The sequence below is a fragment of the Dermacentor silvarum genome, chromosome 1 (assembly GCF_013339745.2).
Source record: "Dermacentor silvarum isolate Dsil-2018 chromosome 1, BIME_Dsil_1.4, whole genome shotgun sequence".
NCBI lineage: Eukaryota > Metazoa > Arthropoda > Arachnida > Ixodida > Ixodidae > Dermacentor > Dermacentor silvarum.
In genome coordinates this window covers 224,635,646-224,779,824 of record NC_051154.1, presented here as the reverse complement: position 1 = coordinate 224,779,824, position 144,179 = coordinate 224,635,646, and the positions used below count along the sequence as shown (strand labels likewise).

Below are 144,179 nucleotides of genomic sequence, written 5' to 3'. Positions count from 1 at the left end.
CACAGCACACGTTTTCCCTCTTAATCTCCACATGGAGCAGAATATTGTTCGACGTTTGACAAACTGCGCTTGTTAAACGCCGCTGGCTACGCTTTCGCGACTGAGCAATGGTAGTTTCGTTTGCGCGCCCAAGGCCAGAGATGTCCAACACGCGCGGCGCTCCGGTGGCGCCATCTGATTTCAGTTGCACAAACCGGCTGCTGCAAATCGTCTATACAGTCTAAGGGCGTTAACACCGTCAGCGCGCGCCGTATGCTGTATGTGCGGGTGAAAGCGTGCGAGGGGAGCCGACGATCGCGGCTCAATCGCGCGCGAGGGAAGAAAGCGGGAAGGAAGCGCGCCGTCTTCCGTCGCGCGCTAGGTTTTGGGGAGAGGGGAGGGAGGGGGCACCGTTGTACTCCCGCAGCAACTGCGCATGCCGCGGCCGCGCGCGCCATATCTTGAAAGCGATCTGCGTTGAGGGCAGAGTCTAGGCGCTTCGACGGCTCATACCTTTGTGCATGCTGCGTTCTCGCCGCTCATTTTCCGTTGAAGCGATAGACAGCACGGTCACTTCGCCCGCTGCTGCCGCCGCGCTTCCTCTCGCCAGCGTTTTGACCGCGAGCGTCCGCGCTCATCGAGTGTGATGTGTTCATGCAGTGGCGTACCAACTACTTCTCAAGTGCGGGGGCAAACCGCAAACGATCCGACTCTCTCTCTCTCTCTCTTTATATATATATATATATATATATATATATATATATATAATGGAGCCGGCTGAATTCGAGTACCCCCGGCTTGCATCCAAGGAAGAGTACCATCTTTGCTCAAGTGGCATGTAGCCACTTGCAGAAACCATACTGACTTGGCTGGGGGCATTGGTACGCCTCTGTAATCCAACTTCTTGGAGGCCTTGGTATGGAATTGCGTTCCTTGGGAGAGTCAATTACTGTGCTGTTAGGGCTGGGGGTTGGTTGCGCACTCCTGTAATCCAGCTCACTGGAGGCCACAGCTCAGATGTCGGATCTCAGAAGTCGGGTCCCCGGTTGAGTCTGGTATTCATTCATGATCCAGAGGTGCCGGAACGATGCGGATGGTGGCGCGTCCGTGTAATCTAGCCTGAGTGGAGTCGCGGCCTCTGGACAAGGGCTCTCCCCACCTCCACGGGGTGCGTGCGGGTGCATGTCCCTGCACGGCTAAGAGGGGGAGCTCACGCTGCGTGTCTGGACTCGGAGGACCGTGGCGGCAGTGAGGGGGAAAACGTTTGTACCCAAAAACTAATAGGCACCCGGCAAAACCAGCGCGGGCTGTCCACCCCCTCCTGCAATTCCGGTGCAGTGGGATGTGCCATAGGTAAGCAGAACTGGGCCTGGTCTGCCGAGAGCGGTGGAGGGTGGTCTGTCTTCGGCTGGGCTGCCCGAAAATGCAAGTGGCCGCACTGTTGGTGCTGCTGCGTCAGGAGATCGGGAAGGTTGCATGGTGTCGTGGCTGCGCCCGAACAATTGGGTCAGCTTCACCCATGGGGAATCGGCGTCGTAATCGGGAGCGTCCGACCCATGTCTGACCCGGGGGGCGTCCCTGCGGTCTATGCGGCCAACCCATCACCTGGAAGCAGACTCTGAAATGGTGAACCCTGCACCGGTGATGACGTTGGCTTACTGGAACACGATCAGTGACCATTTCTGCCCACCTGAGGTGTTGCATAACTCAGGTGGGTTTTTCTGTTGCTGCCGGGACATCGTCCGGCACAACTATCATGTATATATATATATATATATATATGCGTCGATCATCGGCGTAATGCACTGGTCGCTCTTGCGGAAGCACAACCGGAGAAGCGGCATGGGGAAACGGTGGAGGCGTGCGTCGTTCCTCGATGTATGGCACCGGTTGGGCTGGTGGGAGTGCAACCGGATGAGCGGGTTGAACAAACAGCGGCGGGGACGAAGCAGGCTGTCGCAAGACTTCTGCGTAGGTCGCACGGTGGTGTACAGAAGGTGCAGGCGCGGTGTTAGAAAAAGGAACGGTGGACCGGAGCGCTTGGTGCACTTCATCTCTTATTACACTCGCAATGGAGCTCACCGTGGCTTGTGGGGTGCCGTAAACCTTCAGTATCTCTTCGCGCACAACGGTGCGGATGAGGTCTCGAAGGTTGTCATTGCGGATTCCGATGGCCGTGGACATGTCCGTAGTCGCGTTCACTTGCCGCTCGTAAAAGTTAGAGCGCTGCTGAAGCGTCTTCTCCATACTGACCGCCTCGGATAGAAATTCGGCGACAGTCTGCGGAGGATTGCGCACCAGACCAGCGAAGAGCTGCTCCTTCACCCCTCGCATCAGGTGACGCAACTTCTTGTCCTCGGTCATTCCAGGGTCTGCTCGTCTAAAGAGGCGCGTCATATCTTCAACGAACGCGGTAACGCTTTCGTTGGGAAGCTGGACGCGGACCTGAATTGCTCGTTCGGCTCGTTCGCGGCGATCAGGACTGGCGTAAGTGTCCAGTAGATGACGGCGGAACTCGCGCCACGACGTCAGTTGCTCCTCACGGTTTTGAAGCCATGTACGCGCGCCGTCCTCGAGGCAAAAGTAGACATTCCTACGTTTAGTCGCGTCGTCCCATTCGTTGTATTCGGCGACGCGCTCGAAGTCGGTCATCCAGTCTTCGACGTCTTCGAAGATGTCGCCATGGAACGACTTCGGCGCCAGCGGGTTCTGAAGTGTATACCGGTTCGTCATTGCACGTTCCATACCGGTTGAGGTAGTCTGAAGCACTACGGTGTCTTCAGGGGGCAGTCCCCGGATCCTGCGGCTGGTCCGATGGACGGGAGTATCGACTAACACAGGGCTGGTGCTTCTGCTCCCAGGAGGAGTCTGTGGCATGAGTGATAAATACCCAGCACCTCCACCACTTTGCCACGGGTCTTCAAAAGGGGCTGACGACGTTTATTGGGAGCGGCTGGGGCTCTGGCGAAAACGGCAGCGAGAGGCAGCTAAATGTCACCTGTAGTAGTGGGCATAGGGCAGCGAGAGGCAGCTATCGAGCGGGGCGGTTAGCACGCGCACTTCTTTCTTCTTGCGCCTCTGCGCTTGCCCTATGCCCACTACTACAGGTGACAATATATATATATATATATATATATATATACACATGACTATCATGGCACAACTATCATGTATATATATATATATATATATATATATATATATATATACAGGGTGTTTCAGCGAACACTTTCAAAATTTATTTAAGGTTCCTTGTGGCAGATAGCCCAATTCTATTTCATGAACTGGTCTACTCGAAGAGGCGGACATGCACAAAAAAATTGCAATGCATAATCGACTAATTAACAAAAAATCACAAATTAAGTTTTTAACTAATTACCTAATGGCCCATATTGCATATTACAATATGTAGCCGTGGAGTTCGCAAGGCGGATCCACTTGGAATTAATTCTCGGGATGACACCAGTCTCGAGATATTAATTCCAGAACTTTGCGGAGAAATGCATTGGTGTTCCAGTTAATTTTGTGCGTCAGTGCATAAAGCGACGCTTTGTTAAGAAACTAACTCGAACGCCAATGCATTTCTCCGCAAAGTTCGGGAATTAATATCTCGAAGCTGGTGTCATCCCGAGAATTCGTTCCAAGTGGATCCGCCTTGCGAACGCCACGGCTACAACTTGTAAATTGCAATATTGGCCATCATGTAATTTTTTGTTAATTATTCGATTATGCATTTCAATTTTTTGTGCATGTAATGTCCGCCTCTGCTAGTAGACCAGCTCATGTACTTGAATTGTGCTATCTGCCACAGGCAACTTTTAAGAATTTTTGAAAGCGTTCGCTGAAACACCCTGTATATATATATATATATATATATATATATATATATATATATATATATATATATATTACTTTTACAATAAGTCAAAAAGCCGGAAAATGCATCTGACAGTAATTTTTACATTTAAACGCCATAAACCCACTTATCAATCACACATGGTGAACCATGGTTATTTGAATTTGCATTTATTTCTTGACACTATATCAAAGCTAGATATGATACAGGGACAAAAGTCAGTGAGTGCCCAGAGGTCCCTGATCCCGCCCAGTAGCAGCAGCGCAGCGCCCGTCAGAAAATGCACATTTGTTACAGACGACGTTGCTAATTAAACAAAAATTGTACTTTGCGTCTATATACAGCACACATGTATCGCTAGTTAAGGTAATAGTTTGTCGAAGTTATACACAACGAAGTACAATCAACATAAATGATTTGCAATATTCGCAGGAAAAAAGATGTGTGCGATCTTGGAGAATTACAACCAAATTTCCAGCGAAGCTGTTCCTTTCGAACAGTTTCAATAAAAGTTTTAGTTTCCTGAATTATATCGCATATGCGATATAATTCAGGATGAGTAGGGAGCGAGTGCACCATGGTAGACGTTATGGCGAAGTAACATGTGTGTTAATAAATTACTGGCTTTTTTAAAATTTCCAAGAAGTGCTCGGCAACTTTTTGAACTATGTAGTTTAAAAAGTTGCCGAGCACTTCTTCTTGGAAATTTTTAAAAAGCCAGTAATTTATTAACACACACGTTACTTCGCCATAACGTCTACCATGGTGTACTCGCTCCCTACACATCCCCCCTCCCTCTTACCTCTCAAATTTCTGTAGATTTGATATCGGTTGAGTTAACAGTGCTCCCAGGGCAGCGGGATAACTTCTGCTTTGTTCGTAAACCACATTCATAAAGCTCCGGAGCGCTTGCTTGCGTAATTTACTGCAAATATTATAATTAGTCCCCTGTCTTTGAAGTTTACGTACATAGTGCCCACACCGCACCCTTTATTTTCGCCAAAACTAAACCAAGCGTCTTGTTTAGTTCACCGAGAACATCGCTGAAACCAACTAGGAACGCCTTATGACGCATGAAAAATAGGGGGGGGGGGGGGGGGACGGCTCAGTAATTATTTACAATTCGTATAACTAGGCCAGGAACGTAAAAATTTTGTCGCACTTACCATGACCCCTCTTCCCTTTCCCCGCAATATAAATCTGTTGTAACCAACAGCTATGTCGGGACACTGCGAAGCATAGCTGGAAGTGGCCATATCACACGCTCTAGCACTTGAATAATATTTTTATTGCGATAGCAATTATATGGACACTTCAACGGGATTTTTGCCGTCGGCGTCGCCGTCGTCGTCGCCGTCGCCGTCAGGTTCCGTATAGATTCCAAGGGCGATAAAATCGTCGCCGCGCGCCGTACGAGTAAAAGCGCGCGGGAGACGCGCGCTATCACGGAGAGCCAACGCACGGCGGAAAGCAAACGCGATTGTCGCCCAAAAGGCCGTGGGGGTATGGGGGGGAGGGAGGCGGGGCGACGCTGTGCTACGGCACCAAATGCTTATCTTGCAACCCAGCGCAAGGAGAACTGGCAACGCAATCTCCCACGCGAAAGCAAAAAAAAAGCGGGGAGGCAGCGCGGGAGGGACGGGGGGAGCAGCTTCTACTCTGCATGCCAACAAATACGCTTGCACTGGCTGTGGTGCCGTTGCCCGCACCGTCTCTTTATCTCCACCACGGCCGGGCTCGACTGGCGCGCGCACTCGCTTCTTAAGAAGCGAGCGAGCGCGCGCGCCAGTCGAGCCCGGCCGTGTCTCCACACGGCTCTGACCTTTATCCGCTGTCCATTCGCCGCTCAGTTTCCGTTGAAGCGATAGACCGCACGATTCTTCGCCCGCTGCAGCGGCCGCGCCAGCGTTTTGACAGTCGTCTGCGGTCATTCAGTGTGATCTATTCATGTTTGCTTGTGCGCGATGACACCACGCTGGTCAATTCAGTTAGAAAGCAAATGTGTCCAAGTTTATGCGGCCGATAAAACTACTCTACTATCCCTACTCCGAATAGCTCTCTACCAATTTGCTATCGCAATTGATGCTTCGCCTTTCGGGCGAAACTGCGACATTTTTTTGAGCAAGACTCTGTTTGATCTAACCTCATTTAACTTCGCATAGAGAGATTTCATAGCGTACCACCAATTTTCGCTAGATTTTATCTTGGTGGCATTTACAGTTCTGTCAGGGCAGTGGGCTCAATTGTGCCCCGCTCGTTAGACAGGCTCATTACACACTATAGAGTGCTTGTATACGTAATTTATGGCGAAAGTCCCAATTACCCATCTATTTTGAATTTTACTTACACATCAAACGTTACCTGGTCCTCAGAGTCACAAACTATAGAGAAGCTGCTTCCTTTATTTCAGTGAGGACACCAGGGGAACCCAATATATCACGATATCACGTATGAAAAAGTACCAAGAAAAAATAAGGGTTCAATCATTGTTTGTAACGCTTCTAAATGAGCCAGAAACGTTAAAACTTGGCAACACATTGTACTTAGAATGCTGTCTATTCCGTCAAAGTATAAATTATCTGAAACGCAGAGTTCTCTTGGGACATTGGAAAACCTAGCTAATAACAGCAGCGTGGTACTTTCGAATACGTGCTTACAGTTTTTTAAAAGCTGTATTGGATGAACACGCATTGACATTGGAAAACCTAGCTAATAACAGCAGCGTGGTACTTTCGAATACTTGCTTACAGTTTTTTAAAAGCTGTATTTGATGAACACGCATTTGCCATCGCACATAAACTTGGCGTATTGTTCCCCCTATGTTCGCAAAATTTGACTTCAGTTGTAGTTGTAACTATGATAGCGCAGCTGTCTATTCTATTGGAAAAGGCGAATTTGACCCACTCATTTGGAACATTGTCTACATATTGTCTGCATATCTACATACATATCTACTACATCGACTACATATCTACATATACCTACATAATCTACATTGTCTGCATATCTACAGCGTGGTCCCGTGTTCTTTCTTTTGTCCCCGTTTTTTTACTCTAGTAATCATGTTTTATTATGCTCGTTACCAACTAGCCCAATTTTCTGCCTTATCTACATATTGCCCATACCTTGCCCTTAATTTTCCCCAGATATAAACAAGACGCCTGGTTTAGCTCACCGAGGACACCGGCGAAAAACTACGAGTCTTGTATATATGATGCACGAAAACACATGGGAAAACGAGGATTTAGTAATTATCGGCAACGCTTGAATTTAATCAGGAAAGTGAAAGTTTCGCAACGCATTGCGCTTAAAATTCTCCCTATTGTCACGGAATTTCAAGTCTGCATCTCGTGCAGTTGTTTTAGGAGTCTGGGAAACATTTCGACTAGCGGCAGTATGACACCCTGGAACACTTCAATGAGTAACTTTCTAAAAGGCCGTAATGAACCTGCACAGAATAAACATATATCTCTCGACACTCAGAACATTGCGTCATACTTCGAAGAACTATAAACACCGTGCCACGCATAGTTTACCAAGGACACCAGGGGGAAACAACTAAGTGCCGTGTATAAAGTATACAAATTTGGAGAAAGCGAGTTTTCAGTAACGGTTTTTCGAGCACATCAGCAACCTACACAGTTCAAATTTCCGGTACACGTCACCAAAACGTGGCTTTCGTTTCTCCAAAGTATAAAATACCTGCTGCTCTTGCTCCTGTCGGGAAACGAGTAACAGTGCAGCTGTTATTCGGAAACGGCATGAACACCAAATCGAAATAATCAGAAGTGACACATGCCTTTAAAAAAGCTTCAGTTCAGTGTTCTGTTGGAATTGAAATGGCTCTACACGTTTGACCAAGGTCATTTTCACGAAAATATCTACAAGTAGTGATTACACAATGAAATTCGACAGTTAGACTTGTAAGTGATTTTATTAGATTTCTGATGGTGATAAAATACTGAGACTGCAACGCTATGTAGACTATCTCTGGACGGAGATTCAACAGTTCCATCATGTGATAATCCAACGATTTCATGTCGTAAAGGTCACACCAGTCGCTGGGCGTGGCTGATTAAAATACTTTATCCGGACCTCTCCATTCCCTCGCCCGCAGGTTAAATATAGCAAGCAGATTGCGTTTTAAAACACGCTTAGGCGGTCCCAAAAAACTGGGCATGGTGCAAGTGTCCAGTGCCAGGCCTTTTCCGCAATGTGAGAGCGTGTGTGGCGAATCCCGCGCGTCGCCTGCTACAGCGCGTCAGGAGGCTCAAAAGACAATCCTCGCTGCCCAAGCAGGGGATACGTAGTAAAGAAAAGCATTACTTACGTGGCCACTCTATTAAGAAAATTTAGCTTCAGCTGTAGTTGGACTTTCCGGCGTGCAGCCGAAAGTGCCCGCTTTCAGAAGTGGGGGGGGGCACTTTGCCCCCCCCCCTCATTGTCAAAAGTGGGGGGGGGGGGCAAGTGCCCCCCCTGCCCCCCCCCCGGTAGATACGCCTATGTAGTTCATGTTTGCCTGTGCACGCTGACACCCTGCTTCTTAATTTCGTTAGTAAGCGAATGTTTGCAAGTTTATACAGCCGATAAAACCACTCTCCTTATTACTGCGATAGCAATTATATGGACACTCGAAGCGCATTTTTGCCGTCGTCGTCGCCGTGATGTTCCGTATTAAGTCCAACGGTGATAAAATCGTCGCTGCACGCCGTGTGTTGTGCGTGCGCGTGAAAGCGTGCGAGGGTGAGCCGGCAACCGCAGCTGAATCTCGCGCACGCGAGAGAGGAAGGCGGCCGAAAGCGCACGGTCTTCGTTCAAGCACGAGGCACGGGAAGGAGGCAATGAAGACGGAATGGTGGGGGGGGGGGGGGGGGGGGGGTGCGTCCTGCTTCCGCGGCTGCTGCTCATGGAGCTATCTTGAAAGCGATCTGCCACGCGGCCGAAGTGTGCGCCCGCGGGTACCTCATCAAAGCGATCTGCGATGGGCCAAAGTGCATTCGCCGAGTGCCGGTAGCTTCGTATGCGCTGCGCTTTCGACGTTTAGTTCGCGTTGAAGCGATAGCCAGTGCGAAGGTCAATTTTCTCGCTGCCGCTGGCGCGCTTTCTCACTCCAGCGTTTTGACGAACTCCCGCGGTCATCGAGCGAGATATGTTCATGTTTAGCTGTGCGCGCGTGACACTGTGCTTGTTTATTTAGTTAGTAAGCTAATATTTGCAACTTTATACGGCCGATAAAACTACTATCCTAACTTCGTATAGCTGTCTACTAATTTGCTATCGCAATCGATGCTTCGCCTTTCGGGTGTAACTGCGACTTTTTTTGTGTCATCTTCAGCCTATATTTATGTCCACAGCGGGACGAAGGCCTCTTCCTGCGATCTCCAATTGCCCCTGTCTTGCGCTAGCTGATTCCAACTTGCGCCTGCAGATTTCCTAACTTCATCACCCCACCTAGTTTTCTGCCGTCCTCGACTGCGCTTCCCTTCTCTTGGTATCCATTCTGTAATCCTATTGGTCCACCGGTTATCCATCCAACGCATTACATGGTCTGCCCAGCTCCACTTTTTTCTCTTAATGTCAATTAGAATATCGGCTATCCCCGTTTGCTCTGTGATCCACACCGCTCTATTTCTGTCTCTTAACGTTAGGCCTAAACGTGTTTTGTTCCATTGCTCTTTGTGCTGTCCTTAACTTGTTCTCGAGCTTCTTTGTTAACCTCCAAGAAAAAGAACACCATTTTGCCAAGGCCTCGATTGCTGACTTCGTGACATTTTCTGGTGGAGTTGCTGGGTAAATGATAAGATCGCCCGAGACGCAGCGTACTCCTGACTCGTCGCCAGTGTGTAGTCCGACAGAGCTCACCCCGGTACACGTCCGTACCAGCCGTCGTCTTCAGGGGCTCCAGCCATAGCACGGTCTGCTACCTGATCCTACCAGGACGATGCACCAAGCGTCTACTGCTTCGCTTGCCGCGCCGACGCAGGTCCTTTTGCATCAGCCGCAAACACCCAATGTGTTCCACGGGGGTGCTCTTGAAGACGTAGAAGACTGGCTTGACCACTTCGAAAGGGTAGCCGAATTCAACGGTTGGTCCCAAGAGCGCAAGCTGCGTAATGTGTACTTCGTTCTCGGGGATACCGCAAAGACGTGGTTCGAAAACCACGAAGCGATCCACTGACATCGTGGGACGAATTTCATCGGCAGTTAGTTGCCGCCTACACCAGCGCCGACAGAAAGGAGAGAGCAGAGTTGGCGATGCAGGCAAGAGTTCAAGCCCCTAATGAGAGCGTCACGACGTTTATTGAAGATATGGCTCGGCTCTTCAGACGTGCAGACGCTTCAATGCCCGAAGACAAAAAAGTTCGACACCTAATTCGAGGCGTAAAGCAGGAAATCTTTGCCGGCCTTATCCGCAACCCACCGACTACGCTTGCGGCCTTTCTCGCTGAAGCCACTGCAATGGAAAGGGCACTACAACAGCGCGCCAGGCAGTACAATCGAAACGTGACTGCAATTTCGAGTGGCATCCGTAACGTGACACTGGGAAGCGACGTCAGCGACCTGAGAGAATTAATAAGAGCGGTCATAAGAGAAGAGCTGCAAAAAAATGCAGGCGGTTGAGCCCCCGGTCGCGCGACCTTCTGTGGCGGAGATGGTGCGAGGCGAGATCAGGCAAGTCGTGCAAGTTCCTGAACGCTTCGGGACACCACAGCCGAAGGAGCAAGTTAGGATGACTTATGCGGAAGCCGTACGACGTGCGTCGCTGTATAATACCTCAAACGTCATGCGCACCACGGAACAGACAGAAGTCGGGTTCAGCCGTCGTAATACGCCGTTTATCAACGAGTCTAGGCCAAGAAAGAGTGATGTCTGGCGCGCTCCTGACCACAGTCCACTGTGTTTTCATTGCAGCGAAGCCGGCCATATATCTACAGGACGTGTCCCTACTGCCGCGTGGGTCTCCGCGGGTTCTCTCCGAATGCGCGGTGTCCACGACCTGGTGAGCGTCCGGTGGAGATGAAGAGCTTCCTGGCGAGTCGTCCGAATTGCTTCGAACAGCCAAGGCACGAGCCTCGCTCGTCGTCACCGGCTCCGTCACGATATCGGTCGCCAAGTCCTGCCTTCCGTCGAGACGCCCCTAGACGCCGTTCGCCCAGCCCTGCAAACCGGGAAAACTGAATTCAGCGACCTCTGGAGCTATATGGCCGCTGACGCCAAGTGTACCGAATATCCTCCATTACGACGCAAGCGACGACAGCGACGACAACAGACCGACGTTCAAACGCACCCAGGTGATCCAAGGCACGTCGTAAAATCGGATATACCAGTCAGCAACGACGCGTAGAAGTCACAGCTTTAGTCGACACTGGCGCGGACACCTCTGTTATTAGCCGAGAACTTGCCGCTAAACTGAAGAAAGTTTACACGCAGTGGACTGGGTCACAGGTCCGTACTGCCGGAGGACACCTCCTAAATCCCGTGGGCAGGTGTACAGTACGAGTGAATATTCGCGGCTTTACGTACGTCGGAGATTTCATTATCCTGCCGAGTTGTTCTAGAGAGTTGATCCTTGGAATGGACTTCCTGCAGGCTAATGGAGCCATCATTAATTTGCAAGAGTCGCGGGTAACGTTTTCGATGGCGTATGCCATAGCAAGCAACAAGTACGACAGTCATGACAACGCCTTGCGCATCGTCGACGACAACGTCACGTTACCGCCGAGGAGTAGCATATTAGCCCTTGTAACCTGCGACGCGTTCCACGACAATGAGGGCATTGCCGTGGCAAATATTCCGCTGCTGCTCGAACCGTATATCTGCATAGCTCGAGGCCTTGTTCAGTTGCCGAGCAAACGCTCACTAGTTCTTCTGACGAACTTCAGCAAAGAGTTTCAGCACATCCCTCAAGGCACACGGCTGTCGCCTTCCTCAACGAAATTGCGGACTTCTCCGACGTCGGTACTTTAGAGGTGACTTCACCAGAAGTGACAGATGCTACCACGCTTAGCCGCATTCACATATTGTCGGAACAACAGAAGCAACGACTATTAGGCCTTGTGAGCGAATTCTCTAGCTGTTTCTTTATAGAATCTAAAGTTCAGCGCACCTCCGTTTCGAAACACCGTATTTTCACAGAGGAATCGGCACGCCCAGTTCGGCAGCATCCATATCGCGTGTCGCCAATGGAAAGAGAGGCGATTAAACGCCAGGTTAAAGAAATGCTGAACGATGACGTGATTCAGCCTTCGACAAGCCCGTGGGCGTCCCCCGTCGTTCTGGTAAAAAAGGACAATACACTACGCTTCTGTGTCGACTACAGACGGCTTAACAAAGTCACCAAGCGCGATGTTTACCCCCTGTCAAGGATTGACGACGCCTTGGACCGTCTACATCATGCCCAGTTCTTTACCTCGTTAGATCTTAAGTCAGGGTACTGGCAGATCGGAGTCGACGAGCGCGACCACGAGAAAACTGCATTCGTGACACCTGACGGGCTATACGAACTTAAAGTCCTCCCATTTGGCCTCTGTTCCGCTCCCGCCACATTCAAGCGAATGATGGACACTGTACTCGCTGAACTGAAGTGGCAGACGTGCCTCGTCTACCTGGACGACGTCGTTGTCTTTTCAAGCACGTACGATGAACACCTGGCACGGCTGAAGAGCGTTCTTGATGCTATCCGCAAGGCAAACCTCCCCATCAAGCTGAAAAATGCCACTTTGGTTTTCAGGAACTCAAGTTTCTGGGACACGTGGTCAGCCCCCAGGGCGTTCGGCCAGACCCTGAGAAGTTGGCTGCCGTTGCTGAGTTCCCTCGTCCTACAGATAAGAAGGCTGTTCAGAAGTTTTTAGGACTCTGCGCCTACTACCATCGTTTCGTTGAAGCTTTCTCAAAAATCGCTGAGCGTTTGACGAGATTAACACGCCACGATGTGCCCTTTCTGTGGATGGAAGAACAAGAACAGGCTTTCACAGAATTATGCAAATGACTGCAAATAGCTCCGATGCTCACGCATTTTGACGATGATGCTGAAACTGAAATCCACACGGACGCCAGCAACATTGGTCTCGGAGCTGTTCTTGTTCAGTGGCAAGACGGTACGGAACGTGTAATCGCTTACACGAGCCGTAGTCTCACAAAGGCAGAGGCTAACTACTCGACCACTGAAAAGGAGTGTTTAGCAGTCGCTTGGGCCATCAGTAAGTTTCAACTCTACCTGTATGGCCGGCCATTTCGAGCACTCAGCGACCACCATTCACTTCGTTGGCTTGCCAATCTCAGGGATACATCAGGCCGCCTCGCTCGTTGGAGTCTCCGCTTACAGGAGTATGACATAACTGTCATCTACCGATCTAGACGAAAGCATAGCGACGCTGACTGCCTGTCACATGCTCCGATTCCACTGACATCATCAGATTTGGAGCAAGATTTACCGTTTCTTGGTGTCGTTGACACGGTGCGGATGGCCGACCTACAATTAACATGCGGACACAGACCTGCTTGCTCTTATCTAGTATCTTCAAGGCGCTGATGTTGTTATCCCACGACCGCTGTCACGAGGACTGACATCGTACTGCCTGCGGAGCAATGTCTTTTACAAGAAAAACTTTGAAAACAGTCAGGAAGCGTTCCTTCTTGTCGTCCCTACGGCATTGCGCCAAGAAGTTTTGCAGGCATGTCACGACGACCCCTGTGCCGGACACTTAGGCTTCACCAGAACACTAGCACGCATACACCAGCGATACTACTCGCTACGGTTATTTTCATCTGTTCAGCGCTATGTGAAAACCTGTCGTGACTGCCAGAGGTGTAAAGTACCACCCGTCAAGCCCGCCGGTCTCCTCCAACCTCTGGACCCACCTCCAGCGCCGTTCCAACAAGTGGGCATGAATCTCCTAGGTCTGTTCCCTACGTCATCTTCGGAAAACAAATGGATAATTGTTGCAACTGACTACGTAACCCGTTACGCCGAGACCAAAGCTGTAACCCGGGCAATCGCTGCTGAAGTCACCAAGTTTTTCGTCCTCAACATTGTACTGCGCCATGGTGCACCCGCTGTCCTCATTACTGATTGCGGTGCAGCATTTACTGCTGATTTAATACAAGTGGTCAGGTTGACACACAGCAACCATCGGAAAACCACAGCTTATCACCCCCAAACTAATGGATTGACAGAGCGCCTTAACAGAACACTCGCCGATATGTTCTCGATGTATGTTGATGTAGAGCACAAGACATGGGACGAAATTTTGCCATACGTGACATTTGCCTATAATACAGCTGTGCAGGAGACCACCCAGCTCACCCCATTTTAACTTATCTATGGACGTCGCGTCACAACACCTTTAGACGCCATGCTTCCCGTAGACGACGGCACCACGACAAGCGAGGGCGCTGATGACTTTATCCAGAAAGCAGAGGAAGCTCGCCAGCTTGCTCGGAACCGCATCCGCAGCCAGCAGAGTAACAACGCCCGTCGTTACAACCAGAGCCGACAGAATGTCCAGTACAACCCCTGCGACCACGTCGTGTGGGTGTGGACACCTGTCCGTCACCGTGGGCTCTTGGAGAAATTATTGTGACAATACTTCGGACCATACGAGCTTGTGCCCCGGCTTAGCGATGTGAATTACGAGATCCTGCCCCAAAGCGTTGATCCTCGCTTGAGCCGACGATGTCCCCGCCCCGAAGTTGTACACATAGTATGGATGAAGCCGTACTACACCCGCGAGTGAAGTGCACCTTTCAAACCCTTCGCTGTTCTACGCAGTGTTGTGGTTATCCTTAGCTTTCTGTGACCACATTTGCCATTAGAGCTGTCCTGCCACCTTATGCACTTTATTTTACCCAGCCGACCGGGACGGTCGCTCTTGAAAGGGGAGAAATGACGCGAGATAGGCTGGCACGTGCGGCCGCCGGCCGCTGCAACGAGAACGACAAAGTGTGTACTGCAACGCAGGCTCTCAGAGTTTCAGCTTAGATTAAAGAAGAACACCGTTTTGCCAAGGCCTCGATTGCTAACTTCGTGACACCATTGCTCTTAGTGCTATCCTTAACTTGTTCTCGAGTATCTTTGTTAACCTCCAAGTTTCTGCCCCCTATATTAGCACCGGTAGAATGCAATGATTGTACGCTTTTCTTTTCAACGACAGTGGTAAGCTCCCAGTCAGGATTTGGTAATACCTGTCATATGTACTCCAGCCCAATTTTATTCTTCTGTAAATTTCTTTCTCATGACCAGGGTCCCCTGTGAGTAATTGAACTAGATAAACATACTCCTTTACAGACTCTAGAGGCTGACTGGCGATCCTTAATTCTTGTTCCCTTGCCAGGCTATTAAACATTATCTTTGTCTTCTGCATATTAATCTTCAACCCCACTCTTACACTTTTTCGGTTAAGGTCCTCAATCATTTGTTGTAATTCATCCCAATTGTTGCTGAATAGGACAATGTCATCTGCAAACCGTAGGTTGCAGAGATATTCTCCATTTATCCTCACTCCTAAGCCTTCCCAGTATAAGAGCTTGAATACTTCTCCTAAGCATGTAGTGAATAGCATTGGTGAGATTGGGTCTCCTTGCCTGACTCCTTTCTTGATAGGCAACTTTCTACTTTTCTCAATTGCGGCGAACCAATGTATAGCTGTGGAATTAAAGGGAAACTGAGACATCCACCCAAAATGTAGCAATTTGCTACAATGGAAACCCAACCGGGTTCCTCGAAAGAAAGCCTCGCAGTTGAAGAAAAATTCGTCCTGGTCCGGGACTCGAACCCGGGACCGCCGCCTTTCCGGGGCAGCCGCTCTACCTTCTGAGCTAACCAGGCGGCTAGCAGATGGCAGGGCGAAGTCGAATTTGTCGACAACTCGAAGCAAAGGCAAGTGTATGACGTAATAGTTCAGCGGAAATCCGCTAGGTGGAGATAAGTAATTAAAGGGAAACTGAGACATCCACACAAAATGTAGCAATTTGCTACAATGGAAACCCAACCGGGATCCTGTGGAATGTTTGTGGAAGATATTTCCGAAGATATTCACGTATGCCTCCTGTACTCCTTGATTACGCAATGCCTCTTGACTGCTGGTATCTCTACTGAATAAAATGCCTTTTCATAATCTATGAAAGCTTTATAGAGAGGTTTATTGTACTCCGCAGATTTCTTGATTACCCGATAGACGACATGGATGTGATCCATTGCCAGCCTGTTCTCTTGGTTTTTGAAGACAAGTGTTGCCCTGATTTTGTTGGAAATTATCTTGGTGAATATTTTATACACTACTGAAAGCAAGCTAATGGGGCTATAATTTTTCAATTTTTCGTCTCCCTTCTTATTAGTATAATGTTTGCATTCTTCCAGTTCTCTGGTACACTTGAAGTCATGAGACATTGCGTATAAAGGGCCGCAAGCTTTTCAAGCATGACCTCTCCTCCGTCTTTCATTAAATCGACTGTTATTCCGTCTTTCAAGGCCCTACTAACTTCATCGCTAGTTATAGAAGGGGCCTCTGTATCCTGTTCATCACTACTTCGAATGAAAGTAGCTTGGCTGCTCTGGGAACTGTACAGGTCAGTATAGAATTCTTCCGCTGCTTTTACTATGTCATCGAAATTGCTGATGATACTGCCCTGCTTACTGCTTGGTGCATACATCTTGCCTGTCCTATGCCAAGTTTTCTTCTCACTCATTTCATGCTACGCCAATATTTTACGGCTTCCTCAATCTTCCCCACATTATAATTTCGAATATCCCTTACTTTCTTCTTGTTGATCAATTTTGACAGTTCAGCTAATTATATCTGATCTCTTGAGTTTCACACTTTCATGTTTTGTCATTTCTTTATTAGGTCATTTGTTACTTGGGAGAGGTTACCTACTGGTTGCCCTTGGTGCCTTACCTCACACTTCAATTGCTGCTTCTGAAATCAGCCTAGTTACGGTTTCATTCATTACCTCTATGTTATCGTCATCTTTCTGTTCTAAAGCTGCATATTTGTTTACGATTACTCTTTCTCCAAATTGAGAGAAATCCTAGACCTCACTAACCTATGGTCACTGCACTTTAACTTACCTAACAGTTCTACATCCTGCACTATGCTGGGTTTGGCAGAGAGTATGAAATCTATTTCATTCCTTGTATCTCCATTAGTACTTTTCCAGGGCCCCCTCCTGTTGCTGCGCTTACTGAAAAAAGTGTTCATTATTCGGAGCCTATTCCTTTCTTCGAATTCTGCCAACCACAGCGTTAATATAACTGACTCTAGAGGAAAAGCTCCCCACAGCGCCCATGTATTGAAATCGCGAACCGCAAGGGAGCTGCCATGTTGCTACGCAACATGAGGCACGCAATCTACGTGATCCCGAGCCTGATTACAATGATGATTGTTGTGGCCTTTCCCTTTGCATCGGGTGGGCACATCACGGTGCCCTCACCAAAAAGATAAAGAAAAGCTGCATCAGTTCTATGAACAATGCGTATACACCTTGTTCACTGTCCCACTGACCATCACTTTAGAAGCTTCGCCTTCGTGATGAAAATCGCCGACTGGCGGTTCACATTTGTGTTGCGGCCATTTCACGCTTCCACAAAACCAAGTGGCTCGGGAAGTGTGGTGCCATCTGGTTGACGAGGGCACAAGCGATTACATCGCAGCACAATGTGGTCAATATTCTCCTCATCATCCCCGGATGCCCTGCATTGTACTGTCGTCCACCGACTGGTCGAAGCGGCATCTATACACCTTAATGCGCAGTGCTCCCACACGGGTCTCGAATAAAAGGGCACTGCCAACACTGTTGTCGTACAGCCGCTCCGCAGAAATGGTCGTCTTGTGTACTCTATACAGGGCCAGGCTAGATTTTTGGCCTACAGCGGCCTGCCACATCGACATCTCCGGTTCCTGTACTCTTGTTCGCACCCCCAGTAACCATTTCTTTTCGCTGTCCTCTTGGATGGGGTCAGTAAAGAGGGAGAACATTCTGCACAGGTTGTAGAGATGCCTGCTCCACTGTGTGTTCGCGCCCTTTAGAGTGGTCTGCTGGAACACGCGCCAGGCCCACCGCTCATCATTCATGAGACGAAGACAGCCCTCGTAGGCTGCCTTGCTCCTTGCGTCACGTGCCTTGAAGCTGGACCATCGGAGGTCGAGGCCTCCGTCAGTATGGTAGCGCCATCTAGTTAAGGCACCTGCAAACGCAGCCAAAATTTTAGGCACCGTAAATTTTACATCAAAATTTTCTAAATAGCCATCCGATCTTTCTGAAAAATATACGGAATGAACTTCAAACATTCTCCGTGCCTACGTGCTACGTGTAAGTGCTTGCTTTTGCATAATATCTTGAATATTTTGCGCTACAAAAATGAGTTGCAGCAACATGGCGGCGCCTTTGCGGTTCCCGCTTCTTTCTCCCAGCTTCCTAGAATCGATGCCATAGTTTTCAATTGCTTGTTCACCAGCCTGCTTTTCCCCACTTTAGCATTGAAATCGCCCAAGACTTTGTAAAGCTGTCTATTAATTTGCTATCACAATCCATGCTTCACCTTTTGGGCAAAACTGCGACTTTTTCAGCGAAGCTCACATCCGGCAACAGACGGAAGTAGATCAACAATTTCAGACGCGTCGTGCCACCTTGTGGCGTCGTATGAAAACGTCGGGATTGGACTGGACTGGAAAAACTTTATTTAGGTCCTGCAGGACGCGCTTAGCGCGTGGCGGGCGACTCTCACGTAGGGACCGACAGGGAATACCTGGCGGCCGCTTCGTGAGCCTGCTGGACGGCCCATTGCTGGTCGCCGAGAAGCGAGCTTCTGAGGGACTTCTCCCACTTGTCCGAGGTAGAGTCAGGATGAGCGTTTCTGCACTCCCAGAGCATGTGTGCAAGTGTCGCCGTGTATCTGCACGAGGGGCACGTGTCGCTGGGGTACGCGTCAGGATAGAGAACGTGGAGTTTGGCGGGGTTTGGGTACGTGTCTGTTTGTAATAAGCATAGAGTTAGCGCTTGTGGCCTGTGAAGTTTGGGGTGTAGGGGCAGAAAGATGCGGTGTCCAAGGTAGAAGTATTTTGTGATTTCGTTGTACGTAATGGGTGCATCCCAGTTGGTCTCGAGCTCGGCGAGGTGGGGTTGCCCTGGGACGACACGGTCAGTAAGAGCGTGCACTGCATCGTGGGCAATCTCGTTCAGGTTCGGCGAGGCACCCGGCACCCGGCCAAGATGGGCGGGGAACCAAATGACGGTGTGGTGCTTGAGAGTACTCTGATCCGTGCTGCGGAGGATGCGTAATGCCTGGTCCGAGACGGCGCCGCATTCGAAGGCTTTGATGGCCGGTCTGGAGTCGCTGTAGATGACTTCCCGTTTGCTGTTGAGCCCAGCTAGGGCTATGGCTACTTGCTCCGCTACTTCGGGGTCTCGAGTGAGGATCGTGGCGGAGTTGAGGATCCGCGATGAGACCACGACCGCGGCTAAGGCTAGGTTGTTGCAATAGGCAGCGGCGTCCACTAATGAGACGTCGTCCGTTTTCATGTCTACGCGCTTGAGAAGAGCGGTCACTCGTGCAAGGCGCCTGCCTCTGTTCAGGTCGGCTGCACATTTCGTGGAATGGGAGCGATCATGATGAGGTCTTGGATCTCGCGGGAGACCGGTGTCAACTCTGGGGGATCCCTGGTCATCGAGGAGAAAAAGCCAAGCTCGCGCAGAATGTGGCGGCCCACCTTGGTGGTCGTGAGTCGGATCATCTGCGTTCGCTCCTGAGCCTCGGCGATCTCTTCTAGCGTGTTGTGCATGCCGAGCTCCAGGAGTTTATACGTGGAAGTGGTGACAGGGACGCCGAGGGCTCGTTTCACAACCTTTCGAATAAGGGCGCTGAGTTTATCGCACTCGGCACGTAGCCATTTGTGTATGGCGGCGACATAGGTAATGTGGCAGAGAACAAATGCGTGTATGAGACGCAGTAGGTTGTCTTCTTTCAGGCCGTGGTGCCGGTTGGCCACTCTACGTACGAGTCGTATGACGTTGTCAGTCTTTGTCATGAGTTTCTGCACCGTTAGGGCGTTGGTTCCGCGGGACTTGATGATCATACCCAGGACCCTGATGGAGTCTACCCTGGGAACTGTACGACCGTCTCTGATGCGGAGTGTGATGTTGCATTCGGCCGGAGCATGCAACAGTCTGCCGGCAATCCGCCTTTTGCATTGCGCTGTGGCGCCACCTTAGCGGGCTCCGCGAGAAACTATATGTACGGCGTCGGGGCCCCGCGGGACGCAGGGGCACGCTGAAAGAAGCGAGCTGAAATGGGTTTGTACATTTGTCAGTCGTAATTTTCGTTTTGTGTGAGTGGCCGCTTGTTGGGCAGGATGCCTAAGCCGGCAATGACTCTGGTGCGACTTACAATCGCAAGTCGTCGAAATATGATGAAGGGATTTCGTACAGCTACGCCGACAAAACCAGTCACCGTGCGATACATCACACCGTAACGCGATTGACACACCACCTACGCTTGTATTACTGTTACTCATATTTATTCGTACCGAATATGAGTCAAAACATTCTTCGGAAGTTGAAATGCACGAACGTGAGCACTCGCTAGCCGCCCACATCAAGTTGGGGTCGATTCCGCTCAGCGGAGGTTAGGCGCATCGTATATAGCAGCCGAGTTCATGCATTTGTCACTGTTAGACCTGCACAGAACATACGCTCATAGGTTGATAAAAACTGCTTTTATAGCCGAGTCGTGACAACAGTGGCCATAGCTCTTTGAAGGGGCGACAGTGCGCCTAGAGTATTTATGCAGCACAAGAACGGCGTATTTGTTTACATCGGCACGCGTACGGCCACCGCTCGCTGTTCGCTTCAAGTACAGTAGAAACCGTGCACCGCTCACACGAAATAATGAGGAAATGTCCAAAGCATATATGAACACTTATCATGCACATATCAGAAGCGATCACACTGAGACGAGAAGGCATGAACGTCCCGGGCACATCGAAAACGGCGACAACGACCACCTAGCCGCAGTGGCACGCGAAAATGCCGATGCCTGCGGTACTCGCGTGGCAACGAGCGGTGTTGTTGCTTACAATGCAGTATCGAAAGGGCCATCACGTTTTTCTGTTTAGCATAAGAGGCAAACTGTTTTCAGTAAATACTAAATCTGGCAGCATAAAAATACACTCTCCGTAGTTGCACTCCGTTCATTGAAGCGCCGGCGACTGCGACCAACAGCCTTCGTTAAAGAACGGTGCCTGTACCGCGGTATTAGCACTGCGCCGTGTCGTCGCTTCCCACTCTCTGTGTGTGCATCTTACTATGCTAAGAGTGGTTCACTTCAAGTCGGTAAGGTCAGGACCGAACTATATAAGCAGTTTCCTTCGTCGTACTTGATTATCCAATATTTCAGGTCTGCCGGTAGCGGACAAACTCGTAGGCTGTGTTAGGTTTAATGAAGCTGCCTGAACGAGATCGAAACCACCTCAAACTTGATGTGGAGGGCTGTAAAGGGCTGGAAACCGTGCATATCAGCGTCGAAAGCACGTTTCGACTCAATTTGAGCGTCAATAAATACATACACGAGCGCATTTGCGGCGATATTCACGTTGTTGGTGTTGTCGGTGCGATGTTCTCACTCGGCGGCCGCTCGCACGGCGATCAGCACACTGGTTTTGTCGGCTTCGTCGGCACGAAAGCTTATCACACTACGATCACTCGTTGTCGTCGGTAGCGTCGTTGGCCACTTCGTCGTCATACTTGTATGACAATATAGGTCTCCCACTGGCACAGTATGACAACTACAGCCGGCCGAGCGTTGGCGCCGGCGTGAGGTCGACTTCTGACCGACATCGGTGTCGTGTCGGCATATATTGTGATGTACCGAACGTTAACCGAATATCGCTGTGAACAGCTAAAGTTTCTACCGAAACACAGCGCAAATACCGCGTCGTCGACCGGCGCAGCGCCGGCAATAAAGAGTTCGCGTCCTCGACGACTACGCTGCATACGCGTGCGTCGTCAGCTGCACGAACCACCGACGCCGTACAAAACGTTTTCGGCGCTCGCCGCTAGGGCACAGCGCATGCACACTCGGGACATGCAAAAGGCGGATTGCGGCTCGCGCACACAAGGGCAGAAAGCGGGAAGGAAGCGCGCAGTCTTCCAGTCAAAAAAAAAAATTAAATTGTGGGGTTTTACGTGCCAAAACCAGTTCTGATTATGAGGCACGCCGTAGTGGGGGACTCCGGAAATTTTGACCACCTGGGGTTCTTTAACGTGCACCTAAATCTAAGTACACGGGTGTTTTCGCATTTCGCCCCCATCGAAATGCAGCCGCCGTGGCCGGGAGTCTTCCAGTCGCGCACAACGCTCCGGAGGGAGGGTAGTAAGGTGGAGGGGTCTCGCTTTACTGCGGCCGCGCGCTCCCACCGGGCCGGAAGTCTCCGGGTGTAGAGTGGGCAGGTGGAGGGGCCACGCTTTACTACAGCTTTACTGCGGCCGCGCACTCCCACTGGGCCGGAAGGCACGCTCTGCGCCGCGAGCACCCGGCCCCGTAGCTGTATCTTGAAAGCCAGCTGCGGCCGGGGCAGAGTCCGCCCTCCCTGTGTTTTTGCGGCTAAGATCACGTTGATGCGAGCGCCGGCACTAAGCTCAATTTGCTCGCTGCTACTGCTGCGCTGACTCACACCAGCTTTTTCACAGCGAGTTAAGTCATCCGCGGTCATCGAGTGAGATGCGTTCATGCTTGCTTGTGCGCGCGTGCCACCAAGCTTGTTAATTGAGTTAGTGTGCCTATGTTTACACGTTTATACGGCCGATAAAACTACTATCCTTACTTTTTATAGATGTCCACTAATTTGCTATCGCAATCGATGTTTCGCCTTTCAGGCTAAACTGCGACTCTTTCTTTTATAAAAGCAAAAGCTCTAATTTTCCGATTCACAAAAAATTCATTTGTTGTACTTTCCTCAGTCAACATACAAGAAGTTTCAGAAAAAAGGGCAGAGTATATTTTACTAATATTTATTGCAATAAAATCACGGATAAACACAAACAACAACCCAGGACCAAGAATGCTGGCTTGTTTTGCAGAATTTAAAAGTGACACGAAAAAAAAATTTCACAGGCTGTTTTAAATTGTTAAGAAATATATCGAGACCACTTGTGCTTGGTGAAAACTCTGGATCACAGCTCCTCCCTCCACTGCGGCTCTTCTTGCAAAGTCTTCTGTGTAATTGGAATTTTGCCTTCAAAGATAAGTTGATCTTCTTGTGAAAGGCAGTCTCCTGCAAAAAGAATTAAGTTATGTTCTGCAGGAATATATATTTCATTGTATTTTTATCACTGGCTTTACTCAATAACAAAGCATATGTTTTTGTTATACTTTATTGTTGGGTAAAGCTAGTGATAAAAAAATGAGCTTTTGGAACATTTTTTCAGGAATATATATATATATATATATATATATATATAGTATATACTTTTTTCAGAATGGTTAGGTGTTGGAAACAATGGTTAATAATTCAACACTAGTGCAAGTAAAAGGCAAGCATAAAGACATTTGTCACTGTCCTTTAATGTGTTAATGATCAAGAGATTGAACACCGATCATTGTTTCTCACAAAATAAGAGTAATAATGGCGTAAATAATCTAAACTTGGCGAATTCCAGTACTACAGCATATTTCAATGATCCAACACAATTAACATGTGTGCAGGTGTGCAACCATTGCTTAAGTTAATTTAAATAACCAGTGGTCTGAGGAAGCCCAAAACAAAAATTGGCCGATGTGAGAACTTCACTATTTCCACACTCATGCCAGCGTTCACCAGGCCCCTTTCACATATAAAGTCAACGTCTGATATTTTAAATTGGACTCCTGAGGGGCCGCGAAAATGTCCTAAAAATCGGGCAATCCAAAAAAATGAATGCATCTTTTACTGCCAAGAGCTCAAATCGCCACAGGGACATCCAAAATAGCTCTGAAGGCCTGCCAGTGAGTACACTTATTAGGCGCATTGGTTCTCGTACTGTGACAGGAGACGGCGGGTGCACGCGCGACTGTGTCCCTTTATGTAATTGTCTAATACTTTGCTATCACTGTCAATGCTTCACCTTTGGGCAAAACTATGGCTTTTTTAACCTCTGTACACTGATCTTATCTCTGCGTTGTAAACTGCAGTGTTGGATTTATTTCTTGTCTGCTCACTTTTGCTTGTTTTTTCAGATGTACTAGCTTCAATTACTCCAGCCCCTTTGCAATACCTTCGCCCTGCATGTACTGATATAATCTCGACCGGGTGAGGTGGGTCGTCACCGCAAGAATCAGGAGACGACGATGAAGGCGGGCATTGTGATGATGAAAAATAGAAAAGATTGTATTCACTTCATTGGTACATGGTTTTGACTCTATCCGAGTCTCGAGCGGTTCTGTCTAACACGGGGGCCAGGACGGCCTTATAACCCCTCGTGGTCTTGTGGTAGCCGATGTCTCCTTCGGGGAACTTGTGGAAATGTCAGACCTCTGTCGGCTGGTCAAGTTGACGACCTCCTCCCCCTCGGGTCCTCTCCTTTGGTAGCTCGCCCTTTGCGTCTGCTCAGGTCGTAGAGGTGTGACGTTTTCTCGGGGATGAAGGGGATTATCTCGTCACGGGAAAGGCGCTCGGGCTTGTTTCCCCCATTCGAGAGGTACAGTTTCCAGGAAGATCATAACCGCCTCTTGGGGATGAAGATAATTGCCCCGACACGGGAACGTGCACGGGTTTGGTTTCCCACAACTGAGATGCAGAGTTCCAAGCCGATCATAACAGCCCGTCCGCTGCCACAGGAGGTCTCGAAGGGGTCGCAGCATCCAAGCACCTCGAAGACACCGGCAGACCCCGTGCCTCTGCTCCGTTTCGCCGTTCGTTCCAAGGCAGGCCAGGTGACACCTTCTGGAAATAGACCACGCCAAGCCCAAGGCAAAACAAACAGAGAGCACCCAACTAACCATGAGAACTGCCAGGTTCACACATACTTCACATTCTTCACATAAAACCTTATCAGAATTATACCTGCAGCCCTCGTTTGAGATTCCCGAAAATTAACAAAAGGAAAAAACTAGACTTCAATGCATATTTCAACCAGCCTAATACCTAACGTTTTTGTTTCTCTTGCCTGGGAAAGCCACGTCCATTGAGAGACTGAGAGTGCACTGAAAATGATCAAATGGATAAATGCTGCGCGGTGAGTTACTCGTTGGGTCAATAGTATCTGCCAGTACCAGCGCTTCTAAGGCAAAATGTACTGCGCTCTGATGACCGCTTCAACTCCTAATTTAAAGCCAGAAAACCAAAAAGCCATACTCTATTTGCGCGCAACACCGTGAAAATTGCTTCTCCGAACGCGCTTCAGCAAATCCAAATTCTACAATGGTAGCCGATAAACGCACCTACCCTGTAAGCATTGAATTACCCAAAATGGTTTGTTTCTACAAACCTCCAATGTCAATGCCTATCTACAAAAACAGCGCGTTCACGAGTGACCACCGTCGCAAAACCTGCTTCGCAGTTTTATTCGCGTAACTGGCTCGCATAACAATCATCACAACGAAACACCGAGATTAACGCGGAACCTTTGAAATTAAAAAAAATAAGGTCTTAATAACTAACAAATGAAAAGAAATGGAACGTGCTCTATTTACAAATTTACAAACAAGAACCTTATGGAGGCGCCCAATTTGACAATTACTACCTCTTAATGCGCACTTGACTAGGTCGCAATCTGAAAGTCATTGGGCCTCGCCACGGGCAATAAAGGGCGCCAGACATACACTGCCCCCTCCCGTAATCTGTCAATTCGTGTGGCCCCAGCTTTCTTTCTCATCTCGGAGAGGGAGGCCGTAAACGCGAGTAGAATCGCCATTCTTCCTTTGCCCTCGCTCTCGTGGCGCATTCCCCCTCATTGACTGTTTGACTAGCCCTGTGTGTGCGCACGTACCTCTGCCAGGTTGACCCTTTCAGCCGCATTCCTACTCGCGGAGACGCGCCCTGTTCTGTTGTCATCCGACTTTGGCGACATCTCCGTTTTCCCAACCACCATAACGAGCCCCTTGAAGTTCTGCATGATGGCCTGTTCCCTTTGCTTACGGCCTGCGGTGTGGCGTCTTTCTCGAACTTGCGCTGCGCTAAATACTTCGCTCGTTTGCGCCGTCTGAAAAATTTTTGCCTCGCCAGGCGGTCACCGAATGTACCTCTGCAATCCCCGATCGTCCGGTTCCTGCCCTGTTTGGCCGCCATGTCCGTCTCCTGTCCTTTGGACGATTCCGGAATGTCGCTCAAATGCGGAGGTACAAGAGAGTTTTTCGGCGCCTCCTTGACCTTTTTAGGGCTGCTAAAACAAGCCTTGTCTCCGCAAGGAACGCCATCCGGAAAAGCCACTGTTTCTACTCCCGTGGCGTAATCGTTCTCTTCTTCTGCCACAATTCCTTCTTAACAACCTTCAGAAGGTCTAAAGATCCTTTCGAATGTGGCAGCACCAAATTAGTTTCTAATTCCTCTGCTAGCCCTTTCTGCGGTATGCCCACTGAGCCGGATGCCTCCTCGCTAGCGCCTTTCCCCCCGCTTTCACTAGCTATGTGCTGTGCTTCCCGAGTGCTTATGTCATGAGGCCTTTCCCTTTCTTCGTTGCCGTGCCTTATCTCCGCCGCGATCTCCTGAGCCTGGGGATGCGGGAGAGCTTGGACCATATAACTCAGGCCCTTCTTCTTTAACAGCATCTCCGAGCGATCTGAAAATAAGTAGGGGTATTGTTTGGACAAATTTTGCGATACTGCTGCTTCAGTCAGCAATATTCCAAACGGCCCCTCGATCTTTACGCTGGCTATCGGCAAACAAACACTATTCTCCTTAACTACCTGCCGGATCCACGCATGTTCCCCGGTGAAATCCTTAGGTTGCACATACGCAGGGTGGACGATGTCCATTGTCGCAGCCGAGTCCCTAAGTACCCGACATGGCGTTCCGTTCACTGCGAGGTCGCGAAGGTAGGGTTCTAAGAGCTCCAAGTTTCCGTCGTCATTCACGAAAGAAAAAACAATCCTAGGCTTCCGACAGCCGATCGCAAGGTGTGCAGGCTCCTGGCAACGGAAACAGACGACCGGTTTTCTAGCCTCAAATGCCTTTTCTGTTTTTCTTTCGTCTTTAGCTGTGGTTTTATTCTCTCCGGAATTATCGGCCGACACATCTTTGGTCCCACTTCCAGCTTTCTCTTTGTGAAAGGGGCGCTTGTTTTCTTCCTCTTTGTCGAATTGTGTCAACGGCCTGACGCGCGTTTTCTCGGATTCGCGACGTGCGGCGAATTCATCTGCTAGCACTGCAACAAGTCCTTTTCGCTCAACCTATCTTGAATCCACAGGTGCATCTCTTCGCTCAAAGACCCATAGAACTGCTCCATGCAGATTAGCTCAACAATCCTGTCGTGACAACCGAACGCGTCTTCCACTTTTAGCCACTCAATTAAATTTACTTTCAGTTTATAACTGAAATCTTGAAAGAATCGCCCGGTGTCTTAACTGCCTCCCGAAAACGGCGGCGGAAAGCCTCCGCTGAGAGCCGATATTTCCTTAGCAACGCAGCTTTTACTTTCTAATAATCCTCTGACTCATCCTTCGTTAGCCTTGCAATTATTTTGGTTGCTTCACCAGAAAGAACGGTCAGAATCTGTTGCGGCCAACTCTCTAGTGCCAACCCGTTTTTCTCGCAGGTTCATTCAAAAATAACGAGAAACAATCCCATGTCATCGTTCACCTTTTACAATGGCATGAGATCCCTTATTTTCACTCTTGCTTCACCTGAACGCCTTTCATCTATTGAGAGGTTATTCGCCGATTGCCTGGCCAGGTCCCGCTGCATGTCTAGTTCTTTTAGCTTTAGTTCGTGAACTCTCTGTTCCTCGCGTTCCTTTCTTTCTGCAGCTTCCTTTTGATCAGCTCTCTGCCTTTCCCTCTCTTCTGCAGCGTTTTGCTCAGCTGTCTCAGCTCTTTGCCTTTCCTTCTCTTCTGCAGCGTTTTTCTCAGCTTTCTCAGCTCGTTTCTCTATCTCTTCCCATGCTTCTGAAATTTCGTCCTCAAGAGCCCCGCACTTCTCAATCACCTTAATAAGCTGTGGCTTTCTCTGACTTTTCCCGACCTCAATTCCCAGCTCTTCACAAAGTAATAACAACTCTGGCTTTTTCCGTTTGCTCAAATCTATGGTCAATTCCGAACGAGGACTTTCTTACTCTGCTGTGACGTGAGGAAGCTCTTAACAGGAGCCTGCACGTACAGAAACTAATTCGCCGTTTTAGAAAACACAGAAGCTAAAACCTGGCAAATTCTCAAAGAAAGTCAAGTGCTCACCATTCTGCTGAAGCCAGGACGAAGGGTGGAGTATCCCATTGCTGCCAACCAGCTGATATAATCTCGACCGGGTGAGGTGGGTCGTCACCGCAAGAATCAGGAGACGACGATGAAGGCGGGCATCGTGATGATGAAAAATAGAAAAGATTGTATTCACTTCATTGGTACATGGTTTTGACTTTATCCGAGTCTCGAACGGTTCTGTCTAACACGGGGGCCAGGACGGCCTTATAACCCCTCGTGGTCTTGTGGTAGCCGATGTCTCCTTCGGGGAACTTGTGGAAATGTCAGACCTCTGTCGGCTGGTCAAGTTGACGACCTCCTCCCCCTCGGGTCCTCTCCTTTGGTAGCTCGCCCTTTGCGTCTGCTCAGGTCGTAGAGGTGTGACGTTTTCTCGGGGATGAAGGGGATTATCTCGTCACGGGAAAGGCGCTCGGGCTTGTTTCCCCCATTCGAGAGGTACAGTTTCCAGGAAGATCATAACCGCCTCTTGGGGATGAAGATAATTGCCCCGACACGGGAGCGTGCACGGGTTTGGTTTCCCACAACTGAGATGCAGAATTCCAAGCCGATCATAACAGTACTCCCTTGAGCGAAAGTATACCCAACCAGAGATTCCGCAATAAAACCGATTTTCTCCTCAACCTGTGAATGTAACTTGAAATCGAGCACTACACTACAAACTTGGTATTACGTGCTTTCCAGTGCACTCCTCAGTTTCACTTTGTGCGTCTTAATTACAAAGAAATTAGGTTATTTCGTTCAGCCTGTAGTCCATATACTTTTGCACACAGGCGTACAGTAAATGAATAAACATAACCTTCAAAAAACAAAAGAACTAACTATTTATGTCTCCTTACTTCATTATTTTACACCACTCAGCTTCACCTTAAATTTCACTATTTGTACACCCTAGTTGTTACCTATCAATGCTGGAGCCACTGCAACATTTCCGTTTCTGTCTATTGTTCTACCAGAATGAAAATAGCCAGATCCTTTCCACAGAGTCATATAATGTGCAATTAAGTTTAAGTGCAAGTCTGTTCAAGGTTGATAGCACTTTCATAATACAATAAAGTGGACTTACTAAAGCAGCCCAACAAATAAAGTTGCAGTATGTACCACTCTAGAGCAAGAGGCTTGTGTCTACAAGGTACCGCATCCATACTGCAGTACTACACAATAAATACACAGCTAAAAGACCAAAAAGAGTTTGACAAATGCAGAAATGTAAGCAGCACAGCCTACTGTCTCACCGATTCCTGCTTTCGCAAAGCGTTCCTCAAGGTCACGGATGTGCTCGTCACCATCATTGTATTTCACACCTTTCATGGCCCCTTTCTTGCGACACAGCTCGATGAGTCTAAAATTAGAAAGGGTAGTAAATAATAAGTGTCTACTACAGCTGGAATAGAAAGAGAGCAAAGACTATGGCTTTCATAGATTGCTGAATGCAGATAAGTGAAAAGTTACTTTCATGTTGAAGACATACCGCTGTATTACGTAAACAACCTACACAGACAAATTGTTGCTTTACACAGTAGAACCTTGTTGATACGTTTTGGGGAAAAAACGCGAGAAAAATTGTACTAACCGAGGAAACATACGACCCGAAGTAATTGAAAAATTGGACAGACTCAACTGTAGTTGACATCTACGTAATATGAAGCGTTGCGCGAATCGTTGCGCACAAAGCATGAGACGCCGACGCGCGTCGAGCCAGTGGGGCTTTGACGGCCCGAGACACATACGTTTTGTTATTTTCCTATTGCGCAGTGTTTAAAGACGGCAACGAGAAACCAAAACGAAATTGAGCTGGTGGGCGACCATAGAGTTAGTATACTGACTCTACGAGGAAAATCTGGGGGAAAAAAGCGGGAACCGCAAAGGCGCCGCCATGTTGTTACGACTTATTTTTGTTGCACTAAAAATATTCAAAATATATGCAAAAGCAAGCACTTACACGTTGCACGTAGGCACGGACAACGTTTGAAGTTCATTCCATATATTTGTCGGAAAGATTAGATGGCTATTTAGAAAATTTTTATGTAAGATTTACAGTGTCTAAAAGGTTGCGTTTGCAGGCGCCTAAACTAGATGACGCTACCATACTGACGGAAGCTCAGGATCGCGTTGATTGTGCGCCTCGTCTGAATCGCATCTCGTCGTCTGCGCCTGTGGGCCTGCATAGGATGGATGGATGGATGGATGGGGCTAAACCCTTTAAATCGGGCGGCGGCACACGCCACTTGGCAGCGCCAGGTGCAACATGGCAGCACCCTTGCGGTTCCCGATTTCAACACATAGGCGCTATGAGGAGCTTTTCCTCTAGAGTTGGTTATATTTACTCCATGTTGGCAACGTCGGATGCCGCCGAAGCGAAACGTAATGCTCACATCGTGCCACCTGCAGCAGGCAACGGAGGCGCCTTTGGATTATCGCCTACCAAAAGTGTAGTATGCTACCAACAGCACTATGCCCCATGCGCTGTAAAACAGATAGGCGAAGATGCTCATCGCAATAGGTTTGACAGCAATAGCTGTGAATGAGGCGTGCGACAACCCGGGAGGAGATTTTCTGGTATCGGAATAAGAAACTGAGTGCGCGCTAACGTTTTCGTGAGGCAGGCAGGTGAGTATTGCGAGGAAGCTGATGTGGTGGGTGGCTATCCTGTTCTCAATCACATGTGCTCCTCGCCTTTTCTTGTTTCACGGGATCTAGCAGTCGGGAAACGATATGATCCCAGTCTGTATCAGGGAACGGCAGCGCATTTGGGTTATCGCCTATTAAAAGCGTGCAGTATGCTTCCAACAGTACCACGCACTGTGAAACAGATAGGTGAAGATGCTTATCGCAATAGGGTTGGCGGCGATAGCTGTAAATGCGGCGTGCGATGACCCTGGAGAAGATTTGCTGGTACCGGAATAAGAAAGTGAGTGTGCGCCGGCGTTTTCATGTGAAACGGGTGGATGAGTATTGCAGTGAAGCTGCCACATCAGACGGCTATATACTATTCTCGATCGCACGCGCCTCGCGCATTTTTTTTTTCTTTACAAGGGATCTAGCTGCCAGAAAAGGTATCATACTATCGAAGTTTAGTGATTACTGAACATTGCTGCAGAAAAATCGTGTTTTCCGGGAATGTATGAACCGGTAAAAAATAAGCGTAACTCTATTGGGTCATTTTTTGTGTTGTCGATCAACTAGGTTCTCGATAAACGAGGTTCTACTGTAAACTGTGAAGTGCACTATGTGCACGCATAGCATACTACCTGCTAAAATGGGAAGAGCCAGAACTTTTAAACAGTGCAGTGGAAATAACATGTTTTTTCCAGCAACTAATGGCAATGGACATCAGTAAATGTGTGATAATGACTGATAGACAAGGTCTGCTCATAAACTTAATTACTTTAGAGCCCTTGTTGCAAATGTGGAGGCATGTCCTCCTATTAGAAATCCTGATAGTACCAGCACCAGTCTCAAGATATTTGTCCTGAAACTCTACCACAATATACACTGGTGATTCACTTAGCTTTGTCTTGCACTACGTGAGGGATAGTAAACTTAAATGGGAATGGCAAAGCAGTTCTCTGCAAGCTTGTAGACATATGTCAAGGAAATAGTAGTAGTTTTAGGATTCCCACTAATGTACTATATACTCATGCAATAAAATGCGTAAATTTAGTACGTAAATATATGTGCTTTACTTTTCACCGTCTCGAGGTCATGTTACAGCGTAATTTTGTCTCTTACGTTAACATCAGCGTTCCTATTACATTCAGCGACCAGACGTATAGCGACGTGACATTGCACTCTGAAGTAATTGTGCTTATTTGGTGTTCTACATTAAACATTTCTGCCATGTTTCATACTGCGAGTTCAGTTACGTGCCTTGAGCTCTAAACACCTTCAATTCCAGAATTGCAATATGTGCCGTAAAAATTACTGAAAGAAGTTAATTTGCATATTTATTCAGTGAAAATTTACTTAGCTTATTCAGTTAAAGGGACTGTCGACTGCTCGGAACATGTCTTTCAATTGTGGTGGAGATGAGAAGATTGTGTGTCATATTGATGGAAATGATCACACTTGCATTCCATAAAAAAAGGAAATATATTTTTTATTTGGCTCTGAAAATGCCACAAGAATGACATGTGGCACCGCTTGACGGTGTAGAAGAGACTACACAGGCTGAAAAGTTCTGTTTCAAAAATTTCTACTCATTTTCCAAAGAAACAACTGCACATTTACACATTAAATGGTAGGCTTTGTATCGCACTACAATATAGAAGGTCCTTTAAAAACGGTAGACAGTCCCTTTAAGATTCCCTTAACAATGCCCACTAAAACTAACAACACTTTGCTACAAAAAAGACCTTGTTAACTCCAACAGCTTAAAAAATTGTCTCTTCCTATTGGCATTGGTGATATAACCTTAATGCATGAAAAGGAGAGGAGTCTGCAACTAGAAGTTATGCTGGAACATTGAAGTTGGAGTCGTTGGTTTACACTCAATTTGGTGAGCAGTGCACAAAGTGGGACAAGAGTGACGAGCATATGCCCCCTTTGTCTCTCTCAATGTTCTGCAGTCTACATTTCTTGTCATGTAAAAATCACGGTTTCGGTTGAACATCAGACAGAACTTCACTGTTAAATTTCTTGTTCTAAAAATCTTTTTTCCAAGAGTTCACATTCCAGAATAGTACAAGGAGCTTGACACTGCCTCCTTGAATTTTGATACACTTACAACTACTGTACTTATGACAAGAGCTCGTGGCTACAATTATGGTTTAACTTCCTTGCCTTTCCTCTCTCTCTCAGTGCTATTTTATTCCTGCAACTATATGCAGACAGCAATTTACTCATTTGTAGCACTGAACTCTCATTTGGACGATCAAGCCTTTTCAGCATACATAAAGACATTACTCATAATGAGCTACAGTGCATTAATTACAAACAGCAAAAGAACAACTGAAAAATACAGCCCACTACATACGCTGAGAAAATATAGACCCCACAGTAATTGCAATGCACTGCGAAAACGTAAGACATTATGAACAGCTAACATTTCCATCATTACTGCTCCCTGTGGCACTGCAGCCCATTCAGCACATATAGCACTCTCGGCAGTAATGTTCAGGCCCAATCACGTTAGCGGCATGGTAACTCAAAGCGCACCATTTGGTGGAAGCAGGCCAGCCAACGGCAATTTTGTTGACATGCAGTGAGGCTCCTTACCACAGAGGAAGAATGGGTCTGTGGGCCATCTCTGCAGCAGCTACACAGCTACGTGACCAATCAGCAACAGCTGCAATGGCTAACTATGACAGTTGCCCCCCCTGTACTGCCAGCCGAGCCAGCAGACATTGCTGGCTCTTACATAGAAATACCTGTGGCATAGCACTAGCAGGATAATGCGAAAAGTACTGTATGGGAAATCTTGCCAACTTGCACAAAATTTTACAGTGCCATGCAACTGCCACGCCAGCAAAACTGTCATCTACTTGGGCCTCCTCTCGGGTAGCTTATGCTTAACAGCGCCAGAGGCCGGCACTGCAGGATGCTTCCTGCTAGCACAGACTATGTTCCAGTAACTTGATACTTTGACAGAAGGCACTGCTATGAAAATAACAGAATACATACCTTTTCCAGCAGTGATCAGACCTCAGAGTGTATGGGTTGCCAACAATGATCAACAGTGCTTTTGCTCTCGTGACAGCTACATTGAACCTCTGCAATTTTGTTTTAAAAGAAAGGCACTTGTAGAAGCAAGAACACATCAACAAGAAGATATTTCATGCAGGAAAAAAAAACGAGCAAACCTTGCGATTCTTGAGAAAACCAAGGCGGTGCCTAAAATCATTCTGCAGAAGATTGCTATCACTCCGAACTGTTGAGATGATCATGACTAGCCTTTCTTGGCCTTGGAATTCTTCAGTAGAGCCCACAGTTACTCCCTCAATTCCACGTTTTTCCAACACAGATCTGATCTTTAAGACCTGCAAATAACAAAGCACAAGGATATATGCGCACAACTCCCCACATAATGAATAAACAAATCTCAAAAACAATTTTTTTTTACATAGATGAAAACATGATGACAATCCTATGAATGAACCATACGTATTACTACCAGTGCTGACAACCATGTGAAGCCAAGGAAAGCATAGGGGATTTAAAAATGAACTGCTTTTTTTTTTTGAAATGGGAAATATAATTATGACCTACTACACACGGCTCAGTCTCCAACATGTTACACATGGCACTTCGTACATTCCTCATGTGCGTCATCTGCTCCTTCCAGCACCCTCAAGAATTATACTTTGCACTCACTAGTTTTGCCCAATTCCTTGAAAAATGTGTCACCAGAAGCCAAATTCAGTTCACAGAACATTCCAAAAAGGTGGCCCATATAGGCATGACCTTATTCCTATAAGAGGGGATTTCTTCGCATGTGTGCATATTGATTGTAATTAGATAGTTTCTACACAATAATTACCTAAGGGTTATTTAGCATTGAGCGCTGATTGGTACACAAAAGAGCCATTAATTAAACCATGTCTTGTCCCACATGCACAAATATTGTCATGCACATCGACTGCATCTACAATAATGCGAATAACTGGAAGAACTAAGGTGCAGTAAATCCTTTATGGCTTGTCTCACCCAGATACTGCAGCAGTTCTTCAGTCTCTTGACACCCGCTCTCATCATACCGGCACAGCACAAGTAATGATCCAATTATTACCTGCTTTCGGTAGGGGGACACAACGCCAATGTCCTTTTCTTTTATCTGGACACCAAGGCCACTTTTCCCTTGCAGCAGAGAGACCACATAGTTGACAACCACCTTAATTTCCTCGGGATTGAAGTATGATGGGCATGACGATTCCCTAAGATCTCGACCCAATACACTATGGAAGATGAGCGGGCAGCCTTTACGAGGCAGCTCCTCCCAGTAGACCATGCTGTGTGTGATCATCTCATCCCCATACACCTGTAAAGCAAAATGGATTGTCAGTACATGCTGGGAGTAGGACGCTAAATCGCATAATTGCTACTCTAAAAAAAAATTATCATGGGAAGTTTCACAGTTATTTCTTGCTGTGCTCTGACAAACGCATTGAAAACCTTTATAAAATATACAATTTTGCAGCAATCCCTCAGCAGCACATTTATGCAGCTATTGTCTACAGGCAATAAGAAGTGAGCCATCAGCACATGTGTTGGCTATTACTCATTCACTATTCATTTCAAAAAGGCTGACCACAGTTATCACTAGAGGTGGGCGAATATTTGAAGTTTCGAATATGGATATGAATATTAAAGACAAACAGTTCGTATTAAAAAAAAACAACTATTAGGTATTTTTAAATATCTGTAACTCGTCAAATATTTCCCAACAACCAATTGCTTTAAAGTCTTGTTACTGTTCTCCATCTGCTAAACAACGTATCACAAACTATCAGAAGTGATACAATGACAAAGGTTGTGAAAGGTTTTTGAAGGAATGCAGAAATAAAATGGTTAATGCAAGTTTTGTTTTCGGTTTTGCAGCAGAAGCCTATATGACAACCTGTGAGTTTTGCTAATTGTCTGTCATTTAGCGTTTTTGGCGGTCAAGACATGTAGCATTTTTATCTTTTATGTTATGATGAGAGATGTTTTCCTTGCAACTGACCATTCTACATGTGTTTACAGCACAGAATTCCTTCAGCAGCTTGTTTCTTTCCTTTATCACAACTTCTGATCTTTTTTCAGCAACCATTTATTTAGCATTTTTGTAAAGCTTTAATGCATACAACAGCCATTCAATCTTGAAAAGCTTGTTTGCAACCAAGCTCTAAAGACGTTGTGAGGCTATTTGTGTAGTTTTTAATGATAATTGGTGATCTTCTGTTTAAAATTGATTCTTTGTCCCTGATAGTAAGGTGACTTTTTTTTTTTCGCCCTCGTCAGTACTGGGTGTTGTACCTGCGTCTATATGGTATAAGCGTCTGCAGTTGATTATTGTATATTCAATTTGATATTTGATACTTATTATTCATATTGAATTCATATTGAATTCATATTCGAAAAATTTGGTATTTGCCCACCTCTAGCTATCACACATAGTTATGGCCCACGCAGTAAAAAAATGTAGTACACTTAAACCTCAATATAAGGAAGTCGTTAAAATCAGCACTTTACTGCGTTATTTGAGATCTTGTTATAATGAAATTCAACCTTTTATGCAAATAAGTACAGTCGCCAACAGATTTTTCTTACATGGAAGGGGCTGTAATGTTTTCCGAATTATTGGGCAATCGGGAAAAAAACTAGTTTCAATGAGAAAAACTTTTGGTGAACTTGAGAATCGGTGACCAAAGGTACAGTTTCATGCCGTGTCGATATCTTCACATCAGCGGTATGAGAAGCTTTCACGTCCACTTTCCTGCCACAACTGATAGTGTCACCCGCTATCATGAAGAGTACAAACAGAGTGGAGCGGTCGCCTTCATCTGCCTCTCGCTTCAACACAACTCCGAAACTCAAGATTCTTCTTTCTGGGGCTTTAGATGCCAAAATCAGTTCTGATTATGAGGCATGCTGTAGTGGAGGGCTCCGAAATAATTTTGACCACCTGGGGTTCTTTAGCGTGCACTACAACGCAAGCACACGGGCGCTTTTGCATTTTGCCTCCATCAAAATGCGGCCGCCGCAACCGGGATTCGATCCCGTGACCTCGTGCTCAGCAGCGCAACGCCTTAGCTGACTGAGCCACCATGGTGGATGAAACTCAAGATTACACAACCTCCAACACCAAGGGCACAAGAAGATAGTGCACATGAAGCCACGACCATCTCAGCACACCCAGTCTTTGCACCCACTGCAGATTACCTCCAACATAGGGTACGCAGGCAGCATACCGTGCTGACAGTCATGCAACCGGACTAGAAGAAATGATGCACACTCATCTGCCTCCCATTCCCCTCTCCCCCCTTACAACACGCTTGATCAAGTTACCACATCACATCACTTATTTGGAGGTATTACATACATATTACATAAACACGCTCTCCCTATCATGTTCGGTTCTCAGAGGTGACGACCAAACACCTTAGGTCTTATAATCATATCTTGCACAATGTTTTCTTCCCTTTCTTTCTTTTCTTTTCTTTCTTTTAACAGCTTGGCTAACGTTAGCTGGAACAATGAGAATAGCTGTGTCGTGGAACATGTAAATGCTGATTGAATTACAACCACGAAATCTGCCCTTCCCATCGTGCAGGGTTGCAAAGAAGATCCTCACTCACAGAAAATTATACATATGTCAGCAGTTGAATACTACAAGTATTACAATATTTTTAAAATGACACCACCAATAACTATGCTAAAGAATGTGTGACCGGATATCATCCTAGGCTTCTTTTTGAACTGATATCTTCCTTGAGCGAGCTATGTGCCATGCTGGTAGGAGGAATACCAATCTGCAGCACAAACAAAAAGACCACACGGAGGCAGTTCATTCGAACATCCGCTTGAAGAGAATTTCAAGAAAAACGCGAAAACGGCGAATGGAGAACCAATGGCATCAGCTACATCTGTGGCTATGGCCACTCCGTTGACTTACAGGACAATGATAGTGGTGGCCAACAGCGATGTGGTTTATGTTTTGCTGCTGAGGCAGCATCAATGGAAGGTTGCTTTCATTCTTATATTTCATTTGATGCAGGCATGGCACAATTTCCCACTAAAATGCCATTTTGAAGCAGGACAGTGCCAAGACCACTCTTGGCACAATTTGGAATAGCTGTTCCACCACTGTATGACATATTGATCAATGCAACGTAAAGTGAAGTGGCAGCTTTTGCAAACACCAGTTGCGCATAGCAAACAACCATGCTGGTTGTACAGTGACTTGAGAGAGAGAGACCTTAGTTATATACCTCAAGATATACTTAGGAAGATCTTTTCTACAACAAAGTACAGCAAGGAGTAAAACATGTTCATGGTCATTTGAGAGAACCTGGAAATGCTCTTTCTATCTAGAGTTAACTTACAGACAACACATTTTCATCACTTAAGTTTTCGCGGGGGAGGGGAAGCAAAAAACAGTAAATGCACAAAATAATGTACAGCGTGCTTATTGAATAATTTAAGCCCAAGCAAACACAGAGATCCAAACAAAGGCTTAGACGAAGGCTTAGAACTTGCAAGACATTCTACAATGTCATTCGATACTCCACAGAAGCAAAACCAAAAATTGACACCAATTCATTAAGGCACTTGTGTTTCTATGTGTAGAACCCCAAAATACATCCCTCTAACAGAAATCAATAAGTGGCATTTAGTACGTCCAAGAACAATGTACAGGTTGATCACAGGCATCACTGAATGTATTCAATAAGTGCACTGCAAAATTTGCACCCCTTGGGGTATGTTCTTGTCACACAGCAATAATTGCCATCTGTCTTGTTTTCGTTTCCTTTCTTGAAAATTCTGCACTCGCTACTTTACTGTCAAGAATGCTGTGTCACGCTGATAATGTGCATGCCATTTGTGACCTGCAAGTACCAAGCGCACATCATTCAAGAAAGAAAAAGCACGCAAGATAGATGATTATTGTTCTGTGACAAAAGTACCATATTTACTTGCATAATGAAAGCACTCACGTAATGAACGCACCACCCCCCCTTTTTCCAATCAAAAAGCATGTTATTTCTTTTCCTCACATAATGAACGCACCCTGAACTTGCTTCCGTGAAGTAGGAGAGACACAGTACAATTCGGTGTCTGATATGGCGTTTGGCGGGTACGATTGTATCGGACGCCGTATCGGATGCCAAATCGTACCGTGTGTCGCCTACTTTATTGCGAGAGCAATTATATGGACAGTCCAGGCGCATTTTTGCCGTCAGCGTTGACGATCACGCCTCAATCTCAGGCGTTTGAGGGAGAAAAGCTGGGAGGAAACACAGCACATTCCGCTGCGCGCATGGCGCCGAGGGGAGGAGAGGGAGAGGAGTGGCGCAACTGCGCGCTACGCGGCCGCACGCACCTTATCTTGAAATCAATCTGTGTCGGGAACTGAGTCTAGCAGCGCAATGGCAGCTTATACCTTTGAGCATGCTCGGTTCCCACCACTCAGTTAGCATTGAAGCGATACACACCACGAAGGTCACTTCACTCGCTGTTGCTGCCGCGCTTCCTCACGCCGTTTTGACAGCGAGTGCCTGCGGTCATCGAGTGTGATGTGTTCATGTTTGCCTGAGCGCTGACACCATGCTTGTTAATTTACATAGTTAGCGAATGTTTGCAAGTTTATACAGCCGATAAAACTATTATCCTTACTTCGTGTAGCTGTCTACGCATTTGATATCGCAATCGATGGTTCGCCTTTCAGGCGAAACTGCAACTTTTTTAGAGGTGACCGCGGAAACAAAATCGCTCAAAATTTCACCTCGCATAATGAACATTGCGCATATTTTTCGTGAAAAAATGTGAGTTCATTATGCGAGTAAATATGGTACTTCTCAAAGGGTGTAACTGTTTTTAGAGTGCCATTATAGTTGTTTACTGCACAAAAAACTGAGTAAGTTAATGTCCAATTTTCCAGACTTCCCAGAGACTGCAAAAATGTCCGAAAAATCAGGCAGTCCAAAAAAAAAACAAATGCATGCCTTTTACTGCCCTAGTGGCCAGGGGCGTAGCCAGAAATTTTGTTCGGGGGGGGGGGGGGGGGGGGGCTCACGTTTCAGCGCAGCCTTCTCATAGAATTTGCCAAGAGATCAAATACATGAATAATAACTGCATTGTCTTTGCCAATGCCATTGTATATTAGATGCTGCAAACGAATTATTGAACGCTATGCACTGTCAAGTAAAATATGTATTTTTCATAAAAGAATATATTCGTTTGTCACAAAAATTATGGCAGAAATAACTGATATCAATGCTTCCGCATTTTTTTTTTGTATATTTAGTAAGTAAAGAAAATATCACACGAACTTTAGAACTATATCAGCTCGAAGCCAGCAAAGCAGTGCATGCAGCTGATATGAAAAACGTAAAGGCCATGAAAAGAACAAGTTGAGGACAAATATTTTCATGAATCTTTGTCATTCAAGAACCTTGTTTACATTTTTGTGTATATGAAACGGCCAGGATGAACCTCATTTACGCTGTCCTTCATTGCAATAGATGACGCAGCTGTTACCGGTCGTGTATTGTAATTACACCGAGATTATAGTCCCAACGGTGAGTACATATAAAAAGCAGAAGTCCTGCAAAATATACATTAGAAATGCGAAGTAAGAATGGAATATACAAATGCGAAGATACAACTTGATAAAGGGCAAAAAAGTGTCGCTGGAAACAAAGTTCACTGCTTGTATACACAAAACCTCGCAACAAGATATTTAAATATACATATAAGTCTCCAATAAATCTACGTATGTAAGCAAATGTCACTGTATGTAATGCATCAAACAAGACAAATAAACTTGTTGCGCAGTCACAGATAGTAAACTTTATGCATAGAAAGACAGACAATCCAGGCAAGAACAAAACTATGATCGCAGAAATTGTGATATGTACTTGGGCCATGCGGCGGTCGCGACAGCACCATATGGGTAGAATAATAAAGAAATAATGCAGAAATCAGTACGAAAATGTATAATTTAATTGCCTGCAGAGCGGCAACAAATATTCTGCACCCAAAATTAAAGAAGGGTATTCCTTCGGTTCAAAAAAAGAAGTAAAAGCAGGTAGCTAAAAAGGAAAGCCACAGATGATGCGGCAAGTTGAACTACCCAATATCTGAGTGTGTTTGTTGGGAAACACCGCGTGGGCCGAGCTTTCAATGAGCAAGGTCGGTCAAAATCGGTTATTGATGGCCTCATAATTTTCGTATTCGCATGATAATTTTGATCATGATGCTAAGTGTCAAAATAAACGGTGAAAATTTCTACGGTTTTACTTCTTCTTCCTGGGATTTTACGTGCCAAAACCAGTCCTGATTATGAGGCACGCCGTAGTGGAGGCCTTCGGATTAATTTTGACCACCTGGGGTTCTTTAACGTGCACTACAACGCAAGCACATGGGCGTTTTTGCATTTTGCCTCCATCGAAATGCAGCCGACGCGGCCGGGATACGATCCCGCGACCTCGTGCTCAGCAGCGCAACGCCTTAGCTAACTGAGCCACCGCAGCAGGTCATTTCTGCAGTTTTAAAAGTTAATGAACAGTCATACGTTTTCATAATTACGAGTTTATGAACCTGAAGGAACAGAGCTTTTTACTTGCATTGATTTTTGCTGCTTCGCTATCTAAAGGACACACTTCACTCGGCGGGGAAGTTTAGCGAAGAGGTCAATGACTTCGCACATTGATACCAACATCTCTGTGGGCATATAGAAGCGCCAGCCTAACCATGCGTTCCTCAGACATTGTAGAGCGCAAGTAGTTTTTTAGTAATCTAATGTTAAAAAATATTATCTCTGCACTGGCAGTGGTCACTGGAAGGGTGACTACAATCTGCAGCAGTTTGTACACATTTACACAGAACCTGTAGTCGCAATGAGAGAGAACATCTATTCCTGTGCTAAAACCTAAAAATCACTCCTTCGATGTCATTGGCATCCTTGTTTAGGTACTTTGCACAAACAGTAAGCTGTTCGGTTCCAGCAATACCCGTCGTTTCGTCAGCAAGTATGGAGAAGCAGCCTCCAGCGTTTACTTTTGCAGCTAGGCTTTCTTTGATAATTTCACCACAAATTTCTATAATTTGGGTTTGTACATCTGGGCTTAAATACGAGGTATTACTGGGGCAACTTTCCAAATGGTTCTTCAGATATGTATCTCCACAATCAGCTCGCCCATGCGAAGAAGCACTCTGAAAATACCAGTATTTTCAGCGGGGGCTTTGCTTAAATCCACAGGACCACTGTCCCTATGACCACAGAGGCAGACCTTGTCGCCCGCAAAAATGAACTGCCTCAAAAATAGGCCGTTAACTTTCTTCGGTTTTCTCTTATTTTACTTCGCCTGCCTCGGTCCAGCTCATCGATCACACTGGGTGCGCTTCCTGAAAATTTTTGGAGAAAATTATCAGCTGCCAGCTGACAGTCACGGTGATATTTAGTATTTTCGTGTGTGTGGAAGATTGCGAGCGCGTGCTTCCATTTCTGGAATAGCTTGAACACGAGGGCTCCAGTACGCGCATATTTACCGAAGTTTATAAGAACATTAAACCCATAAAGTTCCAGAATTGAAAATCTAAAGCACGACTTTGGAAATGTCAATGCACCTTTTGCGTCAGAACTTTATGAGAACTTTATACTCATACAGTTTCAGAATTGAAATCCATGCGGAGGCTCCGTAGATTCCGCAGCCGCTGCGAGATGCCGCAACGCGCCCGCTCGCCATCGAAAAGCCTTTGAAAGTTTGTGCTTGGATGGGGCTCCTTGTGTTATTTGACTCCAGGTGCAAGGGCGTTGCCACGAAATCCAGCCCGAGTTCGCAATGGTCGTACCGAAATGTCTTTTTGAGCGTAAAAAAGACAATGTAGACAAAATTCAGAATGATTCCCGGCGCCGGTGGTCGTTTTGGTCAGTGGTGCATGCCAGCACGAAAAAATTTCAGGGGGGGCTGAAGCCCCATCAGCCTCCCCCGCCCTGGCTGCGCCCCTGCTAGTGGCTTGAAAAATTTGTGGATTCACTTTTGTACGGCACTCCATTTGCACAGCATGTCTACTTGAATTTTGGCTAAGGTCATGCCATCAGTGTACACTAATGGCAGCGTCATCAGCACTCGCGTCAATTCAGAGGTCGTCGGCAGCACAGGCGCTGGCTTTTCATTTTCACTTTTGGAGTCGTCCAATTCCACCATCCCTTGATGGCGATTTTATTGTCAGTTGATTCCGCAGAATTTGAGCTTTGTCAACGTAAACAAATCGTTCAGATGTTATCTCAGTGGGATTCACAACACCAGCAGCGGGCAGATCGACCCCAATGCCACGGAAGGGGACTGATCAGGCATGCTAAAGTTATCTTCGGATGATTTCATCGTCTCTGTACAGAGTGTGAAGCCCGCATAACAAAGACAGTTGCGAAGCGTGTTTTTTTTTACAGCCTTCCAAGTGTCTGAAAGCATGCCGACAGCAGACCTGAGATCAACGTAACTTCTGCTACTTCCAAGATCTTCCCCTTATTTTTGAGGAAATCCAAAATTGCCTGCTTGGAAATGGCAAACTTCTTGCTCATGTTGGTCACTCTCAACTTGTTTGATGATGGCAGCTTTCTTTTTCGCCGTCAAACTACAGCAGTGCTTTTCGTGCTTCAAAGCCATTAGTGAGGATGACGAAGGTAGAGTCGCCGCCATTGCTGATAGGGGGAGCTGCACAAGGCATACAGTCACGACTGCGAGTGGCGATGTCCTGTCCACCTGGCAGCACATGCTCAGAAGCAACAATGTCATTCCAGCTTTCGCCGGTAAGTGGCGCTAAAGGTCTCAGAAGTGCACCACTCCCATGCTCTAAGCCCTGATGGGGTGCTGTACATTTTCAGCAGGTTGCAACAAGATTGTCATGAAGTGGGTGAAGAGAACCCAAGAATAAAATAAGTGTAAAGCAAGGAGAGGTAGGCAGGTGTGTCACAGGAGATGCTGGCTGGCATGTGGCTTGGATTTGCACTGAGCTTTTAAAATGTTTGCCTGCATGAAATACGACGAGGTGCAAGCAAAGAGGTCTCTACGGTTCTATATTTTCTTGTGTGCTCTGCTCTCTGATCAATACAGCACAAATATGTTTGGTGCAAAAGCAGGCACGAGTGGTAGCAGTCCCAAGAATTTTCGCCTCACGCAAGAATCTTCAGATTGGTCACTCATGGGCTGCGCTTGCCGGTGTGAACATCACCAACTGTGAGTCCATCCCCCGTCATCAGTTATCGGCCCTTGCACAACATCTGTCAGTTGGCAGTGTGAATATAACCTTAACTATCAATGTTAAATGAAACTATTCCAAGATTTATTTTGATTTCTCGAGTTACGCTATATTCTGCATTGGTTTATTCTTTCAAGCACACTTATGAGCAATGTTTTAAAAGAATAATAATAAAGCTAGTGACTACTTGCATCAAAAAGGTACTCTATTACACAATTAGTCCACTACCTTAAAATTAAGCACAGGATAATAATAAAGTAACTTTGACTCAATGACAGACAATAAAAAAATTGTGCAGATATAAGCACCTTGCATACATAGGTGCGTAATGCGTGAACTTGGAGTGAGCCTACCTGCAATTCATTGTCATAAAACAACTTGTTTGGGACTTCAATGATGTCTTCGTGACTTCTGAAGTTTTTGAGCAGCTTGGTTAACATCTGCGGGTTGTAGTATCCATTCTCCATGCGTTGATATGGCCCACAGTCCATAAGACGCTCCAGAAGAGAAATATCTGCAACATTGTATTATGTGATCACAATATTGAATACACCAGCAAAAAACCAAGAACACACATTCGACACAAGTTTTACAGTTACATGGCTAAACACTCATCATTGTTTCACCCATTAACAATATAAGGTTGCAAGATACATTGTATGCACACACATCAGGCTTAAATTGTGTAACGTATGCAACATTTTTAAGATTGAAATAACAGGAGGAACGTATCATAGAAATGTATAGTCACTAGACAGAACCTTACAATTGGTCCAAATTAAATTCAATCAATTAACCAGAGTCAAAATAACATAAGCCCACTGTGGTAGTAATGCAGCTGCCATCGCGGTTATAATGCACCAGTGTAAGTACTGCCAAAAGAGTGCATAAAGCAATAATAACCCTTATTCTAGCTTTGCTGCAAAGTCTGAACCACAATGTGCCATACAGTTCACTCCTGTTAATTTGACACTGGTTAACCTCTTTAACTGCCGATTACGAGTTAACTCGTTGTGAACTTTTTGCAATTTTTGCACATGTGTATATGTGCAGCTTCTTGTAATTTAGAAAATTAAATAATACACAATGACTTTTGCTATTTATTTTTCAACAAGACCAGTAAAAAATGCAATAGGCATTCCTGGTACCATATTTTTTTAGAAAAAAACGAAGCGATATATACAGGTCTACAAAAACTAAGCACTTTCAAAACGCTTTTCAAGATTTGTCACAGCAGTTAAGGAGGTAATTCAACACACTTTTCAATTTAATAGTGTCCCAAAAGGTGGGCATGCTAATTAAAGGACCGTTGGTACAAGATTTCTAAGTTGAAATACTACAATACATTTGTACACGTGGTTTAACTGATTAATAAGTTTTAATGTCCCGCAGCAATGCACAGGCTATTAGAGATGCTGTATTGGGGGAGTGGGGGGCCTCTGGAATACTCTTACCACCTGGGGTCCCTTAACATGCATCAAAAGCTCAATACAGCAGCGCCTTTGCATTCATTCCCCATTGGTGTGGTTTCCACAGGAGAGAATCACACGCAGGGGAAGATATGGTCCCATCATTATAACTACTGGTTTAACAGTTACTTATTGCAGGAAAAAAATCTTTAATAACAGTAACCCCTCAAACACTTCTAACTCAGAAATACTGGACAATTCAAACTGATTTCACATGTAAGGGCATGTGAAGTTGGGGTTCAATTAAATCAGGTCAATTGTTTGTGGCTATAAGTCACCAGCCACTTTCTTCAATATACCTGCTACAAGCACAGCTGTCACAAGGCAGTGCACAAGCCTGTAACTCATTGGGAATTACTTCTAAACATGTGCAGTGTTAAAAAACATTCTGTAATGTGTTGTTTATACATATGAGAAAGGTCAGTCAACAGTGGTTGACATTGAAAAAAAAAGACAAGGTCTTTTTGGCCACATTAGTTGTACCATTTGGTTTGTTGTTTAGACTGCACTACGTACCTTCAGGATCGGCTCACATTGTTAGACTGCACTATCTCGGGATTGGTGCGCGCAGTTTGAACGAGCGCATCTGGGTTTCATTTCAGTATTTTTGTACTAATTACACATTACTACTGTTCCTAACTGCTATCTTGGCGTGTTTTTTTTTTTTCGTTCCAAGTTTTATTTTGACCCCTTTTTCATCATCCTATGTGGAGCCCTAAAAGGCCACAAATCATGTTATTTGACAAGGCAACAGTGACCAGATACGCAGATCCCACGAACGCTAAATCAATCTGAAGTCTCCAAAGAAGACCTTGTCTTCAATAACACAGAAACATTGCAGCAGATACATATGGCTGTGTATGGCGGCTGCTACTAAACCAGAGCTAGTGGACAGTGACAGAATCTAATTTTCAAACTAAAGCATGCTGTTCCATAAAAACCACATAAATGTAAAAACCCTTTTCAGTGTCAGCTTATGTTGCCATAATTTTCCATCTGCATAAGTGACCATGAGGTATTAATGCTTCAGTATCCATAAAAGAACATTTGGCTGCAAAGGTATATAGTAAAAGTATACACCATGTGGCAAACCCCATGCCACATGACACATTGCTGAATTTTTCTTGAAACGTGTAAAAGTTGCATAGTTCAGAGCGAGCCAGCATTGTGCGCAATGTTCTGCTGTTGCGTACTAATGTTCTTAAGTGTTGGATGTGCTGTTTCCCTCTAGGCACTCTGCATAATCTCCAATGGATTCACGAAAAGTTTCAGCGGTGGCTCGGAAGGCCAAATGAGTCTATGCCTGCTCATACCAAGGTCATAATGCTGTGCTAGCCGGCTCCGGATGACAGGTCCCAGCTGCTTGGGGTCCCCAGCCAGGATGAAATGGCCACCTGGACCGCTCTTTTTTGGATCCCAGGGTGACATGAGCCCCATGACAGGGATTAGGCATTCTGGCTCCAGAGATTGCCCTGCCTCATCCACGAAGATGTGCGTGAAATGGTTCAACGCAAAGCCAGCTGTCACCAACCTGCAGCACAAACCCAGCACACGCTATGCTCAACAGAACTCCACTGTAATTACGCATTTAAGAAACTTCCTGCCCACCCTGTAAAGAAGTTGAAAAGTACTTTGCACATTAAAGGGAAATGCTCCAAGGTTCTCCTCTAGTAAAAAAATAAAATAATTCTGTATCAATTCCCAAAGCCTGGCAAACCATCTAGCCTCAACAACCTAAGGCACATCTCCCTCACTTCATGCGTAGGCAAGGTGATGGAACACGCCTTCTTAGCCCGCATAAACATACACCACAAAGACAACTCTATCTATCCCCGCACCATCATTGCATTTCGCCCTCACCTTTCTACTCAAGACGCTACGTTGCAGCTCAAACATCAAGTACTAAACGACCATTCCCGGTCGTTTAGTACTTGATGTTTGATGACACGAAAGCCATCCTCGGACTCGACCTCACTCAAGCCTTTGACAGCATTTCCCATGCAGCTATCCTTGACCAGGTCTCCCACATCCACCTGGGAGAGCGATCCTACAATTACATCTGTGACTTCCTCTGCAATCGCACGGCCACCCTCTCAGCCGGGGATTTACGATCAGACCAGCTTCCCCTTGGCAGCAAAGGCACCCCTCAAGGTTCAATTATCTCTCCCATGCTTTTTAACTTAGTCATGATTGGCCTTGCCCAGCAACTACAACGAGTCGACAATATCAACCATACCATCTACGCCGACGACATCACCATCTGGGTGTACCGAGGCAGTGATGGTCAAGTGGAGTCAGCCCTCCAAACGGCGACTGACACAGTTGAAGCCTATCTCCAAGGAACCGGACTGCGCTGTTCGCCGGCTAAATCGGAGCTTCTTCTCTACAAGCCCATTCAGCGAGGACGCCCTCCCAAACACCAATCTGAGCACCGACCCTGTGACTCTATCACCCTACGCCTTCAAGATGGCAGCCCTATACCACACGTCCCTAGTATCCGGGTCCTCGGTTTTGTCATCTCACCAACGCCTCCAATGCCTTGGCTCTCAACAAGATCTGCGCCCAATCTCAAAACACCCTATGCCTTCTTAAACGTATCTCCAACCGACGAGGGGGACTCAAAGAAGAAAGCCTTCTCCTCCTCGTGCAGTCGTTTGTCATATGCCACATTACCTATGTTGCTGCGTACCTCAACTGGTACCTGGCTGAGCAAAACAAGCTCAACACCCTCATACAAGGGGTCTACAAGCAAGCACTTGGCCTCTCGCATTACACCAGAACTGAACTCTTCAACCAACTAGGAGTTCACAACACCCTTGCCGAACTCATTGAAGCACAACAACGCTCTCAGCTTGAACGGCTCAACCTTACTGAAACTGGATGCTTTATTCTATCTACGCTTGGCTTCACTTACCATCAGCAACAGGGCCCCAAACAATCGATCCCGACTGACATCCGTAGCTGGATCCACACAGACCCTATCCCTAGAAACATGCACCCTGAATATAACAGGGCCCGGCGCCAAGCTCGGGCCAGAGCTATCATAAAAAGCCCTTGCTCATGTACCTGGCGTCACATTTGTTCATGCAGCCCAATATTCCCATGGCACACGATTTGTGGCCGTCGCCACACGCGATGGAGTCCTACACCACGCCTCCAGAGTCACTACCCCCACTGCCGAAACGGCTGAAGAAGTGGCCATCGCCCTGGCCACTCTAGATCCCACCTGTCACACCATCGTGTGTGACTCTTGCTCAGCCGTCACTAACTTCAGCAAAGGCCGCATTTCTCCTCAAGCTCTTCATATCCTCCGCCAGGCATCACACTCTAAAGACAGCATGATCTCCCTGACATGAATCCCGGCCCATGCGGGCTCTGTCCACCCACACCTCCCCAACCTCAACGAGGTCACCCCCTCCATTGCGCGAGGCCTAGTCAACCGGGCCAGAGACACTGGAGACGAGTTGGACACCAGGGACAATCTGACCACTTATAACGATCTCGTTAAGGCATTTTTACCTCAGTCGCCGAACCTTCCCCCCAGCTCACCCCAAGTTCAGCCGGGCACAGGCTACCACCCTGCGTCTGCTACAAACAAATACGTACCCTTCACCCGCCCGCCTCCACCTTATATTCCCTGAAGCTTACAGTACCCCCAACTGCCGGTGCTGTGGCACTCACCCGGCTACGCTTCCGCATATGCTGTGGCAGTGCCCAGCACGGTACACACACATTAACACCACGACCCTCTCGTTGAGGTTGTGTGAGGCTCTGCGGAGCTCCGCCCTCGATGACCAAACCTGGGTGACCCAGCATGCCCGTGAGGCGGCGGCGAGGCAAGCCCTCGACGTCCCCTCATAGGAGGCTTAGGCCCGGCCATCATAAAGTGCTGGTTCTACAATAAAAGTTTATTTCTCCTCCTCCTGTATCAATTGTGCCGTGTAGAGCCAAAAGTAGACCTTTCACAGCTTAATAACTGCCTTCTCTTTTCATCCTTATCAGCATGTTGTAAGCTGAGAACCAGGTTTGCCCAGTGATGTGTCATCGTGCCCCAAGTTCTCTAGTATTCTTCCGTATGGCCATGCAATTCCAGTGCTTTCGCTCAGAACTATCTCCACTACCCTTCTAGATGCAGTTCACCTTTATTTACATTGTTTTGTTGTTTGCTGTCTTCCACACATCTACACTGACATATCAACTGAAGGACGGCACAAATTTCAAGCAGCCGCAAGGGTTAGCCATCAGTCTTTTGAGTGAGATGAGTGAGACTGTACTAAATGTAGGACATTTGCGTGAGATGCCCACAACACTAATGACTGGCAGGCTTGTTCTATTTATCATGTGTCAAATAGTGTTGCAGGGGCCCTTTGAAGAGGCACATGGCTTGAGGAAAATGACACCATTCCTTTGTCTGAACAGTACAAAAAAAAATTTGTACTTGTTTACTTGAGCTTTGGCATCTGTGCATTCTGTGCACGAGTGCAAGCTGCTTGGTGAAGTGAGCAAATTTTACCCGTTGAAATACAGCTTGCTTGCCTTCAAGATTTGTCATCAGTTCCAACATCTATTCAGACAAAAAATAAAATGACAATCTGACAGGCTTGGTGCAGTTGTTCTCGTCGTTAAGAACCTTAGCTTTGTATGCAGCCAAAGAATGAATCCAAAATGTCACTAAACAGCAGCAAGCATGTCTGACCATCTCGCAGCACAGCTTTCTCACACTGTGTCCATATTTCCGTGTAGATGATAGCACATGACCCTCTTCCCCCATTTAATATGTTCCTAGAAGAGTTTCCTTTAGTTAAATAATAATAATTTGGCAACTGTCTTTTATTTTTATTTTTGTTCAAGAACAATGGTCTTAATAAACTAGAAGGCACGCTGTCAACAACATTTAACTTGATAATCAGCACCCTGGACAATACTTTCATTGAGATATAGCTATATGGCATCACAAAAGAGACAAAGATCATGTAAGGATTTTAAATGTACTTACTTGCCAGTGCATGCCAATGTTGCGACAATAACTTTGTATCTCATCAGCTGTTCAGAGCATGGATAGATGAACACCTGCTCAGCATGGTTGTAGTTTGAGACTTTCTAAAAAGAAAGAAGGCCTCAATTTGTAACAACATCGCATGTTTCGGCATTGGTTTATAAACAGGTTGATACAAACTGCACTTAAATAAAACTTTTAGCTACCCTTATAACTCCCAAAAAACCCAACATAACATACTTAAGACTATAGGTCATCATTCTTAGAGTAACGTGAGCTGTGAGAACCATATCATGATTCGCAAACACTCCCATGTTGAGTACGTACTTACACCATGAGTCTACTAAATTTCAAGACTGGCAACACTGTAAGATAACCGGTGGAGCCACCAAGAAGTTATTGTGTGTAGCTTTTAGTGCCGAGTGCGTTGTGCATTGTGTGAAGAATTCACGAATTTATGTTACACATTTTGTGAGTTACAGTGAACTGCATTTTGTTTGTTCATCATGGATAGTAAAGTGGAGCAAAGAGTAGCCGTCAAGTTTTGTGTAAAAAAGCCACGGAGACCATGGACATGATTCAAACAGCTTACAACAATGATGCTCTTTCTCAAGCGAACATTTTTGTATGGCATCATCGTTTTCATGAGGGTCGGGAGACGGTCACAGACGACCTTAGATCTGGCTGTCCGGTAAATGTTCGAACTGACGAAAATGTTGAAAAAGTGCAGAAAAAGCTGGCAGAAAATCGTTGTCAGTCCCTCAGGATGATTGCGGAAGACCTGAACATTGGTGAGGATACAGTTCGGAAGATTGTGGAACAGGATCTTCAAAAGAGGAAGGTTTGTTCTAGATTTGTACCACACAGTCTGACAGCAGAGCAAAATGAAGACTGGGTGTCTTCGTGTCAGGAGTGGGTACAACTGGCCGAAAATGAGCCAGAATGGTTTAAGAAAATCATAACTGGTGATGAATCACTCTTCCACGCTTACGATCCTGCCACAAAGAGACAATCAGCAGCATGGGTGGGGAAGAATTCTCCACGACCAAAAAAAAAACTCCGCATCCAGAAGCCACGTGTGAAAACAATGCTAGTGATGTTTTTCGACTGGCAAGGTGTTGTGCATAAAGAATTCATTCCAGAAGGACAAACTGTGAATGCTACGATGTACAGAGACATTTGAGCAAACTTACTGCATAGAATGCAACAGGTCCGTCCGGAAATGGTTCATTCGGGTGACTGACGCTTGTTGCACGACAATGCACTGTGCCACAGAGCCAGTGAAGTACAGACATTTTTGGCGAAAAAACAGGTGCCATGTTTCAACCATGCACCCTACTCATCTGACCTGGCCCCCCAGCAGACTATTTCTTCTTTCCAAAGGTCAAAATGGCATTGAAAGAAAAACATTTTGATCCAATTTCGGACATCCAAAAGGCTGTGACGAAGGAACTGAACACTAGCGGACAAGAGGACTTCCAAAAAGGAATTCAGGAACTATACAGCCATGCAATTGCATGTATATAACAAGGAGGGTCGTATATTCAAGATTAGCAGCCAATCAAGGTAATTTTCTTCTGGATTATTTTCTGATGATGCCAGTCTTGAAATTTAGTAGACACACTGTGTATCTTACCTGCTCGAACTCGAACCTTTACATTATACTCGAACCTTTACATTATAAACAAAATCACACTTGGAGCAAAATATTTCATTAAAAAGGAAATTTAGTTAAGTCACAGTTCTTATGTTTCAGCAGCAACAATTATTTCACAGATTCCTTTATTTTTCTTGGTGAATAGCATCTTACCAGTAAGCATTTATCAACAGAATCAACTAAGACACTTGACCAGCAATTATTGGATCAAAAGCACTGGAGCATGTGGTAGAGATCACATCAAGGGCAAAACTTCTGCGCAGACTGGAACTATTGCTGGCTGGTGCCATCACATGACACCATGCATACCCATGTACAGTCAAACCCACTATACAAATATTCAAGTGCCAAGAAAATCTCACTGTTATAACCGATAATTGTTATAACTGGGTCGCACAAAAAAAGCAGAGGGGACAAACATCCAAACATTTTAATCAGACAGAAAGAAGCACAGTCGAACCCTCTTATAGCATTACCGGTTTTAACAATACTCAAACAATGAACAATGAGAAGCTGCCACATCGTGAACTTTTGTGGTTGTTCTATGGTAAAATAACCCGCTTACTACGATGTTCCCATGCAGCATTATTGGCCATAGCAATTAAATCTGCAAGGATGGCTGAACAGGCATGTTGGTAATGTTGGATATTTGGTGGCAGCACTCTTTCCGGTCACTTCTCTTACTTCTCATGTAGATCGTCAGGCTGCTAACCAAAGAATTAATTCTGGCTACCGTGTGTCTGAACCAAAAAAGAAACACGAAACCCAGGGGAAAAAAAAAAAGAAAGCCGCCGCACTAGCCTGCATGCCGCACACCTCCACCACACCCATCTTTGTGCCCGCACGGCACGTCTCTGTCGCATTGTCCTATGCATCGCCAGCCTCGCGCACCTCTCTCTCGTCTCCCTTCCGGGGTCAACTCATGTATCGGAGAGGTGAAAGGGAGATGGGAGAGGGGCACACGAGGCTGGTGGTGCGTAGGGCAATGCGACGAAGGTGTACCGTGCAGGGCGCACGGCGCAAAGGTGGGTGTGGTGAAGGTGTGCACCCAAGTGAGCGTGGCAACTCGTTTTTTTTTTTTTTTTTTCAGAATTTCGTGTTATTTTCCTTTCCGTGCACACACCCAGTAGCTAGATTTAATTATTGTCATTGCATATATTCTTAAAGCCAGTATCATTATAAGTGGGTTTGAGTGTATCATCACCATGAAGGTCCACTAATGCTGCATTGCAAATTAGTTAGTTTACAATGGTATAGTGGGTCACAAGGCCAAGATCACCGTAACATCATTCACAATACTCATTCCAGATGAAGAGACGACGTGACACTGCCAAGACTGCAGCTACTCCTCTCATCATCACAAAGGTTCTCATAAGCTATAAGCTCACTTCTGGCAGGTATTTTGCTGCTTAGACTGGATGCTGGTATATTTAGGAGCACATCCGCGAGTGCAAATGGGGCACTCCTAGCGTAGTTTTTTAGCAAAACAACAGATGTCAAAGCAGTGGGTTCCATCTTGAAGCCCTTTTCCATCCTTTGCTGGACGGCCAATGTTTTTCACCACTCAAAGACAATATTAGCATGCAAAAGAATGTGTTCAAATAATGAATTCTCTGTCGGATGACATTCTTCCTCTTGTCACAAAGACTCCGGGTATGGGCATGCAATGCAAGTGGACTTCATTAAATTGATACTGCAGATCAAGATTACTTCGCTAAATGGTTTTCAATGGAACTAAGATTGGTAAACAAAAAAGCTTTGTTATATTGTGGATTTCAGTAAATTAAGCTTCAACTGTACTGTACGACAATTATGCAATACAAAACTGCCATCAAAAGGCTACAGAAGACTATGCAAAGTGTGTGTCAGGTAATGCATAATTCTAAGCTGCTTATGGTTAGCGCTCCTCTCGACACTGATGATCTGTAAAATTTTATTTCTAAATTTACGTAAAGCTAAAGGCCCCATTAGCTCTCAGAATTAACAACTTATGACAAAAACGGCAGTGATTTATGTTTAATCTACGATTTAAGAAAGTTGGAAAAAGCGATAGCCCACATCATCACTTATTGCTTACAAACATAAAAGTGGCTCAGGAATCTGATCAGATTTGGTGTAAGGTGAGAGTCGTGGCTTGAATAGGTGCTGCGATGTCAACAATGATTTCTGGGTAAGTTTGGGGTGACAAACTATATTCATACCCAATGCGAACCCCAAATGCTATCTGCTGCTTGAGTATGCACAAAAGCGACAATGTTATTTTTTGGGGGCCCCATTATGTTTGTAGCCCCTAATCTAAAGCTGTGCATTATTCCACAAACAGAAACTAGAAATCCATAAATTTTCTATAATTCAAAGCTCAGATTTTTTTTAGTTTAGAGCCTGCAGAAAGAGGTAAAGAGGAAACGTGCGCGTCTCGCACCCTAGAGACCTGAGTTCAATTCCCACCCAGACCGAAATGTACCAAATGTTCTTTTCGAAGCCATTAATTTACTTTGTTTACGGGAACCTCCACGAGAAATTTGACGTCAATCTGAGCATTTTTGACACATTTTTACTCTTTGCGCCATCAGCCATTTAGCAGAAAAGAGAAGTACTGCATTATGACACTAACGCGCACCGACAGTGAACGCTTCGGTGGTCTCACCACTACGACGCCTCGATGCCAGCATTCGAAGGGACGCTGGCATCAAGAAGCACTACCAACGCCACCTAGGTGGCGTTGGTAGTGGCGTTCACCGTACTCAGCACAGCGGAGCGTGGCCTCCGCAATTAGCTCTGAAAATGTTTCTGAAGTTGATCGCGGAGGCTGCAATTACGACGCGCTGTACGCGCTGATTTGACTCGGTGACGATTCAGTTACGTGCTTTGTCTTGCGCGTTGTATTAGTGTGTCAGTTACGTGCTTCGTCTTTCGCGTTGTGCTAGCGTGTGCAGCGTAGTGCAGCTTCCATATGCACGACGGTTGCTCATGGTCATCGACGTTGGTAGTCGTGATGGAGGAGACGTGCCACCAGGCGTCAGCGTGGGTGCATCAACGCCTAAGGGCGCTTTAGCCACAAAACACCAATAGACATTATATTTTTGGTACCATCGCTCAGTCATGCCGCCGACTCCTGATTTTCGTGTAATGGGTCATATATTGCTTTTGCACTAAAATTAGCATTTACTGCCACCTGACAGGCTAAAGCATGGCATACAGCAGTGATATAGTTACTATCAACACACCGTATCTCCATTCAAAGAAAATTCAGCTAAAGGAACTGTTGAAAAGGAACGTTGGCATGAAGGAGCTTCTACCGGAAAGTGGATTGCTCTCTCCCTTTGTTTTCAATTTTGGCCACAGAGCATCATGACTAGTATTGTATGAGTCTATATGCCATGCACTTGTGTGTTATGTTTTGTAAATAAAGCTCGTGATAGTACATGCTGCTGTATGTCACCCAGATTAAGTTCTTCAAACATATTTAACACGACAAAGCTGCAAATATGCTTGCAATGTGACGGCAAGCAAATTAATTATGCCTCATCAACAGCGTAGTGAGTGAACAAAACCTTTGATGATGTTTAAGAGCAAAACAAATTGATAAACATGAGCAGAGTACTATCTTCGTCCAAGACTGTAACATACAAAGCCTAGGCCACAGTAAATGCTAGCATAACAGCCGCATTCATCTACACTCGAACCTCGTTATAACAAAGGTGAAGGGGGAGTCGAAATTACTTCATATCCATTACTTCATTATATTGACTATTGCCCTTTACTGCAGTATATGCCCAATGGGGTGCACAATTGTAAACATGGAAATAAGAAGACGGCATTGCAGCCACGAAACCGCTTCACAGCCACGCATGCGAATAAACTTGAATAAAACAACAAAATATTTTTCGCCATGTGCAACACCCAACTTGGCACCTGACGCGACAGCCTTTAGATAGCAGCCTTCTGTTCCATTGTGACAGTTTTTCATGTCCTCTTTCCACTTAGCTCGTCACGGTCGAGCAGCACATGGCACACAACACAACGCTGAGCTGTGCTGCGAGTCTGTTGTGAGTTGTGTGACTCGCGCAGGCTTGTGCGTGAGACCTGAAATTGGGCCGAGGAGATCTCGGAGGCCACACCAAGCTGCGTCTGCCTGCATGACGCACCATGCAGTAGAAGTGAATGCATTAATCTTTCACACCGCCGCACATCTCACTCAGCTAGGCACGCACAAGAGAGAGAGGTCAGTGAAGAAGTGCGATAGTGAGTTACTGCTTGTGTGCAGGTGCACAGCTACACGTGGCTGTGAGAAAGACCAGAGTTGCTCGATGACATATTCTAAGTGAGGACGCAGGCGTTTTCAACTGCCACAGCCAACGACTGCCGAACCCCACGGAAAGCGATGTACACGGTGTGCAACAGTCGGGTATTTTTGGTTTTGTAAACGAATCTAGTTCGTTATATCCATTGGCAAGACAATCCACCTCTTTCACGGCCCGACGGCGCATGCGCCTATAGCCCTGGCGGATTAGTCGCAAAACGTTTTGGAAGGGTCGCGCACGACTGCGCGGCCCCATCTCGGGGGAAAGTCCCCTGGAAAAAAAAAAAAACGCCCGGACGCGCGCTACTGCAAACACTCGTGCCGTGTACCACGTTGAAACTCCACTGGTAGCTCAACGTCGGTGCGGTACCGAAAACATTCGTAGTGTAAGACTGCAACTCCACTTTAAAACAGAAAGCGGCGAGGGCTTCGTCTGGACTGCACAGGGCACAACGTATATATATAGTTGCCGGCTTTCACTGATGGCTAAAATAGCAAATTTATAGATAAACCCCTGCGTTACACTGAGACGGCACTTAAAAACATCACGTTACTGACAAAGGCCTCTTGCAGCGTCGGTCCTCGCTTGCTGGTAATGGCAGCGTGTGCCCGACTTCACGTACTCGTTTAAGGCGCGGTAACACTGGGTCGATACGAGACTGACAAGACGCTCACACCAACGATTGGCCGACCATTCAGCACAGTGTGTCGCTGAGACCATTTTGTCATACCATGTCTACAAGACTCAACCGACGAGCGCGAGTTGTCGTACTACGACGGGCTTTCTTGTCGACGGCACCGATAAAATCAATGCGCCGACCATCGTTCGACCGAACCCCGCGCGATCGGCCGTCAAACCAATAACGCGATAGCCGCAACGCCTTCGTTTGTATATAATCAATCACGTTCAAAGTGAGCCAAAACATGCCTACGAAGTTGAAATGCACAAGCTTTAACCCTCTCAAGCCGTGCACGTGAAGTTTGAGCCAATGTTGATCCTGTTCAGCGAAGGTTAGGCGTGGCGCCGTCGAGTTTATGCACCCGCTACCGGCAGATCTGAACTGAAAAGTAAGTTAGGATGAAGTTCTTGTCTTAGCGATTTGAAATAAACTACTCTTCGCTTGGCACCGCGCATGCACAATAAGTGGCAAGCGGTGACAAAGCGCTGTGCCAACATCCATATACGTCACCGTTCCCTATAGGCTGTCGGTCGCATTCACAACGTAGATGGGTGGGTCTGTACGTGTTGTCATGCTGACACATTTCTTAATTCCTGAGATGTACTGCTTATCTCTGCGTCAAACGCGAAACAAGAGACGGTACATTCGGTACAGCAGCATAAACAGCCGCCTCGCTCAGTTGTATACCAACGGTCTCAGAGCGAGGGCATCCGCGTTTTTGCGGGAGAACAAGACGGCCTTTAAATGAGCGCTTATGCGAGCACAGTTTTCTCTAATAATACTTTATGACACGTGCAAACTGTGAGTATGATGAAATTAAAGGAACGCGAGAATCAGTAATAAATTAACAGCCCTATATTTGTAACTGGATCACAGTCGACGTTGTTTAAGTGGCCCAGCGGCTCATACTGACTCGTCTCACGGTGGAACAATGCGGCTCATATGTGCGGATATGTGTGTTTTATTCTACGTTTTGACATTATTTCATATTAGCGAGGTACCTTTTCTCCAATATTTGACGCTAACAACGATCTCTGGCTGTAGATGTCGATGTAAACAAGTGCACCGCTTTGCTAAATCCGACGCAGAAGGCTGCACGCTCGAAGACTTGTTATTTATGCGAAATGTCTAAGGAATGTGTAAAGAGAATTTTTAAAAAGCGCGGTGCAAGTGCAGAAGTCAGCGACAACAAACTCCAGCAGTAGCGACGGCAGACAGAACTCAGCGTACCTTTATCGGCCGCACTGTTAACAAAACAGCGCACTCAGGCCTGCTCACCCTGTATATATAGGTGAGTGCTACATGGCTTCCAGGAACGACGTGCTGCCCCGGAGAAGCCATTAATAATTATTGGCGATCCACGAAACGCATAATCGACGCACACTCATCATGGGCGCAGGTTCACAAATCAACCGGCGAAAGCCCCAGGCACCCTTCCAAAACGTATCCAGCGCTGTGCGGCAGAGGGCAGCACAGGAAAATGAAAAAGGCAGATTTCACTTCATTAAAACAAGGTTTTCAATAGATGGATCTCTATGGAGTTTTCAAGGGGAATTTAATTTAATTCGTTATACAGTTAGATCTCTATGGTGTTTTCAAGGGGAATTTAATTTCATTCGTTATACAGTTAAACCTGGATATAACGAAATTGACAAATTCCCGAAAAACTTCGTTAGAAAGAGGATTTCGTAATATGCAGGTTCGGCACGAAAATTCAAAAAAAAAAACGCTGACCATATTTACTCGATTCTAACGCACCCTCGATTGTAACGCACACCCGTTTTCCGTTTTCGTCAAAGCACTCATCCTTGGAATGTCACACCAGGTACTGGATGCATGGACACGTGTCGTTTTGCACAAGCATGAGGCGACGTAAACAAAGAGCGAATGACACGATGGCGTCGTAGCGTCGTAGCGTCGTATAGTGTCACCTAGTGTCAGGTTTGTGAAGTGAAGCACAGAGACTTGCGCAGTAACCAAAGAGTCGCGCTGCCAGCGCATTGAAAAAAAAAATCTTTTTTTTTTTTTTTTGGCAACATCAACTTGAAAAGGAGAGTGCCGGCTTGGCGGGCTAGGCCAGCTGTAGCAAGCGGCGGGATCAGGTTTGAATGAAGGAAGAGGGAAAGGTTACGCCCGCGGCGGCAGGATCGCCGGGTCGAGGGATGCAGGCCCACCTCGCGCACGCTCGCTCGCACGCACGCACACGTCCGCTCGCTCTCGCCTAGCAATCACCATGAATTTGAGCGCCTCAAGCGCAATGCCACCACTTCGTATTCCGTCGCGGCGGAAAGGGTGCTTCCAGTTACTGCTCGCGCAAAAATGACAAAATTTGGGGCGAAATCTCTATGTTGTCGGCAGGAAAAATTCGTTATTTCGAGGGGGTCTCCCGCTGCCACTTCGTTACGTAGAGGTCTCAAATACATGTGCTTCTATGGAGTAACGGCGGGGAATAGAAAAACTTCGTTATATCCAGGGATTCGTTATATGGAGGTTCGTTATAAGCAGCTTTAACTGTATCCAGTATTTCGTTATATCTCATTTCGTTATAAGGAGGTTCGAGTGAAGTGGCTGTACTCCTTGCACCCTTCTAATTCCTTGCTACAAGCTCAAGCTGTAAGGGCAAGCAGCTTTTCTCGTAGGAGCTACTCAGTGGAAGTACTTGCTCTCATACACAATTATTGTTGCCAATTCTATGACTCATAGTTGTTGCACTGCCTGCTTCTTCACTGTAACTACAACATGACAATGCACATTTTTTGTGATATTATATGGCACAAATGTGGAGACACAGGTTAGAAAAGAGGTTAAAAATGTATGCTTAAATTTGAAGCAGGCTGCAATACTTACCACCAATTTCTTGGACATATTACTTGGGTTCACAGATGCTGAATACATGCGGAAGATTTGCGTAGATGACATGTGATCTATGAGCCGCTCGGCAAGGACATCACAAGCACTATTTGAAGGTGCCACAACAAGAACATGACTTGACGGAATCAGGGTGCAGACCTAAAACATTAGAGAACCTGTTACTATGAAGCATCAATAAGAACAGAACCAAATCTGGGAAAATGGTTTATACCTGCTTTAGTGCTTCTACAAGGGTCACAGTTTTTCCCGTGCCTGGAGGGCCAAACAAGAGGTACGGATAAGGCCGGTGCAAGCCAAGAAGAATGTTCTTCACAGCTGTAAACTGCTCTGGGTTGGATGCTATTTTCTTGTTGAAGAGCCTTGCGAAAAATTTTAAAAAAGTCAGAGGAAAAGTCAGCTTGCCACATGTTTGATTCTCCGCTTAAGAACTAAAAAAAGAAGTAAGGCAGAATAAAACTTACTCTCTTACACAACCAAATAGGTCAACAACCTGAAAATTCGAAATACAATCGAACCCACTTATAACGATACCGGCTTTAACAATATAGGGTGTCCCAGCTAACGCTAGCCAAGCTGTTAAAAGAAAAGATTTAAAAAACATGGTGCAAGATACAACTTTAAGGACTAGTGTTTGGTCGTCAGACCTCCTAAAACAGCTTGGCTAACGTTAGCTGGGACACACGGTATACTGGACATAACAATGAGCAGCTGAGACATTGTCAACGTTTGTATGTGTTGTACGGTAAAATAAAATGCTTACTACAATGATCCCATGCCGCAATATCGATTACAACAATCAAATCTGGCTACTGGGCGTGCGCTGAAAGAAAAAAACGTGAAATCCATGAGAAGAAAAAAAGTGACCCACTTTGTCCACCCGCCCGCCTTTGCGCCACGCATCCCGCACTGCACACCTTCGTCACATCTCACTGTTGGCCTCACGTGCCTCTCTCCATTCTCTCTTCCACCCTCTCACCAACGCCGGAGTGGTGGAAGGGAGTCGAGAGATGGGCGACGAAGGCATGCACGGCACAAAGATGGATGAACAAAGCAGCTCACATTCTTTTTTTTTTCCTGGAATTCACATTATGTTTTTTTTTTTTTTGCCGCAAGCCAGATTTAATTATTATAGCCAATAATGCAGCATGGGAACTTGTAGTAAGCAGTTTATTTTACCACAGAACTCACCCAAAAGTTCACAGTGCAGCAGCTACTCATTGTTACAGCCGAGTATTGCTAAACCAATAATGCTACAAGTGGGTTCGACTGTACTTCTTTCTGTATAATTAAAATGTTTGAATGTTCGTCCCCTTGCTTTTTTCGTGCAACGTGGTTATAACGATTATTGATTATAAAAATGGGATATTCTTGCCACTTTAATATTGTTATAAGTGGGTTTGAATGTAATGAAATTCAAGGAACCTGGAAATGATAAATACTCAAACATAAACATAATAATGAGAAGGAATAAATGCTTTCACTAACTGCTGTTTACAAGGAATAAATTTCAAGCTTCAGAAAAAATTTTATCAGAAACATGCAGGAGGCATTAGAGATTTTAGAATAGGGGCCCCAAAAGTTTGGGGCCCTATAGAGCTTTGCGGGTGTTAGCGTTGGGGCATGCAGGAGTAAAGAGTTTTAGAATAGGGCTTTGTGATTGCGGATAGCGTCATGCGCTTGCAGCGCCACTACGGTGTCTACTAAAAACTATTATAAATATTAAAATAAACTATACCATTTTATAAGAAGAGTAATTTTGACTTTCGTGTTATTGCATTTCATTACAATTTAGAGGTTATTCTATTAGCAGCAAGAGATTTGTTGCACTTAATTTTGAGTAACCAACTTTACGTGCCTTCACCAGCCAAGCTTATCCACGTTAGGCCTACGAGCCATGAAATCGACAATCGAATTCGGAATCAGAGGCGTCTAATGAATCAATCTTCATTACAAACGTTAGTTGAGAGAAGGCGATAACCGCAGTCACTTCTGCTAGCTTACGAACTTCACGCGTTACCACGAATCGAGCCCAGTTTGGTGCTCGGTTCGAGCCATCGCTTCGATGGCGCCGCCATGTTTGTTGACGCAAAGCTTTTGGGGCAGCTTTAATTTGGGGCTCCCGCTAAATCAGTGAAATAGCGTGCCCGATGCAAAACCCAAACGCAGTTTGCATCTCGCACATGCACAGTGGCTTCAACGCTATTTCTTTGGGCCCCAAAACATTTGGGGCCCCTATTCTAAAACTCTCTATTATCTCGAACAAAAGGCTCTTAATATACAGATGCTTTCTCATGGTACCGTGTTTCATGCGGTGTTTTCTGGAAATGTATAGAAATATGCAGGGGTGTTAAAAATTTTATTCCCTAGGACAGACAGACAGACAAAGAACTTTATTCACTAGGTCCTGAGAAGCCCTGCCCTAGGGCAGAGCTGCGGGCCGCTCCAGTCTACTGGAGCGTTTCTGGATTACAGAAACGTTAAATTAATATGGCCCTCTATCATTTGGAATGTGTCCTGATGATTATGATGCCAAATGAGAGTTACCTAACTGATAGTGCAAGTATAGTTTTATCCTCTCAAAGGGATACTAAAGAGAAAAATAAGTTGAGCTGTATTAGTAATTTACCCTTCTACATTAACAAATAGACAAAAGGCTTAATAATCCAGAAAAGACATAAAACAAGATCATGGATTTCGACAGTGCCTGCTCAGGCTTTAGTTAATTGTTTATTGGTAAAAATGGACTACATTGTATTGTAAAGAAGCCCAATACTGAAGTTGACAAGTTACAATAAGTTCTACTGAACCACAACGAACCAAATATAAAAAAAATCCGTTAAAATCCATGAAATCAGACTGACGCACTTGCAACAATTTTAGCACAAAAGTTAAAAAATACAAATCTTGATTTTTATTATCTCTTCTACAAATCAACCTATTTTAATATCTTGAAATTAATTAAAAGTGTTTTGGATGAATACTTAAATCAGCCTAACCGGATTTAGTGCTTCCCCCTTTAGTGTCCCTTTAACTCTTTCCATACCACGTCCATTGGGCATGGTTAGCCCTCTATCAATGATTTGAAACGCCGCTTTCGAGACCTTCTGCGCCGCTCACGGACATACAGCGCTATCGGACATGAAGGAGGAGAACTATATTTTAGTTTACTAAGCAGTTTGCTTTTTTTCCCTCGAGGCGGTGATTTTTAAACGCGCTCCGAAGTTTCGCGATCGTCAAAGCAGAACGCAAAAATGTCCAGCTCCGGAAACGGCGCACGCGCTTCGGGAGATCGCAATTATCGATTTCGCTGCCTCTGCGGTTGATCTTATCAATACATCGAATAGCAGCGGGTCAGAGGACGCTGACTTTTCGCCGGACTTTGAGTCTGAAAGCGATGACGACGCAAACCAGCCCGGAAAATCGGCAGCCGCAACCCGGCACGCCCAACTGCAGTGCTTGCAGTGAAATTTTTGTAGCGGAATACCTGTTGAATGAAAAATCTTGATTTTTTTTCGGACATAGTGCCTAATAGACAGCAATACATTTTGTATATCTTTTAATTTTCATAAAATTTTTTTCTTAGTAGATACAAGCATGTCTTTACAAAATTTGTTAAATTTTATCGCACAATCTTGATTTTAACAATTTATATCTTTTTTATGACATACATCTCGTTAATAAAACCTTTATGCGTAAAAAGTGCATTCATTTTGCTTTCTGTTTATGCATTACATTAAATATGGAGTGCAGTAGTTCCTACAGAAAGAACATCTGCTGTAACATACAAAAACACCTTTTTCCCTATGGTAGGGAAAGAGTTAAAGAAGCCCTGTGAGGCATATTAAGCTCATGGTTTTTATTCACTGTTAGTAGCATAGTATGGGTCTTGGCGATGTCTCAGCTGCCGTGGCAGGAAGAAATAATCATTGGGCTAGTTGGTGTTGCATTGCTGATGAGGAAAATTAATGCAACAAAAGGACAACGCACGCAGGAAGGAAAGACAAAGACAAGTGCAACTCACAACTGTTTAATAGCGGGAAGGGTTTCACATAGATATCAATCTGTCACACATGCGCACAATAAAAAATACAGACACATCGTAAGAAGAACACGTGCAAGTCAAAGACGGTTGCACAAGAAGTCCAACTCTGAGTTAAGAAATGCGAGTGGCGGCTCACTTACACAACGATCTCTGTTCTTTTTGATAAAAAAGGTTTCCTTAAGGGAGCATGCACAAAAATTAAGCAAGAAAGAGGACAAGGGTGCGCATATGGTGGTCCACATTACTACATGTGGTTGTGAGGCTCGTTTCTTGGAGACTATCATTCTGGAGTGGCAACCCTTCTTCAAGCCTTGCATTGGAGGCCTTTTTTTTTATCAAAAAGAACAGACATTGTTCTATCAGTGAGCCATCAATCGCATTTCTTATCCCAGAGTTTGACTTCTTGCACAACCATCTTTGACTTGCATGTGTTCTCCTTGCAATGTGTCTATTTTTTATTGTGTGCATTTGTGACAAGGTGACGCATATGTGAAACCCTTCGCACTATGAAACAGTTGTGAGTAGCGCTTGTCTTTGTATTCCCTTCCTGTGTGCGTTGTCCTTTTGCTGCATTAATTTTCCTCATCAGCAATGCCATTACAGCACCTACAGAAGCATATTTACTATGTTAATTTGCCCTAAAATGCCTACTCCTTGCAAACAAAGGTTCATGCAGTGGTGTATTATAGCCGCGGATATTATGTGGTATACTGTGACTGTGACTGCTTGGGCATTGCAGTTTGCACACCATTCCCTTATACTCAACAAGCAATGCGCATAACCAATGTGCTAAAGTTTTACAGCTTTTCCACTAGAAGGGGGGCGCTGCCAGTCACTTCGACTCAAAGCAGGTTTTGATTTCTCTAGATTGCCAACCTATCTTGACCCACTTCCTCCTAACCCTATATTTTCTTCTACTCCTGTGAAGTGAAAGCAATGTAATGCGCCTTAGTTTTCCAACAGCTGCCCGCCTTCACACCTCCTTCCTCACGAAAGAGTAAACCGAGATCATGAAATCCTTTTGCACGACCCATTCGCAGCATATGTGCCTCCAAAACACTGTCAATAGCGATGCCACCAGCCAAAATGACAGCACACTTTTATGAAAGCACCACTCTCACCGGTAGTAGCTTGAGTGGTCATCATGAGTGTTAGGGTGTCATGGCTGAATACAGTGCCTGCCCGCCTGCCCGCCCTATCAATGATGCAGGCAGTGCACAATAAACGAGGACAACTAAAAGGCAGCTTAAAATTGGCGATATACATGGCCCCGTCTTTCCCTCTTGTCCTCCTGTATTGTGCACTGCCTAGGCCAAAAGATGCAGGTAATGCACCATGTCAACTTAGACAAATAACTATGACAATCATCTCGCATCTGCAGCAGGCACTTACAAGATTATACTGCCCTTCCTATATGCAGTAAAAAAAAAAAGCCTGTCAGACTTCAGTCACTCTTTGATTCCCTTAACTTAACTGCTAAGAACAGTAGCTGTGAGGTGGTTTCTCACGACTCTTTTCCTTTTGTTCCCCTTCTTTTCGACCTTCTGCACCACCTTCTGTTTGGCGATTCCGAAAAGCTTACAGCCTCTCTCGCGCTGCTTCTTTGGGAGATTCTGACCTTTCAGCTTCAGTCAGTCAAAGCGAAGGTCCCGGCTGCAGCTCTCTCTTGACGGCATACTGCTAATAGTGAGTGCCAGTGCGAAGTCCTTTTTTTTAATACTCATCACCGGCCTCCCACTAATCGTGCAGCACCCCTTTCCTGCCTTTTGTGCATCATTCTGCTCAGCCAGGGACTGACATGTTCAGCCTATTTTATAGGTTATAACGATTGGAGTCTAACCGTTGGAACCAGTTGACAGTGGTCATGGAGCATTGTTTAAAGCCCTTTATTTAAAGGTTCCGAAGCGCTGGTTCGGTTCCCTACACCACTGCACAGTTCTTTACGCTGTGTGTGAACAACGGAAACATTCAACCTATTCCGGAGCTGACCAATTTTCACAGTGGAACTGCATTTTCAAATATCACGTAGCGCATTAAACGCTTCTGCTAGCCAAACCATTGCGAAGCTCTCTGCACGATTTAGCACCGCTCAGCCTGCATGCCCCACTTGGCGATCGCCGAAGCTACATATATGCTAAATAACAAAGGTGCTGCGTCTAACATAGATGTAGACGTTACAAAGATGCTCGAATGACATTTATATTATCTTTTGCTGGCGAGCTATCTCATTTGCCTGCCAATGTTCAGACATAATACAATCCATGTCGGTACTGTAGCTCCTTTGAGATACTCTCACTGATACTCGCTCGCACCGCGGAGGGTGTCAGCGGACAGTACATCTAATACAATCGAAGAAAGCTTTCCTCCATAGGTCGGCAGTGTGGGAGAATACTCACTCACACTCACTCACCATAATTTTTTCCAGGCCCCGCACTCACTCACGTTCACACTCACATCCACTCACACTCACAGCACTCACTCGCACTCGCACTCACTTCCACTCACACTCACTGGCACTCACTCACACTCGCACTCACCTCCACTCAAACTCACAGACACTCACTCGCACTCGTACTCATCTCCACTCACACTCACAGGCACTCACTCGCACTCACCTACACTCACACTCACTTGCACTCGCACTCACCCGCACTCGCACTCACCTCCACTCACACTCACTGGCACTCGCTCGCACTCACCTGCACTCACACTCACTGGCACTCACTCGCACTCGCACTCACCCCTTTGAAATGAGTGCGAGTGTGAGTGAGTGCACTCATGAGTCACTGTGCCAATCTATACCGCTCACAATTTGTGTATATGCATAACAAATCTTCCAATTTAGCACCTGTTGCATCGGCAGTGTGCCAAGGCAGTGTTTTCGACCCAGTTTTATTTTTAATATACATAAAAAATTTGCCTTCCCGATTACATGGTCTATTCGCTGACTATTGTATTCCGTACCGCGAAATTAATCACAGTTATAATCACCATATACAAAATTCTGCCTTTTCTTGGTGTCAGGAGTGGCAGATGACTCTAAATGCCCAAAAATCTGTAACGCTAACAGTAAGAAAGAAACAGATATCTGAGTTTACTTACATTATTAATGACACACCTCTCACTTGTGCATTTCAGCGTAAATATTTAGGTGTCACTTTAACATACACTCTCCGATGGGAAAGTCATGTTAACAAAATAACCTCAAGTGGAAATCAATGTACATGCTGAGCACTAAAGCGACTCTTCTAGGCTGAGAAGACACCTTCGTCTTGCGCCCCCAGATAAAATTTGATGGCCTACAAAATGCTTGTTCTAACAGTGCTGGAGTACGCCAATATTGTTTGGTTTCCGTACACAAAAGAACTCTTTGCAAGAATGGAAGGGGTACAGAGGAAGGCAATAAGGTTCTGTTTTAATAAATACAAGTTAACGGATTCATTGACTGAATTATTAAAGATAGCTGGTTTATTAACACTGCAAAGTAAGCAAACCTAGCACGACTAAAGTTTTTGTTTCAATTTATTCATGGTGACATAAACATTGATGTCAGCCCCAACCTCTCTCTGTCCATCTCTCTGTCATTGACATTAGACGTGTGCATGCTTGCCGCCCATGCTCGCTAAGCTCCCCTTCGGTCGGATTGAGCCACGAGAGCGGGAAATAGAGGGAAAGATTGACTTACCGTATACTTAGTGAACCGCTTAACGCCGAAACAAACACAAAAGAGAGAACAAAGTGGTATCTATCATTGCATCTTCGCTTTTTCTCCATGTATGCGAGCGACGGGCGTGTCTGTTACTCTGTGCTAACTTGGCTAGTCCCTCTTCTGCTTTGCCTGTTTATATAAGGAGCCTGTACGTGCACGTTTAAGAGGGAAGCAGAAAGAAAATGAGGAGCCATTCCATCCTCTGAAGGCGGATGACCAGCGAAGGTGTAGCAAATCACACGGTATTAAGCGTCTTCACTCAGTGGAAGTCATGGCAAAATTTGCCGGTCATGATTTGGATATGTCTGCCATCAGCGCTCCAGCCCATACATATTCCTTGGCGTATTAAAGAAAATGTCGCAGTTTCGCCCGAAAGGCAAAGCTTCGATTGCGATAGCAAATTAGTAGAGTCATACGAAGCAAGGATAGTAGTTTAATGGGCCGTATAAACTTGTAAACATTCGCCTACTAACTAAATAGACAAGCATGGTGTCACGCACGCACAGGTAAACATGAACGCATCTCGCTCGATGACCGTGGAAACTCACTGTCAGAACGCTGGAGTAAGGAGGCGCAGCTATAGCCGCGAGCGAATTGACCTTCGTGCCGCCTCTCGCTTCAAAGTGAACTAAACGTCGAAAACACAGCGCATACGAAGTTACCGGCTCTAGTTGAACATTGTTCACGTCGCAAATCACCTTTAAGAGGAGTCCCGCGCGGGCGCGCACTTTTTCCACGTCGCAGATCGCTTTCGAGATACGACACCCACGTGGCCGCTGCCGGAGCAAGACGACCCTCCCCCCCTCCTCCCCCCCCCCGTGCCTGACGCGCGACAGAAGCAGCGCGCTTCCGCTCCCTTGCGCGTGCGAGATTGAGCAGCAAGTGTCAGCTGACCATCGCAAGCTTGCACTCGCACACGCAGCGTACCGCCGGCACGCGGCAACGATTTTACCGTGTTTGGACTTTATACGGAACCTCACAACAACGTCCACGACCGTGGCAGAAGTTTGCTTGGAGTGTCCATGTAATTGCTATCACAATATAATATATCCGCACATTTCATTATACATTGTCTCACTCATGCCTGAACCTTGGATTATTACGACCTTAGTGAGTGTTTTCTATCTTGGCGTGCACAATCTGCTCGCGCGATAAGTCATCACCACGAGTGAGCTTGTACACACAACGTGCCTCCATTCTTCTGCAAACAAGGTGAACCGATATCACCTCTGCTTATCGTTCAAGCACTCACCACGTTCCCACTCACTTCCACTCACAAGCACTCACTCATGTTCACACTCACCTGCACTCACACTCACGTTCACACTCACCCTATACACCCAGAAGCACTCACCACGTTCACACTCGCAGCACTCAGTCACGTTCACACTCAGCTCCACTCACACAGCACTCAGTCACGTTCACACTCATCACCACTCACACTCACAGGCACTCACCACGTTCACACTCACTTGCACTCACACTCATTGGCTCTCACCTCCACTCACACTCACTGGCACTCACTCACACTTACCTCCACTCACACTCACTCGCACTCACACTCACTCTCATTTCTACTCACACTCACTGGCACTCACGCGCACTCGCACTCACTTCCACTCACAGTCACTGGCACTCACTCGCACTCGCACTCACTTCCACTCGCACTCACCTCCACTCACACTCACTGGCACTCACTGGCACTCACCTGCACTCACACTCACTGGCGGCACTCTCACTCGCACTCACTTCCACTCATACTCACTGGCACTCGCACTCGCACTCACCTGCACTTACACTCACTGGCACTCACTCACACTCGCACTCACCTGCACTTACACTCACTGGCACTCACTCGCACTCGCACTCACGCCTTTCAAATGAGTGTGAGTGAGTGTGAGTGAGTGCACTCATTTGTGAGTGCGCCGACCTATGCTTTCCTCTAAAAATTTGACGACTGTGCTCTTGGCAGTTCGAGGAAGCAAAATGGGATTCAATGACAGCTTCACTGAGTTAGGTGCACAAGTTCATGCACCAGCTGTCTTCTAAAAAGGGCTCAACTAGAGCACACTTGTGCACGTTTTGAAGAAGCAAGTCACGAGAGCACATACACACACAGGAAGCGTGACAGTGCATGAGCGTAGTCACACAATGACTTCAAACAACAGAACACATTCAGTCGGATTCATCGAGCCACACCAGCCTGACCCACAGTTGTGATTTCAGCAACAGTCACTAGAGGCACTCTTCTGACGTGGAAATTATCCACTGCCCAGGTACCGCTTGTTACAAACAGAGTGAAACACAGTGTGCCAAAACAGATAGGCAGTCAATGCTGCCAGCCAAAAAAATTTTAAAAGAAATAAAAATAAAATAAAAATTTCGCAGTTTCGCCCCAAAAAGCAAAGCATCGATTGCGATAGCAAATTAGTAGACAGCTATACAAACAAACGATAGTAGTTTTATTGGCCGTATAAACTTGTAAACATTTGCTTACTAACTAAATTAACACGTGTAACGTGTTACATGAACACATCTCGCTCGATGACCGCGGAAACTCGCTATCAAAACGCTGGAGTGAGGAGGCGTGGCAGCAGCAGCAAGCGAATTGACCATCGTGCCGTCTCTCGCTTCAATGCGAACTAAACGTCGAAAGCACAGCGCATACAAAGCTACCAGCACTCGGCGAACTTCGTCGACATCACAGATTGCTTCACAGATGAGGCCCGCATGGGTGCGCACTTTTTCCACGTCGCAGATCGCTCCCCCCCCCTTCTCGCCTCCCCCCTTGTGCCTTGCATGCGACAGAAGAAGCGTGCTTCCGCCCCGCCTTTCTCCCTCACGTGCACAGATATTGAGCCGCAATCGTCGGCTGAGCCTCGCAAGCTTTCACTCACACATACAGCATACAGCACGCGGCAATTATGTCACCGCATTTGTACTTTATACGGAACCTCACAGCAACGTCCATGGCAGAAATGGCTTGGAGTTTCCATATAATTGCTATCGCAATAAAAGCTAACTAAGAATGATCTACGAGACAAAATTACTTTCACATGGGATAAAAATGAGGAAGACTCACTGAAGTCGGCCAATCTTTAGGCTGGGCTGTGATGCAGAGGTGCACTTTGGAAGAACAAAGCTCCATAAGTCAGCTTTTTCGAGCATGCCTATTGCACGGTGCATCAGTCGCAAAGGCAGTCGGTTGTAAGTGAATCGCACATCAAATTTCATTCCTTTCACATAAATCTTTTGAAATCTGAAACAAACACCACATATAAGATAATTATGGTGCAAAACGTACAAAGAACAGAACACACAAGACAAACGAAGCAGTATCTACATATCCCAAATAAACAAAACTTGGGATAATATACCATCAGTTTGTAAATAATGCATATTTTACTCAAAATCTAAACTCGAGGATTTTAAGAATACTAAAGGCAAAATTACAATAAGTTGATAAGGGCTTTATTTACTTTATTTAGGAGTATTCTTTTTAACTGCAATTCTTTCTCTGAAGCTGCTACATGTTTCCCTACATTTTTGACAATGGGTCAGAAGCTGCTTGCCTTGGTCCTCAGCTTCAGCTTCCAAAGAAAAGCTACCTGCATATTCTAGGTGCCTGTGGTAATTATGATATCGGTGTACAGCCTCCCGCATTTTTAATTATATCGCGCTAGCGTCCATCACGCGTCATTTTAGCGCCTTTAAGCGGCGATAATCAGTGAGACCAGCAGAAGTACTCTCAAGTGCACTAAGCACTCTCCTGTGCAAGGGTCGTCTAATGCAATGTTCCCTTCAGGACGACTTATGACCATATTATAGTGTTCTCGCGCGATATAGTTAAAAATGTGGGAGGCTGTACACTTATATATGGGCAATCAAAAAATGATGTATTGCTTAAGATAATACTAAACTTCAAAGAAGAAGAAAGCAAGAAGAAAACTACAGTTGATCAAGCATAAAAGAACACATGCACACATGCACGCACACATGCACGCACAAAGATGCATACGTGCACGCACCCACATGCATGTACACTCTCTCTCTCTCTCTAAAAAATGCATGTACTGTGAATCTGGCATAACAAAGGTTGCTCAGAACAAAGGCCTTCAGACTGAAATTGAAACTAGTGAACATAGCCTCCACTGCAGAAACACCAATAGGGTACTGTGTGGCCTACCCCGTACCAGGCTTCCAATCTTCGCACCTTAATCACTGTGTGGTTCTACTGTATGGATGTGTGAAGAAGGCCTCAATGAAGTTTCAATGCAGCACTGTTCAATGCTTACTTCGTTACAATGATAGATGCAATGCAATATGTACAGACAGCAACAAAATTCTGTGGGATCCGCAGGCCCGTGCCAAATTACATAGCTGCAGCACCCTCTCACAAAGTATGCTTTAGTCATCGAGACATGCAACGGTGTATGTGTGTCCTTTCATGCTCGCATGTCTGCCAATTTGCCCTCTTCTGGCTAGCGTGTGACAGAAATTGAAACTAGTGAACATAGCCTCCACTGCAGAAACACCAATAGGGTACTGTGTGGCCACCCAGCACAGGGCTTCCAATCTTCGCACCGTAATAGTTGCATGATAGATGCAATGCAATATGTATAGACGGCGACAAAATTCTGTGGGATCCACAGGCACGTGCCAAATTACATAGCTGCACCCTCTCACAAAGTAGAAGTACTCTCAAGTGTACTAAGCACTCTGCTGTGCAAGAGTCGTCTAATGCAGTGTTCCCTTCAGGACGACTTATGACCATATTATAGTCTTACGACCATATTATACTCTCACATAGCTGCACCCTCTCGCTGCTGGGATCTCAAACACTGCAGAAGATTATTGGGATTTCATACACTGTAAAAGATGGCACTAGGTTCCAAACAGTGACTTGTGACAATGTGCCACATGCACCACATGCAGCCCAGTGCGCATGCTTCGTCAACAAACGGAGAGGCTGGTTTTCTGTCTTTCACATTCTGCCGGGGTCAGCAGCTTCTTTGAACGGGGCATTTTGGCGGGAAGTTTGGCGCACCCACTTGGTGCAAATCATTGCAACACCACGAGACGCCAACGCGCGCCAAGCTGGTGAGACCCAATCGACCTGAGACACACGTTATTGTTTTTATATTGCGTAGCATTTTAAGACAGCGGCGGCAAACCGAAACTAAATCGAGCTGGCTGGAACGCCAGAATACGATGCCTACGATGCGGCCAAAGTGAAACATAATGCTCACTTTGCGCCGCCTGCAGCAGGGAACGGCGATGCGTTTGGGTTATCGCCTATTCCCTACACGCTGTAAAACAGATAGGTGAAGAAGCTTATCAGAATTTGGTTGTTGGCGATAGCTGTGATTGCGGCATGCGATGACTCGGGAGAAGATTTGCTGGTATTGGAATAAGAAACTGAGTGCGCACCGCTGTTTACATGCGAGACGGGCTGGCAAGTATTGTAGGGAAGGTGCTGCAGCAGGCGGCTATGGTTTTCATCGCGCTTCGCGCCTTTTCTTGTTTACATAGGATCTAGCGGCTGGAAAATGTATCACATGATCGCAGTTTGGTGATGTACTGAACGTTGGTGCTGAAAGATTGTGTTTTCCGGGAACATATGAACCAGTAAAAAAGAAGCGTAACTGTATTGGGTCATTTTTTTTTTATTTCTTGATCAGCAATGTTGGCTCCAAGAAATCGCACGCAACAGCATCATATCAACAAGGTTCTACTGTACTGACAAAAAGAGCTGCTCGCAAGTCATGTGATAAACTCATTTATGCAAATCTTCGTTGGCAGGCATTAGTACTTTTTAAACAAACCACATAAGCAAAAGCAAATAGATGCACGCTTGGCAATCCCCTTCACTTGATCTATGCACTTTTTTGTACGAAGGAGAAGCAAAACAAATAGTTCAAACAGGCATGCTTCGCAAGAGGTGTGATGCTTGTAATTATAAGCCCTCATTGATGTACAGCCTCCCGCATTTTTAGCTATACTACGCTAGCGTCCATCACACGTCATTTTAGCGCCTTCAAGTGGCAATAATCAGGGAGACCGGCAGAAGTACTCTCAAGTGCACTAAGCACTCTCCTGTGCAAGAGTCGTCTAATGCGATGTTTCCTTCAGGACGACATACAATCATATCATAGTGTTCTCGCACGATATAGCTAAAGATGCGGGAGGCTGTACATTATCATATGCATTCTGATCATTTCTGTGTCATCTTAGACCTGTCAAGGCTTTGAACATACATTAGTCGGGAAAGCGTCCTCTCAACATTACAACTATCATTCGCAATGCAGAGCAACATCATGTGCTGTGTTCGCTAGATTGGAGTAGTGGGCAGTGGTGTCCAGCCAGTTGGCCAACACCAAAGTGCTGTTCTCTGTGTTTAATTCTAACAGATATTCTTTAAACTGATCTTTTAGAGATCACTTTGGGGTGAACTTTGGGGAGATATCAGGTATAACCCAACCAATTCGGGATGCAAGAATCAGGAATTATCACGTTTTACCCGAAAACAAAGAACCAACATATATAAGTAAAATTTACTACTAGACCATAAAAATAAAAGAACGTCTTGAAAATCATACTCTATCTTACCGTTCAGAAAACATGATAAGGAGGGAACCTCTTCTTGACTCATTGACGAAGCCTTCATACTCCAACACTTCCATAACTTGACTCGATGGTTTACACTGTTCACTTGAAATACGCACAAAGATGTTGTCTCCTTTCAATACAGATGGGCGGCCTTCTACTAAGCCTGGAACCTGAATTAAGGAATTCAATTTGCAAGAAATTCAGAAGTGCCCATTCACATGCCTATATTTTCCCCCATATAGTAAAGAACATACAAAAAGTGGCACCAAATTACGTATTCACATCAAATTCTCAAATCAAAGCATACGCTTTATCTCCTCCAAACAATTGTATTCACTGGCTCAGTGCAAAGGTGGTAATATGAAATAAGATTTAGTGTGATTTACCAGCCACACTTATGACAACAATACCTGGAAAAAAAAAAAAAAAGTCTCAGCCTGTACATTCCACTAAGGGCCAAATATTCACGCAGATGTTATAGCCGCAAAGACAGCAAAAACAGTGGAAAGGTTAGAATGTGGATTTACCCTTTTCTGGATTCTCAAATACTTTTCTTTATAGACATACTTATAGACTTTGTCAAAAATAATGACACCATGCTATGCTTTATTACAGTTGACACTGTGCACAATAGTCAGGCTACCACTCTAAATGCACTGCTTGAAGCTCTACAGGAGGTGAAATTTCATGTTCTTGAGAGTTTTCTAACACCAAGAGTTCCACAGAAAGAGCACAACATGAGTCTGGTCATGCCTCCTGTCATGTACAAAGTGGCTTCATCAATTTTGACAAAGAATGCACACTGCAGGGACAGATAGTACAATTTCTTTTTTTTTTTTTTTTTGGAAGCCCATTGGCATTTACAAAGGACCCTTAGCTTTCTTTTAAGATGCAGATGAACAAGGAGACAAAAAACACCAAAATTCAGCAATTTGAAAATTCTTACCAATGCGTGCAACATTTCAGGAAGCATACATCCAATACTGCTGCAGCAGTTAATGTTCACACCTCTCACAAACGCCCACTGGTAACATACTTTCTTTTTTTTTTTTTATCACGATGCACATTTTGCACATAATTCTGTACCCATCATAGGCAAAGGTTATGCATCAGTTCTCCAGTTTACCAGGTCTCCTGTTTTCCCCACATTTTGCCATTTCATTGTTCACTTCATTGTAGTGTCATTCACGTGCCAAGCCTTCAATGCATCATACGAGGGCAAATCAGAATGTCTCGGCCCCTATTTTTTTTTAGCCAAATTACGGCTGTGAATGTGAAGTCTATCCATCCCCAGCAGTGGACCTTTCTTGGACCAGCCCGGTCTTATCTGCTGGTAGCTCCACGACACAGCGCTGCTGTCAGTTGTTGAAGATGGCGGTTGTGCTTCACACGTCCACGGCGTACAAGCAACGAAGTGTGATTCGTTTTCTATGGAGCAAGGGACGAACGCCCATCAAAATCCACAGGGAAATGCAGCACATGTATAGGAAAAGGTGTTTCACTTTGAGAAGTGTGAGGTTGTGTTGTTGTCAGTTCACAAAAAGGCCGTGAAGCCAAGACAGCAGTCCGACAGTGGTTCTACAGTCAGTCAGACGAATTATACCACAGGGGCATCTCAAATTTAGTGCTGTGATGGGGCAAATGTGTGAACTGGTGTGGGGACTATGTGGAAAAATAGTGTAAGGTACGTATGTATATTTGTAATTACCTGTATGTACCTCATTTTGGCTAATATAAAATAGGGGCACAGACTTTCTGATCCGCTCTCGTATATCACGCCCTCATTTTGCACCGTCACTCTAACACCAATGCACCATTCCATTCTTAGTCACCAACATTGTAGTATTCTCTCCTTGCTCTTCGCTTGCTCTGAGGTCCACAAGAACACACCCTGCAATGATCTCTTAATTACTTATAATGGTGCAAGGTGCTTTTCAAGACCAGCATCAGCACATACAGTGCTTCAACCAGCTTTGTGCAGTTTCAGCTGGATGCCTTTATCTCTCATCTGCAGCACAGTTCACGAATAAATGCTTTGTGATATGTTTGGCCCCACTAAGTAGGCAGTCGTCAATTTTAGTCTTTATCTGTGCTTACTCCTCCAGCACACTTCTGAAAGCACCTCTAGTCTGCATGCACAGTAATGTATTCCTGTGGAAAGCTTCAGTTCACTACCAAAATTGTTCTGTTTGTAGCAGTTGTTTATAAATAGCAAACACTGCTTGCTAGGCTAGACAACTTTAGTAATTACTTGTACTTGTTCTGGTTACCCCAGCATTTCTGAAAACACCTTCAGTCAACCCACAGCCTGCCACGGTAGCCCAGTGGATATGGCATTGCGCTGCTGAACTTGAGGGCATCGGAATGCAGCCGCCGCATTCCGGTGGAATCGGAATGCAAGAACACCCGTGTACAGTGCATTAGATGCAAGTTAAAAAACATCAATCGGCAGCCCCCCCACTATAGCGTGCCTCACAATCAGATCATGGTTCCAGCACGTAAAACTCCAGAATTTTCAGCCTGTCTACATTGTACACAATCATCATCATCCCATTCCAGAATTTTCAGCCTGTCTACATTGTACACAATCATCATCATCCCATTTATGTCCACTGCAGGACGAAGGCCTCTTACAGCGCGCTCCAATTACCCTTATCTTGCACCAGCTGACCCCATCCTGCAAATTTCCCGGTCACCTAATTCTCTGCCATCCTTCACTGTACTTGACTTCCTTTGGCACCCATGCCAATAAACCACCAGTTATCTGCCTTACACATGACATGGCCTGCCTACAGTGGCATCACTAGGGGGAGGGATGGGGGCAGACCACCCTGGGCGCAGCTCGCTGAGCGGCGGCTGTAATGCGGTCACCACTCACGCCTTTGTATCCTCCACAGCTCGAAGCCGAATGTGGTAAATGTCTGCACCCAAGGCAGATGAATGGGCTAATTAAGAGAATGGGCTGAAGCAGAGATGTGCTAACGGGTGCCTGGTGTTCTTTATGTCATCGTTTTAATAACACTCTGCTGGGCTGCTTACGATAAACAAAAGCATCAAGGGTAACAGAGATTACAAATCCAACAATAATACTAGTTTCCCGGTTTTGGAAATAAGTGAGGTTGACGGTCAAATGCATCGTCTCTTTTTATTTGCTCACTCTATGACTAAAAATTGCATGATCTGCGTGATCGATCACAATATAATTTATCAGTTGTTTCATACAATAGGCACAATAAATCCTGGAAATTGTGGGACAGGTGTTGAAGCACAGGCTCCCAATTATGTATTTAACTTATACCGAAATATATGAAGCAAGGTGTTTATCCAGCAGCGCTAATCAGTGATGCATTCAATGCCTGAAACTGCAGCAAATGCTAAATCAGCAATAAAGTCACAAAGAAAGCAACAAATTGAATTGTTTGTGGTGCATAAAAGAGAAAAATAAATGCCAAGTTACAAGCAGAAATAAATGCTGAATTACATGCTGAAATAGAAGCATTGCCCTTTTAAATTATTTCACATTCACTCTCCAAAATGTGCGTTAAGAAATGGGAGAGTAACAAGAGAAGAGGCGAGGGAGGAGGGTGACACGCCAAGCAGCCGCCCCAGGTGCCGGGAAGCCGAGTGATGCCACTACCTGCCCAGCTCCATTTCTTCCTCTTAATGTCAATTAGTGCGCTATACCATGTGCTTTTTGTTTTTAATTTGAACATTTTTTCTTTAATCGCACAGAGGATATAGTGCACTTTTGCCTGCTAAGGCTAATTACCTGAAGAGGCAGGCATTACTTGGGCAACAAAATGCAGGGCCCAGGTGGGTAATTAAAAGATTAACTAATTAGCCTTTTAATGCTCACTTTAATGTACTGTTCCAATGGTGAAATCGAAGCCAAGCAGTAGTGAAGTCATGTCTGCGTAGCAGAAATCCTAAAGCTAGCTGAGGTACGAACGCTGAGAAACAAGACATGCGACAACCAGGCTCTTCTCTCGTGCTTATTTCTGGTCACGCTGCCCCATCTAGTGGCACTGCCGAGAAGTCTGCGTGTGGCCTTCAAGATGGGAAGCATAGCACGCTTGGGCCTGTGAATGTCAAGAACTGTTTTCTCACTTGCCGCACACTCAGTGGCACATGCTCAGTGACCCAAGTCGGCGAGAGGCTCATTGAACAGTGGCAAATGCCCTGTGCATTCATGGCAGAGCTCGCTAAAGCATTGGCGTGAAAGGCATTCTTTGAAAAGCGGCACATACCCAGTCAATTTCTGGCGCAACGTGCTAATGCGTCGGTTTGCTGGCCAAGAAACCCTTGTGACGTGGGTTCGATTCCGCTCAGCATCAGAGAAATGTGAGGGATCTTTTTCATCACTGTAGAGCAGTACATTCCCAGTGGCATATGCCTAGTTACACAGTTGGCGTCAACGACGTTCATTGAAAAGTGGCACACACCTACTGGCACATACCCAGTGCCCCAAGTTGGCAACAAATATGTTCATTGAACAGCGGTACCTACCCAGTCTCACATCTACAGTGACCCATGTTGCCGTGAAAGAGGTTCGTTGAAGACTGGCATATATGAGCACATTGCCACATACTCAGTGACTCTAGCTGGTCCGATAGTTGGTTTTGAACCCTGTTCCCTCAGCACAGCAGCCAGATTCGCTACCCATTCCCCCGACTACGGATACCCATGACCAGGAAAACGGTCAGATACAAACATGCATACATAGATAGATGTGTAGCCCCAGAAAAGTGCATGAAGTACTCTAATAATGCTAATGCATTAAAAACATTTGCTTACTTTTTTATTTTTTACAATGGCTCTCCATGACCAGAGATAAGGGTGAACAAGTATTAATTTTCCTCCATTTGGAATGGTGCCTGGGCTTTCTGGGATTTAGTGAACCAACAAAATAACAGCAGCACAAGAACAGCAAAACAAAACTTGACAAAATAAAAAAATTAAGCTTACCTCCAAGATGTACATATCAGTCTGTGTTGCACAAGGATTGAGCTGGGCACCAAGCATGTCATACTTTCGGATGTCAGTTCGCATCTGGATCTCTTCTAAGTATAAAAGGGTGGAGAAGCGGCCCCAATACGTGTTTTCCGAAATTGGATCATCTAAATGTTTTCTGCAATACAGTTGGCATCCACAAACAGTGAGACTCCTCATGTGTATAAGCTAAACCCTCAGGGCTGACTTACGCTCAATCCGCATGGCCCTTCCGCACACGTTCTGCACACTTGCGGAAGTGCGGAAAACAGCACATGTCGCACAAATTTTGTTTATACTGCTCGTGTGGACCTAGTGTAAACCGAAACTTGTGAAATATGTACACCTGTGAGCGACATGTGCAGTTTGCCGCACGCACACATGCGGAAGGCAGGCTGAAGGCCATGCGGATTGACCGTAAGTCGGCCCTTACGTTCTCAACTCTGAGCGGAATGTATTTGCAGAATAATGAAATTTTCTTAAAATGTAGCCTAGAATGGTACCGGATGACTATGCCTTACCCTGTTCTGTTCATTACGGGAAATTAAAGTGCCCACAATTACACGCAAGACTGCTTATCCCAGGGCCCCGAAACACACCACAAACAAGCATGTCTGCTATCATTCTGCAATGTCCTGTCATGAGCATGTCCCAGAATAAAATCAAAACTAAGCCCAACTACATATACGTATATACATACTATGCATGCCTGAAGGCCACACCATTTCACAGAAATATAGTCAATTCTTTGGTCAACATTTGGTCAACGGTTCTGTACGATAGTCAAGAGCTTCAAAAATTTTGTGGATGGTAGTGGTGACCTTCATAAATTTTTTTTTGTGGACGTTTGCCACATCTGCACTGGTTATCCGAGTTGAAGGGCATAAGGAGTAGTCCTCATCTTTCAAGGCCGTTCTGCCATTCCCAAGTTGGCTGAGCCCTTCATAAGCTTGGCTGTGGACTACAGCTTTATCGCCAAATGCTTGCTGCAGCCTTCGATAGGTCACCACTAGCGTCTTTCCCAGTCAGAAACAAAACCTCACACAAATTTGTTGCTCCTTCAGCTCACTCATTATGACCAACACGAAACACCATTAACATACCATAACAAAAGTGCGAATGAATACTCTTAACAATGAAAACATCCAGAATAGCTCAACATCACGATGATATGTGTGCCGCCTTTGAATCAGGGTGAAAGCACATGCCACCAAGCTTGGTCTAACCTTTCTGCTGTATCTAAATATTTAAATTTTTATACCTTAAGCAACATCATTCAAAACAAAAAATCTGCATCATTGCATGCTTTCTCTTCCTTTGTGCCACCAATCTTCCAGCTGGTTCCACAGATTTACATTTCCCCTACTGTCCTTAAAGCTCAAGGCCTTGGGTAGGCTAACCACTACAACCTTTACTGCTGGATGGATATTTTGACATTCTACCAGTACATGTTGTATGTTTTCTGCACCATTTCCACATGCTATGCACAAATGACAATCTAAAAATTTTCTCCTGTAACTCCACATTCTCAGACAATCTGATCTGGCTTCAAACAGTAGGGTGCTGCCCTTTGAATTATCAAAGCTTATTCCTTCCGATTTCTTCATTTGCTGTTCAATATAATGTCACAGCCCACTTCGTCTCCACTGCACCTTTTCAGTATACTCTTTATGCATCTCTGGCTTACTGTGTTTAGCACCCTTTTCTCCGCTGCTGCCCATTACATTAGTGTAATACTTATTGTATAGTTTCGTGATCCTTCTGCAAACTCTGTGTCAATATTTTTCCTACCCGGGTACATAAATAACATAGTCATCCATCCATATTTGTTCATATTCCTCAGTCATCTTTTGAAGCAGGTTTTGAGCCTCACGCACTTCGAAGGATGCGCAGCCCCTGTCTCCTTGTAATGATTCATTTGTGGCTTTTCCATGCAAACTCAGCGATATTCTTCCAAAAGCCCTCTGATTATTCTCCAATCCAAACTTCACTTCAGAATTTAAAAGCACAGCACCAAGTTGGCAAACGTAAGCCTGGGAACTATTACCCAATCAATCAATCAATCTTTATTTATCCAAGAAATCTATTACATACACCTCAAAATATTTTTTGTACTCCCATAGCGCTCTATGTTTCAATATGGCCGTGATTTTCCTGCCTTTCACTTTAATTACCCCTTCATGTTTTTGTGCTTTGTTTTTTTTTTTTTTTTTTTTCATTCTTCTCTATCTCCACATTTTTCTATTTGCCTATTTCCCTCTCTGATCTGTACTCCTAGGTATTTGTGCACACATATCCTTGGCATATCATTTTCCTGCACCATGGCCCTCTGATCACAGTCACACCATTAAACACCATGAAGCCTTCTTTACATTAAATTTAAATCCCAGAGCTTCACCCTCCTATCCCCTTATGTCTGCAAGAAGCTGAGTATCTTTCAGACTGTCCACTAACAAAACAATATTGTCCATGTACATTAAACCTGCCACGACCCCTCCATTTTGTTTTTATAAAAGATAATAGCCTAACTAACTTAGCTCTAGCCCCTTTCTATGCTTACAATTGTATCATAAACAGAAGTACGGACAGTGGATAACCCTGGTACACACTCTTCTAGACATCTACTGTTGCATCATGACTTAGTAATTTCCACATTACCTGAAACTGGATTAGGCCAGTATATTTCGTCTAGCAACTGTACAAGGTCTGTTAGAAAAGTATCAGACCTTTTTTTTTTTTTGCGAACACCTGATGGATATGAAACAAGCGCGCTTGCATCAGCCGACCTTGAACCTTCGTGCGCATGCGCAAATTTTTTCCCGCCTGCCGATAGCGTCAGTCGCTGGAACGTAGCGTTTGAGTGAGGTAGTGCACAGTGCTCTCGTCGGTTTTTCTATTGCAAGGGAAATGGCGGAGCGACTGGAGCAGCGCTACTGCATCAAATTTTGCCAGAAACTGGGCGACAGCCAAGTGGAAACCATTCGGAAGATTCAGACAGCTTTCGGTGATGATACTATGAGTAGCACACAGATAAGGAGTGGTACAACCGGTTTAAAGACGGCCGCACATTGGTGGAGAGCGAGCCACACTCCGGTCGGCCATCAACATGCCGAAATGACCAGGTCATTGCCGAAGTGAATGCTGTGGTGATGTGGGACCGTCGTGTGACTATCCGAGAAATTGCAGAAGAGGTGGGCATCAGCACTTTTTTTGCACATTCCATTATGACCAAAGATTTGACCATGAAGAGAGTTGCAGCGAAATTCGTGCCGAAGCTGCTCACGGTGGAGCAAAAGCAACTTCGTGTTGAAGTCTCACAGGACATGATGGATTCCACAAACAGTGACCCCGACTTCATGAACACCATAATGACTGGTGACGAGTCTGGGGTGTACGGGTACGACCCGGAAACCAAATCCCAGTCGTCACAGTGGAAGCATTCCACATCACCAAGACCAAAGAAGGGGGCCCGCCCAAGTGCGCAGCAACGTCAAAGTGATGCTGACTGCTTTCTTTGATTCCCGCGGTGTGGTACACCACGAGTACGCACCACAGGGTCAAACAATCGCCAAAGAGTACTACAGGGATGTCCTCCGTCGCCAACGTGATGCTGTGCGGCGCAAGACACCGGAGTTGTGGTCAACAGGAAATTGGCGCATTCATCACGACAATGCTCCTGCACATTCCTCGCACTTGATTCAGACTTTTTTGACAAAAAACCAGACTCTTGTAGCTCAACAGGCTCCTTACTCTCCTGATATGGCCCCCTGCGACTTCCAGCTGTTTCCCAAAATCAAGAGGCCATTGAAAGGAGTGCGATTTCAGTCATAAGAGGACATTATGGCTGCAACGACAGCTGAGCTAAACTCCATTCCGAAAGAGGCCTTCTAGGAATGCTTCCAACAATGGCAGCACCGCTGGGAGAAGTGTGTGGAGTCCCAAGGAGACTACTTTGAGGGTGATTAGGTTTCCAATGCTCCAGTTATGCCAGTTTTTTTTCTTCGGCCAAAGGTCGGATACTTTTCTAACAGACCTGTAGGAATGTTGCACAATATATTTCTGTTTACATTTTTGTATGCACCGCTCATATCTAAAACGGCTGACACTAGACACACCATCAAGTGGATAAGCAGTGTACAGGCTGCGGCCACTGCTAGTGAGAACACGGCAGCCTGTGGTGGTGCTCGGCAGAACACCACCACTGGCACCTCATGAAATCTTGCGGTGCAGGCGCAATCAAAGCGATAGGTGGAGCAGCCGGCACGTCATCTGCTGTGGTTCCTCCCTAATTGTATGCCTGCATGCAGCGTTGTTAACTCAGAGCCGCGAGTGCATACGATCGAGATATCATTGCGGACACTGAAAGGAAGGAACCATAGCAGATAACGCGCTGGGTGCTTCAACTATCACTTTGACTGCACCTGCTCCACAAGAATTCTCGTTTCGCCAGTGGTGGCGCTTCACAGAGCACTGCCTCGGGCTCCTGTGTTCCCGCTCCACCTTCCGTTCAAAATTAAAATTTGTCTTCTATAAGAAGAAACATAAAACTTATAAATCTGAGTCCATAGTAGCATTATTCTCAAAATTTAAACCCAGAAATCTCTCTAAAACGAAGTCTGTGTAATGTAATGCAGAAACGACAGCTTTTTCAAAACACACATTTCTAAAATATGCAAAATGAGAAATATACCTTAAAAAATTCAGAATTATTTTATTTGCACTTTACATGTGGGCTCTAAAACCACCCTGGAACATAAGTAGGCCCTTCTTTTTGTATTCTGCATTCTTTTGAGAGAATGGCTTTAATCTACTGCTCCTTTTTGGCCACTTTTGCACTTTGCTGCATTCGCTGTCATCCTGGATGCACATTCTTCTAAACTCTTTTCCAAATTACATCCCGTATGCATGCCACAAACAATTCCCAACTTCTCAAGCATTTTCTATATCCCTCTTGTCCAGCATTTAATTTTATGACTGCCAGCGCTGTGGTCCTTTGAAACACCAGAGTTTGCCAAACAGAGGTATCCGGCATCAGGAAAAACGCTGTGTCGATCTCTCACGGTCACCTGGGAAGGCCGGAGCACAAGTCCCTTTTGCATAAGGTCACTCACTTGACACAGGCTGTGCCACTTGGCTTCATGAAATGACGCCGTTTGCCAAAGCAGTGGTGTCTGCAGAACTTCAGGGCCATTTTATAGATGCAAATGTGAGCCCGAGAAATGGTAAAGGGACCATAGAGCACATGCACCAGAAACGGCAGTCGAAAATAGTTCGAATGCACGAAGCTGCATGTCCCAGGAAATCAGGTGACAGTGCAAAGCCTCATGTGGCGGCTTATTACAATAAAGTGACACCACCTGCATAAATAGTGCCTTCAGTATTCTTCCTCTGCAGTTACTGCCCAAATATTTTTGCTTTTGACTTCATTCATCAGCCTTTGTACACCTCTGGTGTCACTGCTTGAGCTTATAAAGAAAGATGAAAATGGCCTTTACCAATGGCCTTTTCCTCGCACCGCGAATGCACTTTCAATATGGTGGTCATGGGCATATTTCTTTTATCTGAGGTGCCACCAGCCTACATAAAAGTACAAATTCCTGCTTATTAAAACGCAGATGTGGCTGAAATTTTGCGGGCACCTTCTTGAAAAGTTGAGGAACACGAAACTGCAAGAAACTCGAAAGGTAATTTTTTTGAACAAAAATTCTATTTTTTTGCCCCGTGTTCCTTCTTATGAAGGCTTTTTTTTAATTCACAAGGGTTTCTCTAATGCATCATTCATAAACAAGCAAAAGATACAAGCAAGTATTTTGCAGTTACTTGATAAAGATGAGTAGTTTCAACGTGTCGTCATCCATGCCGTCCCACTCCTGAAGTTCATGCTTCTGGAACTCCACAAGCTGCTCATCAAGAATATACTGAGCAAGTGGCTTCTTTCGCTCCAGCTCCTGAATCTGATTACTGAGGAGATTAAAGAAGGCAAAAATCACAAGAGATTCTTTTAAGAAGCACCCACAGAATTTCTAGCTAAAGTACTTAAGAAACAGTTTTTATAAGTACGATAGTGAACTGCAAGAAATTAGAAATCAGTATACACTTAAACATAACTTCTTTTTTCATCATATTTTTTCAGTGGTTTCCTTTGTTGTTTTTTTTCTTGGCAATATTTGTGTAATGCAAGATCATCACGTTGAGACACACATGTAACATATGTCACCTTAACTACACTTATCTTTCAAATGGCAAATGACTGCCAGTTACATTACGCTTTGCCATGTAATTATAAACACGTTATGCCTCCTGCAATGCTAGGAGCATCAAAATGGTCCCTGCAAAGCTTTTGGAATGTCCTGCCAGAGCCTGAGAAAGGCTCACAGTATTATGAAATAAATAAATAAATAACGAACAACCCCACTAAATTGCAAGGTAAAAGCATCATGAACACTTCCGAGTCAAATAATGCCCTGCTACATAGCAGAAAACCTACAGTTTTTTCACTCCAAAGACAAGATGCCCTTCCCAAAAACTGCAAAAGTAACAAAAAAACTACTTTCAGCTCTTGATAGCTCTGCTGATATTTGAACACTTTGGAAGAATTCCTGTAAGAGGAAATGGGAAAGGTGGTGCCCTTTCGTAACCAGGGCACTTTTACAACTTTATTGAAGAGTTGCAGGGCTTCTATAACTGCTTTAACAACCTAATACTAAAATGCAAAGGAATTTTTGTTGGTCGCACACATCATTTCGTGCACAATCTCTGCTCATTGTGTTTACTCATAGAAAATTTACTGACATTTAGTGTCCACACACAATATTTCGACAACTCAAGTGAACATTTCACCTTACAGCTGCAGTGTTTCCTGCGCTGATGCAGAAAGCATTGCGGCCTTACGCTCATGGTACTTAACACTGCGTTTCATATATATTAAAGGGAGAAAATATTCCAGTTATTTCTATGCACTTCCCCCATAATGGCAAGCTAACAGCTCTAATATTGATTGTGGCAACTCGGATAAGCATGACATGGCAAACATAGTGAAAGTCAAAATTTTCAACCCACTAATCCTTGAGCACGCTGTCGAAGCAAGAAACTGAACATCACCATGATATTTTGGCAATTAGCCTATTCAGAAGAAACATTTAGTTAAATTCTACGTAAGCGCTTTCACCATGTGCAGATGGTTCAAGAACATTTGCACACATGAAATGATTGATCCTTTTTTGAGGTTGAACACACATCAAGTTTGTCCTCTAAAACACATCCACAAAAATGGGTTTTTGAAATATCTAGCATTCATTTCTGTCTGGCAGTCTGCAATGCTTGCTCTCAATCATAATTCAAAACAAAAGAGATTTCACAGGCCAGCGGTATTTTATTTCACAGAGAACCATGGCAGGTTATCAGCCAATGGTCACAGCGGTTATCAGAAGATTAATCATGCATTATGTAACATTTAGGTAGACAGGTTCTTTTGCTCTTCTAATCAAACATTAACTTCTGGTCGTCACCCTTGGCACAACCCTTCATTTTGGTGAACATACCCTGTAATTCTTTGTGCCCTGCAAACAAGTGTAACTGTTGTGTGTCTGTCCAATGCAAATGCCACCTAGAAAATAAAATTTTGGCTCACTGCGAGTTGCAGGCATTTTATCAAGCCTGTGCACACTCCTGCTAGCAAGGAAATGAGCGAAAAACCTATTCCCCCAAAAAAGAAAGCAGTCAACATAATAAAAAAAAACTTTCACAAGAACATACTGCAATTACTTGTAAAGATGGTCCAGACAGACAAGAAGAAATGGGGTGGGAACAGAAAGGGTTAAGTCAACAGCCTGGAATCATGTGGCAAATTGCCATCATGATGGTTTGTTGGTGGGCTAGTTGGTTTTGGTTCATGGTGAGCATTTTACAAAGTGAAAAGACACGGGACAAAACAAGAGGCTGACCAACATGGGCACTGATCAGCACCACTATGTGTCACCTTCTTGTAATGTCCCTTGTCTTTTCACACTGCAAGATGTTCACCAGTGATATTGAGGCCCTAGGCACTGGTCCACAGGTGACTTCTACAAGAAGAAACCTGAAATGATAGATTGGCTATTAGAGGCATTCATGCCTCTCCAAAAAGCAGTTTAAGAGAGACATTTGATTGTTCAGTATGTGTACCAAGATAACAAATTATCTGCAATAAGCCCAACCCATCAAAAATCAGTGTAAAGGTTCTGAAAGTTAAAGAAAACACATCATATCCAGACAGCCCACCACAGAAATCGTGACGATTGCTTGCTTCCGAGTCTATCCGGGGTAAGAACAATCAGTGCGGTAAGGTGAAAGCATTATTTTCATTTTTCATTCTATTTGATCTTCATCGCTGATGATAGCAAAGGCACAGCAGTGTGTGGCTCACACAAAGCTCTGCCTCTGCTGTCACCAGGATTATTTTTTTTTATTTTATTTATTTAGTGTACCTTACAGGTCTTCAAGAAGGCATAGGGTAAGGGGGGATGTACTATCGAACAAAAAAAGTTTACGGACCAAGGGATCTGACAAATAGCTGAATATCTCCGCAGCCTCAAAACGCCCCCCCCCCCCCCCCCCCCAGCCTGGTATTCCCATTTCCAGCCTCTACTGGTATATGCGAACGACACTGTGATGTACGGTTTTACTGGCTACGTTTACAGGCTGCTCAAATATTTAGCATTTACTCAGATCCCGTGGTCCGTAAACTTTTTTGGTCGATAGCACATAGTCATATAAGCATTAAAAAGGCATGAGTACAACAAGGGAAATATCTAAACAACGTAAATACATCAGAAATATTATAACACAAAAAATAAACAGAAATAGCCTTAACAGGACAGATAAAAGCTTATTAAACTCAAAAGGAAAGAATCCTTACAAAATATAGCCCCTGCATGCTAAAAAGAGGCATTTCTGGGCAAAAAAAAAAAAAGTCCAGGAAATAGCCATTTTCAGTCATAACATTTAAAATGGTCATATATAAGAGCTATGAAAGCTGTGCCAAACCACTTGTTGTCCCTTAATTATGATTATTGGCATGGTATGGATGCATAGAAAGAAATAGGCATGTGGCATCTGTCCTTGGACTGAATTCTGGGGTTTAACGTGCCAAAACTACGATTTGATTATGAGGCACGCCGTAGTGGGGGACTTCAGATTAATTTTGACCACCTGAGGATCTTTAACGTGCCCCAAATGCATGGGACACTGGCGTGTTTGCATTCCACCCATATCGAAATGCGACCGCCACAGCCGGGATTTGATCCCACGACCTCGTGCAGCAGCACAACACCATGGCCTCTAAGCCACCACGGTGGGTCTTAACTCTGTTTTTTTAGTAATCATGCACTGAAATAGATGCTCTCAAGGCCAGTGAATATTCCAACGCAGCTTTTTCATTAAAACTGAAGCAATCAATGTAATGCACTACAATCATTTAGCACAAAGATACAAAATGATGCAATAATTTCATAATGCATTTTCCACTGTGTGACATTTTAGCACACAAACTCTAACTCGTTTGCAGATTTTCTTCATGTAGCGCAAAAGCACACGGACGTAGAAGAAGAACGGAGACACACACATCCTTCTACGTCCGTGTGCTTTCGCGCTACATGAAGAAAATCTGCAAACATGTTATACCAACAAGCCCAAATGTCTTTGCTGATAAACTCTAACTCATTTCATTTTGTTCTGATGCCACGGCAGTTCCATGCTGCTATCACAATTTTTTTTTTTTTTTTACAACATGAAACAGCACTCGTACCAAATTGTCATTTCGACGTGAAGCAACTGGCAGCTTTAGAAAAATTGCAACTTGCACTTAATTACCTAGAATGCTGTCAATGTATGGTGGGCTCAGCCTACAGGCCAAAACTTGGGACTGCCAGCTGCAGCACTAACGACTTTGCTAGTTATTTTGCAGGCCAGGAGCCCACAAATGAACACTTTGCCTTCAACTTTGCTGCCTCTCTACTGTCTGTGTGTAGTTGGCATTACTTGGCATCAAGGGCCCTATTGAGGATTGATCATGTTCAACCTGAGTCAACCAACTGTACCAGTGGGGAAGCACATATGCACTTACAACGAAAATTTGTTAAAAATTAAATCCTGGGCTCTTACATGCCAAAACTACAATCTGATTATGAGGCACGCTGTAGTGGGGGACTCTGGATTAATTCGGACCAACTGGTTTTTTTTTTTTTTTTTTTTTTTTTTTTTTTTTTTTTTTAATGCACCCAGTGCATGGCACACAAGCGTGTTTGCATTCCGCCCCATAGGAACGCGGCCATTGCGGCGGCCAGGGTCGAACTCGCGACCTCGTGTTAACAGCGGAGCACCCTTAGCCACCAGCTACCACGGAGGGCGGAAAACTAGTTCTCATGGCATCATGACCAGCAGATATGATATGCAAGGTGATGCCTATACTGTACTTCCACCTGGAAGGAAAGAGTCCTTGCATATCAGCTTCTCATGATATTGGCCTAAAATATCAGCTCATGGAACTTCTGGAAACATAATATAAAAGGTACTGCATAATGTGCAACACATTGCATATATATATTGCCCAGCCTCTGGCAATGACACAGCACTTACACCACTGTATGCAGCATCAATAACAGTATTTGGATTAAAACTGCTGTGAAAGTAGTTTCTCCTGACACATCTCTAGTTTGCCTCTCAGAACGTTCGCGCAGAGTTACAGGAAATTATGGCCATGACGATCCGAAGATATATGTAAATCAGTGCAGCAGGCCACATCGATCGGCACGCGTAAATAAAAGTCACAAGCACTGATGTACATTCACTGCCATCGATAAGTACGTGAGGTCATCAGGAAGGATATCCGGATAACCGGATATCCTTCCTGATGACCTCACGTACTTTGCCAGAAGGAATCGCGCCTACTGGCCCCAGTTCACGACGGACACATAAGCCTGCCAGCCAGCGCTCAAGCCTTGTCAGAAGTTAGCAATGATGAACGGAATAATTAAATCATGGGTTGTATTTTCTAACGACCCATTTCACTTTCCATTCTTTTCGCCTTTTTAACGCCGACGTACTGATGGGGCCGCCGTCATCGCTGGGTTTGGCCGCTCGGTGCGACGCATGGTAAGAAAAGTGGAAAATGCGATGGGACACTGCAAAACACTGATTCAAGTCATTGCGCCCAGCGTTCGCCTTTGGATAAATGTGTGTCGGAATTCAGACGCATTTTCCGTCAGCCGTTCCCGACATCGGCGTTTCGGGACAAGGAGCAATCGCAGCTTCGCCGAGCCGCCGTGCGACGTCAGTGACCATCCTCGCGCCACAAAACCCATCGCCCGTTTCACTAACTCCGTCTCACTTAATCTTGCGCTGGTGCAAGGGAGGCAAATCAGGCCACGCAAGCTGCTACAAATGTGCCGATATACGACAGCAGAAACCGCTCACGAAACGCTGAAACCGAACCATAAAAGATGAAAACGTGCGACCTCTCGGCCAGTCACCCTACCGAGCTTTATCGATGGAACGGGCTGATAATCGGCAACAAGTCAAAGAGATGCTTGATGACATCATCCATATAGCTGCCCATGTGCATTCCCCACCGTGCCGACATGTGCCGATGTGTTCGTGAAAGAAAAACACAACTCACGGCTTCTACAAGGCTGTAACGGAGTTTATCAAGCACAGCGAACTGACAGCGCCTGGGGGAATTTCCTTTAATTGAAACGCAATTATGTAATCGGAACGGCGCTACTGCGACAGTCGAAGACTACCGTCATCACGTGCCACAAGTTCGCCCTCCCGATTTCGCCTCCTCACTTGCGCATGGCTTGGCGACGAACGACGTGTCGTTCACGCCGCAAAAACCGCAAGTAACTAGCTGTGCCGCAAGTTCAAGAGTAATGAGATGGCAATGAGGCATTTTACAAGAGCGGCCGACGTCACCGTCAGTACGGCCGGATGCATTTCCAGCGCGAGAAGATAAGGAAGCCCCACAGATACATGCCTCGTAGCGCTAAAGCCAGCTATCCATGGAAAAAAAAAAAAAAAAAAAAAAAAAAGTCCGCCAACAGAAACTGCATTACAGCACAAAAAAGGCGTTCTTTTGATAACGTCGACATTACCCATACTGAAAGGCAGGTTGTCGTTTTAAGAGGTCAGAGAGAGACAACCACTGCCGTAGCCAGGGGGTGGCACACCGAGCACCCCTGCCCCCCTTTAAAAAAAAAAGAATCTGGCTAGGCTACTGGTGACAACCACCCTGCATTTGATGCCCAACCTGAAGGTAGTACAGTTGCACTTTGCAGGCAACTTGCATAGCGGTGATTGTGGAGGCAAGGAAATGATACAGACGGACGTGCTGTTGGGCTAGTAGTGCTTACTTAAGAACATGATGATGGTAAGCTCTAAATTTAATGCAAAGAAAACATGCACTTTACCATATCATACCTGAGAAGTTTGCAGAAAAACAGAATTTTCTACTATTCTAAAGCCCATTTGACATGGTGCGATTTTGTCTGCGAATTCACAAATTAAACAAAAAATTAAATTATGGGGTTTTACGTGCCAAAACCAGTTCTGATTATGAGGCACGCCGTAGTGGGGGACTCCGGAAATTTGGACCACCTGGCGTTCTTTAACGTGCACCTAAATCTAAGTACACGGGTGTTTTCGCATTTGCTGTGGGAAATAGGCGCGTGCAATTTTTCGATGTTCGGCGTGCTGAACTTCTCTGCGAAAACACAGATGCGGTGGAACCAGACGACCAATAGGAGGTGGCTCACTTTGTTTATTTTTTTTTGTTTCATTAACTACATTAATAAAACTTTCAGGAGTTTAAATATATATAGTTTAGAAACATTGCAGAGTCGTTAATTTAGCAAAAAAAAAAGTTGGTAAAACATACACCGAACAATATACGAGTTTGCAAACCCTGTGCTACGAGTATGCGAAAAACACAGCTGTCGTGGATCCACGTGAAACGGGATTGCGAATTTCGCATTTGCGGAAATCGCAGCTGCGAAAAACGCACTGCAAAATCACACCATGTGAAACGAGCTTAACTGTGATACCAGTTACATGGCAATTTTACAAGAAAACCATGCCTACGCATTTTCAGATAAGAACAGGCATATAAGCATAAGATACACGTGGACAGCAAAAATTGGTGCATCTCCATAAGTTTATCATATATATCACCTCAATACTCTGTTGCGTCATTTAGTATAAGGACATTGCAACTACTACTTGTGTAATAACTTCCTTTTATATGAAGCAGCAAGACCTGTCCACACATAGAAAATGAAACATGTTTTTCAACGCATGTCTCTGTTTGACTAAGAAAATGTGAACTTGTGAATGAAGACTTGTGAACTCGCTGAACTGAATGAAGACTTGCGAACTCGCTGAATGTTGAAACTTTAAATGCAACTGTCTGCATTTTCAGTAACTTTTTGTGTGCTGTTTAATGCTCTTGTAAGCTAAATTTTCTGTGTGAACATGCAAGAAACAACAAATATGGCTTCTCAAACAGCAAGGTAAAAAAATTGGGCCTTTTTCAGTAATGTTTTTCATACTCTAAATTTATTATTTCTCGTTAGAAAGATCTTGTGTGCACAGACTAATCTTACCAAGAGACTAACAGCTTCTTTAAAATTTGACAACAAAAAAAAAAGAAATAGAAATACAATGATGATTTATGCCAAAAGAATTAGATCCAGTGTTTTCCTGAAAAAAACATGTAGGCCTCCGCTGGCTTGTTGAAATGTGTAATCAGAAGGCCAGATCTTTTGGCAGTTAGAAAGTGCATTCAGGGCATCAAAATTCAGATTGCATGTTAGATACCAAACAAGCAAAAATATGCACCATATGTTGAGTCAAAAATTCATTTAACCTAGGGCAGATACGCGTGAAAGCTATGTTGACAGTTAAAAAACTAAGGCTACGTCTTTCCAGTTTGAATAACAGTTGATAGCAAACACTTACTCAGAATTGAATTCTGGAATTTACATGCCAAAACCACGATTTGATAATCAGGCTATGATGTGCCCTGGATTAATTTTGACCACCAGGGGATCTTTAACGTGCCCCCGATGCACGGTACACGGGCGTTTTTGCATTTCACCCCCATCGCAATATGGCCGCCGCGGCCATGGTTTTGTGATTCCGTGACCTCGTGCTTAGTAGTGCAACACCATAGCCGCTAAGCCACCATGGCGGGTAGCAAACACTTCAGATCGTATTGAACAGTGCACTGATAAAGCATCAAGCTAATTATTAGCTTGCCACTATAGAACAGAAACCGGTCAGGGTAGTGCGGATGTATTCGGCACTCTTAAATCTCTGCCTTACAGCTTCCATCTTGAACAAATATGTTCTTCTAATGTCTGAAACTTAGGTGGCATTCATAATGCATCTATTCTTTATCTGCACCATACTTCGTGTGATCACAGTGTAGGGCTTAAATTATTTTTGTTGTACCTTTTCATCCGAGATGGTAACTACCAAGACGAGAGGTTTGACCACCACCTATGACCATTGCGAATGATGTGGCCCAGGATAAACAAGTTGGTTAACCCCTTAAGGGCCCATTTTAAAAATATAATGGTACTAGAATGGCCCATTTCCCCTTTATGGCCTGAAATTTATTTACTTACATATTCCTCACGGGCTCCTATTTGGAGTATTTTGTGAGGGGGATGATACACGGACATTGTGAAAATAATGTGAGCACGTGAAAACAAGTAAACAAGAACAAAAAAACAGGCATTATGCAAAAGCTACTTGCAAAAAAGAACACTGTCAAGTTGCCATTAATGTTGTCATTGTGCGAGGAAAAAATCTGCTATACATAGTTCAAATGAAATATTAAGCACTAACCATGGATTAGCTATCACTAAACAGTGTGGTTAATATTGGTTAATATTAACGTGGTTAAATATTAATAAACGTGGTTAATATTGCGTTTCTGAATGCTTCAATAACATGCTTAAAGCACGAAAATTACTTTAGAAATATATTTACGGAAAGACATAATTGTTTATTTATTGATATTTATTGCCCACTTCTCTCCTAAAGCTCCACGAAAAAAAAAAAATAGGTTGGTTTTAGTAGTGTATTCAGTTGTTTTGAAATGCACTTCGCCACAACTGATGCCGTCCAAACTACTGGAGACTACCAACAGTGTGGTAGCACTCAAAACACGGCCCTCCGCACAGGGCCCGGCGACTGTCTCACCCATATTTTCATCATCTTTGGAGTCGGTGTCGCCTAGAGTGTCGTCACTGTCTTCGTCCCTTGAAGAATGAAATGCCAAGTTGACATCCTCATCACTACTGCTATCATCATCCGACAGATAGCAATCTACCACACTAACACGCTGTACGGATGATGCCAAAGTGTGGGATAATCATGCAAACAGGTTGACCTCAGCACACAAGAAACACCTGCTGCCATCTAGTGTGAAAAATGTTTTCTTCACAGTAAATGCCATTTTTTTACCACTAGCACATGACAGAGCAGGCATCAGGCAAAAAAATATCATGGGTTACTGCTACGTAAAAAAAAAAAATGAATTCAGGGGTTTTACGTCCCAAAACCACAATATGATCATGAGGCATGCCATAGTGTGGGACTCTGGATTAATTTTTACCACCACAAGTTCTTCAAAAGGTCCCAGAAACGGTTTGGACACATTTTGTAGACGCGTAGGGTACAGCTACAGTAAAACATTCGTGCCACAATTTAAGTGAAGTGTCTCATATTAAGAGAGCTACAGACGATTACAAGTTACCCTCCTCTCTAGCCATGCTTTTCCTCCTCAACTCGCTTGCCAAGCGATCGGGGCTAAGCTCCCCCTTCACTAGCTTTGTGTCACGATGCAACATTGTCTCGTCTACTTCCAGTGTCTTGGAGCCAGCGCACTGTAGTCAGCGCACGAAGCCTCTTCAACTTCTCCACTAGCCATCTGGCTGTCGATCCCCAGTAAGAGTTATACAAGCAGTGCAAGCATTGCAAGCGTTCTGTCGCAGAGCTGAGCATGTCCAGTATTCGGGTAAATGCAGGCAAGCTGGGCGTTTTGACGGATGGGCAGAGGCATAAGCATGAGCGGCTTGAACTGTGCAGCCAGCTGGTGGCATAAAGCTCAACCAGCCTAACACAGGGCTAATATTACTGTCACCAAGTGTAAAACATTTCAGAAATTTTTGAAGACAATGTGTTCACAATTACACTGCTGCTGAAAATTTGCACCAGGAGCAAAGTAGAATACGCTTGGTTTCTGCTATATTAGCTCTGTGTTTGTTTGGTTGAGCTCTGTGCCACCAGCAGGGTGGCTGCACCCTGCAGCCTGCTCACGTTTGCGCTGCGACCATCGGGCAGAATGCCCAGTACACCTGCATTTACCAGAATACGAGACACGCTAAAACTCTCTATCGTGGTAGTAATCCTCCAGCACTAAGTGAGAGCCTCAAACACGTAGATCCTGGCAACGATAGGATGCCGACAGCCTGTTGCACTGCAGCCACTACACTCACCTGTTGCCTTGCAGTGGGACACAATGTCGCAGCATGACGTCGCCAAGTGCTAGATTTGCAGCCCACAACACAACAAGGGTGATTCATGGTTCTCGCGAAAAGCAACTTCGAGATCAAAACAGCTCATGTCAACACAGAGCACAATGTAACACAAGCAGACGAGACTTGCTGTGTGCCCGAAGTGCTTGAGTGCAGTGATAAATTGTTGTGTATTCTCTTGGTTATGTTTTTTTTTTTATATAGAAACAAATTAACCAACATTCTAACTATTACGAGGAACATTTGGTCACCACTATGAAGTTGGAAAAATTATCAATGGCGCAAAGTGGGCAGCCAATCAGATAGTTCACTCGGCTGATGTCAAGCGCGCCCATTTCGTAGATCATGATGGGGTGGCTGAAAACTCAGGGGAGCGGCGCCGCTGCCATCAGTAGTGACACACATTTTTAAAACCTTCTAATAAATTACATGCTTTACACGAAGCACTTAAAGATGTCACTTAATGATCAGAAGGACCTACCCTAAGGACTCACTACGCTTGTACAAAATTATCAAAATCATTTCACGGTCCCTTTAACATGCACCCAGTGCACAGTGCAAAGGTGTTCTTGCATTTCGCCCCCATCAAAATGCGGCTGCGGCAACCAGGATTCGATCCCGCACACTCGAGCTTAGCAATGCAACACCAAAGCCACTATGCCACCACAGAGGGTGTTACTGTAATCTGAAAATATGTTTGATGTTGGGTGCTGAAGTTATAATTTTGAGCAACTTCCTAGAACCTGGGTCAACCACAAATACTGTTGATTATATCTAGGTAACGAAGAGTCCTAGATGATAGGTCAATGAATAAGAAGTGTCTGTTGTGCCAGGTCATCTCGAAGGGCAGTGATGCACGCTCTCAACTATTTGCTTTGCATTATTGACAAAAATGATGTGAGAAGATCTTCCACACCCCACCTTACAGTTCTGATTTTGCACCTCATTCCATTATATCCTATGTGAACTTGTCAAAGTTGGAATGGGATAGGCTGAGGAAGAAGGAGGCAACTGAGGCAAGAGTTCTCCACTGGAAGTCAGAAGGCTAAAACTGAGTTCCATAGGAAGGATATTTTGTAAGTTCCACATCGGTAAAACATATATTAGCGGAGAGAAACAGCAACTTTACGATGAAAAATGAGTAAATGACTTCTTTGTAACATGGCACAGTTTTACCTTCAATATAGCGGTGGAAGGATTTGTAAAAAGAGAAGTGTTACTTTTGGTATGATCCTCAATACAAGTGTAAGTGTTAGTTCTAATGGAATACCTGTGCTCTATCAGTGGGAAAAAATAATAAAATAAAACGACTAAATTATGTTAAATAAATAAATAAATAAAGAGATCAATAGAGCTAGTAAACATTTAGCCTAACATAACAAACCTATCACACATTAGCAACCTCAGTGATGCCCTTATGTGCCTTGCAGAAAAGTACAACCTTGGAGTGACCACCAGGTTAATACTATTGACAATGTGAGGAACACATGCGCCACAAAATGAAGTGGAGTCGTTCCGTGGAACCATTGCTTTCATTTCGAAATGATATAACACAAAACATAAAGGCATGTGCACACAACACAAGGAAACAAGCGCACAAAGCACCTTGCTGTTTCATGGGAAAACAAGGGGAATGCGGGAGATGGCGCGATTCAAGGCGATGAGTAACACGAATACTGTGCCGAGGAGAGCATATGTTGCCTTGAAGAAGACAAGTCCACTTGTCGAAACGTTGGCTCCTGCTCTCACCTTGTTCTCGTGTTACTCATCGCCTTGCTGTTTCATGCTGTTTCATTTCAATATATGAAATGTATACAAACTAGTCCAGCTTTCCATTATTTTGAACTTCACTTTAGCTGCCATAAACAAAAAAGTTTCTAATTTACTTGCAGCCTTGGCCCTTGAAGATTCTGTCATGGATTAAGAAAGTTCATCAGAAGTTATTTGACAACTGTGGATCAATGCCTTTATAACTTCATGGCACTAGTTATTTCACTAATAAAATATTTTTTCATTTTTCTATTCCTGGAGAAATTTATTGGCAAAGTTGATGTTCCGAAGTAACTCTGCTTGCTGGAGAACTGTTAGAGTAAACATTCAGCTCAGTCCCAAATGATTCGAAGCACTGGTGGTCTACCATGCGAAGTAAAGCAAAGTATTAAGGAAGAGTATACAAAGCATACAATCTCATGCACCTACGAGAACAGTTTTAATATGTGCTTGTGCTGAAAAGAACTAGCTGACAGGATGCCTTTTGGGGTGGCACACGCATCTCCCAACCAAGAAGAGATGTGATGTAGCCACACAGTGGTAGGTGACCGTTCAACAAACACTTATAAGGGTGGACCCCCCCCTTTAAACAAGTCGGTTTCCAAAAGAGAAATTTCAGTTTCACTTAGGACAAAAAAGCAACTAGTTCCCTTCAAAATAATCTCCATTGGAGTCAATACATATGTCCAACCTTTTCTCCCACTGTTTGTTTGAAGTAACTTTGGGACTCCTCAAGCATAATGCTGTTGAGGGGCCCCTGCAGAGATGTCTTCATCTAGTGCATGGTGGCGAATCTCCACTTTATTTAAATTACTTCTTTGTCAGAAGCAAAAAAATAATAAAGAAAAAAAATCGCCGGCCCATCCTGAGAGGCTAAATACCATGTCACAGACAAAGTTGTGTGTGAGCTGGGGCACTGTCATGATGAAGAAACCCATCAACTGCATTCAACAATTTTGGGTGTTTCCTGTGTACATTCTCTCTCAATCACCTCAACACCTCAAAGTAAAATTGCTGATCGATAGTATATCCAGGAGAAACAAATTCCTGCTACACAATTCCTCGAACTCCCAAAAAGAAAAAAAAATTCAGAAACGATGACCATCGTCTTCACACATGCGTAGTTACAGCACTTTTTTTTCCACCTTGGTGAAGAAAGGGGCTTTATTGGCTCGAAACCTGTTTAGTTTAAAGGTCATACCCATAGCATCAGCTTTTATCACTCGTGATGATCTTAGACAGTTTGTGTCATGTTTGACGTATGCTAATCTTTGCACAAATTCAAACGAGCATTCCTTTTCTTTTCTTTTCTTTGAGTAAGTGAAAAACAAACTTCATGGCAACATATCTCACATCCAAGTGCACGCTCAAAATTTACTAGCAAGAACTCCAACTCACACAAGCAGCTTCTGAAATAATGTGAATTGTGTGGCACTGACCCTACTTCATTTTTGTCGAAACCTTTTCGACAAACCTTTTCAACGATCTCAGAGCTATGACTGGTTGAAGGTTGACAAAATGGGGATGATATTTAATGCTAATTTGTCTTCTTGCGGCCACCCAAACCACTCAAAACATTGTGTGCCACTGAGTGCCTACTCCATAAGTGTCGTTCGAAGCACTGCAAGTGTATATGTGGTCATTTTTCCAAAGAGGAAACAAAATCTCAAGAAGATGCAGTCTGTTACAGTAGAACCCCGCTGTTACGTTCCCGGGTGCTGCGTTTCCCTGGCTGTTCTGTCGTGTGGCTGGTCCAGGCATAGCTCCCATAGGACCCAATGCATTGGCAACCCCGCTGTTGTGTCGTAACTGTGGGACCGTTCCCACATCATGCGTTGTGAAATGCCACCCGGCACCGACGGGGCGCCGGCCCGAGCGGCCATGCTGACTTTTCATGTCACTTGGCTTGGTGGCTTGACAATGGGATTGGCTGCCCAAAGTGCTGGGGATGACACCTATGACGTATTTTTGGTTTCTGCCAGTGAAAGCATGGCCTTTGAGATCCGTATTTGCTGTCTAAAGATGGTGTCTATGACGCGTTGGGGCCCTAAAATTGCTCCGAGTTTTAGGGCCCTAAAATGGGCCCTAAGAGAGGATAGGGGGCGGCATTGTACTCTGGCATCAACTGCGTATTGCGCGGCCACGTGCGGTCACGAGGGCCGTATCTTGAAAGCAATCTGCGTTGGGGGCAGAGTCTAGGCAGTGTAGGTGCGTCAGCGGCTTGTAGCTTTGTGCGTGCTCTGTGTTCTTGTCGCTCAGTTTCTGTTGAAGCGATAGACAGCACGAAGGTCACATCGCTCGCTGCTGCTGTCACGCTTCCTCACGCCAGCGTTTTGACAACGAGTGTCCGTGCTCATCGAGCGTGATGTGTTCATGTCTGCCTGTGCACGCTGACACCATGCTTGTTAATATAGTTAATAGGCAAATGTTTACAAGTTTATAAGGACGATAAAACTACTATCCTTATTTTGTATAGCTGTCTACTAATTTGCTATTGCAATCGATGCTTCAGCTTTCGGGCGAAACTGCGACTTTTTTTCAACCGTAAGAATTAAAATAAAATTGTGTGCAGTTCACCATTACTCTCATTTCTCAAATTTTCCTGTTCCTCGCTTCTTGCGTTTTCCGGCTCTTACGTGTTTTTTTTACGGTCCCGTGAAAAACGTATCAGCGGGGTTCTACTGTATTAACAGACGTCACAATTTCACAAGAGTAGCTTGACAACAGCTGGGACAACTGTCAACAGAAACATGTATGAGATTTTATGGCGGCGTCAGCTTAGCTACTGTCTTATGAAGTGTCCACTTACCCGCACCTAGCAGGAGAATACAACAATACAATTACGAAAAGCTTCATGAAGCCAGTATTTTTTTTTATTCCCCCCTCACAATTATGAGGCACCATCTGTACAAGTCGACAGCGGTGCAAGATAATTCTTCACCCTTTCAGTGTCACTGATGTACCTGTACATTGCCATTTTTCTGTCCCGCCATGTCACTGACGTACCTGTACGTTCTTCACTCTCTCCAGTCAGATGTGCGCAGTAACATGAAGTTGGCAAGCTTCGAAGTAGTTCCACCATCTATTGTAGATTTATAAAAGCATACTTTCGCATTTCTCTGGGTTTGCTCAGTCTGGGTTCTTGATAGCGCACTGCGGAACACGCTCTTCCGTGGTTGCAGTTGCGCCGCGCAGAACGCCCACCTGCAGATGAGAGGGGTGGCTCCCGGACTTTGTGCATCGCTACCGCAGTGATTCCCCATTCAAATACTCGCATCATAGTACACGGCTACCATCCTTGCGTGTTTCTGCCATCTGACCCTGACACAGTGGCTCCATCGCGGAATGTAGGAGATACAAAAGGAAGATAGGAATGCGAGGACCATGCCAAGAGTGTATTTGTCATTTCCATGTCAATTTTTCCCTTTTGCAGCACCAACAATAAATGGCAGTGTTCATTTTCTAATATTTGAGAAAAAGCCAGACACTGGGTGTGTGTCACCTCTGAAAAAACCCGAGACTGAAAGGGTTAAATGTTCACTGCGATGTGGGTCATGGCAGTTACTCCCCTTGAGCAGTTCTGCATGGCTTTCCTGTAGTGTGCAAACGTCTTCACTCTAGCTCGTGAAAAGTTGTGAAGAAGCACGACCACACCGATGAGTAATGATACACAGCAATTAGGACCTCGAAAAGTGCTGTTTCAGGGAACGTGTTAACTTAGATGGCCCATACTTGCGTGCAAATCAGCAGGAAAGTTTGTTGTTTTTCTCGCAACTCTGCGTGTATACAGGGTTGTTAGCCTTTCAACTGATTTTTTTTTTATTGTCTGTGGCAAATAACCCAATTCCACAACTTCATTTGAATTACTCCGAGAAACAGAGATCTCCATGACAATTCCCACTGTGCAATTAATTAATTATTAACAATGTATACGAATCAGCAGTTTAATTATTGTTTTTAGGGTGCATGTTGCAATTCCAGAACAAAAGCTGGTTAATGTTCAAGGCATATATACGTAATACCAAGAGTGGCTTCATTAGCGATATCTGCCCTTGAAATGTGCAATAAAATGCAATGGCATTCCATGAGGGTTTGTCCCACAGTTGCAAGGAAGGGCTAAATAAATGCATGAATATTATTCACGCCTGGCGCACATCTTGGAATCTATCTGGAGCAAAGCTTTGTGAAGGGGTTATTCAAATGCTATAAGTTTGCCTATTGCATTCCTGCGTCTTCAGCGTAAAGGAAACTGGCACACGCACATGAGCCTTCGCACACCTGTGCTACGCAATGTGAAACAGTGTTCATATCAAGGATTTAGTTTGCGTTGTCACAATAGAAGTACTATGTGCGATTGTGGCCTAATGGTTAGAGCATCGGGCTGTTGTGGTGGAGGACCGAGGTTCAATCCTACCATCGAGCACGTAATTCAATTTTTTTTTTTTTTTTGGTGCGAGCTATTCAGCAAGGCAGCAGCAGCACCCAGCAGCCACGGTCAGGAAAATCCGGGAAGGTTCGCAAAGAAACCTTTGCATTAAAACACAAAAATTTTTCCTCCTGAAGAAGGCGGAAAAGTGGTGAAGCAACTGCGGTGCAAAAGATTTCCATTACTTTCATGGCACAAGAAAGAGTCCAAAGCAGCATTTAATAAAGTACCAAGTGTTAGGTCTGGCTATGCAACCTGTCAAACAGATAAGCGCTCTAGATATCTCCAAGCATGCTCATTACAGTAAGCTGCGCAATAGGGCACCAGCAAATACAGTCGAACCCGGATATATCGAACCCACATATAACAAATTTTATGTCTCGAAACCACAATATGATTACGAGGCACGCCGTAGTGGGGGACTCCGCATTAATTTTGACCACCTGGGGTTCTTTAGCGTGCACACAATGCACAGTACACTGGCGTTTTTGCATTTCAGCCCCGTCGAGCTCCAACAGCACAAATGAGGATAAGCAGAAGCCACTAACCTCTTAGGACGCTTCCCACGAATAATGCGGTCTGAGTCGGGCAACTGGGGCAATGGGACAGCAAATGTGTAAGGCTCCACTGGCTCCAGGTTATCTCCTCCATCTTCCCAGATGGTAGCATCAATGTATCTGACTATAGTGAACAGCCTTTTCTCGGGATTGTCCTCCTGGAATTTGAATGCCAGTGGTATCCGAACTCTCCCTTGTTGCTGTGCATGGCACTGCAGGACAATGCTGTATGTTGTGCCAGCTTCAATGGGCACCTGTGTAAGGGGTCACAACATAAAAAAACAAAGCATGAAATTAGCTAATAAAATCAGCAAGAAATGTGGGGGCAACTCTGCAAGGTCAAATTGCTAATTTCTTAATTTTTCTACATCAATTTTGTTAGCTCAGCTTAGAAATTGAAACTGTAAGGCAAGAATTAGCAGCAGAAAAGTGTATGACCTTCAGGGGGATGGTCATTTCTATGCTGACAAAAGAAGTGTGTTAAGCAGCTACACATATTTCTCGGGGCATAATGTCTTATCACTGCAAACACCATTTTTTCAAAAGATATCTGGTAAATCGCAAAAATATTTCATGGCTACTTTGACATTTTCGTGGAAGAATCATGGCAAGTGAAGGGCTCAACTGAGTGAACTAAAAGTCACCAAAGTCGAGGCACCTTATTTTCTACCTGGCTAGAAATTGAGTGCTGACCTTTTTTCAAGCCTTTTCTTACAGCTATAGCTGTTATAACAAATTAGTAGTATTGTAACTCCTTAAATGCCTTCTGTGCCATGGACGAACTGGGTTCACCTGCTTGTTTCTGATAATAATGACCAAGAACAAGCTCAGCTCCTCGACGACACTTTTCACTTTCATAGTGCTGTTATGCTTCACTTTTGCAAAAAATGGTTATTTTTTATAAATAAAAGCTTAAAACATTGTCCACATTGATTTTTACAAATGATTCCACAGTACAATTAGGCCAATTTTAATCAGAATCCACGATAATAAAGAAAGCAGGTTTGGGCCGCTCCCATGGTGGCCAATTTTCATATGGCATCCCAATACACCTGTTAGGTGGGGGAGCCCTCAGGTTGGGGACAAACACCCCTTTTCAAGCACTGACTTCCCATAATAGCCAAGCAGCCGGCCTGGAGCGTGCTTGTACCTATTTTACCGGCAGGTACCCGGCAGCAGCTCTGGTCTGCCTTCCAAGCAATGGTGGATGCTCTTCAACAAAGTCATCTGTGGTTGGACAACGGGCACCCAGACACCGTGTACATATCTCTATAGGGCCCCCTTCCGAAATGCAAACCCCCACAGCAGCCAAGCACCAAGCTGGGGGACATCTCTACCCATTAGAAAAAGTGTCGAGTTTCCAGCGGCACCAGGATTTGAACCTAGTACCTCCCACATACAACGTGGATGCTCTACCGCTAGGCCACCACCATGGAAGTCTGAAGGCTGAAGAAATTCAGTCTGTTGCCCCAGAAGCTCCGTTCTCAGATTCCAAGGCATATGATATAGAGGAAACATCTTGTCACAGATGCAAATCCTTTGCATTTTTCATATTTCCTGAGCAAATATTTTGACAAAAATCATGGAAGGCACATGAGAACACTGATGGTTGAGCAGGACAGCATGTTGGAAGCAGGCTGCCTCATGGAAATGGTTCAGAGGACACACTGAGCCCAAGCACATCTCTGCACAGGCTCGCACCTGGGTCACCTAACTTTTCCAATAGAGTTTCATACAACGATGAGGGAAATCGGCCACTAGTGTCTGAGTGCAAGGGAATGATGGGTTTGCCTAAACTTCATCCTTCTTACGATTTTGTGGATTCCTATATAAAGTGTTCTTGAAACTTGCTTTTTGTTACAACTTTCATCATCATCAGCCTATATTTATGTCCACTGCAGGACGAAGGCCTCTCCCTGCAATCTCCAATTACCCCTGTCTTGCGCTAGCGTATTCCAACTTGCGCCTGAAAATTTCCTAACTTCATCATCCCATCTGGCTTTCTGCCGACCTCGACTGCACTTCCCTTCTCTTGGTATCCATTCTGTAACCCTAATGGTCCACCGGTTATCCATCCTACGCATTACATGGCCTGCCCAGCTCCATTTCTTGCGCTTAATGTCAACTAGAATATCGGCTATCTACATTTTTTCTTTGATCCACACTGCTCTCTTCCCATCTCTTAACGTTAGGCCTAACATTTTTCGTTCCAACGCTCTTTGTACGATCCTTAACTTGTTCTCGAGCTTCTTTGTTAACCTCCAAGTATCTTCCCCATATGTTAGCACCGGTAGAATGCAATCATTGTACACTTTTCTTTTCAACGACAGTGGTAATCTCCCAGTCAGGATTTGGTAATACCTGCCATATGTACTCCAGCCCAATTTTATTCTTCTATAAATTTATTTCTCATGACCAGGGTCCCCTGTGAGTAATTGAACTAGATAAACGTACTCCTTTACAGACTCTAGAGGCTGACTGGCGATCCTTAATTCTTGTTCCCTTGCCAGGCTATTAAACATTATCTTTGTCTTCTGCATATTAATCTTCAACCCCACTCTTACACTTTCTCGGTTAAGGGCCTCAATCATTTGCTATAGTTCGTCCCCATTGTTGCTGAATAGGACAATGTCATCTGAAAACCGAAGGTTGCCGAGACATTCGCCGCTGATTCTCACTCCTAAGCCTTCCCAGTCTAAGAGCTTGAATACTTCTAAGCAAGCAGTGAATAGCATTGGAGAGATTGTCTCCTTGCCTGTCCCCTTTCTTGATAGGCAACTTTCCAGTTTTCTTGTGCAGAACCAAGGTTGCTGTGCAATGCTTGTAGATATTTGCCAATATATTCACGTATGCATCCTGTACTCCTTGGTTGCGTAATGCCTCTATGACTGCTGATAATCTCTACTGAATCAAATGCTTTTTCATAATCTATGAAAACCATATACAGAGGTTGATTGTACTCCGCAGATTTCTGTATTACCTGGTTGATGATATGGATATGATCCATCCTAGAATATCCCTTCCTGAAGCCAGCCTGTTCTCTTGGTTGGCTGAAGTCAAGTGTTGTCCTGATTCTATTTGAAATTACCTTAGTGAATATTTTATACAATAGTGAAAGCAAGCTAATGAGTCTATAATTCTTAATTCTTTAACATCTCCCTTCTTATGGATGAGTATAATGCTGGCGTTCTTCCAGCTTTCTGGTACACTTGAAGTCGTGAGGCATTGCGTATAAAGGGCTGCAAGCTTTCCAAGTATGATATCTCCTCCATCCTTGATTAAATCGACTGTTATTCCATCTTCTCCAGCAGCTTTTCCCCTGGTCATGTCTTTCAAGGCCCTTCTAACTTCATTGCTAGTTATAGAAGGGGCCTCTGTATCCTGTTCATCACTACTTCGAATGAAAGTAGCTTGGCTGCTTTGGGAACTGTACAGTTCAGTATAGAATTCTTCCGCTGCTTTTACTATGTCATCGAAATTGCTGATGATATTAACCTGCTTATCTTTCAGTGCATACATTTTGCCTTGTCCTATGCCTAGTTTTCTTCTGATTTCGTGCTGTGTCCATATTTTACTGCTTCCTCAATCTTTTCCACATTATAATTTCGGATATCCCTTACTTTCTTCTTGTTGATCAGTTTCGACAGTTCAGCGAATTCTATCTGATCTCTCGAGTTTGACATTTTCATGTCTTGCCGTTTCTTTATTAGGTCCTTCGTTACTTGGGAGAGCTTACCTACTGGTTGCCTTGGTACCTTACCTCCCACTTCAATTGCTGCTTCCGAGATCACCCTAGTTACGGTTTCATTCATTACCTCTATGTTGTCTTCATCTTCCTGTTCTAAAGCTGCATATTTGTTTGCAAGCACCAGCCTGAATTGGTCTGTTTTTACATTGACTGCGTCTAGGTTGGCCTGTTTCTTCATGACTAACTTTACTATTTCTCTCTTCAAATTGAGAGAAATCTTAGACCTCACTAACCTATGGTCACTGCACTTCACCCTACCTAACACTTCTACATCCTGCACTAGGCTGGGATCGGCAGAGAGTATGAAATCTATTTCATTCCTTGTTTTTCATTAGGGCTTTTCCAGGTCCACTTCCTGTTGCTGCGCTTCCTGAAGAAGGTATTCATTATTCGGAGCCTATTCCTTTCCGCGAATTCTACCAGCATCTCTCCTCGAATGTTCCTAGAATCGATGCCGTAGTTGCCAATTGCTTGCTCGCCAGCCTGCTTTTTCCCCACTTTTGCATTGAAGTCGCCCATGACTACAGTATACTGAGTTTTCACCTTTCACATTGCTAATTCAACATCTTCATAAAACTGTTCTATTTCCTCATCATCATGACTGGCGTAGGCTTGTACAACCTTCATTCTATACCTCCTATTCAGCTTCATTACGACGACTGCTACCCTCTCATTAATGCTGTAGAATTCATCAATGTTGCCCGCTATGTCCTTATGGACTAGAAATCCTACTCCGAATTCTCTCCTATCTGGAAGACCTCTGTAGCAGAGGATGTGGCCGTTAGTCAGCACTGTATAAGCCTGACCAGTTCTTCTCACCCCTCACTAATGCCAATAATATCCCAGGCAATACCTGATAATTCTTCAAATAGCCCTGCTAAGCTAGCCTCACTCGATAGGGTTCGCGTGTTGAACGTTGCCAGGTTCAGTTTCCATTGGCCGCCTGTCCGGACCCAGAGATTCTTAGCACTCTCTGCCGCGTCGCTGGGCTGACCGCCACCTTGGTCACGTGCTCCGCAGCCGCTGGGGACTGAGGGCCATGGGTAAATTGCAGGAGTCATTAGGAAGGTAGCGGCCGAATACTGGACCAGGGAGGCCAATTCCTGTCCTGGTGAGGGAGTGACTTTGTTGAAGCTTAGTGGGCCTTCCTAATTTGGTTGCACCTTGACTAGTATAGCCCCACTAGCTCACGGCGATTTCTTATTTTTTTTTTTGCCGGTGTCAGGCGCCACTCCATGCCTAAAAATGTAGTGGACTGGAGGAGGATTCGGACTTACGACCTTCAGATTACAATACTAAAAAAAATTTTTTTCAATAAATAGAACAGAACATTACCCTAAATAAATTGTCATTGAAATATCATATGCGGCACAAATGCTACGAACTGTCTGTTTGTACTCTACATCCGTTATTAACACACGTAATAGTGCCACTCGGAGCCTCGTTGACTTCACGGATGTATTATCAGACTCGCTCTCACTTTGCGGTCAAAACTCTTGCATGCAACCAGTTAATTGGCATGTCGCTGTCTCGAAACTATGCCATACTGTGAGACCAAGACATTTTTGGCGCCCATTAATCGGCATGTTGCTATCCCGAAACTATATGCCGCACCGCGAGACCACGACGTTTTTGGCGCCCGTTAATCGGCGTGTCGATGACTCGAAACTATACCACTCCGTGACACTGCCCCCCACTTTCAGAATATTACAACAAAATATTCACTAGCACAAGAGGCATTTTCAGGGGAAAAAAAAATTTAATCGAACAGAACACTACACGTCTACGCATCCAACACCAAAATCTTTCAACTTAACTTCAGAATGACCCTAAATAATTGATAATGGAAATGTCATATGTTCGTACTCTATACATCCGTTATTAACGCACGTAATAGTGCCACTGAGAGCCTCGTTGACTTCACGGATGTACTATCAGACTCGCTCTCACTTTGCGGTCAAAACTCTCACGTGCAACTCGCGCATTAAAGAAACAAAAACAAAAAACTTGCTCAAATTACGCGTTCAAGACTACAAGAAGATTCACACTTATTTATAAGTACTTCCACGCACTAAATGCAACTCAAATGTTGCCGTCTTCTAAATACACGTGCGAGACATGCACAGCCTTAGACATACCCTTACATAATACGTCAAAGAGAAAAGAAATCTGTATTACTGTACTGTAAATGTATTAGTAAAAATTAGTAAATGTATTACTGTAAATCTGTACCATTACTAAAAGCGATCCGCACAGTCTGTTTCTAAGGCACGATAATCTCTACGTGCGTGCGGGAACAACCATCCAGCGATTTCTAAAATCAGCTGAAGTAGACTGCAGAATAACCAGTATCTAACCTGATATAGCATTATTTTCAGAACTCGCAAAATCTGAAAAGAAAGTCTTAGTTTAACGGAAGCTCACGTGAACTATCTGCATATCTCTGCAGAAAAAAAACACTGACGCTATCCTTTCTCGAGTGTTCAGCTGTCACGTTTTCCTGAAAGCAAACATCAAATTAACTCGAAAATTTATCTGCCTCTAACACGATCAGAAGAGACCAACACTGCCCTCTGCCTAACAGAATGTTCCTGAACTCAAAGTTGTTCCAAAGTATCCTCAAAGAAATGAATAGAGCGAGTTTGTTACAACTTTGTTACATAGCAATAATTAGTCTCCTTTAGCCCCTCATTTCTACCACTCACAATTTAGTTATGCCCCGGAAATTATGCAATTTAACGTGAATGTAAAAGACTTAACTGGTCTAAAGAAACGTTACGAGGCCAGCATGCAGCTCGTCCGAAAACCAAAAAAACAATCGAGCTGCAATTTCCTTTCTCAACAAGTCCTCCCCAAATCGTAGAAGAATGTATACATGTACTACCCACAATTCCCATGGCAACTGAACAATATCAGTGCCACATTTTCATTGAGTAATCCTTGCATGTAACTCTGTGACACTATATTGTCTCATGTTTTTGGGCCAGGTCCATGGCTAATTAAGTTACCATTAGATGGGCCGGGTTGCTACACATAAAGCTTGACTTCAGCACCGCAGGTTATGTGCACATTGTTTGAACACCACAGAAAACGTTTACCAAAATGTTGTGCAAAACACTGACAGTCTTACTGTACATGCTACTGCACTAGCTATAGCTGCCACTGTTTTCCAACTACAATTTTTTTGTCTTGTGCACAAAGGCAGTTGAATAGTGATTATCTCAAACTAGAACTACAATCAACTTGTCAGCCATAATGTCAGTCAGCTACACACAAAAAGGTTAAGGGTAAATGTGAAACTGCAGTGGTTTAAACTTACATGTTCAAAAATTGGCCACCTTCAGTACCCTGTGAAATGCAATGCTTAATCTGCTTGGCTATGCAACTAATTAAATATCTAAACGTAATCAAGTACCACATATTACTGAAATTTTGTATCCTGTATTGCACAAACTTTCTTATGCAAATATATTTTATGACAATATCATAGCTTCTTATAGATTTGCAATTCCAGCTTATAGCCATGTTAGTACAATATTAACTGCACAATCTTTAGAAAGGGAATAAATATCTGTACAGAATGTCCTCCTAGCAGAAGCAAGATAGGCAGTGCACCATTATACAAAGAAACTGCCTCCATCGTTTTTAATGATTTCTTATAAGCACCAGTATGTCATTGGATAAGCTGTGATGCATGTATTTATGAAGAAAACTTGTGTAGTTGAGAGACTAAGCAGATAAGGGTACATACTTGAGGAAGCCTACACTGTGCCGACCCTCTATGTTCTAGTTTCAATCAAATAAACATGAAGTAAGGCATGTTGTTGGGCTAGTCTGTTCATAGATTTAGCAAAATATTTAAACTTCGCAAAATACTTAAACTGCGCGAAGAAGACAGGACGTGAACAGAAACATAGACACACACACAAAGCGCAGTGTGTGCGTCTATATTCATGTCCTGTCTTTTCACGCAGTTTAAATATTTTGCTGAAATAAACATGGTTCTTCAATTCAGGGCCGAGATATTGTAACAATTCTATTCCAATGTCATTCCTTATCACACTTCACTGGTGAGAGCAGGGCTCTGCCTGCATTTATCAGCAAAATCACCTAGCCATGAGCGGTGGATAACTCGGGCATAGAATCAAGCAGAGGGAATCGCTACATTATGCCGACCCAGAATTCTTTTTTTTTTCAAGCGAAGCTTGTATACCCTAGCCTATGCGAGCAATGTAACGCAAAAACTATCATCATGGGCAATGGCTCGAGTGTCGTCTTCTTCCACAGCAGGCACATTGGCGCCATTCGGCGCAACCGCCTGAACGTGCTCGTGCCATTGCTCCCGCATTCGTCGTCATCGTCTTCTTCCACAGCTGGCTCCGTTGCCACTTATATCATTCCAACGTAGATTTTCCCTTCTCTTGTGTCGTCGCAATGGGAAGGCCGCGTTTACAGGGGTATGAGCCATTCATTGTGAATGTAACCACTACTATAAGATGTACGTGTGTAGATTTGACATTCAGAAATGACATGTGTGACATCGAAATGACCGAACTCCTAGCAGTATAGCACAGCCATCACAAGGCTACTCTGCTCACTTTCACAAAATTGACCGGTTAAGTTTCCGATGTTCAATAAACATGTGCTTCACTGCCAAATTGTCTTCATTGATGTCACCTGTATCCACACAATGCATATCTCGTCAATCACAAGGGCACACTCCAGTAAACATAATGTCAATGGCAAAGGGGATGGTTAGGTATACAAAGAGACAAGCTTCGCTTATCATGCATCTTCACAGAGTAGAAGGGCCAACAATTTTTTTTATTTACTTATTTGCCAGAGAAACTTTATGAAAAGTAAAACAATTTAGTTCCTTGATTTCATGATTATTGTCCAGTAGAATGTGACACAATCTGGCACTGTGATCCAAATTAAATTAGTGTGAGCACAGCCATCATATGAAAGAGACATGACAAAGCACTCAATTTCAATTTACATCTTTATTGCACAACACAGGCACTTAGATAGGAAGCATGTGTACAGCAACTGCTAAAACAACCACAATCACCAGCGCAACAAAACATATAATTAATATTCACCATTAAAAACAACAGACATACAGATGCACTCTGACTGCATCTCATCTTAGATAGCTGACGTGTGTATACGCCAGCTCTTCCTCACAATATTAGCTTCATAAAGCAAGGAAACATGTTCACCATTTACATTGGTACGGCACATGAGATCCAGATCGATTTGACAAGGGCAGCCACACACCCAACTAGGCAGCCATTTGTAGACTGGCCTGTCTGGCCAACATATTTGCCAAAAGTTAATAGAATCACGGAGGCATGAACTGCAGATGGCAAGTTCCGTGCCACCCCCCCCCCCCCCCCCCAATTTGTTTTTGATCTCAGATTTTTGTTTTACCAGTTGAGACACTTGTGTACAACTTTTACAGCATTACGTATGGGGAGGGGAATGAGGGGGGGGGGGGGGTGAGGTAAAGGGGAGTGCAGTAAATAGATAAGTACCTGTGATGTGGACATTATAAAGATGCTAGTACTGAGTTAGTGCAGTAATGTGTCTCTTTCATGTGATGGTTGCATTTGCGCTAATTCCCTATGAACATGCCACCAGCTTCTGACGAGTCTCACTGGAGACCGACATTTCTACCAAGACATCACAGCCATAGTGTAGCAGTTCCAAAAGGAAGCCCTCTTACGAAAACGGTTATCAATAACTGAGAGAAACATGCAAGATGAAAGCAACAAAAACTAGTAACTACTAAAATCAGGCAAACTGAAAAGATGCAAGATAGAATGAAAATGCCATTAGGTTTAAGACCAGCAGAACATCAGCCTTTATGCAAGCAAGCTGACAGGGGAGATGACAAATAGATGAGCAAGCACAGAAAAGGAAGATAGTGGCTCTGTCAAAACATGCAGCTACGTACTGGGTACCACAAGTCACTTGGTGCAAAAGCATTACTCACACCTTTCAGAATGAATACAGTGTAGACCACTTATAAGGTAAGTCGCCGGAGTTGTGAATATCTGCACTATAAGCGGTACCTCACTATAACCAAAACAACAATTTTCAAGCCCTGCACGTATGCAAAACATGTAGACCAAGCAGCCGCGCATATCCGAGAATCGAAGCGTGCGACTGGGAGTTTTGCATCCGTTTAAATTTACAAACGTTGAGAGGTTAATGTCCAAGTACCCACGATCTCCGCATGAAGCAGACAAATTAATAATTAAAGAAAAGTCTCAGTTTCGCCCGAAAGGCGAAGCATCAATTGCGATAGCAAATTAGTAGAGAGCTTTAAGGAGTAGGGATAGTAGTTTTATCTGCTGCATAAACTTGACACATTCGCTTACTAACTGAATTAACAAGCGTGGTGTCAACATACACAAGCAAACATGAATAGACTCGATGACCACAGACAACCACTGTCAAAACGCGGGCGTGGGGAAATGCGGCCGCCGCAGCGAGCGCAGGTTTGTGCGGTCTATCGGAAACTGAGCGGCGTAAGCACAGCGCATACAAAGGTCAGAGCCGTGTGGAGATGGCTTTCAAGATACGGGGCGCGCGACAACACCGACAGCCGGCACAGGCGCGAACGCATTTGTTGGCAGAGTAGAAGTCACCCCCTCCCTAACCTCCCGTGCTGCCTTCCCGCTTTGCTCCTTTCGCGTGGGAGATTGCGTTGCCAGTTCCCCTTGCGCCCGGTTGCAAGATACGCATTTGGTGACGCAGCACAGAGTCGCCCCCCCTCCCTCCCATACCCCTACGGTCTTTCGCGCGATAGAAGTCGTGTTTGCTCTCCGCTGTGCGTTCGCTCTCTGTGAAGGCGCGCGCGGCGACAATTTTATCGCCCTTGGACTCGTGCTCCACGTCTCATGCTCCTCCTCCGCATCGCCCTAGTTGATCTCCTCTCCCATCGGTGGGCGCACCTCGTTGAGAAGCGTGCTCGCAACCGCCCTTGTCGGCGAGATTTTCCCGCGGAAGCCGTATTATAACCGGTATTTCATCTCACACGGCTGCACTGTAAGCCATATGCGTATACATGGAGTGCTATGAGAAAATTAACGGGAGTCTGAAAAGACCGTACTATATCCGGTCCTGCACTATGAGCGGTTACGTTATAAGTGGTCTATACTGTACATAGTAGGCAAATGAAGTGTACAAGTGGATATAGATCGTGCAGTGGCAAATAAACACTTGCGTAGTCAGTGGCTGTAATTCGTGCAATTTTGAGATACACATGCACTGCAGCACTTTTATCTTATTCTGCATATAGCATGGATAGGTACTAGAGGTGTGGGAACATTTTTTTAAACTTTCAAATAACGAATCAAATATTGTCCTATTCAATTCAGTCCACGAATCAAATAGTCGTTATTCGATCAAGTCCTTGAATTGCATAACCACTATATGAAAATACAAATATTTTAAGAATACTTTCCGAAAACATTGTCATTGACTGTACACGATCAAACATGAAATTGAAGCAACAATGGGATATTTTTCATCCCACCTACAGTGGATATAATGTACTAGAGCATGCTACATTGCTCAGTCAGTCAGACTGTTCTGGCTAGACACGATGACTCGCAATAAAATATTGTTTAGACACGGCATTCCCCAATGCATATTGCTTAGTACAACATATTTATAGATGCAGCACCTGTGTCCTGTCAGCAGATTAAAACAAAATATATTTCAGTACAACATACTTTATACAACAGTGACACCATCTGCCACAACAATTTGAACTAAAGAAAAAGTCCCCCCCCCCCCCCCTTTGCCATTGACACAGATGACACACGGGTCTGGTTGGGATGGCATACTTGGATATTAATTGGTCCACAAGATGGTTACCTTTATAAACTCATAATGCATGAACAGGTAATCTCTTAAGAGCTCTAAGTTTGCGAACAATCTGCTTAGTTGTTCCTAATGCTCCCTTTGAGGTTATATTAAATCACGCATTACAATGTGCAGTGCAATGACAAACTTTCTATAGTTGCAACTATCAGGACTTTAAAAGTGTTTGATATTAAAGGTGAAAAGGTTTTACATTACTCACAACTATTCAATATCTGATTTTACTGGATTAGCTTCTGGCAATATTATATTCACATTCTATTTGTTTCTGGCACTACTCGATTCGTATTCAATTGAGTCTCAAAAACTACCATTCGCACACCCCTAATAGGTACTGCACAGTGTTAAGGCTGAAAGATCCTCATTTTGGAATACAAGGACAACTACGCTAATATATAGATTATTTTACTGAAGAATTCAAGTGCTGCCATCTTATGGTGATAATTCTGCTGTTTTCTATATTAAGAACCACATGCATGATAGAGTTGGACGGATGCCCATGATAATTTGGTGTCACTGTGCACCAAACTGAGAAAATGCTTGTGTAACAGCTTCAGATGGCAGCACCCTTGAACCAAATCTAAAGTCATCTATACCATGTGGTAGCACTGCATATTCATATAGCTCTTGAACCACAGGCAAGACCAAATGGGAGTGTAACCGCAACAAAACTGTACCAAGTGTGAGCAGCATCAACCACTAGATTCCCACGTCCTGCAGGCATACTTGTATTGGTCAGATAGGGCATTGCTTAAACATAGTTAAAGGAGAATAATTACAATATACACACAGATTACCAATCTCATCGTGCTGCCAATTTCAAGATGATTCTTTTGTATATGCATAATGATACATCGGCTTGAGAATCAATGGAAGCATTTCTCGCTCAAAAGGTTTGTGGATGTTATTTAGAGCAAGGTGAATTTTTGAGGAACATGCCTAACTGTGCTTTGTTGTCCACATATCACTGCATTTTTAAAGATTGTATTTTCTCAATTTTGCTGACATTTACTACTGCGAAATTGATGTTTTAATTTGAAAATAGTACTGGCTGCATTTATAAAATGTTTCTTCAAATAAAATTTTAGTTGGAAGGAAGTGTTGGGGTGTCCTTTCCCTTCGTCTAATCAGTCACATGACCGTTGACCTATCGATCCTGGGCCGGTATTTTGTAGTGATGCCTTTAAAGTAATAATGCCTTTTCGCGCTTCTCGCGCTTTGTCAGTGGTCAGAGCGACGGTCCGCTCACGATATCAATGTTGATAACGCGAGCGGACCGTCGCTCTGACCACTGACAAAGCGCGGTAAGCGCGAAAAGGCATTATTTAAAGGCATCACTACAAAATACCGGCCCTGACCAACTTGCCAAATGTCACCATTACTATGTGACTTTAAAGAGACACTAAAGAGAAAAATGATTGAGCTGTATTAATAAATTATTGTTCTATAACACCAAAAAAATCCACTTTAATCATGAAAAGAGGCTTGATAAGCCAGAAAAGAGGCAACAGGAAAAGACCAGTGGCAACGCCACCTTGAAGTTCCTGCACCAACTCGCCGCATCTACTCAGGCCTTGTTAATTTTTTATTGGCAGAGATGGACTGCATTGTACTCTAAATGAGCCCAAGAATGAACTTAGCAAGTTTCGAGAACTTTCACTGCACCACAACAGCCCAGATACAAGAAAATACTTCGAAATCCACGTCATCACACTGACATAATGGTGGTGAGGTTCCTATGCGAAAAAAAAAAAAAATTGAAGCTCTATCTCAATCTTGTTTTATAATAATCAACGAATTACCACAAAATTAACTAAAATAGTTTTTAATACATACGTTATCAGTCTAAACCCATCTAGTGTTTCTCTTTAGTGTCCCTATCTTGATGCAGAAAATGCTCCACTTGTTTGCTTTCCATTTCTTAGACAAAGTACTCTCACCACCACTTTTTAGAAGTGATTGGGCTACCAAAGTACCAAACAAAAAAAGTGAGTAGGTAAGCTTCCCAAAGGTTGAGTACAATGCACCCCTCACCCCCCCCCCCCCCCCCACCTCAACCTTGATACATTTTCATGTAGTAGTTATACAGGGTGTTTTATTTTATCGTTGACAGAATTTTTAAATATCATCCATTACATATAGCACAATTCTACTTCTATTCTCAGAGGCAGACATTACTTGCATAAAAAATGAAAGTGAATATTTGACTAATTAAACATTTTTGCTAATCACTGTTTAAACTGATTACATCACATATTGCCATCTACAAATTCTAGTCCGCGATTTTTAAACTCGTAACCACTTGCAACGAATTCTGAGGATGACACTAGTTACAAGAAATGCATTTAGAAAGTTTGCATCAAAATGCATAGGTGTTCCAGTAAATTCCAGCTTCGATAAAAAAGAAAGTGGCACGATTGTGCATTTTTATGACAAGTTTGACTATGCTCATCTCAAAAATAGTGCTAGTTTGAAATTCGTTCCAAGTGGATGTGCGCTTGAAATCACTGGCTTAAATTCGTGAATTTGCAATATGTGTGCTAAAGTAATTAGTTGAAAAGTCAAATAGTGAACACTTTTTAATAAGTCAATTATGTGTATTCAATTACAGTGTAAGTAATGTATAGTTTTTTGATTATTCAAACTCAATAAGTAGATTTGTGCTAAAGGCCACAGGAAATTTGTGAAAATTCTGTTAACATTAATATAAAACACCCTGTATATAGTAAACAGTGCACAGCCAAAAAGTCATATGTAAAATAAAACAAGAACTTGTATTTGAAAAAGTTAAGATTTGCCTTTCTTCTTTGTCACGCCACTTCACCTACTAAGTTGACTTTACTGAACTTACCATCAATAAATATTATATCAAATTGATGTGCCACTGTGAAAATACGGTACAAGCTCCCACAACGCAACATGTCCCGTCTGTAATTGGCTAAGTGTAGTCAACGACTCATAATAAGGTGAACTACATTTCCTTTGAACATGAAAGGAAACACAGTTTGGCCAATGTTATCAGATTTTCCTACAGAAAAACAGACTGAAACTGCCTTTTCATATCGCTTTGCTGGAGCTTTTTATGTGTGGTTGCCTCTCCGTGTGGACAACTGTCAAAAAGCAGGTAGTAGCACCCAGCAGAGCATGACCCCCCCAAGATCATCAGTGCAAGTACACCTCTCCAAGATGTTAATAATCTCACTGGAGCATCAACTGACCTGACTGTCAGCACCATGTTGCAGAGGACAGCTATATATGAAAGTAATAACGGCAGGCGAGTACACACAGAGCCTACTCATGTGTGAGTATCGTCTGCTGGGCTATTTTGCTAAGCAGCTAAGCACACGTGTTTGTGCATTTACAGTGGCTACAATCATCATCATCAGCCTATTTTATGTCCACTGCAGGACGAAGGCCTCTCCCTGCGATCTCCAATTACCCCTGTCTTGCGCTAGCGTATTCCAACTTGCGCCTGAAAATTTCCTAACTTCATCATCCCATCTGGTTTTCTGCCGACCTCGACTGCGCTTCCCTTCTCTTGGTATCCATTCTGTAACCCTAATGGTCCACCGGTTATCCATCCTACGCATTACATGGCCTGCCCAGCTCCATTTCTTGCGCTTAATGTCAACTAGAATATCGGCTATCTACATTTTTTCTTTGATCCACACTGCTCTCTTCCCATCTCTTAACGTTAGGCCTAACATTTTTCGTTCCAACGCTCTTTGTACGATCCTTAACTTGTTCTCGAGCTTCTTTGTTAACCTCCAAGTATCTTCCCCATATGTTAGCACCGGTAGAATGCAATCATTGTACACTTTTCTTTTCAACGACAGTGGTAATCTCCCAGTCAGGATTTGGTAATACCTGCCATATGTACTCCAGCCCAATTTTATTCTTCTATAAACTTATTTCTCATGACCAGGGTCCCCTGTGAGTAATTGAACTAGATAAACGTACTCCTTTACAGACTCTAGAGGCTGACTGGCGATCCTTAATTCTTGTTCCCTTGCCAGGCTATTAAACATTATCTTTGTCTTCTGCATATTAATCTTCAACCCCACTCTTACACTTTCTCGGTTAAGGGCCTCAATCATTTGCTATAGTTCGTCCCCATTGTTGCTGAATAGGACAATGTCATCTGAAAACCGAAGGTTGCCGAGACATTCGCCGCTGATTCTCACTCCTAAGCCTTCCCAGTCTAAGAGCTTGAATACTTCTAAGCAAGCAGTGAATAGCATTGGAGAGATTGTCTCCTTGCCTGTCCCCTTTCTTGATAGGCAACTTTCCAGTTTTCTTGTGCAGAACCAAGGTTGCTGTGCAATGCTTGTAGATATTTGCCAATATATTCACGTATGCATCCTGTACTCCTTGGTTGCGTAATGCCTCTATGACTGCTGATAATCTCTACTGAATCAAATGCTTTTTCATAATCTATGAAAACCATATACAGAGGTTGATTGTACTCCGCAGATTTCTGTATTACCTGGTTGATGATATGGATATGATCCATCCTAGAATATCCCTTCCTGAAGCCAGCCTGTTCTCTTGGTTGGCTGAAGTCAAGTGTTGTCCTGATTCTATTTGAAATTACCTTAGTGAATATTTTATACAATAGTGAAAGCAAGCTAATGAGTCTATAATTCTTTAATTCTTTAACATCTCCCTTCTTATGGATGAGTATAATGCTGGCGTTCTTCCAGCTTTCTGGTACACTTGAAGTCGTGAGGCATTGCGTATAAAGGGCTGCAAGCTTTCCAAGTATGATATCTCCTCCATCCTTGATTAAATCGACTGTTATTCCATCTTCTCCAGCAGCTTTTCCCCTGGTCATGTCTTTCAAGGCCCTTCTAACTTCATTGCTAGTTATAGAAGGGGCCTCTGTATCCTGTTCATCACTACTTCGAATGAAAGTAGCTTGGCTGCTTTGGGAACTGTACAGTTCAGTATAGAATTCTTCCGCTGCTTTTACTATGTCATCGAAATTGCTGATGATATTACCATGCTTATCTTTCAGTGCATACATTTTGCCTTGTCCTATGCCTAGTTTTCTTCTGATTTCGTGCTGTGTCCATATTTTACTGCTTCCTCAATCTTTTCCACATTATAATTTCGGATATCCCTTACTTTCTTCTTGTTGATCAGTTTCGACAGTTCAGCGAATTCTATCTGATCTCTCGAGTTTGACATTTTCATGTTTTGTCGTTTCTTTATTAGGTCCTTTGTTTCTTGGGAGAGCTTACCGACTGGTTGCCTTGGTGCCTTACCTCCCACTTCAATTGCTGCTTCTGAGATCAATCTAGTTATGGTTTCATTCATTACCTCTATGTTGTCTTCATCTTCCTGTTCTAAAGCTGCATATTTGGTTGCGAGCACCAGCCTGAATTGGTCTGCTTTTACCCTTACTGCCTCTAGGTTGGCTTGTTTCCTCCCCCTTGACTAATTTCTCTCTTTCTCTTTTCAAATTGAGAGAAATCCTAGACCTCACTAACCTATGGTCACTGCACTTTACCTTACCTAACACTTCTACATCCTGCACTATGCTTGGATCGGCAGAGAGTATGAAATCTATTTCATTCCTTGTTTCTCCATTAGGGCTTTTCCAGGTCCACTTCCTGTTGCTGCGCTTCCTGAAGAAGGTATTCATTATTCGGAGCCTATTCCTTTCCGCGAATTCTACCAACATCTCTCCTCTTGCATTCCTAGAATCGATGCCGTAGTTGCCAATTGCTTGCTCACCAGCCTGCTTTTTCCCCACTTTTGCATTGAAGTCGTCCATGACTACAGTATACTGAGTTTGCACCTTTCTCATTGCTAATTCAACATCTTCATAAAACTGTTCTATTTCTTCATCATCGTGACTAGAGGTTGGGGCGTAGGCTTGTACTACCTTCATTTTGTGCCTCCTATTCAGCTTTATTACGACGACTGCTACCCTCTCATTAATGCTGTAGAATTCATCAATGTTGCCCGCTATATTGTTATGGACTAGAAATCCTACCCCGGATTCTCTCTTATCTGGAAGACCTCTGTAGCAGAGGACGTGGCCGTTAGTCAGCACTGTGTAAGCCTCACCAGTTCTTCTAACCCTCACTAAGGCCAATAATATCCCAGGCAATGCCTGACAATTCTTCAAATAGTCCTGCTAAGCTAGCCTCACTTGATAGGGTGCGCGTGTTGAGCGTTGCTAGGTTCAGTTTCCATTGGCGGCCTGTCCGGACACAGAGATTCTTAGCACCCTCTGCCGCGTAGCAGGTCTGACCGCCACCTTGGTCAGGTGCTCCGCAGCCACTGGGGCCTGAGGGCCATGGGTTAATTGGCTACAATAAACCGTTGCAAATTATAGACAGCACAGGCTATGCCTATGCTAACAGATGATGCTCGGACATTAAGATGCTCTGTGCACAAGCGCCGACCCTCACTACTTTTGCAGGTACGCTCCGTGACCGCTTTCCGTTACTTTTGAAGGTGCACTTCACTGAACAATGTGCGAGTCAACGCTATACCGAGTTTATTAAAATATTGAAGAGCTTTAAATAAGAGACCCGATTTGTTGTAAGAGTTCTGTGGCCCCTTCGGTCACAATTTTCTTCGCATTCAAGTCATCCCTTAGCATAAAGCAACACTGCCAAGTTTCTACAACACCATCAGAAGGGTTTCCAACAACTCAAATTCATTCATTGTCTGCCTGTGTGTCCATGCACCACGCAGCAGGCCCTTAGCTGCTTTGAATGACGCCCAGACATTGCACTCGAGCCAATTTGCTATTCGAACACCATACGCCTACACTCAACTTCACGAAGTCGGAGACAATCTGTTCCTCCAATTATCTTCTATGGTTTTCACCATCATAAAGAGTTGCAAACATTGTGCCCCATTTTTAAACATGGTCAAATACACAAAGTAATGCACAAAGGTTTTAAATCAAATCTCAATAAGGAATGCCGCAATCAAATTACCTGAGCATGTCCTGCACATACACCAGCCTCATCTTCAAGTACAAACGTGGTGGTCTGGTGAAGAAATGTGCAAGTCTGCAGAAACACTCTGGATGGAGAATCCTCAGCCAGGCTTACAAGCAATGTCAGCTGTAATTCCTGGTTAGGCATCAGCCGAAAGGCGATTGCTGGTATACAGTCCACAATTTCTCGGCATGATATCTTGACTTTTCTTTTGTCTCCCACAAGAAAATCCCTGCAAATGAATTCAGGAGGTGGCTTGAGGTCGAATTTTCGCTGATTAACAAAAACACTCTATCATTGTCTTGTATTTATTCATTCACTCTTAAATTACTTTAAATAAACCGCTAAAGAAATAAACATCGTCATCATCTGTGGCGTCATTATTATTATAATTACTAGACATTTTTACTAGACAAACAGAAAATTGCATGTTATGCAAAGTGCTTGCAGAGATCCTGGGTGCGCTACTGGTTGCATATATGTCTGGGTGATTCCATAGCTACTTTCAGTAACTTAAATATTTAGACAGAAGGGGCCACGTTCATTGTATCCCAACAGTTTGCTTTTCTTGCAAGTACTACATTCGCTTTCATCGGCCAGTCCATCGACCAGTTTCGCAAGATTGATAGATGGAAAACTTACTCGTGCTCCCAGAGGTAGTACTTTAGAAATTCTACAAAATGTTTCTTTGTTTCCAAATGAGTTCGCTCGGCTTCATGACTGTTGCAGCTGTATTTGCATAGTTGGCACGTATAGCGGGGCTCGTTCATTGTCGCTTGTTGAGCCAAAGTTTCGCTTTCAACTTGACATGAAATTGATAAATGTTCTTGAAGACGGAAGGAGGCGTTGAGGTGCCAGGATGTCACACATACGACCGTCAAAAGCACTAGCGAGTCTCTCAACCACTTGCCGCTGTGGCTGCACGCAGATTGACACACTACGCCCAGTTCGCTCAACCGCCTGCAGCTGTAGATTGTCACATACTACGCGAAGTTCGCTGCAGCACCAGAAAAACAGCTTGCATGCTCGTCAAACTTCTTATGCTAGCCATTGCAACTAACCCAAGAGGGCCTTCCACGTTAACATAAACGTAAGCCAGCACGCCGGCACGATCCGGACGTCGTGGTCGGTTCTAAGTTCCCTAGATGAAACAACTTTTTTTTTTTTTTTTTTTTTTTTTTTTATCTAGGGACCTTATGGGTGTTCTGTGCCTTAGTCGGTTCCTACAGCTACAGTGGCTAGACTGTACTACAGCACATTCAAGTCCCATATCTTTTCACGGAGGCCGTATCCACAGGAGACTGATCCTCGTTTTCATTGGTCGGTTGAGGTGAGGTGAGGTGAAATGAACTTTATTTGGTCCTGAAGAACCCCGATCGAAAGTATCCTCGAAACGTCATTTTCTAGGGAATTCTCCGCTTCAAGGAACAGGGAAAAATGGCCACAGAGGGCGAAAAATCAACCGCGGAGCGTTCCAGCATAACAAGTGGACCTACTGTAAATTGGTCGCATACTTTAGTTTGTATTTTTTCTGCTAGGGGCGCTCAACACGGCTTAATATTTTGATCTATTATTGTAATAATCGACAAACACAGTTACGATGTCATTTGTTAACAAAATAAGTAGTCTATTATTTTTATTTGACTTCTGTTATTAAAGTTCGTGCTTTGTTACTGAAATAAAGGTTTTGAGGCCTCACTCACGTGTGATCAGCAGCAGCCCACTGGTATCGATTGCAGTCCGTGCCGTTTATCGATTCAAATTGTACAGCGGCAGTATTTGCGAGCGGGGTGGTCGTTTCCTTTGAGCAGCATCACGCAGGTTCGTTTTAATTAGATATCAATAATATCTCAGCCAGTTTATGCGTCCAACATTCGATAGCTGCCATAAAGCGAACTTGTTTAAAGACGGTAAAGTTTATCAGCTGCGGCGTTTCACTAGCATAACGGCTGCATGCACGGCTTCCGCCGTTTGTGATCTGCCGCGTCTGGCCGCGTAATGACGTGTTGCTCAAAAAAAAAAAAAAAAAAAAGTGCTGGCCAGCACGAAAATTCATCGCTGGAACCGAGCACAGTCTGCTTGAAGACTACCCACGAAAGCGGATTAACCTTGCAGCCCCTGGGCTTGTGCGCCGGTGAGTAAAAAAGCAGTGCTTCGCATTTTCAACTTTGAATTTTTTTGCGTGCGAGGCGGATAAAGCAGATTCCTGTCGTCATTTCTTAAAAGTATAAAATAGTAATAATTATAAAGTTATTGCCCTTCCAAAGCAATTCAAACGAGGCTCTTGCTATTTTGCCAAGTTGCTAAAATTGCTAACATGAGTACAGCATGAATAATAAAGTTTTGGCTGTTTCTGCATAAATGATACACCGCGATAAATTCACTGCACATTAGTGACAAGTGTACTTCCGGTGATACAGTTAGATTAACTGCATTTGAGACATAATAAAATGACTGTGTTTACTACTAGTATCTGGCAGAAACAATTGTCATCTAATTGAGGCTTGACTAAGCACAGCCCACACAAGGACACCACTGAAAGAAATGCACACTCAATACAGTGTTGGGTGTGTGTTTGAGTGTGTGTGTGTGCGTTTTTCTGTCATGGAGCGTTCCGTGCACTGTTCTCTGTCATACATGAATCACAAACTCGGGCACACTTCCACCATAGTAATTGAGGCTCTTTTTTCTTTCGACTCCAGCCTCCAAGACGCTGCTCATATTTGGACTCATCCCTTTGGACTCTATTGTCTCTGGACGTACAAGTCAACCGTGAATGTGTCACCACTGGAAGTAACATCAAGGGCCAGAATCATCACAGGGTATGTATCTGAACACTTCAACTAGAACCGTGATTTATTCATTTATGGGACTAACTTTTGTTTCACCATTTTTTGCTTGCATGTGTGTCATGGCTTTGTCATTTCTCTTTTCAGGAAGACGGACAAAAGAGAGATTATTGGTCTGCAAGCTGCCCACGCTAAGCCACAAGATGCTCAACTGTCACCATAATAACAACAGGTCCTCTTGAACTACATGCCTCACTATGAAATCTTTGGAAGTTTACCAGATAAAGAGGTGTGAGCCCTATTAGGAAAGCAGCTAGCTAGCAGTCTACAGTTCTGTATCGTACTGAGCAGGAATGAGAAATTTGACATACAAGCTTAGTTGCTTTTAAGGGCATTTTATGACAGTCAGGGAAGTAACATGTTGAGTCCCAACTTGTTTCTTTTCCAGTCATTATAGCCATGACGACCAGAACAGAAACAATGTAGCAAGCTCCTACTTGCTAATGCACAAACTCTGTCATCTCCTCTTTGCAAATCAATTTGACGGGCGTTAGTACCACGAAGTATCACATGCTCCCTCACAACGATAATTTGTTACATGAAAATGCAAAGAACTTTAAAATGATCAAAAGAGCTTAATGCAATTTTAAGGAAATGACACTTCATGTTGACTGAAACTCATTTTATTTTTTGCTTAAAGTACCCTCAGGGCCACAGGCATTAAAGAGGGGAGTGGTTACAAAGTAGTAGAGTAAAACAAACAAGTGCAGTGAGTTCTTGTAACATAATGATTCTCCTGATTATACAATGTTAGCTAATGTTTTGCAAAAAGTTTGTTATCTGTGATGGCTATGATACTTGGTGGTTCCATTTCTGAGATGTACGGGGCATGAAAGGAAGACTTCGTGTTACGTGAATCAATTCCTGCCTTACTGCGATGATCGACGCAGTTTGAAATGCACTGAGGCCGCAGTATGAAGTCATCATGAAGTGTGGTGCGATAGAAAATTTTATGAAATAGCAAAAGATGGCCGACTTTGCGGCGATTAGCTAGTGGAATGAGTGCTAGGCTAGTTTACATTGAAGTTATACTTGCGGTACGGTTATAATTAGAAATAATGAAACTAGTAGAGTTACTGTTACTGTATACTAGTTCAAGTGAAGTAATAAGATTAGCGCGACTGGCATCCCGTATTGCAGATGCATATTCAAGTTTTGAGCGAATTAGTCTTGTAAAGCTGTAGTTCTAAAGTAGACGGTGCTTTGGAAAAGTTGCGCCATAAGTACCCGAGCATGTGATTAGCATTGCTAATGATGTACTATATATTAATGGTCCAATTTAAGTTATTTGTAATGTTTGCACCGAGATATTCATATGAAATTACAAAATCTAAGGGAACGTTAACATGGCAAGTGCTAGGATTAGAATTAGATCTGGAAATACGCATTATTTTACATTTGTTTACTACAAGAGGCTCATGTACAGTTCGCATGAAATCAATAACTAGGCTAGTACTGCACCATAAGAGATATCTAGAAAAGGCAAGCTCACACAACCGGCCAGCCTATTTCACACTTGACAAAGTTGAGAAATCACTAAAAACAAATTTTCTTTCTCTTCAAACAGCAGATGACAAACCTGAGCGCAGTGTGCTCCCAAAAATATATTGAAATGTACTCGCAGAATAAGTTCAGCTGAACATTCAGCTAATCAACAGTGGACGAGCACGGGAAACCTCAGCGTGGGAACTTGTCTTCGTCTCGGCCTTCACAAATATGTTTGCTTGGTGAAACGCTGGCTCCAAGCTGAGGCTTCCCTTGCTCACCTGTTACTCAACTGAAGTGTTCATCTCCTTGCAACCTCTTTGCCCTGTTTGAATACATATTCCGAGATTCTTTTTCAACATGAAACCACAAATTCCATTTTCCAAGGATCTGTGAGCATTGATTGGGCTTGCTTATATGTTGATTTAGTGTCCTTGTTTATTCACACAATATTTCCAGAAGTCCTTCTAAGCACTGCTGTCTCCATAACGTTCCTTGGTTTCCCTACGAGTACTCCACTTATGTCAAAGCCTTTACTGCCGCACCTGAACACTAAATGTGCAGCAGAAGAATATCCAGAGCAGAAAATATGTGATGTAAAATTTAGCATAAAAAAACAAACACAGAAACTGAGCTCGGGTCAATTGATGCTGTTTACCCAATGTTACTCCAGTTCATTCAATCAGGCTGCAGAGTACTGCTACACATGACAGCTTTACTAAAGGGACCACACAAAGGCACTTTTCCGCACATGTTCAATGCTGTGTTCTGTCAGCTATGGTCAAGTAGCAGTTTTTCCTTAATTCTTGTTATGCCTGCAGCTTTTAATTCACTTGTTCATGTGGTTTGAGCCAGTAATTTAAATCTGTTATGAAAAAATGTGGCATTATACTGACTGTACATCAAGACAAAATTTTATTACTCCGTATTAAACAAGGACTCCCTAAACAATGCAACAAAGGATATTCCTGCCATCTCTGCATCCTTTAAAGAGATTATCCAGCTCCATGGAATAAAATTATCTGACTTCGACACATTTATTGACAGTGCACCGTCATTCATGTATGAAGGGGCCATGTACATACTGAGTGAGGTCGCAACATTTCAGTCATGTAATATTGCCAGTATCTTGCTGCAACAGTAAATATAAAGTCCTCATCGACAAGTTCACCAACTAATCATTCATATAAACAATTGTAGTATGCAAGTTTGAGTAAAGCATTTTTCTGACCTATTTACCAAACACAAATAAGCTACTGTATGATGCTCTTTCGGGAATATCAGCGTACTATTTGCGTGCAAAAAGAAAGAGGTGGTTATTAATTACAAGCAGCAATTACTATATTCCAGTTGTAGACTTCGTTGCACAGATTTATGTTTTATCTTCCAGTTGGCAACTGCTATATATTAAAACAGCAATGGCCTAAGTTTAAAGGGTAACACAGTCTGAAAAAAATATAGTACTTTATGCCTATCATACCGGAATATGTATGTGTGTGTATGTATGTATGTATATATATATATATATATATATATATATATATATACACACACACACCATTTTGCCTACACCATTGGCAGATTCAGATTGTGTCTTCCCCAAGGCATGTTGGAATTAATTGTGATACGTATGACTTGCATCTGTTATGTCGAAAATTTCTCTCCCTCTTGTTCTCTTTTTTGGAGGAGGCCCCCTCTTGATGCTATCCTTGATACACTCATCTTAGCCCACATCATTTTATATTTGAGGCGTGTAAGGCCACGGTTCTATATGAGATTCAACTCTCACGTCGTGCATACCATACAGAATTCTACATAAGCCTGCGCCCATGCTTAATCATTTTCTGATAAACTGTTAATGTTTAGACTAACATCCTTTCCTCTTGCATGACAGTTATCTCGGATGTATTGCTGCTGCCCTCTCATGTATGTATTCTAATAAATTATCATGTTCAATTTCTTCTTGAACATTGAGTCCAATCTTTGCCATCTTTATGCGTGTGTTGGATGTCATTTTTTAAGACGTATCTTCACATTCTGCTTCCACTTCATCCACCTTAGCATCCTCACTTCAGTCACTTCTCTATCCTGACTTCTAGATGACTTTATTAAAATTGTTTCAGTTCATTATACAGTATTGCTGGTCATGTATTGTCTTATAAGTTTATTAGAAAGTAAAAATCTTTCGACTAGGACCTGTATAACATAATACACCATGATGCATCTTTCCAGTTTTTCCAATCTATGTCAGTTTTGCTGATTCTCTGGACTGTCCAATAGTTCCATTTTGGTGTTTTCTTTTATCATTGAACCTACGTATCCGTCTTCTCTATGACTTACCCTCATGGCTTCCCTTTCATTTACTCTGATAAACTGACATGTGGCTACCAGACGTGGACAGCTTGCCTCACAATACAAGCTGCTTTAGCCCTAACCTTTGTGCAAGGTGCCAGTCAGCATGGTCAAAGCAGCGAGAGCAGGGAATAATAGAATTAAGGCAGAGGTGTGAGCAATTAAGGGAAGCCACCTCTATGAGGGTAGTGTGAGGAAAAGTATTTAGAAATGTTGGGAATTTGCAGTTTCTATTTATTGGTCTATTAAATCTAGATATTTCAGTTATTTGAGCACATGTTTTGCAACTTGCAGTTGCAATGTGTTTTTCTTAAATGTTGCCACACTCAATACTAGAAGTTTGAGAACCTATAGTTCTTACTCGTTTGGTTCATTCATACCTACAAGCAGTCATTTTTGCATTTTACATCAGCTATTGAATGCAATGCCCACAGTGGCGCAGCGACGGGGGGGTCCGGTAGTTGTAACCCCCCCCCCCCCCCCCCCCGACGCGTCCAGCCCCACCAATCCAACGTGTACCTTTAGTGCTTTGTTCACATTGTCATTACAATGCAGGAGGTGGCTTGACGTCAAATTTTTCTGATTAACAAAAACACTCTATCATTGTCTTGTTTTTATTCATTCACACTTAATTTACATTTAGTAAAACGCTGATGAAATAAACATTGTTATCATCCTTGGTGTAATTATAATTATTAGGCATTTTATTTGCTGTTGGATTCCTTTGGCTAAAGCAAGGCAATTGCATATTATGCAAAGTGCTTGCTCCCCCCCCCCCCCCCACCATAAAAATTCAACCCCCCCTGGCAGAGATTCTGGGTGCGCTACTGAGCCCAGATGTGTTCTCAGTCTGCTTCAGTGTGAGTATAGTTACTAACACAGTGAATGATCATGAATCGGTGTGTTTTTAGAAAGTGCCTTAATTATGCAGCTGTGCATAATGCTATACTCTCTTTTAGCACTGATTTCTTGACATGTGACTTCAAAAAATGAAGTCAACTGCATGACATATTACGAGACAGAATTGTCTAAGTTATTCAAATGAAAAATCAACCTGGTGAAAGCTTCTTGAATGATGCTAAGCAACACAAGTAAGTTAGGGAATGCTTTAGAAAGCCTGTTACGTGGCTTTAGTTCAAGTTGCATGCCTCATTGAAATCTTGCATTGAGAATTATTTTATGCCGGTAAGTGCACACATATTTGTGTTTATTCCTGATGTTCTTCTTCGTTAATTACTTTCTTTGTTCAGTGCATATATATATAAAGAATGAGATACTGGCTTGTTTTTTCTTTGCATTAGCAAATTACAATATTCGTTTAACAGCACACTTTACATAAATGAGCTCACTAAAAGTCGATTGGCAAGCAAAACATGTACTTGTCTTTTGAATATCCCAGCTTATGTTTTAGTGTGTGCAGTTCCAACACGATTCTTGAGAAGCACTACTTGACTGTTACAAGTATGTGATGTACAAATACTCAGCACAGCAGTCAGATCCAAGCTATTGCAGACTGGTACTTACCACACCATGCAAATCTAATCATGCCTCAGGATTTTTTTTATTTGCTTGGGTTGCCACACGGCATAATGTCAGTATGCCTCAGGATTGTAGAGGTGAGATGCCGAGTACATATTAAGGAGGGGGGAGGGGGGGGGGGGGGGCTTTTGCATGAAGATTTGTAAAGGAAGTATTATTTGTAGGGGTGGAAGAATATTTGAAGTTTTTTATATGAATCGAACATTACATGCTAACTATTCGTATTCTAAAATAATTAACTATTCAGCATTTTTGATTAAGTAAAACTAGCCAAATACTTCGCAGTAACCGAGTGTTAAAGTTGTTACTGTTCACCATCTGCTAACAAAGTATCACAAATTATCACTAGTGAAACAACAAAACTTTTCGAAGGAATGCAGAAACAAAATTGGTAATGCAAACTTTGTTTTTGGTTTCATGATGGAAGGCTACATGACAACTCCTGATTTTTGCTTATAGTCTATCATTTAATTTTATTGAGAGTCTAGTCATGTAAATTTTTTATAACCAGTGATTTTTTTCTCACAACCTGTCCTTTTACATGTCTTTACAGCAAAATAGTCCTTCTGCAGCTTTTGTCTTCCGTTTTTTTTTTTTTTTTTTTTTTGCGGCAACCATTTATTTAGTACTTTTTTACAGCTAGTCATACTGCAGCTATCTATTCTTATAAATCTTGTTTGCCACCAGGCTCTAAATATTTTGAGAGGTGTTTGTGCAGTTTTTTAAACGACAATTAGTGAACTTGTGTTTAAAAATAATCCTAATCTTCCCTGATAGCAGTATTTTTCTTTTTTTGTGTAGTCAGTACAAGCACGGTGCTTAATATACCAAGATGAATATGCCTGCTGTAAATGTATGCATCTGTATTCGACTATTTGATACTTACTATTTCCATTAGAAAAAATTTACATTTGCCAACCTCTAATTATTTGCATTGAAGTAGTGAAGAGTTTGACGGAAGCTCGTCTGGTCTGGTCGAAAGAGGCATGGTAAGTAGTTTAAACACAGACCATAAAAATGAAAAATTAGAGATGGTTCAACTGGAGCTTTGTTCACAATCATGGCTCTCAGGTAGGAGCTGAAACATTTAATATTTTTATTATTGTGGTTGGTATTCGATATTCAATTGATTATTATAATTAATTGCATTCATCTAGTCCTAAAGAAAAGGCAATGTATTTGGAGTACTACTACTTTTTGAATTTTGTTTCCATTGCCAAGTTTTTTTTTTTTTTATGTAACTTTATTCACCACACAGGTACAACTCATACATATTCATTCTTTCAAGGACGTCACCACTAGTGGAGGGTGTTATTCTTTGCTTGCACAATTATTTTCAGAGATTTCCAGCAAATATGTAGTCCTCATAAACAGTACCTAAATAATTTTAGCCTATGTGGTTATTCATTAACCATGTAGGCTTCATCAACTACTAACACGACTCGGCCTTGGCGAACTTGTGAGCTCACAAATTTGAGCACGCAGTAACCCCCTTCCATATTTGTTTCGATGAAGACTTCTCCTTTGGTGCTACTCTTGATCTGCCCCTAATTCCTGTGATTACCATCATGGGCTTCAAGGCAGGCACCCTCAGGAAAACTTCTCATGCACAAACCTAGTTCTTTCATACTTTTGCTGATAAAGACAGATATTGAAAGCTAGGGTGGCATACCAGGCATGGTGGTCACAGAAAGAACTGCAGGGGGGCGTTCTGAGAGTATTCACCTAGTGGACCATTTTGCAGCCACTTTTGCAGGCCTTTCCACCCGCGTGGCTATCAGATTCTTACACTTCGAACCATGTAAGCACGTATGCTGGCCTCCGTTCACGCCAAATTACAGCCGAGGTAGGCTGCAAGCACAATTTACCCATGACTGCAGCAGGAAAGGACGAACGGGGAGTCAACTTCGCTGTGCGGACTGCAGGAGCAGGTGCTTACCTCGAGTGACTGCTTCCCAATGCAAGCGGCCTGGCCGCCGCATCCGAGGAATGGAACAGGGCAACCATGACCAAGTGGGACAGCGTTGAAACGAGACTGCAGTCAAATCACTTCAGCACACCTCTAACATAAGGTTCACACTATACACTATACATTGGCCAACTGCCACATGACAACAGTGATCATTCACATACACTGGTTCGCTTACGCCACATTCAGCCGCCCGACTTTAGGCACAGTGCTTGCCTTCATCGCACGTGGCGGTCTGGTAACGAGCGACAACCAGCAGTGCAAGCACATTGGACAATGTGTCCCACCTGTTTGCACCGACGGTCGCCGTTGACGACGATAAACTTGCATTGCGAAGCAATCGGCTGACGCAGGCATCTGCTGCCGCAGCCAACACAGCTACATCGACTACCCAGCATTTTAGCGTTAACTCCTTTCCAGCCTGCACGTTTCTTTTCTTTCAGGGGCCGCTAATATGTGGCTCACACTTGGTGCTGGACAAGTCAGTTTCTTGGGCATCACCTTCAGCAGCCACTTCTGTGGGCCTTTCCACCTATGTGGCTATCAACTTCATACACTTCGGACCATGTAAGCATGTATGCTGCTCTCTGTTGATGCCAAATCATGGCGAACGAAGGCCACAAGCAAAATTTGCACACGGCTGCAGCAGGAAAGGACGGAATGGGGAGCACCAATCACGGTGCGTGTAAATTGGGAGTCTGTGTCGCTGTACGGACTGCAGGAGCAGGTGCTTACCTCGAGAGACTGCTTCCCAATGCAACTTACCAGGCCCCCCAAATCCGAAAAACGTAACACAGCGACCACGACCAAGTTTCTGCAACCAGATTCTGCAATCAACCACTTCAGTGTATCTTGCGCAAAAACCCAGGCTATTTAGCAAGAAAGCCACTCTGCTCTGCAAGCAGTGAAGGCCAATAACATTAAGGAAAGTGAAATGCTACATAGCACACGGTGCAAAGGTTAATGCAAGACACATGCCGATGCTGCATCTGCTATTTCAGGAGAGGAATTTAACATGGCAACGTACAGTAGAGAATACTGCTACAAAGATGTTATGCTAATAGACAATGACGGGCCTTAAGTATGAGCAAAGAATCAGTTCACCTTTATGTTTGGATAAGGAAGAAGAATGATATCTGGCAAGAATGGGGAATGAAAAAGCTTGCATTCATAGAAAAAATTTATACTTGGCACAAATTGAATTTGACAAGGCCAGAAAGCTGTCAAGGAAGGGCAAACTGATGAAACTCTTTTGGCCGGCGTCGTCCATGCTTGTTCAGAGGGTGCAGGCGCATCTGAACACGAAGAATTCTTTTTGTTGAAGTACCTGGATGACTCTGCCAATATCCGTGCTGGTGGAATGATGGCTGAGGCTCTTTTCAGTCTTGATACAGTCCTACGTAGACTTGGTATCTCATCGAAATACTTCTAGATCCGCTTCTTTTTTCGTGGTGTAAAAGCCTTGCGAGTTCGGCTCCAGCCCCTTCCTGTTGGTGTAGATATATGAAGGCTCCTGTGACGAGGGCCAATGTGCTTGGTGTAGACTCTGTTGGGGCAAAACAGTAACACATGAGATACAGCAGAGATTAGCCAAACTGGTGTAGTGTTTTCTATGTTTGAATCAATTAGGCTGCACCGTAAATATGAACAAACATTCATATCTGCTACAAACAAATGACAATGTATCTCAAGACTAGCAAGCCAATACAGCGTATATCAAGCATATTTATTTCTGAACCCGGTGCTATTTACCTTGTAGTAGCGGCAAAAGTCCACACGATGGCCTTGGAGCAGGCAGTAGTTTCTCTTTAAGGTGTGTAGTGTGTTGCTTTACAGTGATGCTGTCTTTTTTACTGGATGTCTGGAACAGAAATTTTGACTGCATCAGAAATTGAAAAACACAATTTGGCAATATGAAATGCAAAAAGCTGTGACGTACATATATATTGTAATGGTTTGTGTCTGCAGAACACATGCAAATGTACACTGTTTGTTCTAGGGTGCTTCATCAGCATGTTAATTAAATATTGGTACTGTCCATAAAATTTATGTCCACCTAACTACAATGTGTGTCAACACCATAAGTATTATTAGGATCACAAATGAGAACATTTTTGCACCCATTTATACACTAGAAGAGATCACACCACTGGTTCCACAAGCAAAGGCATGAAAGACAATTATACACTAGAAGAGATCACACCGCTGGTTCCACAAGCAAAGGCATGAAAGACATAAAGCTATTAGAACTGATGCATTCGTTTTCTGCACGAACGTGATGCACCGCTTCACTACTGCAAAATAAATGCCCTAAGGTAAACCAAACTGAACAGCAAGAACATCGGAACCATCAAGTATAAAATATGGGTGAATTATCATGTGTGCCACTATTTAATACATTCAATTCAGTACTTTCACTTCAATTTGCCAAAGGGTTATTCGGTTTTGTGGTCGAAATAAGTTTTTGGCGGACTCGAAAAAAAAAGAGAAAAATATGTATTGACCAGGCTACTCAGTCACCTATAGCCACAGCTACAACGAGATGAACATGTGACGCGCGTTCCGATATCGCTCTCTCTTTCGTGATTGTGTGTATAACGACGGCCTCGCCACTAAATGTTGATTTCAGAAACGGCAACGGAGGGTCTTGACTACCCATATGTAATGCAGGATATAGTTCATTAACTTGTCTCTGCCTGTGAATTAACGAGACGAATATTAAATAACGATTTAAGCTGCAATGTTAAACGACTCACCGGTATTGCCATCCTCAGTCGCACCTCATTCTTTTCTGTAAAGGGCTTAACTAGAGTGTACTAGTCTAGTACACTCTAGTTAAGCCCTTTACAGAAAAGTATGAGGTGTTCAGCTGTTTCCTCTTCCTCTCCACACGCACCACACAACGGTACTTGACCCGGTACATCTTAGTCCGCAATACTCCCGTCCTGGCTTCAAACAACAAAGAGCTTCCCCTAGATATTTTTTTTTTTTTTTGGCAATTTCTTGCTTGAAAGTTCTGTATGTTCCCAGTGCTGATTTCGTCTGCATCCCTGTTTTCCACAGACCCCTCTCTGTTTCTTTAACCTTTTTCTTAACCGCTGTTTCCTGGTTTGCACCCCTCCTGCAGTCCAAATATTTGATTGACAATTTTCTGGTCCGCTTCCTCCATTTTGTGCCAACATTCCTCATGTACAAATAACTGAAAACTCTCCTTGCCCACCGCTTTTCTGCCATTTCTCTCAATCGCTCCTCGAATTCTATCTTGCTGCTAGCTTCCCTGCCCTCGAATGACGTTGATCCCATGTCACCCTGTACCCCCTGATTTGGTGTATTTCCGTGTGCTCCCAAAGCAAGCCTACCTACCCCTCGCTGCTTAATTTCCAACCTTGCTCGAACCTCTGATCTCATGCACAGGACCACATTGCCGAAAGTCAAACTAGGGAGCATCACCCCTTTCCAAACCCCTCTCACCACTTCGTACCTATATTAATTCCACAGTGCTCTATTTTTCATCACAGGTGCATTCCTGCTACCTTTAGTCGTTACATATTTTTCATGTTCCGTTAGGTACTCAGCCCCATTGTTTATCCACACTCCCAAGATATTTGTACTTATCCACTAGTACCTCCAGCGTAACATCCTGTATCCTATTGCCACGCGCCTTCAAAAGGGGGCTGACGATGTTTATTGAGAGCAGTGGGCTCTGGAGAAAGCACACTTCTTTCTTCTTGTGCCTCTGCGCTTGCCCTGTTCCCACTACTACAGGTGACATTTCCCCCCTTCCTTGGAAAAAGTTTTGGCTCGATTCTCAAGAAGTGGTGTGAGAAAGGGAAAAAAAACAAAAAAAGAAAACACTCTCAATGACGATGCTCGCGCACAGAACACAGTGAGAGCTACAGCAGCGTAGCTAGAAACAATTATCTACCTCTCTAGAAACAGAGAGGTAAGCGCATTAGGTGCAAATGGGAGCGTAAAAGTCACGAACCCGCAACGTAGGGCTTCATGCGTATGACGTGAACTATGTCAGGGCTAGGTGGTTGTCTACGCCGTGTTTGCGCCGCATTGTCTGGAACGACTTCATAGTTCACGTCACTAATGCGGCGCAGCACTGTGCATGGGCCAAAATACCGGCTGACCAACTTTTCACAAAGGCCACGGCGGCGCACAGGGGTCCACACCAACACTTGGTCTCCAGGACAGTAGCGCACTTGCCGGTGACGGGTGTTATAGCGCCGTGCATCTGCGTGTTGCTGCTCACCAATCTGCAGCCGCGCGAGCCTCCTCAGCGCGCTGAGCAAATTCTTCGGCGTCGTGACATGGAAGCATAGCGTCCAGCATCGTCTGTACTTCGCGGCCGTAGACGAGGCTAAATGGTGTGAAGCGCGTTGTTTCTTGTACGGCGGTATTATACGCGAAGGTCACATAAGGCAGGATACGATCCCATGTTTTGTGCTGGACGTCGATGTACATAAAGATCATGTCTGTGATGGTCTTGTTTAATCGCTCCGTAAGGCCGTTGGACGGCGGATGGTAAGCAGTCGTCTTTCGATGACTGGTGTTGCTTAATTGAAAAATTTCGTCCATGAGCTGTGCTGTGAACACCGTTCCTCTGTCTGTGATTACAGTGGATGGGGCACCATGACGCAATACAATGTGACACATGAAGAACTGCGCTACCTCAGAAGCCGTGGCTCGTGGGAGCGCCTCTGTCTCATCATAGCGGGTTAAATAGTCAGTGGCGACAATCACCCACTTGTTGCTGACGGTTGACAGAGGAAAAGGCCCAAGAATGTCCAAGCCGACTTGGTCGAATGGCTTATGGGGTGGTTTGATGGGTTGCAATAACCCGGCGTGCTTCAGGGGTGGTGACTTTCATCGCTGACATTCACGGCAGCCTTTAACATACTGTTTGACGCTTGCTGAAAGCCCGGGCCAGTAATACATCTCGTGAGGGGCACTCTAGCAAGCGTTCATGAGGAGCCGAGGTGGCCAGATGTGGGCTCATCATGGCAAGCAAAAAGAATATCGTCCCGTAAGTTTTTGGGAACTACTAGAACGCAGGCTCGGTCATTCGGGCGGTCGTTCTTCTTGTACAGCACATTCTCTCATAGACAGAAGGACGTCAAGACGCCACATAGATGACGTGGTATGGTTGTTTGACGGCCCTCTAAGTGGTCGATGAGAGGTCGAATTTCAGCGTTGTCACGCTGCCATCTGATCAAGTCCGACTTAGTAAGGGCGCCCAGGAAGCCGTCGTCGTCCTCTGACTGTCGACTGACAGATTCGGCGGGAGCACGTGACAACATGTCGGCGTCTTCGTGCTTGCAGCCAGACTTATAAACTATGGTGACGTCGAATTTCTGTAGCCGCAAGCTCCACCATGCCAGCCGTCCTGAAGGATCGCGTACCAACATAACGCATGGTGGTTTGTCACCACGTTGAAGGGACGGCCGTAGAGATGAGGGCGAAACTTCGTGGTCGCCCAGACGACCGCGAGACACTCTTTTTCTGTAATAGAGTAGCTCACCTCGGCACGGGAAAGTGAGCGGCTAGCATAAGCTATTACTCTTTCAATGCCGTCTCAACGTTGGACGAGTACTGCACCAAGGCCGATGTTACTGGCGTCAGTATGCACCTCGGTGTCAGCCTCTTCGTCGCTCGCTGCCCTGATTATCATTAAAAATCATGACTACCGATTTTTCTTTACTAAACTTCAAACCTAAGCTATCTCCCTCTTTACCACAGATGTCCATTAATCTCTGCAAGTCTTCCTTGCTGTCAGCCATAAGTACAATGTCATCTGCGTACATCAGTCCTGATAATGACTGTTTAATCCATTCTCCTTGCTTGAAAAAGGAAAGGTTGAAGCCAAGTCCGCTCCTCTAATTTTTTGTCTAATCCTTGTAAATACAGCATGAACAACAGAGGTGACAGAGGGCACCCCTGCCTAAGCCCCTGCTGTATCTCTATAGGCCCAGATACCTTGTTTTCCCATTTTATAAGCACCTTGTTACTTTTATAGATATCTTTTAAAAGATTACTTACTCCATCTTCCACATCTAGAGTGCCCAGTATGTCCCACAAATCCTTTTGGATTACACTGTCATAGGCTCCCTTGATATCCAGAAATGCGAGCCATAGGGGCCTGTGTTCCTTTTCTGCTATTTCAATACACTGTGTCAATGAGAACAAATTATCTTCTAGTCTTCTTTGTTTCGGGAACCCATTTTGTAGTTCCCCCAGCACCTCCTCGCCCTCCACCCATGCCTGCAGTCTGTCCTTTATAATCTGCATCACCATCCTGTAAACCACTGACGTCGCTGTTATGGGACGGTGGTTGTTTATGTCGGCTTTGTCCCCCTTTCCCTTATATATCATGCTCATCCTACTCAGTCTCCACCCGTCGGGGGCTTTACCGTCCATTATCATTTTACTCACTGCCTCTCTTAATGCTTTCTTAGATGTTGGGCCCAATGTCTTTATTAACATAATTGGGATGCCATCAGGACCTGTCGACGTGCTACTAGGAACCCTCTTCTCTGCCCTTTCCCACTCGCTCTGTTCAAGTGGAGCCACTGCACTAACTAGTCTATCCTCATCTGATTGAGCACATGCTACGTTTCGTTCTTTAAAGTTTTCTGTCATCATTGTTCATATATGTTCCATTGCCTCATCTCCTTCTAGCCGAACACCTTGAGCTGTAACTATAAACCTCTGCTCTAGGCTAGTCTTATTACTCAAGGAGTTGAGATGTTTCCAAAATTTCTTCACTGCTTTTCTATCCTTTTTGTTTACTTCTGATAACCATTGGGTCCCCTTTCTTCTAATCTTCTCATTGATCAAATGGGATGCTTCCCTTCTACAGTTTAAAGAAGTTATCCCATTTTCTGTCTACATCAGCTTCTGGTTCACCCTTCTGCTTTGAATATCTGTGTTCCCTGGATGCTTCCTGATGTCTCTCTATGGCCTTATTAATCTCCTCATCCCACCAGCTCTTGGGTTTACATCTTCTGTTCCCTTTGGGCCTGACTCGTACCTGAGCTCAAATAGCCCTGTTAAATTTGCGTATGTCCATTCTGTTTTAGTATCATCTGAAATTACTTCCTTAATTTGTTGGGTTGCTATTTCCAGCTGCTTTTCTGAGTAAAATATCCCACCTTGTTGTTCATCTTGCCTCCTACCTACTTTCATTTCTCCTCCAAAATTCACCTTAATATGTTTGTGATCACTACCTAGACTTCTGGAGCCATATTCATCTATGTTCATTACCTTTAGCCTATCATGCATTCTATGTGACATTAGTGCATAATCTATCGTGGACTGCAGGCTCCCTACCTCCCATGTTATGTGCCCTTCACACTTCTCAGTACTGTTGCATACAACTAAGTCATGCCTTTCACACATACCCAGCATCATGCTGCCTGTTGAGTATGTCTACCCGTTCATGTCTCCTAGTATAATAGTCTCGCACCCTCCTCCTAGCTCATTAATGTCACTTGATATGCATTCCAGCATTTCTTTGTTCTCCTCTTTGGCATTTGCTCCTGTCCACAGGTATACAAAGCCAAGGAGTGTCTGCTCTCCTGCCACTTTCCCTTTTAGCCATAAATGCTCCTTGCATTCCTGTTTGACCCTTTGCCAATTCATACTTTTATGAATGAATGCCCCAATTCCACCCCCTTTTCTGCTGCCCTCTGTTCTATTGCAATATTCCCATGCATAGTCAGGATTACAGGGTGGTTGCTCTATGTCCCTAAGATGTGCCTCCACAAACCCGTATAACATCAGCTTTTCCTGCCTTAGTTGCTCGTCTATCTCCTCCCACTTCAGCCTATTCCTGCCACCTTGCATGTTAATATACCCTATGTCCGAGTAACCTTGCCACTGGCGCTTACGTCTATTTCTTCTCCCTCCTATAGACTCTACGTTTCTTGAATCTTGGGGCAGAGAATTCTTGAATCTTGGGACAGAGAATGGATGGATGGATGCTATGAGCGTCCCCTTTGAAACGGGGTGGTGGGTTGTGCCACCAAGTTCTTGTTATTATTTTGCCTAATGCCCTACCTTTATTTTTGAGAAACACACAAATACAAAGAATTCCAGGCATCAACCTTTTTGAACCATTACTGGGAACTTCGTTTCTGTACGTCTCCGTTGTTTGTGGTCTCCCTACTTTTCTGCCACCAAACCTCCAACCACCTCTTACTAATCTCTACAGCGGACATGTTTACTTTGCCCGTGCTATCCCTGAACCCAAGGGCTTCAAGGAGATCGGAGGAGCCTAGACTTGCACCTGGGTAGATTTCTTCACATTCCAATAAAACATGTTCCACCGTTTCTCCAGCTTTACCACAGCAAGCACACGCGGCTTCATCCTTGGTGTACTTCGCTTTATAACTGCGCGTTCTAAGGCATCCTGATCTCGCTTCGAAAAGCAAGGAGCATCCCTTTGAGTTTTCATAAATTGTTTCTTTCCTGATTTCCCTTTTTCCTTTGAGCTAGTTAGTCATAGCAGGTTTCTTTTCCATTGCCGCCACCTATAACCTTGTCTCAGCCCCTCTCACTTTGCGTTTGACGTTCTTTGTTGCCATGTTGCTGGCCATACCGGTCGCATATTTGCTGGTAAGCTTCCTAGTTCTTTTCCTCCACTGTGAGTCAATGTTTTGCCTGTACAAATACCTGAATACTCTTGCACCCCATCTACTTTCTTTCATTTTGCTCAGTCGTTCTTCAAAATCAATTTTACTCTGAGCCTCCCTTGCTTAAAAGTTTGTCCAGCCCATATCACCCTGCACAGCTTCATTAGTAGTCTTCCCGTGGGCGCCCAACACAAGGCGTCCCACTGACCTTTGGTTGCCGTCGAGTCCCGATTGTACTCCTGACTTCAAGCAAACAACCGCATTTCCAAATGTAAGCCCTGGAACCATTACACCTTTCCACATACTCCGGAGCACCGCATACCTATTGTATCCGCATAGCGTCCTGAGTTTAATTATGGCCACATTTCTCTTCCCTTTTGCTGTTGTTTTTTTCTCATGTGTCTCCAGATATCTATCGCCTTCGTTTATCCATATACCAAGGTATTTGTGTTCTTTTACCCTAGGTATTTCCTGGCCCTCAATCAACACTGTCTGTTCACTGTTTTCATTGAATACCATAAAACCTGATTTTATAACGCTAAATTTTAATCCTAACTTCTCACATTCTTCTCCACAGATATCAGCCAGACGTTGCATATCACTTTGCTTGTTAGCAAGCAACACAATGTCATCCGCATAAAATAAACCTGGAAGATGCTGCTCAACTGTTGTGCCGGCTTGTTTCTGGATGGAAAAAGCGCTCAGTCCCTTGTTGTGATATCAACTTATCCTCGCTCGTCATCCGAAGATGGATGGATGGATGGATGGATGGATGCTATGAGCGTCCCCCTTGAAACGGGGTGCTGGGTTGCGCCACCAAGCTCTTGTTATTATTTTGCCTAATGTCCTACCTTTATTTTTGAGAAACGCACAAATACAAAGAATTCCAGGCATCAACCTTTTAAAACCATTACTGGGAACTCTGTTTCTGTACGTCTCCGTTGTTTGTGGTCTCCCTGCTTTTCTGCCACCAAACCTTCAACTGCCTCTTACTAATCTCTACAGCGGACATGTTTACTTTGCCCGAACCCAAGGGCTTCAAGGAGATCGGAGGAGCCTAGACTTGCTGCTGGGTACATTTCTTGACATTCCAATAAAACATGTTCCACCATTTCTCCAGCTTTACCACAGCAAGCACACGCGGCTTCGTCCTTTGTGTACTTCACTTTATAACTGCGCGTTCTAAGGCATCCTGATCTCGCTTCGAAAAGGAAGGAGCTTCCCTTTGAGTTTTCATAAATTGTTTCTTTCCTGATTTCCTTTTTTCCTTTGAGGTAGTTAGTCATAGCAGGTTTCTTTTCCATTGCCGCCACCCATAACCTTGTCTCAGCCTCTCTCACTTTGCGTTTGACGTTCTTTGTTGCCGTGTTGCTGACCATACCGGTCACATATTTGCTGGTAAGCTTCCTAGTTCTTTTCCTCCACTGTGAGTCAATGTTTTGCCTGTACAAATACCTAAACACTCTTGCACCCCATCTACTTTCTTCCATTTTCCACAGTCGTTCTTCAAAATCAATTTTACTCTGAGCCTCCCTTGCTTCAAAATTTGTCCAGCCCATATCGGATGGATGGATGGATGGATGGATGGATGAGGCTGAACCCTTTAAATCGGGCGGTGGCATACACCACCTAGCCATGACTATTAACATATTTTGTACTTTGTGGCGGGTGAAATTTCACCCCTGCCTTGATTTTATCCACCAATCAGGTAACCTCCATTTGGTTATTTCTACCCGCTTAAAGTCTATTTTGCCTTCACTGTCCCTAAACCCCAATGCTTTGAAAAAATCAGCCCCGTTGCTTTGCACTGTAGGGTTAAGGGGGGACGCGGCTTTCGCATCGCGAAAAATGGCTAAAAAATCGATTTTTTGAAAATCACATTTTCAGTTTCTGTAACTCTTATTCTATCTGATTCCGAAATATAATCACTGAAAACCAAGTAGAAGTGCTCTAAAAAAATTGTTGTATCAGCCAAAGTGCCGAAAAATTGCGCGGAAATCGCGAAAAAACGGCGTTTTTCAAGCCACGATATCTTCGGAACGGCGCAGCCGAGCGCCGCCATCTTGGTCTCGTTGGAAAGCGCATTTCTCCGTCTTCAAATCTGCCGCTTCAGCTATCTCCTCCATACAGAAACAAGCACACAAAAAGCAAATGATTGAAGGTCGTGCCGGAGCCACCGATTGGCCGCGCCCGCCACGTGACTCCAGCGCGGTTCGCCATTGGTCCGGTGCTCGCTCCGTGATGGCGTCGTCTGCTCCGCTTGTTGCGGTGTCCTCGCGAGCTCCGGACAGTTTCCGTAATTTCGACGAGTGTTAAAGCGGGCGCAACATGGACATAGCAGTAGTGTGGCCGATCCCGCTTTTTGTGGATGTCTCAGATCCGCGGCTAAGCATTCCGAGCATCGGTGACGCGGACTTCGCGACCGAACTTCGGGCACGGAATGCTCGGACACGCGGCTAAGCCTCTCGCGCGTAGGCGTCTCCGACTCGGTGATGAAGCACATCGCGCGCGGACTTCTCGGATCCTTGCCTAAGCATTTCGTGCGTTGCCGCCTCCGACTGCGCGACTAAGCAAATCGAGCGTCGACTCCTCGAGCCCGCGGCTACGCATTTCGCGCGTCGGCACATCGCTCAACAAGTGTCGACTCCTCGGACCCGCGGCTACGCACTTCGCGCGTCGGCACCGCGAGCGTCGACTCCTCGAGGCCGCGGCTAGGCATTTCGCGCGTCGGCACCTCGGACTGTGCGACTAAGCTAATCGAGGATCGACTCCTCGAGCCCGCGGCTAGGCAATTCGCGCGTCGGCACATCGCTCATCGAGTGTCGACTCGGACCCGCGACTAGGCACTTCGCGCGTCGGCACCTCAAGCGTCGACTCCTCGAGCCCGCAGCTAGGCATTTCGCGTGTCGGCACATCATGGAGTGTCGACACCTCGAGTGTCTATATCGGACCCGCGGCTAGGCATTTCGCGCGTCGGCACCTCGGACTGCGCGATTGAGCTTACCGAGCGTTTGGATCCGCGGCCAGGCATTTCGCGCATCGGCCCCTCGGACTGCGCGACTAAGCTCGTCGAGCGTCTATTCCGCGGACCCGCGACCAGGCATTTCGAACATCGGCACCTCGGATCGACCCGCGACTTAGCACATCGCGCGCCGACTCTGTTATCGTAATGCCACGATATCTAGTAATAATACCTATCATACCACCCCTTCATAAAGAGAACCTCATCATGAGCTCTGTTCACTAGGCCACTTGGGCTGGCACAGACCTGGCTGTAGAAGTGAGGCATGATACAAAAGTACAGGCTGGAAAGCACCTAGCAGCTGCATTGCTGCCTATCTATCAGTGGCTCTCCTAACCTCCATTGTCAATGGAAGATGATTCAGAAGGCTGCTGAGAGCCTTCATTCAGTAACATGGTCGATTCTACCAAAAGAAAACAATGCATCACTGACTGCACTATAGGCTGCTATCAATGAGGCAGTCTGCAGATACAACGCTAGAAATACTGTATATTTATGCCCACCTAGTTCTGCACCTCACTTGGTTTGAAACCCAGGCACCATGCTCTTTGTAGAGCAGCAGTAAAGAATGCCATACAAACATGAAAAAGGCAGAACGAAGGCTCAGCAGACCAGAGGCCACATGTCCAAGAAGCCCCACGTCACAAAATACATCAAAGATTACAACTTTGGTGCGTTTTAGAGAACTGAAGAGAAGGTGCAACTTTGAGAGCCGTTTTCTCAAAACTGTTTTTTCGCCTTTCTGCTCAGTTTCTGGAGCTGATTTCTTCGTTACCGTTTAGCCTATTTTGATTCTGTTTTTTTTTTTTTTTTTTTTTGTCATGTTCCTTGGACTACAGTGCAGGTCGAGACAGTCTCGCATTTTTATCTTGACATTTTATAAATTTATGGCGTGGCTATTCGTTCACCCCGAAAGTGTGCTTGGTGCGAAGGTAACTTGAAAAATGGC

At 44.5% G+C, this 144,179-nt stretch overlaps 1 protein-coding gene across 1 annotated transcript; it reads right to left on the bottom strand.

The window, feature by feature from the left end:
- Window positions 1-22,824: 22,824 nt before the first annotated feature.
- LOC119436835 (putative helicase mov-10-B.1) lies at window positions 22,825-122,488 on the bottom strand. The gene is made up of 17 exons (XM_037703825.2): window positions 122,018-122,488; window positions 121,373-121,607; window positions 102,761-103,023; window positions 85,260-85,400; window positions 79,416-79,578; window positions 74,451-74,620; window positions 70,924-71,100; window positions 60,302-60,449; window positions 60,067-60,228; window positions 50,580-50,683; window positions 46,897-47,114; window positions 44,468-44,628; window positions 34,942-35,190; window positions 34,016-34,192; window positions 33,837-33,925; window positions 29,450-29,556; window positions 22,825-23,103 (listed from the first exon to the last, which is right to left on the bottom strand). The coding sequence occupies exons 1-17, from the start codon at window positions 122,143-122,145 to the stop codon at window positions 23,003-23,005; spliced, it is 2,793 nt and encodes a 930-aa protein (XP_037559753.1). The 5' UTR covers window positions 122,146-122,488; the 3' UTR covers window positions 22,825-23,002.
- Between the last annotated feature and the right edge of the window lie 21,691 nt (window positions 122,489-144,179).

Bases quoted from the DNA above. Each gene is read 5' to 3' on its own strand.
- LOC119436835 (XM_037703825.2), bottom strand. From the start codon at position 122,145: ATGAACGAGCCCCGCTATACGTGCCAACTATGCAAATACAGCTGCAAC. The intron at 103,024-121,372 runs GTAATTTGATTG...CCCCTTACACAG, and splicing joins TATGTGCAGGACATGCTCAG to GTGCCCATTGAAGCTGGCAC. The intron at 60,229-60,301 runs GTATAAACCATT...CTAATGTTTTAG, and splicing joins TTGTAGAAGCACTAAAGCAG to GTCTGCACCCTGATTCCGTC.